Source organism: Urocampus carinirostris, chromosome 6, assembly GCF_059441175.1.
Source record: "Urocampus carinirostris isolate Australia breed hairy pipefish chromosome 6, RoL_Ucar_1.0, whole genome shotgun sequence".
Taxonomy (NCBI): Eukaryota; Metazoa; Chordata; class Actinopteri; order Syngnathiformes; family Syngnathidae; genus Urocampus; species Urocampus carinirostris.
Window position 1 is genome coordinate 45,820,041 of NC_142354.1, and position 144,179 is coordinate 45,964,219.

A 144,179-nucleotide genomic window follows, 5' to 3' on the forward strand; every position below is an offset into this window, starting at 1 on the left:
CAGTAATCATGACATGACAGAGTATGAGGTGGCTAAATTTTTCCTCATGGAGCTATTCTCCCTACTGTATATACGAGTATTCAAAACAAATTTACAACTTAAGAGCAAAGTAATGAAATCAGTGGTTAGCTTATACACACGTTTGGTCTTGTAGCAAACAGTATGCAGCGTGTGATAGGGGGGTGGCCAACGTGACTTATATAGGAACAACAAACTAACGAATAATAAATGGGACAAACGGGAGCACACCGCAAAAGTGTGCCGAATGTCGGTATTTTGGTTTGTAAGATTCATTTTTGTGATATCTATTAAATAAAAAAGGAGCCAGGAATGGAGAAGGACATTTTGGAGTAGGTTGAAGGCAAAATGGATATGGAGTGTCTTAGCTAAGTGTTGGTTTGTAAGCTTTCAAGATTGCACAAGAAATATTATTAAGAGTTTGTCGCTTGAGGTTAGTGTACAGATTTGTTTTCTTTTTCTTTTATGATCTGGCTATTTTGAAGCAATTTTTTGTGCGCTCATATTTTATGTCGGTAACTGAATCCATTTTCAAATGAAATCATTCGTCACTGGAACTGATGGTGGATCCTTCTTTTGTGGCCACCTCCAAAAGAGACTCTTTGTGGAAACGTTTCCCGATCCCGGAATTGCCGTCGCAAAGACTCTCCCATCGGTTTGTTCTCCGATTGTCCTAAAAATAGCGCCGCCTATCTTCCGCGGCGGCATTGTGTCGCGGGCGGGGTCGACGTGTCTGCCAGGACAAAGCGCGGAGTCTATTTTCTGCTTTCCGGGGAGACTTCCACAACGGCGTTCTGGTTTCTGTGCTTGCCTTGTGATTTCAGTTCCTCCGATGAAACAAAACAGTCTTGGTGCACTGACAAATCAAGTCTCGCGTCCAGAGGAGTACGTAAAAAAACGTCAAGGGGCCAAAAATCGTTTCAAATGCTCTAAGGCGCAGGTGCGGAAGTCCCGTGAGAAGGTTTCCTACAGCCACTGAGAAGATCTTGATTCATTGTATTCCACACCAAGAATTGTGGAGTATTCTTTTCTCCTTTTTTCACTTTCTTGTATTTCTGTTGGGCAGCACGGTGGAACAGTGGTTAGCGCGTGTGCGGCACAGTTCTGGGGTCATGAGATCAAACCTTCCTGTGTGGAGTTTGCATGTTCTCCCCGTGCTTGTGTGGGTTTCCTCCGGGGTTTCCTCCCACATTCCAAAAACATGCATGTTAGGTTAATAGGCCGGTCAAAATTGTCCCTAGGTACTTGCCCAAAGATAGCTGGGATGGGCTCCATCACGCCCGCGACCCTACTGAGGATAAGCGGTGCAGATAACGGATGGATGGATGGATTTCCGTACAAAACGCAAATTCGGTGCCAATCCTAGCACCGGATCTTTTTGTGAACGTAAGCTTGCCACAGCCAAGTTATGTTTACCTTTTAGAATGTTCAAGTTCTGCAAAATGTTTTTGAGCAAGGCAATGACTCGCTCTTGCTTGGACCTGTTCTTCCTGAAATCTCAGCAGGTTTTGGTCTCATGCCTACAGGAGATAAAACTGGACACCATCTCCTCAGGGAAATGACGCAAATTAACTAACTATGTCTAACGAAGAAACAAGGTCCAAAACCCAAACTAATAGAGGTACTTGCCTTCCTGGCGACCGCCGTCGGAGACCTTTGCGGACAAGGGGGACCTCCGTGCCCGGAATAACGCTCCATCGAGACTTGGAACTTCTCTTTGCACCGTCTTCTCAGTGACGAGTTGTCAACGCCAATTTGCTGTCTGTCAGCTTGAGTGTGGAAGGAGGTCCAAATCTGGTCGGTGTCGGCCTCTCCAGGGACTCTCCGTCCCAGCTACCAAAGTCACATTAGCATACATTGGCCGTTTCTTCCACTTTTGCTTTTGTGAGGAACTTTGATGTTTTCCAGGAAATGACACGACTTTTGAAAGTTTCAGTGATTTGAAAAAAAAAAAACGATATCAATGCAGACCATTTACTCATAACATGAATTCTGACAAGCAGCACGGCGGCACAGTGGTAAACGCGTGTGCGGCAGTTCTGAGCTCATCAGATCGTACCTTCCTGTGTGGAGTTTGCATGTTCTCCCCGTGCTTGCGTGGGTTTCCTCCGGGGTTTCCTCCCACATTCCAAAAACATGCATGTCAGGTTGATTGGCCGGTCCAAAATGTCCCTAGATGTTAATGAGCGAGGGAATTGTCTGTCACTGTGTGCCCTGCGACCAGTTGAGGGTGTCCCCTGCCCACTACCTGAAAATAGCTAAGATGGGCTCCAGCACCCCCGTGACCCTACTGAGGATAAGCTTTGCAGATAATTCACAAAAAAGACAATATTGAATCTTCTCAAGGCTTTCACAAAACTAGAGGAAAATGAGCGCCAGAGCCCCTAAAAGGGATGAGACTTCAAGCCTCAGACATTTGGTGTCTTTGATGTCGTCGCTGTATTTCCCACAACGTTTTTTAGGGGCCGGTTTTTGAATCAATGCATCCATTGAAGCCTGGTCATCCTGGTCATCTCAATTTCTTCATTTTCCTCATGTTGAGGTTTTGGAGTTTTTCCTTGCCCTCATGTAGCCTTGAGATCAGGGGATGTTGTCATAATAGTCTGTAGTTTGCAATAGTATGTGGTCTGTGCAGCCCTTTGAGACTCTTTGTGATTAAGGGCCAAACAAATAAACAGGACGTGACTTCTCAAGGTTTCTTCATTTTCCACGTGTTGAGGTTTTTGAGTTTTTCCTTGCCCTCATGTAGGTATTAGATCAGGTGATGGTTTCATAATAGTTTGTGGTTTGCAATAATCTGTGGTCTGTGCAGCTCTTTGAGACTCTTTTTGATTAAGGGCGTCACAAATAACATGACAGGACTTGACTTGAGGTTTTGGAGTTTTTCCTTGCCGTCATGTAGGTTTTAGATCAGGGGATGGTGTCATAATAGTCTGTAGTCTGTGCAGCCCTTTGAGACTCTTGGCCAAACAAATAAACAGGACTTGAGAAGAGAGTCTCGCAGAGCGGAGCAGTGTCGTTGGCTGTTTCCCATTACCGGGCGCTTCCTTGTTTGCAGGAGTAAATCTATCCCTTCAGATTTCAAGTGTTTGTTTTCAGAGGGCGGCACTTCATTTTTTCCATTCGGGAGCAAGAATAACAGGACGGCCATTTGTTACGAAACAGCCATTCCGAAGGGAAGACGTCACAGATGTTCGGATTTCGGAAGCCGAACGGATTGCCCTGTTTAAACAGCTGCCTGGCCGAGCTGCTCGGCTTTTGGCCCCGCCTCTGGCCCCGCCCCTGGCCCCACCCAGGGGCCTGCCCCTCCGTTTTCACTATCTTTCCGCGACTTTTCCAGAGAATCGGAAAGTGGGCCGATATCCAAATATTGTATCACGATGTCTAAAAGAGAACTAAAATATCTTCCACTGCTCAACATTTTGAAAATAAAGCCAAAAAGTGCACATCATGTAAACCACAGGTGTTGAATTAGTGGTACGCGGGCCGGATAAGGCCCGCCAACGTTTTCATCGAACCTGCAGGACACTGCCGAAAGAAGCACAGGAGAAAAATGAACCGCAGTTTTAAATTTGTCCACTTGGAGTCGCCAAAGCCAGATACCGTTTGCAAAGACATTGGTGCTGTATTTCTCTTTTTTTCTTTCCCTCTCGTCTTTTTCTCTCTAAGTCTTTCTTCCTCTCTCATTGTACCACCTTCTCACAAACTTTAAATCTCTTTTGAATTTTTTTCACTTTCACTCTTTCTTTCTCACACTCTCTCTTTCCTCATCTCTCCCCTGTAGTTCTCTTTATTCATTTCTCTTTTTCTCATTGCGACTCTTTCTTTTTGTCTTTTCTCTCTCTTTCTCCCTTGTTCTCTATCTCTTTTTATCTCCCCTTCTCTTTTTTCCTTTCTCTCTCATTCTCTTGTCTCTACTAGTTTGGCCAGGGTGATATTTTTGTTCTAAAATGTCCCCCCTGCAAAAATGGATTTGACAAATTAGGTTAAAAAAAAAAACCCTAGAACAATAAAAAAGATAGTCACCTGTTCTTAAAAAAACCCTTACCACTAGGGTTGTGGGGCATCACTTCCTGTGGTGTGTCTTGGTGTATCTTGTGGTGTACCCATCCCTCTCCAGGCTGTTTGTTTGGGGAGGGGGTTTGCCCCCCCCCCACATGAAACAGATGGCTTTGATAGTTTATTATTATAGATTCCTGATCCGTTTCAGATACAGCACCTTCATCTTTCGTTCATTGTTATTTATCCTGTATAAAGTATTATCGTGCTCTTCAGAGATACCACCTCCTATATATCACTGAGTATTAACTATTTCTTTTTCCATAATTAAGAGTAAAAATACTTTTAGTAAAACTGATTCATAATGAAATTCAAGGGAACCCAAAAAAAAAAAACAGAAAACGGCAGCAATTTAACAAAAATGCAAATGTAGCTAAACTAAAACAAAATACAGAAAAAAAAGTAATGAGGATTACTTTATACATTCAATTTAGGTAATATGATCATTTTCAGTTTGAAAAAGATATATGAAACCACTGCTGATGGTGTGCCTCAATATGTTTTTTCTTGAAAAAAATGTACCTTATCTCAAAATAGGTTGAGAGAACTGGCAAAATCCTGTCTTGGCTTTATTTTAGAAGTAGTGCAATTACTGTGTGTCCAAAAGACATCTAAAACGCCTTCTTCTAAAGTAAGTTTTGCAAATTTGTTTAATCCTAACAACAACAACAATATCAATGTCAGTGATATCGTCAATCGGCTCGATCCGCTCCCCCCTCGTCGGCCGATCCGTAAACGCTCGCCCGGCTTCTCGGAGTGGCCATGAATATTTCACGGGCCTCCTACGTCAACACATTACTATGATTATTTATGTATATTGGGGCACTTTTGGAATATTGAAATGCGGGGAAGTGCTGCCGGCGCGCCGTTGTGTTTGCTTGCCGGCGAGTTTACCGTGGCACGAGGCCCTAAAATATTCATCGGCGACATCTCTTAAGTGTGGAGGTGCGGGAGATTCGGTTGACGGAGGTGCCGAAGACGCGACCGACGGCTTCACCTTCTCTCAGTAAACAAAGGCGACGGCCGAGGAACGAGGCGCCTCTTTCCGTCTGACGGGCACTTTCGGCGAGTGTTGTCGCGATGGCGGAAAACACGAGCGCGCCATCGGGCGCTAGCTGGCGTCCGACGCTGTCAGAGAGAGGAGGTGACAACAAAACCGAATCCGCGAGAACAACAAAACTTCCCATTACGTGGGCCGTAAACCAGTTCGGACCATTGACAAGCTGTACGCCGGTGCCGGTATCGTTAGAGCGTGCGTAAGACAGGGTTGCCTTCTCCCTCTGACTTTATTTAACATCTTCCTGGAGAAGATCCAGACCAAAGCACTGGATCAACATGAAGGTACAATCAACATTGTGGGACACAACGCCACTTACTTTTGGACGTGTAGAAGAAGAACAGGAACTCAAATCTGGTCAATCGCCCGGACAAAGCATTCAGCCAGCATGGGATGGAAATCCGCACAGAGGTAAATAAAAATCATGACTAAAAACACGCATGGTACCACTACAAACATCACCGTCAAGCTGTTTGGATAAATTGGAGCTGGCATATGAGAAGAGGGCTCAGAAGCAGAAACCACAGCGCACTTGCCAGACTTAATAAAGACCTCAAGCCATCAAGAGGAACAAGAGAATAGCAAGGAAATCAAAGATCAGTGGTTTCCTCCATCTTCCTCAATGCTCGTGAGACATGGACTCTAACAGCCAAACAGAGAAGGAAAATCCAGGCCGTGGAGAAGACCTGCTATAGAAAGGCATCTGTTACCTATCCCGTGTGACAGACAAAAGCATTGGACCCTACCAAAAAGTGTTGAGCAAAACTCCCTCAGAAGATCACCAGTGACGGCTTCCGTCGGGTCTTTGGGTCACCCCAAATCCCTCCGACAAGCCGTTTCATCCCCCGCCGATACAATCGTCGACTTCCTGAAGTGGGCGGGCCCGAGGAGGCTGCCAGTGACATCTCATTTATTCTTATTAGGCGAGCTAACAATGAAAGACAGTGGCAGTTAATGAAGACGCCGCTTGAAATAGTCGTCATCCTTTTGATCATCTGGATGGCGACGGAGCGATTCATCTCGCAGAAGCCTCAGATCTGGGCCAAACCAGATCCCGTGGCCGTCCCCCTCCTTGCCGTGCGGGGTTTGGGTTTTGGGTCGGCACCTCGGGAGCAAATTTAGGCTTGGCTGGCGCCGCTTTGCCGTTTGCCGCGCTTCGGTGATGCGGCTCGATCAGGAAGTAAAGAGAGGGTGACGGGGTTCGAACGGGTGCTTGAAATCCTTGAAAATGCTTGAATTTTAATGTAGTGTTTCAGGAAAATGCTTCAATTTTAAGTATAATGTTTGAAATTGTTGCCATTGCCATGTTGTTGAAAGTCTGACTATGGCGCACGTAATAAATGAAGCTACTGGTCACACCCAAGAGGACAGCTCTATTCATAAAAGCGGCTCTGGTAAATGTGAACTCTCTACCAAATAAGACTGACGAACTGGTTGTGCTAGTGAAAAACATCAAAGCGCACAGGGAGTGCAGTTTGCTGTGTTTTACGGAAACGTGGCTCACGTTTAGAATCCCGGACGCTAACGTGGAGGTACCCGGAGCTATCTGGAGCTACCCGGCTTCAGCGCTGTTAGACAGAGACACAAAAGCCTGTGAAAAGCGGAGAGGAGGCGGACTCGCTATCTATGTGAACACGAGGCGGTGTAACAAAGATTTCCATCTGCCGCAGGGACGTGGAACTTTTGGACTAGCGTGTGACGTCATCCACTCCGCTGTTGCTCAACTACAACACAGCACCCCGAGACCATCCTGTTAATAAACAACAAAAGGATACTGCTGGAAGTGTGAATTTCCCTATGGGGATGAATGAAGTATTTATCTATCTATCTATCTAGCAACAAAGGTAATCAGAAGAATCAGCAAAGAGTAAAAACTTTACCGAGCCGACATTCAACTTGCAAAAAGAGCTAGAAAAAGGAGCATGGCAATCCACCCGAGGCGTACGGTACGCGCTCACGGGCTTGGCGAGGGATAAAGCGGGCTAAACGTTAGCTCGCGGCCGGGCCTCGGAAAAGCCCCGAGCGATCCGCGTCCGGATTTTGTGGGCTCCGTTTGGAAAAGCCGGCAACGGGCAGTCAGGTGCCGGCTTGCAGAAGGCCCGCCTTAGTTCGTCCTGCTTGGGATGCATCTGCCTTTCAGAACAACGGGATGTTGTAATGGCGGCCTGTGAGGGCTAGACTGGTGGGGAAATTCCCACTTCCAGCAGTCTCCTTGTGTTGATTATTAACAGATTAACATGATGGCCTCAGGGTGCTGTGTTGTAGTTTAGCAACAGCAGAGTGGATGACGTCACACGCTAGGCCAATAGTTCCAGGTCCCTGCAGCCAATAGAAATCTTTGTGCCCAGGGTTACACCACCTCGTGTTGGCGAGTCTGCCTCCTCTCCGCTTCCCGCAGGCTTTTGTGTCTCTGTCTGCACTAACAGCGCTGAACCCGGGTAGCTCTGGGTAGCTCCATGTTAGCGTCCGGGATGCTAGACATGAGCCACGTTTCCGTAAAACACAGCAAATGTAACAGGAGTCAGTTGTATCATGATTGACTCAGCTGTGCACGCTCTTTTGGCGCCAACTGCCACTCCCGATCAGAATTTAAACCCAGTCCTGTCTGTCCCCTTTTGTCAGTCTGTCTGCGAACCTCGGTGAACACTAGGCAAGACTTTTTCGACCGTGATTCCCACCTGTCCCATTTTTTGCTCTCGTCTGTTCCAGGCTTCGACCTGTTTTTGATCCCGACCACCTCTGCTCTCCCGTCTCGGCTTCCGGCCTTTTTTTGTCCCCGACCACATCTATTCTCTCCTTTTCCGGCTTACGACTTGCTTCCAACACTGACCACGTTTTTGCTCTCCTGTCCCGGCCACCGACCCGTTTTTTTCTTTCTGTCCCTGACACAGCCATCGCTCGCCACCGAAGATCCACTTCCGCGTTCGGAGCGCAATCCGAGTTTCGGAGCGACTTGCTTCCTGCGTCCAGCAAACACCGGATCGTGGGCGCAACCTTTTCTCTTTCTTCCAATAAAACTTGTGAGAAACGCAACGCAAGTGGGTCCTGTCTCCGTTCTGGTCCTGACAGGTTGCCATAGTTGTTATTCCAAAACTTTGTGGGATGTCTCAGACTTATGGAAGCTGACAGGGAAGATTGTAGGCGACATTTCAAATGGCCAGTGAGCGGCCTCTCCTGTTGGCACAGTCAGATACGTCGCCGGAGAAGGAGACGGCTGGCGACCTTCTCGAGCGACTCGCCGCACATCTCAAACGTGCAAAAGAGGAGAATATGATCAATTTTTCAAAGTCCGGGCGGATATTTAATGATGGCGCCCGTAGATAGCCAGGGGTGTCCATTAAACATTCACGTGCGAGCCCAAAAATGAGGTTTTGTAGCCAATATGGAGAAAATCCTCTTACTGGGAGTTTTATCTCCTAATGATTTGCAAACTCTTAATGAGCCAGCTCTTACCTGGGCACAACATTTGCTTTTTGATTTTTGTGTGATTTTTTTTTAGGGGGGGTCTGTTTTTCTGGCGTGTCCTTCGCATCTTGAAGATGAGCTGCTGATGATGCCGAAGGCACTTTTTGCATTCAGGAATAAAAAAGAAATAAGAAGAAGTTAGTACAGCGGCTGTCACGGTGGCCATGGCGCCCAATTGGCCCCGCCCGTCTTGACGGATTGGCTCCCTGTCAGTATTTAAACTCTTTCCCGTCAGTCCCCTTTTGTCGGTCCGTCTGCGAATCTCTATTTTTACACGCCAAGCCCTTTTTTGCCTGTCCTGTTTTTTGCTCCTGTTTGTCTCCCGCTACGATCTATTTTGATCTCGACCACGTCTGCTCTCCCGTCCCGAATTCCGACCTGTTTTGATCTCGACCACGTCTACTCTCCGATCCTGGCTTTCGACTTGTTTCCCATCCCGACCACGATGTTGCTCTTTTATCCCGGCGACTGACCCGTTTTTCCGTTCCCGACACCGCCCTCGCTCGCCACGGAAGTCCCACTTCCGCGTTCAGCAATCGCCGGATCGTGAGCGCAACCATTTCTATTCCTTCAATAAAACTTGTGGTAACGTTACCTGATTGGGTCCTGTCTCCGTTCTGGTCCTGACAGCGGCCCCTTTAGATACAAACTCATTCCGTTCCCGTATCGAGGATTTCTTGTATCTCCAACGCATTCTCCCGATTCAAAATAACTGAAAAACAATGAATCCGTCCCTGGCCTCCCGAAAGCGTCCACCTTAACCCTAAATAGCTATTAAAACATCTTCCTGAACGCTAAAAACACTTTCAATTTGTTATTAAATATAAAAATACACTGATAAGATAAATACATTGACAAAAAAATAACTTAAAGCCCCATAACTTGGAAATCATCTCAAACAACAAGTAAGATTTTTGTTCGAAAGACATCTTGTATCTTGAACGACTTTTCCTAATGAGAAATGCCTGAAAATCAATTAATCCGTTCCTGGCCTCCCAAAAACGATATAAAATACATCTTCCTGATAACTCAAACCAAAATAACTTCAAGTCATAATATTCCCTGTAAAAAGACAATTTGTATATTTTAGAGTTCTCTAGTGATTTAAAATCTACATTTGTTCAAGTAATGATAAACAATAATAGAAATAATTTATGCTAACAAGGGTTTTCCAATCATCTGGTCGCCTACTAACGCAATAAGCAAACACAATGTACTATTAGCAAGGTTGGGTAAGGTTACTTTAACTTGATTACTTTCAATGACTTTCGGATGACTCCAATACCAAATATGCTAATGAAAGACAAAAGAAACTAAATAGGAATAAAATGACTCCATTTTGTGCAGGCTTGGGGAGTAACGGAACACATGGAACGGCAAAAATGATGTTTGAATTCATTTTCATTTTGTTTCTGTCGCATTTTATGTTTATGTTTTGCCGGAGATCAAAGAGATCAAAGCCAGGAGAGAAAGCTTACCACGTGTTGTGAGTCATCATTTGATCTCATCTCATCTCATCTCATTAGCTGTACCGCTTATCCTTATTAGGGTCGCGGGGGGGCCATCTACGGGCAGTGGGCAGGGGACACCCTGAACTGGTTGCCAGCCAATCGCAGTATTTAGTTTCTTTTGTCTTTTCTGAGCATATTTGGTATTGGAGTCATCCAAAAGTCATTGAAAGTAATCCAGTTAAAGTAACCCTACCCAACCCTGACTCATAGAAGTCTTAAATGGACGTAGACTGGGATGCCCATTCTACTATTCAAACACTCTTTTGTATTTTTGAGCCTCCTGTCTTGCCGTAGCAATATGGGGAATAAGCATGTGGCAAACAGACAAACAATACTTACAGCAGCAACATTTCAACATTGAACTCTCGAAAAATCAAACATTTTTTTCCATTTACATGAAACCGGAGATGTAATGTGGATTATTTGTCTTTCTTGTCCGATGTCGATATATTCAGAAAGTCAAATGGTAATTTGCGCTCACGGTTTTACAAGAAATCCCATTCGCACGAAGCACACTCAAGTCTCAAGGATGCGATCGTGTCCGCCATCCGAGGAAATACCCACCGATACCTGATATGCTTCAGATACTTCATGCTTGGTAATCTCATCATCGTTGGATAATGATTCGGTGAGTTTATAATTACAACAAAATCAGCACAAAGATAGTCTACTCTATAATGAATAACTACAATGCAAACCGTAACAGTATATGACAAGAGAGTCAAACCAAACTAGCAGCAATGTAACAAAAATACCAAAGGGACATGTCATGATGACTCACTATATTCACCTCTGCCCGCTCGTTTGGCGCCAGCTGCTGCTGGTTACCTAATTGGTTTCCTGTCCTATTTAAGCTCAGTCCTTTCACTCGCCTGTTGTCAGTCTGTCAACGAACCTCTGTTTACACAAGGCAAGCATTTTTGACTCTGACTCCTGCCAGTCCTGTTTTGTCACCTGTTTTCCACTCGTCTGTTCCTGATTTCTCCATTTGTCTCCGGCTACGACCCGTTTTTTACCCCGACCATGTTCTGCTCTCCCGTCCCGGCTAACGACCCGTGTTTCCCGTCGAACCACGCTACGATCTCCCGCTCCGGAAGATCCACTTCCGCATTCAGAACACGCTCCGATCCCGTGAGCGACTTGCTTCCCTCGTCCAGCGAGCACCGGATCGCTGGCGCTGATTTTCCTTCATATCTCAATAAACTTGTGTGTAACGTTACGCATCTGGGTTCTCCTTCTGTTCCTGTCTTGACAGAACAATTTCAAAATGACAACTGAAATACTAATATTTTCGTCAAAGTGCAAATAGTGGAAAGGCTATTATGTCGAAAAAAGTATAGAAATTAAAATACAAAAGTCAAGATGGGCGTACCAAAAAAAGCAATCATGTAACAAAATACAAATACCGTACGACAATGTCGTCAAGACAGCTCTAATACTATAATAATAGATGTAGTTCAAACAGGTATCCAGCAGGTTATCAAGCTACGGAGGCTCCTTTCCCTTTAAAAATAAGAATATTTCCAAGCGACCCTCAACTCAGTTTACTTCCTTGATTGAATTCCGAGCGAAGGCGCGACGCCGTTTTACCCGAGGCCGGTTTGTTTCGGGAGCCGGGCCGATTTGCGGCCGTCGGAGCTTTTCTCCGGGGAACCGGCGCTTAATTGGAATCCTTACGCGATTCGGCCGGGTTTGATTGAAGAAATGAACGGGAACGAAAAATAAAACAGGTAATTATGTTGAGATAGTAAATGAATGACCCTAAGACTCTCGCTGGTAATTGATTTGCGGAGGAAAATGTGAGGGCATTTTTCCATTCGTGATATAGATTTCGTTTTCCATATTTTTGCTCTTCTTTCGGAATGCAGTTGTTTGCCGTGCTTGGTGGAGTTTCGAATGATCAATTTTGGGCAGATTTGAGGTCAGCTGTTCAGTCACACACGGTAGAAGCAGGGGACCCAAATGCGTAACGTTTCACACAATGCTTTATTAAGGAATCGGGGAAGTCAGGGACAGGGAAAAAAACAACGATCTGGTGCTCGCTGGGCAGGTGGAACAGGAAGCCCTCGCGGCCGATGACAGACGGCGAGGCGGACGGGCGGGGGCGGAGAGCCGAGGCAGGGTCGTGGACCGGACAAGTCGGGCAGCCGGGACGGGAGAACGGAGCGTGGTCGGAGATCGGAAGCAAGTCGGGCAGCCAGGACGGGAGACGGAGTGTGATCGAATATTTGAACAAGTCGGGCAGACAGGACGGGAGACAAAGCGTGGTCGGAGATCGGAATAAGACAGGCAGCCGGGACAGGAGACTGGGTTTGGTCAGAGATCGGAAGCAAGTTGTGTGGCCAGGACGGGAGACGGAGTGTGGTCGGAGATCGGAACAAGACGGGCAGCCGGGACAAGCGAGAAGCCAGGGATCAGGGATCGATGCAGGAAACTGAATCAGGCAGGATACAGGTAGCCAGGACAAAAGAGACGGAGCTTGTATCTGGGATCGCTACAGGACACAGAATCAGGCAGGATATGGGTAGCTGGGACAGGAAATCAGAACTTGGATCAGGGATTGATACAGGAAACAGAATTGGGATCAAAACAGGAGCCAGAGTAAAAAGTGCTTGCCTTGCATGCGCTGAAGTTCACTGACGGACTGACCAAGAGTGAATGAGAATGACGTGCTTAAATAGGAGGAGGACTGATAAGGGAACGAGTGGCAGCTGGAACTGAAAGAGTCAGTGCAGGTGAGGGCAATCGACAAATCATGACATGTTTATTTTCTTGAGCAATGTTTCTCGAGGTTTTATTTGAACGACGGCACACTTTTCATCCTTGGGAAAATCAATCACAATCTCAAAAGGAGTCATCTTCTGTTGTTCACCTCAAAGAGCCGTTTCAATTAAGAACAGCACGTTACTATCTCAAAGGAGCTGTCGAACGATTGATGGGGAGCCGGCTCCCGTCGTTCACATCAAAGAGTTGGCTAGTGAAGCTTTTTCGTTTGTGAACGACGCATCACTCTCGAAGGGAGTCGATTTCTGTCGCTCTCTTCAAATAGCCGGCTCATAAAGCCGTGGCGTTTGTGAACAACACTCCTTATTTGTGGGGGAACCTGCTCCGGTCGTTTACTATAAAGAGCCGTCGCGTTCATCAACGAGCACCACGTTGACCCGAACGTGAACCCGGCGAGATCGCTTCCCTCGCTGCCTTTACGAAAGAGGATCTTGTGCGCGTGAGAGTAAGTGTTTTTTATGACCAAGCGTGTCCTTTGCGAGGACCTCGAATTGCCCTTCCCCCGCAACTTGAACGGCCTCTCGTAAAACTCCATGAGCTGTGCATTGAATTGCGTGCGCTCGTTTGCCTCTCCCAATTGCCGTTTTTGAACACTAGAAGTAGCAGAGGCGAGCCCTTTGACTTTCCTACATAGGATGACCAAAGGCTGGATGAGTTTCATCGTTAATCTGCAAATGAAGCAAACTCTGACTCATTTTGCACGCTAATGTGAAGAAAAGATTGTTTGGTGGGGGCGTTACCCGACCCGATTTTTGTAGCATTGCTCTAGCTGTATTTCTGTAGTATTTCTACCGTCTCATTTTTTTGTATTTCTGTAGTCCTTTTAAATGATCCCCCACTACATTCCATTTGAACAACCCCGCCTTGTCGCATCTACAGAACAAATGTGACAAGACGGGCTGTTCAATTTTTAGTTTGAAATCACACAGCCTTTTGGCTGTCCGCTGGTCATTCCGGAGGGTGTCGGGGAAAAACTATATTAGAAATGTAGCGTTTACCAAATTGTTCGAATGAGTTATCTGACTCTATTAATCAAAACACAAACTTCATTCTCCTAACAATGCATGCTCGTTTCTTAATTTTAGGGAAACATGTTGACAAGAGAGGCATTTTGACACGGGGCAGATTTATTTTTTTTAAGTATTTAGCTAAGTGAATTCCATCGAATCTTGACAAATTATTGTCAAATTAGTCTATTTAGTCTTTGTCGAGCCTCCCATCTCTCGTCTCTCTTCGTCTTCCGTCTTTTTGACACGTCGGGGCATCGGCACCCCCCCTTGGGCGTGCTGACTCCTCCCCTGGGTGACTCCTCACGCGGCCTCCACCTAGTCGCCACCTCCTCGCCGAAAGACGCCGCCATGTCTAAAGGACTCACAACAAGAAAGCTTATCAGACCACTTATCTCCTTTTCCTGCGTCAGCCCATCCCTGTTCTTGTTTTTCTGTAAACATCATTCTTGTCTAGGCCACACTGACCCCAAGCCCTCCCTGTGAAAAATCCCCACTGCATTCAACAAATGTCATTTGTATTACAGTGGGACCTCGCTACTTCACGGTTCCATGTTCGCGGGTTCAAAGCTTCGCGGGTCTAAAAAATAATAAAAATAATAAAAAAAAAATTTTTTTAAGCATTTATGAAGGGGCGTCGCTACTTCGCGGATTTTCACTTTTCGCGGGTGGTTTTGGTCCCCATTAACCGCGATAACCGAGGGATTACTGTATATTAAATCCCTTTATAGTCAAAGAAATAAAATAAAAATTCCTTCAAGGGGTAAGACAATTATTGGGGGTTCTAGTGTTCTAGTGCTCCCACGGCCATATAAAATTATGTCGTTTAAAGTAACCCCGAAAATTCCAAAGAGCCGTATCAATAGTTGGGCGGAATCAGGAAAAATTGGCGTCGGGTACACAAATCGGCGCAAGGAAGTCAGTTCGAGTCGATTAGCTTCTGCCTGCTAGCGCGGCGGCATCTCGCCGGCTGAAATTCAGCATCTCGGGCGACGTTCCGTCCCCGCACGATCGCCTTAACTGCCGTCTCCGTAGCGAGACCGATGGCGCTCATTAAACACCGGGAGGAAGAAATGTGTAATAAGTACGCACCTATAAAGAAGTATTTATGGCCGACGCTCGCCTCCTTATTATCCAGTCGCTTACGACAGCTTCCGTTTTTGCTGATTCGCTATAACGCTGGAAGTGCCGGGAATTTTCTTACCTCCGGAATGACCGGAGGACAAAAAGTAGGTTGTGTTATTCAAAAGTAACAACTCAACGGCCCGTCTTGTCACAATTGTTCTTTAAATACAGCGAGGCGGGCTTGTTTGAATGCAACTGGGTGTGTGATAGTTTAAAAGTACTAGATAGATAGATACTTTATTCATCCCTGTAGGGAAATTCACACTTCCTGCAGTATCCTCTTGTTTTTGATGAACAGGATGGCCTCGGGGTGCTGTGTTGTAGTTTAGCAACAGCAGAGTGGATGACGTCACACGCTAGTCCAAAAGTTTGACGTCCCTGCGGCCGATGGAAATCTTTGTACCCAGGGTTACACCACCTCGTGTTTACGTAGATAGCGAGTCCGCCTCCTCTCCGCTTCCCGCAGGCTTTTGTCTCCGTCTGGTATGGGGGGGTCAATTAAATCTGTCCCCCCGGATGCATTTGATATGTCCCCCCCAGAGAGTCACATCTGTCTGGTGAAGCCATTGATCGGCTCCCATCATTCCCCTCAAAGAGCCGGCTTATATAGCCGTTCTGTCCGCCAAAGGCGCATTAGTATCTCGAGGGGTTTCAGTTCCTGACTGGCGAGGAGCCAGATCCTATCGATCACTTTCAAGAGACTGATCTTAGAGCTGTTGAGAATTGCAAATGACACACCGTTGTCTCGAAAGGAGTCGGCTCCCGTTGCTCACAGAGCCGTTCCGTCTGCCAACCACACATCGCTTTTTGCTGAACACTCACGATCAGACGAGTCAAGATTAGTTGTGAGGGATGTTAAGAATGAATTAGCAAAATGTAGCGTTTACCAAATTGTTCGAATGAGTTATCTGACTCTATTAACCAAACACAACCTACATTCATCCAACAATTTATGCGCGCTCGTTTATTGAAAGAAAAATGAACAGGAAAGTCGACATTTGCACACGGGGGCGGATTTATTTTCCTAACAATTAAACGAAGTGTACTCCATTGAAGACAGCTGAAGTGACGTTGGGGTCTATGTGAAGCCTTCTTCTGAAGTCCCTTAGCTTTCTTTTATTGGCCCAAGTCTCCCCGCAAGATGGCGTCTCGGCTCCTCCCATGCGCGTGCCATGGAATTGTTTGCGCCCATCGTTCTCACAACACAGCGCCTCGATGTCTGGCTTCCCAAAACAACAACGCCTGTCGTCAGCAAATCCACGAGTCCTGTGATCAAAATTCCCTTTACAAAATATGATGCATTTGGAACAGCCTGCCCTGACCTTGTACATTGAACTAAAGCCCACTCGTTGAAAATCTTCATTGCATTATGAGTCAATCGTATAAAATCCTTTATAGTCAAATGTCTGAAATCCTTTAGGGACAAGTTTTCTAGAGTTGACTTTTCTGCCATTTTTGTAAAAGTCGATTTCCAGAGAGTTATCAGAGAGCTTTTTCTTAGACCCGTGTTTGTGAGACTAGTCTTTCCTTTGAATGAATTTAGACTTTCTCTTAGGATTTTTAGGCTTCAGCGTTTCTTCCTCCGATGAATCGAGTCTATCGATATTCAGTCGCAGTCAATTTGACAATTTAGGGATATTTGAGTGGGATTTTGGAGATTTTCCGCCTTTAACATGGGAAACCCCGGCTTTCAAAGCAACGGTCCCGTCGATTGGGCTACACGCGCTAGCGTCCGCGCCGTGCATGATAATAAAACGATAATAAAAGCTGCTTGGCGCGCTTAAGGGTTTCACGCTGGGTTTTTGGAAATGCGGCTTTTCCCAAGCATCCCCCCCGCATCACCTGATGCAAGAAAGCTGCAATCCTGAGAAGCCAGCCGACCGACGCACCTTTTTCTGACAGGTTAGCATTTAGCCGCGTTTGGATTTTGCTCTCAGAAAGGAGATCTGCTCTCATCGCTGCTTTCTAAACCAATGATCAGCACGGTGTTGGGATTGAAATCCCTCTCATGAAAGAGCTTCAGTCACTAAAACTGACCAATAGGGAGTTATCATTCGGGCAAGGTTGACTTTTGTCGGGGCTGGCAACTGTCCCGCTGCTTCGTGTCCCGCCGCATGCTAAAATCAACATCCGAGGTTCCGCAAGACCTTCGGTTAAGTCCTCCTATTCCGATGAAAACCAAAACAGAAATGAAGACAATTCCGGGCTGGACAATACAATACAAAGCCTCGCAAGTTTGGCTGACAATTGTTGGTCTGACAAGAACAAAACTCAATTGAAGTGGAATTTTCCAGACCAGAAGTCCAAGTTTTACGACTGTCACGGACCAGAAACGGACACAGGACCCAATAGCGCTCGTGTTCTCAGTTTTTATTGATAAATAGGGAGAGTAAGGGTTGCGTCTGGCGAGGAGGATCGGAGACAGGCGGGAATAGCAAGTCGTTGGCCGGGACTGGAGATCAAAGGCGGTGTCGGGTTCGTAAGTGAGGTCGGTAGCAGGAGGCAGGAAGAAAACAGGGCAAAACAGGTCAAGTAACAGGCAGGCAGAACGGGGCGAAGTCAGGTCCGGAAACAGGTTGGCAACAAAGATCAGGCAGAAAAAAGCAGGCAAGGAACGGAGTCGGACGAAAAGGCTCACTGAGTTGGAGGCAACAGTTCGCATAACGATCTGACGGCTTCCTTTTGGAAGCCGAGGGTTTAAAAAGAGAGTATCAGCCAATCAGCTGTCCGGGCTGTTGGCGCCAGCTGAGCTCAATCGGCAATCAACGACGCTCCCTTGTTAAGATTGGATCCAAATGGATTTTGCAGGTGGTATGATAAGAACAGAGACTCAAGGCCTCATTGTCAACAGTATATCAAAGTACCACTTAGAATGGATACATTGAATGGTCTGCATTTCTCTAGCGCTTTTTAAGTCAATGAAGACCTCCCAAAGCGCTTTACAATGTGCTTCACACCTACCCATTCACACACACATTCACACACCAATAGCAGCCATGCAGCCATGCAAGGCGCCTACCTGCTTATTGGGGGCATTAGGGATTCAGTGTCTTGCCCAAGGACACTTCGACATATAACATGGAGCAGCCGGGAATCGAACCTGCGACCTCTTGATCCCAAGACGAACACTTTACCTCTTCAAATGGATACAGCAAGTAAATTCTTCATTCGAATGTCTGGTCGATCAATGTCAAAGGAAGGGCTCGCTTGAAATGGGAAAATATTTGTGTTGAATTGTTATTTGTGTCATTCTGGTTACAGTGATTTTAAATGAGTCAGACCACATGGTTTTCTGTTCATCTTCTCCGTGTCCAAAAAGGGGATTTGATTAATTCAGTGATCATAGTTAGCCTGATGATATGTGTATGGTTTAGTAGACAATTCAAAAAAGGAGAGAAGACATCAACGGATTTTGAGATTGCAACGAGAACAAAAGAAGAAGGGATATAAACATAAACAAGAAATACATTAAACGCCCCAAAGGACCAATGGTTAGGTTTATAGTTGAACAGACACTTAAACTAAGGACAGAAGACTACGAGAACAGTCGAAGACTACAAAAACCTCAGGAGGCAAAATTTCTGTTTTGATGGATCTATCCAAAATGAAAGATATCTGGCTCAAAGGACCTACTGTTAGCTTCATGGTCTAAAATACAATTAAAATAAGGAGAGAAGACATCAAAATATTTTGAACAGGAGAGAACTGAGCAAAAATCCTCAAGATAAGACAATTCCAAGCTGTTCTAAAGGTTGTCCCCGGATCCCTTTCTTTTTAGGAAATATACTAGCTTGCAAAAAGCAGAGCCACCCTAAAAGGTGTAAAAATCGTAGAACACCAACATGATTGGTTAATAGTGACAATGATGCAAACGAAGCATTATAGTCAAAATAATGAACAATAGCGAAATATGCTAATCAAAATAACAAACCGGTATCTTTTGCAATCTCCTTTACATGCGTCTATCACTCAAAACAGAACAATACCTAAAATATAGTGAACATCAATAAAAAAATATATATTAAAAATTGTTCATGAAATGAAATGATCTGCATTTCTATAGCGCTTTTCAAGTCAAAGACTTCCCAAAGCGCTTTACAGTGTGCTTCACATTTCCCAATAGCGGCCTTGCAGCCATGTAAGGCGCTAACCTGCTTATTGGGGGTATTGGGGGTTCAGTGTCTTACCCAAGGACACTTAGGCATGTAACACGGACAAGCCGGGATTCGAACTGGGATCCCTTAATCCTAAAACGATCGCTCTACCTCATGAGCTACTGCCGCCCCATAAGGGTCAAAAAATCCAGGACCGCAAAGACTCAGTTTCTCATCTCAGCCGGCTGGTCGGTGCAAACGTCGACATGCTTCGGGTCCAGGTTTTGCTTCTGGTCCGCGAACTCGTCTCGATGAATCCTTCTCCCTCATTTCACAATCTGTAAGGTTATTAAAAAAAAAAACTGAAATGTATCAATCATAAGCTATTGAATAGAAGTGGGTCTTAAGTCTGAATTTCAATACTTCCACTGAGCCTGCAGATTTCCTCTTGGCTCTTGGAATCACACGTAGACCGGCATTTTTCGATCAGAGACCCCATGCAGTTATATAGGGGGAATGCAAACATTTGTATGGCAGCAACATCATCTTAGAGTCACATCTTAAACAGATTGGTACTTAGTTCAAGTTAGCTCCAAATAGCGTAACACGGTCAAAAGTTTGATACATTTCCGCTGCATTTTGAAGCAACTGCAAACGTTTGATGTTAAAAATCCGAAGACCAATGAGAAATTAATTCAGGCCAAGAAGTAGATAGATAGATGGATCGATAGATACTTTATTCATCCCCGTAGGGAAATCCACAGCAGTATCCTTTTGTTGTTTATTAACAGATTAACAGGATGGCCTCAGGATGCTGTTTGTAGTTTAGCAACAGCGGAGTGGATGACGTCACACGCTAGGCCAAAAGTTCCACGTCCCTGCAGCAGATGGAAATCTTTGTGTTTACATGCCCAGGGTTACACCACCTCGTGTTCACGTAGATAGCGAGTCCGCCTCCTCTCCGCTTCCCGCAGGCTTTTGTGTCTCCGTCTGTCCTAACAGCGCTGAAGCTGGGTAGCTCCACGTTAGCGTCCGGGATGCTAGAGGTGAGCCACGTTTCCGTAAAACACAGCCAACATAGGGAGAATGCAAACATTTGCATGACAGTAACATAATCTTAAAGTCACATCTTAAATAGACCGGTAACTCAGTTCAAGTTGGCTAAAAATAGAGTGATACAGTCAAAATTTTGACGCATTTTGAAGCAGGTTTAAACGTTTGATGCTAAAAATCCAGACACCAAAGAGAAATCAATTCAGGCCAAGAAGTAATACATTCATAAATGAAAGATATTCTAATCCTACTTTTGATATGACTGAAGCAACATTAGGATCAAATGTGACAACTAGATTTTTGTCAGAGTCACTCTGGCTGATATTACATTTATCGATCGTTCAAAGCAGTGTTTGAAACAAGTCACGACAATGAACTGGACCAATCGACATCAATGAAGTGCCACCGTCTTTGTTACTTAGTGAGGGAAGCCTCCAAATGTCCACCATTTTACAGATGCAGTGGCAGATACAGTTGAGTGTCATTTGCACAGTAACAGAAGCTGATATACTTCCAGGTGGAAGCATATACTGTAACTACTAAAAGCAAGGGGACCAATGACAGAGCCCTGTGGCACGCCGCAGGTGAGATCAAAACGTTCAGAGGTCAGATCGATGTAGTTAAGACGATAGGACTCGAAGACAAAAGGGCGACACTGGCGATTGTCCGGGAAAGAGAGGACAATATGAGCATGAAGAAGAGAAAAGGCGCTATCTTCACGCTCCATATTTTGTGTATGCGGCTTAATATGTGTCTTCTTATGAGTCATTGACTTCTTTAATTACCTTGAGCAGCAGATGCACGCCGCAACATATTAACGCCCGGCTTTTTTACGGCCACTTTATCATCCGAAAACGCCGTTCAGGCGGAAGAGCTCGCAAGATCGCTCGCCACCATATACACTTGCCGCCGTTTATGGCTTTACGCCGCAATGAGCCGACGGAGCCGCCCGCATTTGCTCACGGCCGAATCCGCTAAACCGCAAAACGGGGAGGCGAGGGATTCGGCCCCGCGCGCGCCTTTAATGGGCCGAATTTGCCGTCGTTGGCTGAGGAGGTCGTCGGTGCCGTTCCCGACGCACCTGTTTTCAGCTCGACTCCAAGCTGCTGTTAGCTATTAAATCAAATATTAAAAATGTAGCGTTTACCAAATTGTTCCAATTAGTTATCTGATGGCAGCTCGGTGGCGCAGTGGTTAGCGCTTGTGCGGCACAGTTCATGTCATGGGAACCTCCTGCGTGGGTTCAAATCCAGCTCCAGACTTCCTGTGCAGAGTTTGTATGTTCTCCCTGTGCTTGCGTGGGTTTCCTCCCACATTCCAAAAACATGCATGTCAGGTGAATTGGCCGGTCCAAATTGTCCCTAGGTTCGAATGAGCGAGTGAGTTGTCTGTCCCCGTGTGCCCTGCGATTGGCTGGCAACCAGTTCAGGGTGTCCCCTGCCCACTGCCCGGAGATGGCTGGGATGGGCTCCAGCCCCCCCGCGACCCTAATGAGGATAAGCGGTACGGCTGATGAGATGAGATGAGATAGTTATCTGACTCTATTAACTAAACACAACTTACATACGCCTAACAATGCATGCTCGTTTCTCTATGGAAAAATGAACAAGAGACCGGCATTTCCACACGGGGGCAGATTTCATTTCTTAAATAATAAACTAAGTGAATTCCATGGAATTAGCCGAATTATTGTCGCTCTTCGTCGAGCCTCTTTTCTCGATCGTCCCTCTCGAGCTTCGATCTTCTCGAGTTCTTTTCACAAGTTGGCGTGCCGGCTCCTCCCATGGGCGTGCCGACTGCTCCCATGGGCGCCAGCTTCACCACCTCTTCGCCGAAGGGCATCGCGATGTCTAAAAAACTCATATCAGCAGAGCGCTTATCAAAACAATGTCTGATGTCCTTCGTCTGCGCCCTGTCATCAAAATTCCCCAGCCAAAACACTCAGCACTTGGAACGGCGCGACTTGAAGCCCACTCAGAGAATCTTTTGCATTAAATGTAATATGTATTTCATCCTATAAAATATAAAATCCTAAATTGTCTAGGTCGCCTGTTTTCGGAACATGATGGCGACTGCAAAAACGAGCACAGATTTGCTACAGCACAGAGAGATTAAATGCCATCTTTTTTGAGCACTTTGCCATGGTTCCTGCTTCACTGCGTTTGGGTCCAACGCATAAATAACAACATTTTATTTAATGTCGTTGATAACAACGTTGTCAACATAATTCACCATCGTTTCTGGCCTTTTATTGGTCATTTTTAACCCCCCCCCCCCAAAAAAAAAAAAATCTGCCTAAAAGCATTTCTGCATCATTTGACGAACCTTGTTGTGATTTGTTAGTTTTGTTTGCCCAATAATTCCAATTTAAAAGAGAACAAACTCCGAAGATTATTTCCAGTCTGGCTGTTAGCCTCTGACCTTTGTCACCACTCTTGGCCAATTGCAAGATTTTTTTTCCCGGTTCTTAGCCTTTGACAAAGGTGATGAGTTGTTCCTTGCCCTCATGTAGGGTTTAGATCAGGGGACGGTGTCGTAAGGGTCCGTACAGCCCATTGAGACTTTGATGTGATTTGGGGATGAACTCATAAACAGGACTCGATCAATCCGCTAGTGAACTCGCACAGGGTGAAGCGCTATCGGCGTTAGCGCTCTTGGCATCCGCCACTCGACGCGTTTGACCGCAAGCCGGAAACGGACACGCTCGGTTAGCGACGCTCGTCCATCGGGTCCGAATCCCGCTAAGGTACGCTAACGCGCGCTAACACTCCGGCGCTGTGAGCTGGGATTTGCTCTCTCCCGCAGCTAGCTTTAGCAGCGGGAGAGCGCAAAGCCTGTAAATAATCCAGACGCGAAGGCAGACGGCACATAAAGACATCGGGTACTTAGCCTCCGTCTTATCGCCGCTTGATGGCCTCGGGGACAAAAGCGAGACGCTCTCGCCTTTAATCGCGGAAAAGAATGCGGCTAATATGTTAGCATATGACAAACGGATCAAATAAAGCTTGTAATGCGCCCGAGGTTGTTTAGTCATCCAAACAGCTTAGACGATGACTTTGTTTATTTGCTGTTTTTCCTTCGACGTTAGCTTTGCGGCTAACGTTTCGCGATTTTCCTTTGATCCTGTGGCTTACAAAGGTTAGAAGACAAAAAGTTCATTTCATGATTCCAGCCACTTCCATTCCTTTTTCCTGGTTCAACCTTGGTGTCCAGAGCACCAAGGATGGGATGATAGCTCTTCCAATCAAGAGTTTTTCTGACTTTTTCTAAGGTAGTGTCACAAGCCAAGAACGGAGACAGGACTCAATAGCATTCGTTTTACTCAGTTTTATTGAGAAAGAAAGCATTGGTTGCATCCATGATCCGACGATGGCAGGAACGCGGAAGTGGCGAGCGAGGGGAGTCGTTGACAGTGAGAAAACAGGTCGATGGCCGGGACGGGGGAGCAAAACAGAAACGGGTCCAGAAAAGGTCGGCAACGGGTATCAGGCAGGAAACAGGGCCAAACTGGTCAATGGCCGGGACAGAGGAGCAGGCAGAAACTGGTCGGGAAACAGGCCAGCAACACGTATCAGGCAGGAAACTGGGCAAAACAGGTCGATGGCCGGGACAGGGGAGCATAACAGAAACGGGTCCAGAAAAAGGTCGGCAACAGGTATCAGGAAGGAAACAGGGCAAAACAGGTCGATAACCTGGACAGGGGAGCAAAACAGAAACGGGTCCAGAAAAGAGGTTGGCAACGGGTATCAGGCAGGAGACAGGGCAAAACAGGTCAATGGCCAGGGCAGAGGAGCAAGGCAGAAACGGGTCCGGAAACAGGTCGGCAACAGGTATCGGGCAGGACATTGGGCAAAACAGGTCGATGGCCGGGACGGGGGAGCAAAACAGAAACGGGTCCAGAAAAGAGGTCGGCAACAGGTATCAGGCAGGGAAATGGGGCAGGATAATGTCGGAGAGCACAAAGCTTGCCTAGCTGAGAGCATAGGTTCGCAGACGGTCTGACGGGTACTTTTCTGAAGACGGGGGTTCAAAAAGAGTCCAACAGCCAATCGGATCCTGTGGCTGTCGGCGCCAACGGGGCAGTCGCAGGTGTCCCGAATCAGCAATCATGACAGGTAGGCTGACTCCAGGTGGCAGCTTTTTGAAAAACAAGCTGGACGCTGCCCAGGTACCACCACCGAAGAAACCTTGGCTGCTCCGGTTTTCAAAGTCACATAGTCTGACTTTGTAACCCTAGAGAATTCTTCCTGTGCCGTCAGGCGGCGTTTTCATTTGCCATGAAGATTTTTCAATCGTGTGATCGGCGTCATTATTGTTCACTCTATAATTAGAAGAATGATTTCATCCGGGTGTCGGCAGAACGAGGCCGACGATGCGTAAGGAAAATCGCTCACGCGCCACGGAAACGTTCCTGAGGCGAAGATCAGAAGAGGGTCAGAACCAGAAATCATGGCTAGGATTGCTCAAACCAAAGACTCTGACCCGTCTTGAGGGACAAGAACATAGCAGGGAAATCAAAGATCAGACTCATGCAAGTGCCGGTTACTTCCATCTTTTTCTACACTTGGGATACATGGAGCAGCACGGTGGAGCAGTGGTTAGCACGTGTGCTGCACAGTTCTGAGGTAGTTGGATCAAACCCCCTGTGTGGAGTTTGCATGTTTTCCCCGTGCTTGCGTGGTTTTCCTCCCACATTCCAAAAACATGCTTGTCAGGTGGATTGGCCGGTCCAAATTGTCCCTGGAAGTGAATGAGCGAATAAGTTGTCTGTCCCTGTGTGCCCTGCGACTGGTTGGCAACTAGTTCGTGGTGTCCCCTGCCCACTTTCCGAAGATGGCTGGGATGGGCTCCAGCACCCCCGTGACTATACTGAGGATAAGCGGTGCAGACAATGGATGGATGGATGGACATGGACTCTCACAGCAAAGCTGAAAAGGAAATTCAGGCCATGGGGATGTCATGTTACAGGAAGCTTCTAGGACTTAGCTCCATAGCCCATGTTACAAACAAAACCTGATGCCATCAGAGTTCACATTGGAAAACTGAAAGTCGTGTGGTCACGTATCGAGAACATCATGGTCTGCATTTATGGTCTGCCTTTCTATAGCGCTTTTCAAGTCAATGAAGACCTCCCAAAGATCTCTACAATGTGCTTCACACTTCTCCTTCACCCACATTAGAAGTTCAGCGTCTTGCCCAAGAACACTTCGACATATTACACAGAGGAGCCAGGAATCGAACCTCGATCCCAAGACGAGCGCTCTACCTCCTGAGCTAATGCCGCCCCAACATCAGGACTGGCAGTTAAGGAATTTGTGAAACCGTGAACCCGATAGGGACAGCAGTGTCTGGCAACATTGGCTTTTTCCACGGGAGAGACAAAGGAGCTTTTTGGGTGGTTGTGGGAAGGATCATCTGGAAAGAATGAAGTCGCTCGTTTGGCGGCCAAGAACTTTCCCGGTGAAGGTGCAGGAACAGCCAGCTCACTGCGGGAACGCCGTTCTCTATTTTCTCAAAATGGCAGACCCCTTTCACGGAACGCACCCTTCCCCTCAGCACTCTCAGTTTTGTTTGTTCTGGACGGCGAGTCGGACTATTTATCGGAAAGGAAAAGGGATTCGCCGGAGCGACTTCGCCGTGTTTTTCTTTTTCCCCGAGAAGGCCGAGCCCTGCGCGGGAAATCCGACACCCCCGGAAAGATGTTTATTTGTTTTCTTGTTTGGCGGAGAGCAAACGCCCGGAGAAGCCACCAACAATATCATATGCCGTCAATGGAATTTTCGCTCTTCGGTTCTCGGGAACCTTCTCGTCGGAGAGGATCAGAGAAAAGTCCAAATGGTTCTTATTTCCTGATGTTTCTCTTTCAGAGTCTCCAGGTAGCTGGACAACAGCAAGAGTGCCAATTCCCCAAAGCTGGCCACATACTTTTCAGGTATGAATGAATGAATGAAAACTTTATTGGAACATTAAAATAAAAACCACAACAAAAACAATAAATAGACAACAAAATAATATGACATAATGTGTTCGAAAAGAGCGCATATGCGGCACAGTTCATGTCTTGGGAACCTCCTGCTTGGGTTCAAATCCAGCTCCAGACTTCCTGTGCGGAGTTTGTATGTTCTCCCCGTGCTTGCGTGGGTTTCCTCCGGGCACTCCGGTTTCCTCCCACATTCCAAAAACATGCATTTCAGGTGAATTGGCCGGTCCAAATTGTCCCTAGGTGTAAATGAGCGAGTGAGTTGTCTGTCCCTGTGTGCCCTGCGATTGGCTGGCAACCAGTTCAGGGTGTCCCCTGCCCACTGCCCGATGATTGTTGGCATGGGCTCCAGCACCCCCGCGACCCTACTGAGGATAAGCGTTGTAGCTAATGAGATGAGATGAGGTGTTCGAAAAGGGGTAGTCAGAAGCCAATGCTTATATTCCCTAGCCCTTTGTCTTCCCTATTAAACACACCAATTATATAACAATAGTAATAATATTAATAATAAGAGTTATGATTTAACAATAGCAACAATAACACAAAGTTAACCATAGTTGTAGACGCACTATTCCCAATCTCTCGTATCCCTCATACCCCATTTTCTTCATCTCTGTATTCCACCAGGAATGATTTTTTTGTATTTAAATTTGAACAAGTGAATCGTTGGACATTCTTTGATCTGGTCTTGTAAATTGTTCCAAAGTTTGACTCCACACACAGACACACACATACTTTTCCTGGTGGTTCTCACCTTTGGGATTAGGAATTGACTACATTGCGACGATGTCGTGTTTTTGCGCGTACTTTCAAACGGGACATTTTGAATATAGCCGTTTTTTAGGTCCTATTAGCATTGGGTTAAGATGCCGAGGCACATTTTCAGGGGAACCCCCTTGTTACCTTTTTCCATCGACTTGGAACATCAGCCTCTCTGATGTCTCGTTGCTCACAAGTCTAAAGTACAACACCACGGCCTTCAGGTCTATCACCTGACCTTCTCTCTGTTTCGTTAGCAATGTGACTCACCTGTGCCCGCTCATTTGGCACCAACTGCCTCGGACTTTGATTGGCTCCCTGTCTCCATTTGAACCCAGTCCTGTCTGTCCCCTGTGGTCAGTCCGTCTGCGAACCTCAGTGAACACTAGGTGAGCCTTTTTCGACCCTGACTCCCACCTGTCCCGTTTTTGCTCCCGTCTGTCTCCAGCTACGACCTGTTTTGTTCCTGACCACGTCCGCTCTCCTGTCCCGGCTTGCAACCTTTTTTGTCCCCGACGACGTCTACTCTCCCGTTCTGGCTTACGACTCGTTTCTGACACCGACCACGCCTTGCTCTCTCAGTCCCAGCTATTGACCAGTTTTTCCGTCCCTGACACAGCCATCGCTTGCTACGGAAGATCCACGTCTCTTCAGGCAAAGGTTGGCCAGATGGAGCACATCGTTTCCCCCATGATGATAAGACTATATGAATCAGGGAAAATACTCAACTATACTCGTTAATACTTACGTTTGTTACAAATGTATGACATATTTACTATCAGTCCCAGACGGTTTCCCCAAGCTAGCTGCGAATGGGCCTTTCCCAGGTCAAGCTGCCATGCACAATTTTTGCAAATTTAGTCGGGGTCAGACAAACACGACATGAACATGAATGTCAGAACCAGAACGGAAACAGGACCCAATTGCATTACGTTTTATTAAAGGAAAGAGGAAGGGCTATGCTCACCATCCAGAGTACGCTAGGCACTCACGTACTCAGTTTGTGATCCGAACACGGAAGTGGGACTTCTGTTGCGAGCAATGGTGGTGTCGGGAACGGAAAAGCGGGTCAGTAGTCGGGACAGAGAGCAAAAACGTGGTCGGGGTCGTAAGCCAGGAAAGGAGAGTAGACGTGGTCGGTGACAAAAGAGGTTGAAAGCCGGGACGGGAGAGTAGACGTGGTCAGGATCAAAAACGGGTCAAAGCTGGGGAACAGACGGGAGCAAAAAAAAAACAGGTGCGAGTCGGGGTCGAAAAAGGCTTGCCTAGCTTTAATTGAGGTACACAGGCGGACTGACAAAAGGGGACAGATAGGAGTGGGTTTAAATAGGGACAGAGAGCCAATCTGTTTCCAAGGCAGTTGGCCGAAACAGGTGATGCATTTCGGTAATCATGACACTATAAGCATATTTATTTGAGTATGCACGTACATTTAAAACGTGCATCCCTCATTTTTGATGAAAAATCATTTTGAAATTGATTTCCACTCTTCTGCAGCTCAAATTCAGAGTGACAAACCTTGAGGCAAGGCAGCCTGAGCGTGACTTTATAACGACGTCCTCTTGTTTCAATTGTCGTTAGCATGTCCCAGCTCCAAATATATCTGTTTCGTTAGCAAGCTAACAAGAACTTGTCGTACTGTTGTTTTATGACGATCTTCTAAGGTTAAAGGTTGAGGCCATTGTCTGAATTAATTGTAACAATAAGAAAGGAAGTTTAGTTATTTGGGACGTTGTTTACGCCGGAGATACCCGGAGCTACCCGGCTTCAGCGCTGTTAGACAGAGACACGAAAGCCTGCAGGAAGCGGTGAGAAGGTGGACTCGCTAACACGAGGTGGTGTAACTCTGGGCACAAAGATTTCCATCTGCTGCAGGGACGTCCAACTTTTGGACTAGCTTGTGACCTCATCCACTCCGCTTTTGCTAAATGACAACACAGCACCCCGAGGCCATCCTCTTAATCTGTTAATAAACAACAAAAGGATACTGCTTGAAGTGTGAATTTCCCTACGGGGATGAATAAAGGATCTCTCTATCTAGACATCTATCTACTAGCTAGCCAAAAATGTGATCCTTGAGTGAGGACGGAATGTGTCCTCCCAAGCACCCCAACTCGTAGTTCTATTGTAGCTCAAACATTTTTTCGCGTTACTCTCTCATAAAGACGGTAATTTATTCAGGTGTCAGCGAAAATCCGGTATCCCTGCCTCTTTGGTGTGAAAAGAGCAGAGCCCTAGCGCAATATCTGCGCCGACGCCGTAAATCGTCCTTTGTTGGCTTCAATTTGCCGGCAAGTAAATGCCAGGCGCCCGTCCACAGCCTGTTTATCGGAGAATTACATGCTCGGCTAATGAAACGCAATTACCGGCCGGCGTCCCCATGAGTTGTGGGGACATGCCGGGTTTTTTTTGTTTTTTTTTGTTTTGCTTTTGTTTTGATGATGACATTCCGGGAGCGTCATTACGCGGTAAGGATCAAAAACAGGTCGTAGCAGAAAGCAGCACAGCGCATGATTGCCTGCCCACACCCCTCTATGATGGACATCTACTCCACTTAGCAGAGCCATAGATATCATCATGGACAGCTTACATTTAGGTTCTCCGATGGACATTTAGGAAGCACTTCGACTCGACCTGCACCGATTCACAGACAGGAACAACAGATCCACGGAGGACGGTATTGCCGTAGCCCTCAAAGACTATTCCAGGATGCTCTCATCATCCCAAACATAACGATCCCAAAACTGGACACCCTAGGCCTTCCTCGCCAAGGACTGTTGGAGCATCAGGCCGCAGACTGTGAGACTGTGAGACTCTGCCACCACCTCTCTTCTTCCTGCACCCTCAGCACTGGGTCACCAAAAGGCTGTGTGCTAAGCCCTCTAGACAAGGGGTGGCTAACCCAGTCCTGGAGAGCCGCACACCCTGCACGTTTTGGAGGTTTCTCTGCTCCGATCACCTGGATCGCTATCAAGCTCTCACAAAGCCTGCTAACAAGCTGAAAATTGGAGTCACCTGTGTCAGAGCAGAAAAACCTCAAAAACATGCAGGACTTGCGGCTCCCCAGGACCGGGTTAGCCACCCTTGCTCTAGACCTTGTTCTCCATCCGGGCCCCGGTGTTGTGGAATGCCCTGCCTCTGGAGATAAGATCTGCAACCTCAACGGAAGTTTTTAAATTGAGGCTTAAGACACACTTCTATTCCAAAGCATATGATTGATGCCCACCTCGTATTCTGTTTTGTCCTGTCTTTTTCTGAGGCCTGCCTGGCTGATACGAAGGAGAAGGATGATTTGGGATGGGTCAGCGGACCGGGGTCTGACCTGCAGCATGTCAACCCCTGCATTTACCAGCTGGCGTCGTCGTTGATGTCATGCTCTTTCCGGACATTTTCAACATCTTACCTAGTGTTTACTATTCTGTGTACAGTAATGCTAATTGTAATTCACCCTGTTCAATCCTGGAAGGGGGATTACCACATGTGAGGTCCTTTCTCACGGTTTCTCTTTTCTCCTCACACTGAGGTTTTTGAGTTTTTCCTTGCCCGCATGCTGGTTTGCTAGTTTAAGATCAGGTAATTGTGTAATTTTGTAACTGTAATCCTGTGCAGTCCTTTGAGACATTTTTGTGATTAAGGGCTATATAAATAAATTTGACTTGACTTGACTTGACTTGACTTGACTTGACTTGACTTGATATCACCACGGTGGTCAAGCTGATCTCTACAACGCAGCGTACAGAGTGAAAGTCCAGAGACTGACCACCTGGTTCACTAAAGACACAAGGCTGTGTGCTAAGCCCTCTAGACCTTGTCCGGCCCACGAGGACAACCTCATCGTGAAGTTCGCTGATGACACCACAGTGGTCAGACTGATCTCAACAACGCAGCGTACAGAGTGAAGGTCCATAGGCTGACCACCTGGTTCACTGAAGACAAACCTGGCCCTTTATACACTAAAAACCAAAGAGATCATCAAGGACTTCAGGAACAACAGGAGTGACAACCCCAACTCTACATCAACAGCAAGTATATGGAAAGGGTCCACACAGTCAGGTTTCTGGTGGTTTTAATCTCCGATGATCTCTTCTGGACAGCCAACACTCCAACAGTGTCTTCACTTCCTGAGAGTCCTATAAGAACAACCTCGGCAATAAGCATCTGCTGGCCTCCTACCGCTGCATTTCCGTCTGTTGCAGGACCTGCCCGAGGCAGACGAGGCTGCAGAAAGCAGCACAGCCTCCTTCTGCCCTCCCCCCTCTCTGATGGACATTTACTCCACTCGATGACTTAGCAGAGCCCTAGATATCATCATGGACAGCTTACATTGAGGTGGCTTTCCCAAGTTTCCACAGGTTCATGGAGGCAGAAACAAACAGAATGAGGAACAGCTTCTTCCCCAAAGCTATGACCCCCCTCAACTCCCGTCTACAGCGTCCGTACACACACTGTACTCTACAACTACCACTCATTCATGTATTGTTTTTTTTTTTATCAATTTTTATCTTTTTAATTTGTTTTACTTACACTGAAAAGAGAAGCCCTCCATTTTCTTTATACTTATATAACGTCAATAAATGTCACAAGCCAGAAACGGAGACAGGACCCAATAGCGTTTGTTTTACTCAGTTCTATTGATAAAGAGAGAGAGAGCAGCGCTTGCTTCGACGATACGATGATTGTCGGACCCGGGTAGCTGATGGCAGGAACACGCAAGTGGCACTTCCGTGTCGAGCGAGGGTCGTTGTTGGCAGCTGGAAAACCGGTCGATGGCCGGGACGGAGGAGCAAGGGTAGTAACGAGTCCAGAAAAGAGGTCGGCAACAGGTATCAGACAGGAAACGGGGCAAAACAGGTCGATGGCCGGGACGGAGGAGCAAAACAGAAACAGGTCCAGAAACAGGTTGGCAACCGGTATCAGGCAGGAAACAGGGCAAAACAGGACAATGGCTGGGACGGATGGGCAAGGCAAAAACCAGTCCAGAAACAGGTCGACAACAGGTATCAGGCAGGAAAAAACAGGGGAGGAGAATGTCAGAGAGTACCAAGCTTGCCTAGCTGAAAACATAGGTTTGCAGACGGTCTGACAGCCTTTTCTTGGAAGACGGGGGTTTAAAAAGAGTCAGGGAACCAATCAGCGATCAGGGCTGTTGGCGCCAACTGGGCTGTCGCAGGTGCCCCGAATCAGCAATCATGACAATGAAAGCCATTCATTCATTCATTTATTCATTCATTCATTCATTCATTTCCACTTGAAGCCCCAAATCCTGAATTTTGGGTAAAAGAAACTTGATTCAAATGTGCCCTTGATAAGCGTGAAATGAAAATCCGGTCCGGCCGCCCTCAACCCTTCGCCGCAACCGGATAAAAGAGGCTTTGCCTCCGGGCATCAGGGTCGGACCCAAACGGGGGGCGCGCGACGCCCAATAATTAAAAGAGGCGGCGTCCCTTTAATGCTCCGCGTACTGCGACGCGTCGGCAACTCCCACCCCGCTAATTAGCATTATCAGCAAAAGGCTCCCTCTCATTAGCGCCGCGCGCATTTAATTAAAAAGCCGTCTGAAATTGGATTCAACTTATTACTTTTTCATGGATCACTTTCTTGTCATCACTTGAAATTGGATTGCAGCCCCAGGTAACTCATTATGCCGGCCGGAGGATCAAGAACGCAAAAAAAAAAAAAAAACACACTCATTAGGTATGTCCGCCGCTATCGAAGGCGGGGCCGCGTCGGGGCCACGCCCCTTTCCATGCCGACTCCTGAAATGTCCATCGAGACGAAGCCAATTTCGTATCGGTTTTAAAAATGTACAGACGAGGCAAGAGCTGAATTCTTTCCAACCGTGACTGATTTTTATTTTGCAAGTCCGGTTTTAAAGATGTGGCCTATGGGCCACATGAGGCCCGTGAGCGTCATGATTACTGATGCGAGGTACCTGTGCCCGCTCCTTTGGTGCCAACTGCCTCGGACTCTGATTGGCTCCCTGTCACTGTTCAAACCCCCGTCTTTCTGTCACCTGTTGTCAGTCCGTCTGCAAACCTCAGCTTACGCTAGGCTTTTCGACCCTGACTCACTCCTGTTTCGGTTCCCGTCTGTCCCCCGGCTTCGACCCGTTTTTTGATCCTGACCGCGTCTACTCACCTCTCCTGGCTTTCGACTCATTTCTGATCCCGACCACGTGTTTTGACCTCCTGTCACTTGTGACCTGGTTTTTTCGCTCCCGACACCGCCATCGCTCGCCACGGAAATACCACTTCCGCGTCTGAGCAACCTGCTCCCCGCGACCAACGATCTACAGATCGTGTGTACTATCCTTAACCTTCTTCCCAATAAAACTGTCTCCGTTCTGGTCTTGACACACAGTTTATTATCTTTGGCCTCTGAGTGCTAATAACAATTCATACATTAACAAAACGATATTCATTCATGAACTATTTTTTTTTTTTTTTGAAGGACTTGTAGCTGCAGGAATCTGTATCTCTTTTACAAAACACAAGGCTCAGCTAGAGAGAGCTGACATGAATGGCGGCCATCTTGCTGCTATGGGTACCACCCAAAAATATAAAACCTTGTGAAAGCCTGGGCAGAAAAAGAGAATCAAAATGGTACATTTCTGGCACCTTTCACGAACCAGGCCAGGAAACAGGAAGCAGAACCCACTCGCGTAACGTTACTCACAGTTTATTGGGGAGAAGAGAAAGGAGCGCACACTCGATCCGGAGATCGTTGATCGCAGGGAGTAGATTGCTCAGAACGAGGAGGTGGACAAAATCAGACGGATCGGGGCGAGCATAAAACAGGAGCAAAACACAGGAAAAAACGGGGATTCTCAGGAATTGACGTGTCAAAACACAGTTTCACAGACGCTCCGACAAAAGGCGACTCACAAGACAGCGTTTAAGTAGTCACAGGGAGCAATCTGTCAACGCGTCTCAGTTAGTGTCCATGGGCGGGCCAATTGGGCGCCCTTGGCAACCGTGACCGAACCTGGTGCCACATGGCGGGACCAATTGGGCGCCATGCACACACAATGCAGTGGCATGTAGGGGTCGAATATTACACATGACAAAAGAGAGAACGGCCAAAGTTACTATGCAATAGTGAAAAATAGTGCTACTAACATTTACCCTGATTGGCTGTTGTACTCTTTAAATCCCCGCCTGTCTGTCAACATTCGTCAGATCATCTGCAAACCTTAGCTACACGCAAGGCAAGCTCTTTTGACTCCTGACTTTATCCTGCCCAATTTTCCGTCTGATTCCCGTGGCCGACCGCTTTTCTGGACCCGTTTACGTTTTTGCTCCTCCGTCCCGGCCATCGACCTGTTTTTCACGCTCTCGACATTGCCTTCGATCGACACGGAAGCGCCACTTCTGCGTTCCCAGCGATCGGTTACCGGATCATGGGTGCGAGTCCTTTCCTCCTTCTAAATAAAGCCGAGTAAAACGAACGCAATCGGGTCCCGTCTCCGTTCCCGGTCCGTGACAGAGATAGAAGCTGTTCACAGTTTTGCGTGCTTGTTTAGGGTGGCGATGGCCCCGGGGAATAAAGTGTCTCCGAGTCCTTCGTTCCGCCGCCCCGTCTGTCTTCTCGCCGCGAATCTCCGGCTCGTATTGTGTTTGTCGATATGGCTCCCGGTCTGGCCGACATTTCCACGAGAACTAAATCCGCTCGACGGTTCGGAAGGGAAATGGAAAGCGAAGGCAAAGGAGCGCTCGATTACGGGCCGCGTCTTTGACGCTCGTGGCACGTGGCTTTGAGGCGTCCTCTCCTGTCTTTGCGGATGATTCCCGAAGGCGTGGATGTTGGCTCGCTGTCAAATTGTAGGAATGGATTACGCGCACCGTTTGGATCGCGTCCAGGTCGGGGCTCGTCTTGTCACAATAGGCTGATTTCACAGCGGAGGGCCAGGGGGCGCCGTGGAGCTCCACCTTGGCGGGACCTGTCCCGTTGGCTGCCGTCACTTTAAGACGCCGTCCGGGCTGCCTTGCTATGCCGCGTCCTCACGCGTCCCGCCTTCCTCACGCCCCGTCGTAAACCCTCAACGACACCATTTTCTTACTCTACTGCGGTTACTCCGTCGTATCATATTCCACGACTCGCCGAATGCAGATCCTGTCTCTGACGTTACTCACATTGTCTACATTTTCAAAAGGTGGACATATTTATATAGACATACAAAGTACAACGGAATACTGTCACGTACCAGAACAGGAAACAGGAAGCAGAACCCAATCGCGTAACGTTACTCACAGTTTATTGGGGAGAAGAGGAATGGCACACTCGATCCGGAGATCGTTGATCGCAGGGAGTAGTAGATTGCTCGGAATGAGGAAGTGGTCAAATCGGGGCGAGAACAAAACAGGAGCAAAAACACAGGCAAAAACGGGGATTCTCAGGGCTTGACATGTCAAAACCGAGTTTGGCAGACGCTCCGACAAAAGGCGACTCACAGGACAGCGTTTAAGTAGTCAGGGAGCAATCTGTCAACGCGTTTCAGCTGGTGTCCATGGGCAGGGCCAATTGGGCGCCGTGGTAACCGTGACAAATACAGTACAGAGTACAAGAACGCTGAATTTCTCCTCACGAAGATGTCCTCCCTACCGTACTGCATATACTTGTATCCCAGCCAAGTTTACAACTATAAAAAAATACTGAAATCAGGAGGGGGTCATCTCATATACGCACATCAGGTTGTGTGTCTGTCACGGTTGCCATGTCGCCCAATTGGCCCCGCCCATGTGGCGCCAGCTGCACCTCATCGACAGATTGGCTTTCTGTCTTTTTGAGCTCAGTGCTCTCTCACTCTTTGTTTGTCAAAGAACCCCTGCAAAATAAAATAAACGGGAACAATACCGGAGAGGAAATACCAAGAGGAAAACAGGACTGAGTCAGAACCCACGTCTTGCGGGTTCTGACTCAGTCCTGTTTTCCTCTTGGTATTTCCTCTCCGGTATTGTTCCCGTTTATTTTGTCCTGTTAAACAACGGTTTCCAGTTTCGTTCCTGTCTATTTTTGTCCTGTTTATTATTCTCTCCAGTTTTTCATTCCCGTCGAGTTTGTCCTGTTTATTTCGATATCCTGTTTCATTATCAATCCTGGCTGTCACGTCCTGTCCGGTATCGACCCCATATGTCCGATATCTGCTGGGGCGATCGGAATGGATCTTGTCGGTCTCTGGCTTCCTGTCTTTCCATGCCAGACCGCTGCCTAACGTGCATGCCTCCCCATTTCGCGTAAAATAAAAAGCTTGCGTGAGAACGTCATGCGTTTGGGTCTCGATCCTGTTCCCGTTCTTGACAGTGTCACCTGTAGCGAATGGTAAGCAGCCCATTGCTTGTACAGAAACAATCATTTCAAGGGGTAAACTTGAGCATTGAATTCACAGTAATAACATGCCGATTTTTTTTATTATTTTCATTAGTAAAATGACTTTTGGAATACACCAGAAGGAAAAAAGAAAGAAAATATGTTGGACGGTTCCAGAAATGGAGAAGGACATCTAGGAGTCGTTTGAAACCAAAATGGATATGGAATGTCTCTCCAGATTGCACAAGCCAGGAACTATGAAAGTGGCCCACTGCCTTCGCAGGTCAGTGTACGCATTTTTTTTTTTCAATTTTTTATGATGTGGATGTTTTCGAGCAGTTTTATGCGGTTCATTTATTGCGTGAGCTATAGAGTCTGCAATGGCAGCAATTTCAAGCATTGTCAAGCACTTCACCCAAAATTCAGAAAATTAGGATGCAAGCATTTTAAGGATTTCAAGCACCCGTACGAACTCCGTTTTTCGGCCTCGGGTCGTTTGACGGGTGCCCCGATTGCTACAAAGGGCCAGTAGGGACGCGGGCCAAGGTCGCAGTCCAAGGTCGAAGATAAAGGGTAGAGGGAAATCAGAAGGATGCTAAATTTATCCCGGGTTGGACCATCGGGAGCCAGGAAAGCGGAACGCCGGACGGATTATTACAAATAAGAAGGTGTTTTATTGAGAGCGCCGTCGAGGGGGGTGGGAAGAGTGTTTCCCCTCCCCCGCTCACAAGCGCCTTCTCCTGCCAGGTCCTTGTTTCTTGACCTTAAAGGGACAGTGCATATATCGAGGTTTTAGGTACCGCAGCGATGGTTGACACATATGGCTGATTTGCTCAGGATGCAAGGGGAAATGAGCCCAGACCGCGGCGGTGAGGTGAAGATCCGGTACGCCACTGATGACCCCCGATTCCGACAAGGTATTTTGAAATCACTCTACGTTTTGCTTTTACTCGAGTAGATTTGCAAAGAAGAAACGGTACTCTTACTCCGCTACGTTAGGCTACGTCGAAGCCGTTACTTAAGTATGTAAGTTTGTGTTAGGTTTACACTTCACTCCAGTCTGAATTTTTTTTAGAGATCTCTATTCTGTTGACCGAGTAGAAAAAAAAGCTTCAAATTTCATTTGATTTTACTTATCTGTAAAGATTTCCATTTTTTGTTTCCTGTGTTTTTAATTCAATATGTTTTAGATAACAAAAGTAAACTGTATTTTTGTATGAAATTGTGTATGTGTTATTGGACTTAGGAGTGAATATTTTGAATTCACATTTTTTCAGGGTTGCTCGACATTGACATCAAAGTTTAAAATGAGTCACACGAAACAGCGTCATCTTGTGGTAGAGTGAAAAACTATATTTTTTCTAAATGATCAATTCATTTTTTGGATAATGTCACAATATTATTGGTAATATACTTATTGAGCGACTCTAACCACATCGACCCAGAATCTACCAAACACTTCCTGTCGCTTTCCAGCCGCTAGTTTTATAAGGACTGTGTTTTTGTTGACATTTTTCTCCCTTTCCTCCCGAAAGCGGAGAGCTTTCGCTTCCTCCTCGTTGCCCCCAATCACTGTTAACAAATTGTGTGTTTTGCGTTTGGGTCCGTCCAGCAACACCTAGCAAGTGAGATGACAACAAAAAAAAAATATTCAACTTCATCTCATCATCACATTAGTTTACATCGTTGTAATGGAGCATATGGGAAGGAGTTCATCCGAAACAATTTTGAAACCATGAGCTCCAAAAGTGGGATAAGATCCATTCAAAAGCCTTTTCCTATGTTATCTACTTCCCTAGTGGTGTAGTATTTACAGTGGATTGGAGAATATCATTATTATTATTATTATTATTATTATTATTATTATTATTATTATTATTGGGCCAGTCCACAAAAACTTAGTCAGACATGAATCCGTGGTACATGTTAGCGGAGCACTTTTTGCCGTTTCAAAAAGACCCAAACGCAGGGAAGCAGGAACCCAAGGCAAGGTGCTCTAAAAGATGTTATTTAAAAACAAACTCGTGTAAAAGGAACAAAAACAAAACAAAAAACGGTCTGAAACAGAAAACAAAATACAAAAAAAAAACTGGGAAACTAGGATGGACTGAAAAAGGTGGGAATTGAAAATCTCGAGAGATTGAGTGCCATCTGAAATGTCCTTATGGAAGTCGGGTCTAATGAGGGGGTACAGCTACAGGGGTGATTTTAGACACCCGATTGTGCGCCCTCTGGTGGACAGAGGCGCAGCGACATCTGATGGTGGAATAATACACACTGTCGCTTTAAGAAGCCATTTTTTGACTTTTGTGGCGTACTCTCGTCCGAATGATTGATTTCTGATAAAGATGAAATGAAAAGGCAGCAGTGTGTGCTGAAAAGAAAGGATGGCCTCGCCTGTCAGGTGAGCCCTTTCTCCACTAGGGGGTGCATTTGCATATGCTACATCAATAAGGAGACTCTCTCACTCTCTCTCTCTCTCTCTCTAGTCTTATTTTTTCCATTTCTTTCTCTTTTTGTTGCTTTGTTACTGTATATTTTCTTTCTTTGATTATTTTTCCCCTTTTTTTCTTTATTTCTATCTTTCTCTTTCTCCCTCTATCGCTCTTTTTTGTCTCTATTTCTTTGTTGCTTAATTTCTTATTCTCTTCATTTCTCTCTCCCTCTCTCTGTCTCTTCCTACCCACTCTTTTTTGTCTCTCGATTTCTCTCTCACTTTCTATTCCTTCCTTTCTTTCTCCTTCTATCCATCCCACTCTGTTGCTTCTTCCCTTTTCACTTTCTTTCTTTCTTTCTCTCTGTTTTCTTTGTCTTTATTTTTCTCTTCCAATTGTATCCCTCTTCACTCACTCTCTTTCTTTCTCTTTTCTTTCTCTTTATTTTTCTCTTCCAATTGTATCCCTCTTCACTCACTCTCTTTCTTTCTCTTTTCTTTCTCTTTTTGTTTCCTTGTTACTGTATAATTCTCTTTATTTCTTTTTTCTTTTTTTTTCCTCTTTCTCTTTCTCCCTTTATCGCTCTTTTTCGTCTATTTCTTTGTTGCTTAATTTCTTATTCTCTTCATTTCTCTCTCTCTGTCTCACTCTACTCTCTCTTTTTTGTCTCTCATTTTCCCTCTCACTTTCTATTCCTTTCTTTCTTTCTCCTTCTATCCATCCCACTCTGTCGCTTCTTCCCCTCACTTTCTTTCGCTCTGTTTTGTCTCTATTTTTCTCTTCCAATTGTATCCCTCTTCACTCACTCTTTCTTTCTCTTTTCTTTCTCTTTTTGTTTCCTTGTTACTGTATAGTTCTCTTTATTTCTTTTTTCATTTTTCTTTATTTTTCTTTCTCTTTCTCCCTCTATCGCTCTTTTTCATCTATTTCTTTGTTGCTCACTTTCTTATTCTCTTCATTTCTCTCTGTCTCTTTCTACTCTCTCTTTTTTGTCTCTCATTTTCTCTCTCACTTTCTATTCCTTTCTCTATTTCTCCTTCTATCCATCCCACTCTGTCGCTTCTTTCTTTCTTTCGCTCTGTTTTCTTTGTCTCTTTTTTTCTCTTCCAATTTGACCCTTCTTTTCTCACTCTCTTTCTTTCTCTTTTCCTTCTCTTTTTCACTCACACTCTCCCCGTCTGTTTTCTTTTAATCTCTCTCTCTATTTCCCTCTCCCTCTATTTCTTTCTCTATCTCTATTGTTTGCTCAGTATAAACAATTTGAAAGTTGAAAGGATGTCAAAGTTCTCTGTCTATTGGAGCAAAGTGGAGTGGCATAACGCTTCATTATTATTGGTGAAGAATCCTTCAAAACAAAATGAACATTTTTAGTTAGCCTAACCAAAAGAGACGCTTCTCTAAAAAGAGCTTGAATTCCTAAAGCACTACCGCATGCAGTATGATTTTATTGTAACCATGCATTTTTCCGGATGATAAGGCGCACTTTAAGTGTGTGGCCGATTTGCGGTCTTTCTGTGCGCTTTATAGTCCGGGAAAGACAACGGATCGCGTTGTGCGCGATTTCAATGGCCAGAGTGAAGGTAAACTGTTGCTTTCTTGATTGTTTCTCGGTGGGTGGGGGACCGGGGAGGGGGTGCTTTCCTCCCTCATGGAGCAGGGCCCTCCCCCCTTCTCACCTGCATCCCGTCCCGCCCGTTGTTCCCCGCGGGGTTCGCCTTCGCCGCCGGCGGCAGGCCGCCTCGTGATTGGCGGAGGCGAGCGATCCGGATTGGCCGCGCGGCTTTTGTGTTGTTTGTGCTCGCTCGCCTCCATTATAGAGGCGGCAACACAACAGCAAACGCACTTTTCGCCTTCCTTGTCATTATTACTCGCGTGGCGTGGCGTGGCTTGGCGTGGCGTGGCCGTTCTCGCTCCTACTCCGCGTGCACGCGCCTGTTTCCCTTCTCCCTCCCTCTCCGGTTCGGGGTTCGAGCGCACGCCTTCTCCGCTCCGCTTGAGTCCACACATCGCGGCCCCGGTTCGGCTTTGTGCGTCCTTTCCAGCTCCATGGAGTTTGACAGGTGAGTGGGATGTGTGATTTGCGTGGAAAGTGGGCGCGCGTGAGCGATTGGATCGCGACGCGCGCGCGCAAGGCACTTTTGGATGCTGGCGACCACTTGGCGTTTTTTTGTGCACGGAAAACGCGCACGCGACACACTTTTAGTTATACTGAGGAAGACTCTGCGCTCTATTTGCACGAAAAACGCGTGCGCAACGCACTTTTGGGTTGACTTTGGACGATTTTCCACTCCTTTTTGCACGAAAAACGCGCACGCAACACACTTTTTGAGGCTCGCGACCACTTGGCGTTTTTGGCCACGGAAAACGCGCACGCGACACACTTTTGGGTAGACTCAGGACGACTTAGTGCTCTTTCTTTGCGCAAAACGCGCACGCAACACACTTTTTGGGTAGACTTAGGACGACTTTGCGCTCTTCTTTGGCACGCAAAACGCGCACGCAACGCACTTTTGGATGCTTGCGACCACTTGGCGTTTTTGCGCAGGGAAAGCGCGCACGCAACACTCTTTTGGATAGACTTCGGACGACTTTGCGCTCTTTTTTGCACGAAAAACGCGCACTCAACACACTTCTGCCTGGACTTAGGCAGACTTTGTGCGTTTTGTTGCGTGCGCGTTTTGCATGCAAAACGCAAAACGCGCACGCAACACTCTTTTGGGTAGACTTAGGACGACTTTGCGCAGAAAAAGCGCGTGCAAAGCACTTTTTGGATACTTGCGGCCACTATGCGCAGCAAACGCAGCACTTTTTGGATACTTTTATTTTCCAAGCATGTTCGGCGTTCTTCTTGACTCCATCTCAAGTGAAGGTGACTGGAATAGGGTCTCATTTGTTGACCAGGTGAGCAAGCGTTCGCATTCCCGCCAACATTTACGCACGGTTTCCCTGTATTTTATACGTTTTGGGGCGTTTCCAATTGCGCATAACATTTTGTTGATATATCACTGTTTTAGATACGCTTGATAAGCAATACTAAATCAACTGCGAGTGTGGGAAGAACTAATAAAGATGCTGGAATCGAACTTTTGTGCCCGTCTTGCTGTGGGTAAATAGGTGCCGCGTTGTGTCGGTAAGGCTTAAAAGGGGAATTGCACTCTTTAATAAGGGGAACAATTGGCTGAGCTTGCCGGGTATCCGTTCGCCTTACGCGAATGACGTAACGTGAATTGCGGAACGTGACGACAGGTGACAGTTCCGCGGACAGGATCGTTTTTTTATTTTCAGACCGAGTTTTTGCAAGACCCGCTCTGTTTTTTGTTTTTTTCTAAAGACGCAAATTAAATTGTTGCATTCAGTTTCTCAAGTTTCTCCATGGAAACGATGTATCTACAGTTTATCCCGATAATCTCTCATCTTATTTTTCTCTTTAAAATCTTTTTAAGGTTTATCCTGAAGTGCCTGGCCGAATTTCGCTGGATACAATGTTTCACGAGGTTTTTATCAATGACAATTAAGACAATTCTATTTAAACAGTCGCTCGTTAGCTTGAAACGCATTTAAGACTATATAGAGTTTTGCATCTAGTTTTGCCCTGTTTGCAAAATGACCCTCCTCGCCTTTAATCCGAATTGAAATTGAACTATCGCGACTGTCGCTTGCCTGCAAAAGGTTCGACTCGGAATTCCGAACTGAGTCCAATTTAGGCTGCAAGAAGCGCCATTGTAGATGGAAACAATCAAATTCAATTTGAGTTTTGCTTTCCGTCAGCTAAGACTTTCTTGCATAAATGGCATTTTGGAAGTATTTGGCTCCGGGGTGTGCGCTGCCGTCCCTCATTTCGGGCGAGCGGGTCTTCGTCCCGCCGCCAGCTTCTTCCCCTCTGTCCCCTCGCCTTCACCCTTCTTTTGCCTTTTTTTTAAATCTCATTTTCTAATTAAAATAAACAATTCGCATACCTGTTAAGCTCAGCCAACTGCGCCCCTTCATAATGATTGAAATTCCCCTTATTAAGCCACTTGACACACAGACGGACTACGTAGTTTCAAAACAAATATTCCTTTTTTAAGCTAGTCTATTTTCCACGACATAAGCGATTTTTTTCAGTATCTTCCCCAATTCCATCAAATTCAGTGTTCCTTATTATACATATCCCCCTTACAAAAAAATTAAATAATTCACAATGTTAAAAGAAACTTATAAAATAAGGGGCAAGTATATCAATTGAATAGGACGTGATTTTGTCCACCAAAATCCTCGTCCCAATAAAGAAAGAGTTGAGAGGCCACATGTTTGTTTTCTCGTGGTTTAGAGAAGAGGATTAGGTCTTAACATCAACAAGCATTGTCCTTTTTATTTGTAAAGGGATTTTCAAGCCCGGATCTTGCTTTCCAATCGGGCGGACTTGAAGTCCATTTGTACCCGGTCGGCAAACGCTGAAATTCCAGGCCAATGGCTCGCCTGTACTCGAGCTTTTCAAATGAATTTAGAAGGCGACATCTGCATATTTCAAACACGTCATTCCAGAGAGAAAAAAAACATAAATGCATATCTGCATTTCCATTGAAGTGTGTTTTGTGGAAAAAACATGATAAGACACTCCAACGTATATACTGCACAGCATATCCAAATTAAGACTTTTTCAGACCTTTCCTAAACGATCGCATCATCATTTAGTGGACAAGATGCCGTTTTTGACTTTTCTGTGCATAAAATAAGATTTCACCAAGCGTGTCCGTCGCATATTCCGTCCACGTCGTCGCCGCTTGTCCCGCATTAGTCCTCGAAGCCCTCAAAATCCCCAAAAATCAAAGTCAAGACTCTCGAAATGTGCTGCAAAAATCGTTTTCTCTCCTGTCACCTCGACATCTATTCGGACAATGTTTTGATCTTCATTGTTTCTCATGAAGGTTTCCAAGGATTTTGGTTCCGGGCATAAGAACTGCTGCCACCTATAAACACCCCCCAAAAAACGATATTTATGGTTGTAGATCATCTCGCTGTTTTCAGCTTTCTACGGTGATCCTCTTCCTTTTGTTTTTATCAGCGCGAGAAGAAATTTCCGCTGCTGGTATCAGAAACGGTTGTTTTAAGGAGGCGATTCCTGGCCGTCTCGAGCTTTTGATCTTATTTTTTGGGAAAGAAAATTCTCCGTGATGAACTACGCGTCGACTGCCTTGACTTAAAGTGTCTGGAACAGGAATGTGATCAGTTCTTTGATTGTAAATGTGTGTGAAGTTGTGTGCTGCCGTGACAGAGATGTTCTGAACTGACATTTGGAACTGTCCGGAGTCTCTTGCATGCTTTTCAAAACATATTTCAATTCAATTGGCCCCCTCTTACTCTTTTGCTATAGTCTCAAGACATTTTTCGTGCCGGTTACAGAAATCGCTCGACAGATGTACCGAGTGTCATTACTCACATTTTTTATCTTATTCTCTTCCGAACAAAACTGTCTGCAAAGAACAGCTTATAATTAACGTGAAATTCCTTATTCCTTCTTGTTATTTTTTAATGGAATTCTTTTGCCCGTTGCCAATGTCTCAAGACTTTTCCAGCGCTGGTTTCAGAAACTGCCGTCAAGAAAAGAGACAATCGCTCAATGTATCAAATCGCTTCGTATCCTATTGTCCGTAATTAGCGGATTATGAATCATCTCAGTTGTCCAGAGCATGAATTGGAATATTTGTTAGCATTTAGATGTTTCTGAACTGTTTTTTTTTTGCATGCTTTCCCCAAAAAAATTCAATTCAATTGGCCCCCTTTTTAGGCTTTTGCCATAGTCTCAAGACATTTTCCGTGCCGGTGACAGAAATCGCTGTAGTCATATGTGTCATCCTTCACATTTTTTTTTAATCTTATTTTCTTCCGAACAAAACTGTCCGCAATGAACAGCTTATAATTAATGTTAGTGTGTCCAGAGCATGAAAGTGAATACATAGGTGTGTGCAATGAAGTGTGGGAGTGACCAATGTCAGAAATGTATCTGAAGAGAAATGTCTTCTTCCTTCTTGTTATTTTTTTAATTGAATCTGTGTTCTTTTGCCCGTTGCCAATGTCTCAAGACTTTTCCAGCGCCGGTTTCAGAAATTGCCGTCGAGAAAAGAGACACTCGCTCAATGTCCCAAATAGCTCTCTATCGTATTTTCTTCTGAACAAAACTGTCTGTAATTAGCGGATTATGAACCATCTCAGTTGTCCAGAGCATGAATTGGAATATTTATTAGCATTCAGATGTTTTTGCATGCTTTTCCGAACAAATTTCAATTCAATTGTCCCCCCTTAGACTCTTTTGTCATAGTTTCAAGAGATTTTCAGAGCTGGTTTCAGTAAAGAGGCGCTCGCTGGCTGTCCTAGCTTTCATCCCTCTTTACTTGCTTTTCCTGCAACAAAATTATCCGTGATCAACGGCGTCTAAATCACCCTGACTTAAAGTGCACGGAGCATGAATTTGAATAATTGTTAGCGCTGCAAAAGGTGTGTGAAGTTGTGTGCTGCGGTGACAAATTTTTAGAAATATTTCCTCACTGAAATTCACTATCATCCGCTGTCTCTTTCATGCTAATTATTCCGTTTTAAATAAGTTGGTCCACTTTTGCCAATGTTTGAGGAACGTTTCGACGCCGGTTTCAGAAACTGCCGTAGTAAAGAGGCGCTTGCTCCTGAGTGTCGTTCCTGATCGTTTAATCTTTCTTTCACTTCAACAAAAGTCTCCGTGATCAACGGCGTATAAATCGTCTTGACTTAAAGTGTACGGAGCGTGAATATGAATATTTGTTAGCGCTGCAAAAGGTGTGTGAAGTTATGTGTCAAATGTCAGATGTTTCTGAACCGAAATCCACAATCGCCATCCGTCTTTTCCATGCTTTTATTTTGAATTTCATTGCTCTTCTTTTGCCTGGTGACAATGTTTAAGACATTTTCAGTGCTGGTTTCAGAAACTGCCCAAACATCGTCTGTCCCTGAGCTTTTTATCTTTCTTTTTCTCAAACAAAATTGTCCGTGATCAATTCCCTCAGCTTAAATCGTCCGGATTATTGAATATTTGTTGTAAAAGACCTATGAGGTTGTCTGTAAACGTGACAACAGAGATGTTTCTGAACGGAAAATTGCAATTGTCTTGCACACTTTTGAAAAACGTCTAACTTGAATTGGTCCCCTTCTATCTTTTTTGTCCAGGGCCAATGTCTCCGGTGCCGGTTTATAGAAACTGCCGTCGTAAAAAGGGACTTCTTTATCGTCCCTTAGCTTTTTATTTGACTTTTTCTGAACAAAATTGTCCGGTTTATAAAATGATTTGGTGTTCGGAGCATGAATTTGAATGTCGGTGGCCGCGTGTGCGACCGTGTCGGAGATGTTCCTGAACTGAAATTCGCTCTTGTCTGTTATCTCCCGCGTGTTTTTTTTTTAATGTGAATTAAATCTGTCCTCTTTTTCTCTTTTGCTATAATCTCGAGACAATTTCAGTGCTGTTTTCAGAAACCGCGCTCGCTCATTGTCCCGAGTGTCATCCCCGAGCTATTTATCTTTCTTTTTCTAAACGAACAGTGTCTACGTCGCTTCGGCTTAGAGTGTTCGGAGCACGACATTCGATATTTGTTAGCTTTGTAAATGCGTGTGAAATCGTGCGCGGCCGTGAGAAATTATGGAGATGGTTCCGGATGGAAATTCACAATCATTTGCTGTCTCTTGCAATGTTTTTTTCAAATTATTTTCAAATCAATTAAAACCGAGATTTCCTTTATCGTCATAGTGGTACTACGATCGGTCCCCTTTTGTTGCCCGGTGCAAGTGTCTGAATATTTAGATGCCGTCGTATTTTCAAGATCCAGACGGATCCGGGAAAATGTTTCGGACTTTTCCGGCACGATTCCCTCTCCCCCATCGACAAAGAACGTGAAACCGTCTGCGGCTTGAGGAGCTTCCGTCTCTCCGTTTTGAAATCGGCCCGCTCGGCGACATAGGAGTCACACCGACGATTTTATAATCGAGGGTTCGAAAGATTGGGGTTGACAAGCGCCGCCCACGCTTTGGCATTTAGATAATGAGGCCGAAATAATGTTAAGTATGTAACATGTCTTTAAGTTCAAGGAGCCGCGAATGTTAATTCAGAAGATTTGCAAGAATCCGGATCTTTTTGTCATGGAACCCTCCTGTCCTCCTTATTTTCTGTACACACTCCGTGTCCTCTGAGTCGAAATGACCCGTCTTCACTAAACCTCCAATAAATGTTCCCTGTCATTTTCCTTAGGGGTCTGAGCGTTCACACAAAGTCGGTGAGCAACGCTTGAAACAACATTGAGCAACCGTAATCCCAAGTGTGGCAAGATAATTCATTATCAAACATGTCCAAAACTTGACATCACGTTACATTTTACGTTTCCGGCAATGCAAAATGATTTTTCTCTTTTGAATGAATTGACTCGTGTACTATTGCAAAGGTTGTACGGCCTACAAACGTCGTTTGTTCTTACAATTCTTTCACAAGATATCCATTTCTTTTTATTTCCTGATATATTTTGTCGCATAATATTAACATTTTGGGGGGATTATTGAGTCGGTTGTAAGATACAGAACTGTACTTAATCGCATTTTTGAGTGGAAGTACAATGTTGGCAACAAGATTCACTTGATATCATTGGAAATGATTTGAATGCAACACAAACTTTTTCTCCTTTCTTCTGTGTTTTTTTTCTACTTTTTTTTTAAATTCCTTTAAAAAAAATCTCATTGTGTTTATTTTTTTCCGAGCTGTTACTTTTTTCTTTCTGTTCTCTATTTACTTTTTTCCTACATTTCTTTTTTTCTGGCTTTTTAAAAAAAATGTCCTTTTTTTCCTCTTCCTTTTGTTTCTATTTTTCTCAGCTTTTCGCTACTTTTTCATGTTCGTTTTTTTTTTCTTTTTTGTTCTATTCCCCCCTTCTTTTAAGTCATTTTGTGCATAGTTTTACATCATATTTGGTCATGTTGGGATGAAAGAAGCAAAAACAAACCGAAGAGCCGTTTAGGACCCGAAGGAGCCGGTTCTTTTTAGTGAGCCGAGCCGAAGAAGCCGGTTCTCTACTAACTTTACTCAACTTCGTTCTACTTCGACTCGACTTCAAAATACCGCATTTAGGACACAACGTCAGGGGAACCCGTGTATTTTGACCTTCATGCACTGTAGCCTTGACTTAAGTCGCTTCTTAATGAGTCATTTTAAGCCCTGATTTTTGTGCACTGGCTCGATTTTCTTGTGCGCCGGGAATGTGCGAGCAGTGCGCAATTGCGCACGCGCGCAGCTTAGAGGGAACACTGCTCGAGTGTCTTCCTTTTGTCCTTGTTCTGAGACGGATCCGAGGCACAGCAATCCATGTGAAGACCGGCACCTTTGTCTTCTTCACTTCTGCCACTGCTTCGTCTCGCGCATAACCGGTGTTTTTTTAAAAAAAGTCATGAGTTCTAGTTTCCCACTACTTCCTCCAAAAATTAACTAAGCAAGTAACTGATTTACTCTATAGTCAAAGTAATTAGTTACCAGGAAAAGGGGCTATTTCCGTTATTTTAAAAATAAAAATTGGACGTCCAAAATCCAGTGTTGGGAATAACAACGTTACGCAACAATGTCATTTTTTCGGTCATCAAAGTCTTTCGGATTATTATAGGTTAAGATGGGATCCGTCGACCACTAAACTCGATTTCGGTCAGAAATAAACATTTTCTAGAAAATCACAATCACCCACCATCTATTTCCAGAACCAGTCCACAAGCTGTTCAGGTGGTTTCAGGGGGCTACTCAGGGCCCGCGGCCACCACGTCGGAGACCCCTGCTATTGAGTTTTTCTTATCATTTGCCGTCTCTGCGGTAATTCATTTTACAATCATTTGGGATTTGACCATATTTCAAACATTTTTAACAAAATATTATAGTTACAAAAACCAAAAAGATTCGCCATGTTCTCTCTTTTTTATCTTGTTTTTTTTTTAGAAAAATAAGAAAAAAATAATACTCATTAGGGGTGAAAAATGATTGTCAAGTAAAATGTAAAAAAACGTTTTTGTCTAGAAAAAAATGAACAAAAATAATACCTAAATTTAGCACTGGTGAGTTATTTTCAGGTAATGGCCTCAGGCTACTAGGGTGTTCTTAGGGGGCCACCTGGTGCCCGCGAGCACCACGTTGAAGACCCCTGGTATATTAAGTGAAAAAAAGAGTCATCTGCTATACCACACGTGTCAAACAGGCGGCACGCGGGCCGGATCAGGCCCGCCAAGGGATTGAATCTGGCCCGCGAGACAACACTTCGAGAAGCGCAAGAGAAAAACAAGCTTGATGTTGCCAAAGCCAGCTGCCTCTCACAAAGACACTGTACTTGTATTTCTTTCTCTCTCTCTCTTTCTTTTCCACCCCATTTCTCCCACTCTTTCTCTGTCTCTTTCACTCTCTGTGTCTCTTTTTCTCTTCCTTTGTTGCTCTTTGTCTCTTTCTCTTCTGTGTCTTTTCACCTCTTTTGCTCTAACTTCCTTTTTTTCCTTTCTCTCTTTTTCTCTCTTCATACCCTTTGCGCTTTTTTTTCTTTTTTCTCTCCTTCTGTCTTTCTATTTCTCTTTGGATTTCTTTCTTCCTCTCCCTTTCTTTTCCCCCTCTCTCACAACTTTTTATAATTTGTTTCTCACACTCTCTCCCTCTCTCTCTTTTTCTTTCTTTGTCCCGCCCTTTCTCCTTTTCCCTCCCTCTTTCTCTTATTTCTTTATCTCTTTTTCTTTTTCTCTAATCTACTAGTCCGGCCCCTTACAGATAGTTTGTTCTATGGTGTGGCCCCCGAGTTCAAATGAGTTTGACACCCCTGTGCTATACGCTTACTCGTCCGGAAGAAAGTAGAGATATGGAACGATGGCACGCTTTCTTTTGCGGGGATGGAATTTCCCGCAAAAAGGTCTCCGGCTCAGTAAGAGCCCCCCGTTGGGCACACTGCCGGAGAAAGAGCGGGTTTTGGGTCCGAGGATCTGATTTTTGTGTTGCGGTCTTTGTCAGGGTGGCTGTTTTGGGGATATAATGACAGCGCAGGTGCTAACTCCTCGTCAGATGCAGCAGATCCTCCAGCAGCAAGTCTTGAGCCCTCAGCAGCTCCAGCTTCTTCTCCAGCAGCAGCAGGCCCTCATGTTGCAGCAGGTCAGTTCTCTCTCTCTCTCTCTCTCTCTCTCTCTCATCCTCTCTCTCTTTATGCCTTTCCTGTCACAAGACAGAAACGGAGACGGGACCCAATAGTGTTCGTTTTACTCAGTTTTATTGAGAAAGAGAGAGCAGCGCTAGCATCCACGATCCGATGATCGTCGGTCAAGGGGTAGCGGATGGCAGGAACGAGCGGGGGGAATTGTTGACAGCGAGGAAAACAGGTCGGTGGCCAGGACGGAGGAGCAAGGGCGGTAACGAGTCCAGAAAAGAGGTTCGCAACAGGTATCAGGTAGGAAACAGGGCAAAAACAGGTTGATGGCCAGGACATAGGAGCAAAACAGAAAAGGGTCCCGAGAAGAGGTCCGCAACAGGTATCAGGCAGGAAACAGGGCAAAAACAGGTCGATGGCCCGGGCGGAGAAGCAAAAACAGAAACAGGACCAGAAAAGAGGTCGGCATAAGGTATCTGCCAGGAAACGGGGCAAAAACAGGTCGATGTCCAGGGCACAGGAGCAAAAGCAGAAACCGGTCCAAAACAGGCCAATCTCGCTGTCAAAGACTACCTACGCTCCACACGGAAGTGCCACTTCCGCGTTCCTGCTTTCTTTCACCCGTGACCTACAATCATCAGATCGTGGATGCAAGTTCTGTTCTCCTTCTTAATAAAAACTGAGTAAAACGAATACAATTGGGTTCCGTCTCGTTCCTGGTCTGTGACAGCGTATTATTATTGTGGTCTGTAAATTTTGAAGTCTGTTGTTTGTTCTGTGTGTTTTTTGCAGCAACAGCTTGAAGATTTCTACAAGAAGCAGCAGGAGCAGCTCCAGATGCAGATCCTGCAGCAGCATGTCGTCACCGGAAAGCACACCAAAGAGGTGAGTGGCCCCTGGCATGGGGGGGGGGGGGGGGGGGGGTGTCAAAACCGGGGAGGGGTCTGACAGAGTCGTGTGCAGGACACCAGAAAAAGAAGGGGCCGGGGGATCGAATTCAAAGATGCATTACCTGGGAAACAAAGGAAGAAATAAGTGAAAAAACATAACAGAACGCATTCCGGACCAGTTGATGGAGGACGGTCACCCACCAAAGACTCGGAGTGCGCCCCCCAAAGGCATGGAGGATTGGCCAATTAGGGTTTATATAAGAGAGGATTCTGTCTTTGCAAAAATGAAACACTTTACGGACATTCTTAAGGACTCCATGTAGAAAAGATTGGGACCGCACGTAGCAGATAGGAAAGAATACATTCTGTGAGTAAATACTTTACTAGAATATGTAGATTGTGTCACGGTTGCTATGGTGCCCAATGGGCCCCGCCCGTCTGGTGCCAGCTGCGGCTCGTTGACAGATTAGCTTTCCTTCTATTTAGGTTCAGTGTTCTCACTCTCCGTTTGTCATTCCGTCGACAAACCTCTGCCCCACAAAATGTTGGTCCTGTCTCCTGCTGGTATTTCCTGTCCGGTATTGTTCCCATTTATTTTTTTCCTGTTTATTATTCTCTCCAGTTTTTGTTCCCATTTCGTTTGTCCTGTTTAATTTTGATATGCTGTTTTGATATCAATCCTGTCTGGAAATCCCCAGGCGGCAGACGCATGCGCACAGTAGCATCAAACCGCTGGCTAACGATCCCGAGATAGAGGCTACCGCGGCCAACTCGTTTGACTCGATCGATTTGCCGTTTGGTGATCGTCGGTGTATACCGGACGGTAGCCATCATTGCCAATTTTGCGTTTTTCCGTACAGATTTTCTCGTACGTCGTACGCTTCTTAAAACGCATCAGAAATGTACTTTGTACGGCAAAAACGTACAGATCGACGGGTATGGATTCCTTTGAAGGTCCTGGAAAAGTGAAAGTGCTTGAATTTGGCCATGACCGTGGCTGGAATGTGCACGAGGGGGGTCTTTCCTTTGCTGCCCCTTTTGGGCAGGTTTGCCCGCGTGCCCGAACAATGGCATCAGAGCGATAGCATGCCCGTTGAGGCTTTTAGAATCAAAGAAAACCAGGGGCAATTGATCACTGGAATAGGGGGGTGGGGAGGTTGGGGGTCTCCTTTTTGAAACGTATCGGGCGTGATCACAGGAAATAGACGAAGCCCCGCGAGGCTCGGCGAAGCTTCGCCTCCGCGCCGTGGAAAAACACAAGAAGGAGAATGACAGGGGCCCCTCCCCCGACGGCCCCCCGACAATGACCCCCCGCCGGGCCCCCCGGGACTTCCGAGACATCCGAATTCAGCTTTTGAAAGTTGTTGGCGCGAGCGGCACAATCCGGGCCCGACAAGCACGTTTTTTATCTCGTGTCACGGCAAATTTTGGCTCCTGCTGTCTGACAATTTTTGTTAGCTTCTTGGTGGCTAGCGGCCCTTTTTATGTGGCGTGCACGGGAGCCCCCCCCCGCCCGACTCCGGGGCCCCAAAGATGAAATATTTCTTTGCAGATATGCCACCTCGTGTTTGTCGAGTGAGAAAAGCAGAGGTGGTTAGACCAAACGGACGTTTGACTCAAGTCAAAGTACTTTAACTTCACGATAGTCGAATCATGAATCGGGTAAAAGTCAAAAACGACTGTGTGTCAGGACCAGAACGAAGACGGGACCCACTTGCGTGCGTTTCTCTTAGTTTTATCGGGAAGAAAATAAAGTCAACAACATCAAGTTAAACATCTGCTCAACCGAGATATTGCACTTCAAACCTTGTTTCGTGACTGCGGTCTGGTGTGTCCATAGCTTTGGGGAAGAAGGCGTCTGTCTGGGAAAGGGGACATGCTGATACTCTTGTTTGGGGCTTAGGTATGCACCGAATCACAATCACTATCGCCCTCTCCTGTGAGACAAGAGAATTGCCTGCCTCACTCTGTGTTTGCTCAGAACTGTTATACGTTTTGTTATCATCGTATTCATAATATTCATATATCGTGTCGAGTTAAATGAGAAAGAACTTTAACACTGAATAAATGAAAGCGTTTTTTTTGTCTTTTCCATCATGAAAACAGGTGAGGCACAGACTCAGCTGCCTCTCTTGACTGCAGGTCACTGTGCACATCCTTCTTGTAGAGAGTCGGCAGTCCTAAGAGCGGATTTCCTATTTTTTTTTAGCAGGTGTCGGCCTTCCAGCAGCAGCTCCTTCAGGTCCAGCAGCAGCAACATCTGCAGCAACATCTGCAGCAACATCTGCTCAGTCTGCAACGGCAAGGCCTGCTCGCCGTCCAGTCGAGGCACGCCCCCGTGGCCCACGGTGAGTCCCGAGTTACACTTACCAGTTACTTCGTTTCAAAAGTAATCCGGGTTACGTTTTTAAGAGTTTCAGACAGTAAAACTCAATTTGGACCGCACAATTCACAACTACACAAGCTCCCCGATTTGTGTGTGTGTGTGTGTTTGCGTGAGAGAGACCTCATCTCATTTTTTGCTGATAAAGTGTGTTTTATTGCCCCTTTCTCATAAATATGGGTGCCATGAACATTAGAGAGAGGGGAAAAGAAAGAGGAAAATCCGTGACAGAAAATGGAGTGTCTGCCATTAAAGAGTACCTCTAAGTACAGTGAATTGCATAAAAGACGACCCCCTTGATACTGCTTTAAAATCGCCACGTCATAAAAGAAATATAAACAAATATGTACAAGGGAAAGCAGCACCCCCAAATCTGAACACTGCAGCTTTAAATATAACGGAGTTTCTTTTTCTTTTCTTTTTCTTGGGGGCACCAAAAAAAAAAAGCTTGCTTTTCTTTTCCACTACACATGAACTCCAAATACAAAACACAACAGTGATGTCTGGAAAAATGTAGGATGCCCTTCACGAAGAGAAAAGGTTCCATGTTTTTACTAACATCATTTATATTATACATGACGGGAGCAAAACCGCAACTTTGGCAGTACTTTAGTCAGTATTTTTTACTGACTAACACTTCATTTTTTGCCCATTTATACTGACCAAAAAGTAAAACTAAAAGCCAACAAAAACATGATCCAAAACACAAAAACTAACGAACAATAAAAGGAAAAAAAAGACCCGAAACACCCCTAAAAACCTGAACCAAAAATCCTCAAAAAGATGACTGAAAAAAAAAAGAACCAAAAACAGATCTGGAAAACGAGCAAAAAACAACCTCCCAAGAAACAGACAAGAAAAAAACCTGAAAATGTCAGGACCAGAAGGGAAAAAGAACCCAATTGCGTATCGTTTACCACAAGTTTTTATTGAAAGAAAGAGGAAGGGCTGCGCCCAAGATCTGCTGTATGCGGGAAGCAAGTCGCTCTGGCACTTGGATTGTGATCCGAGTACGGACGTGGATCTTCCTTAGTGAGTGATGGCGGTGTCAGGGACAGAAAAACAGGTTGGTACCCGGGACAGCAAAAACGTGTTCGGGGTCTGGAAACGAGTCATAAGCCAAGACGGTAGACCGGACGTTGTCGGGATCACAAATGGGTCGTAAGCAGGGGCGGGGAAGCAGACGTGGTCCGGAACAAAACAGGTCGTAACTGGAGACAAACGGGAGGAAAAACGGGACAGGCTGGAGTCAGGGTCGAAAAAGGCTTGCCTTGTATACACAGAGGTTCGCAGACGGACTGACAACATGGGATTGACAGGACTGGGTTCAAATAGGGACAGGGAACCAATAAGAGCCCGCCAAAAGAGCAGGCACAGGTAAATCACATCGGTAATCATGACAGAAATAATGCTAAAATTATTGGCCCAAAAAACAAAAACACAACCAAAAAAACCACCCCCCCCTCGGGAAAATGATAATAACAACGCTGTACTAATCTGTCAGGACCAGAACGGAAACAGGACCCACTCGCGTAACGTTACTCACAGTTTTATTAGGAAGAAAGGAAAGGAGTGCACACACGATCCGGAGATCGCTGGTCGCGGTGTTTAGGTTGCTCAGATGCGGAAGTGGGACTTCCGTTGTTAGCGATGGTGGTGTCGGGAACGCAAAAAAGTCGAAAACCAGGAGAGGAGAGTAGACGTGATCGAGATAAAAAAACGGATCGTTATCCGGGGCGGGAGAACAGACGTGGTCGAGATCAAAACAGGTTGTAATTTGGGACGGGAGACCAAACGTGGTTGTAGCAGGAGCAAAAACACAGGACAGGTGAAAAAGGGCTTGCTGTGTACCAACAGAGATTCGCAGACGGACCGACAAGAGGGGACTGACAGGATCGAGTTTAAATACTGACAGGGAGCCAATCCGTCAACAAGCTGCAGCTGGCGTCACACGGGCGGGGCCAATTGGGCGCCATGCAACTGTGATACATGGGCGGGGTCAATTGGTTGCCATGGCAACCGTGACATAATTAGCCAAAAAACAACCAATAAAAGGCCAGAACGGGCCAAAACATGACCCAAAGAATGACGGCTCCAAAAATCGGACCCCAAAAAAACCTGCCGAAAAAGCTGACTGACAAAAACAAAAATGACCCTAAATAGAATTTTTTAAAAAATAACCTTCAAAAATCCGCAAAAAATGAAACAAATTAAAGACAAAATGGAACGGGCGAGGCTACGTCTCCATCGGCAATTCCGGACGTAAAGAGCGGCAACTTTTGGGGACACAAATGCGTTTTGCCCGGCGCTTCCCTCATCCATCATTTCATAAAGTCTTAATGCGTTCCCGCGTGATGAGCTTTTTCTATCTTTTGGCAAAAGTCATTTGACGACCGGCGTTTCGGGAATTTGCAGATAACGAAGGAGAGTGATGGACGGCTTCCCGGTTATCCTTTCCCCGCTTACCTCTCGGAAGCGCTTAGACTGGGGGTGGGCAAGCCGCGGCCCTCCGTCCGACCGCCGAAACGGGTCACGCCGCAAAGGGTCGGAAAGTGCAAACTCTCGGGGTTAGGAACGGAATCGGTGCCGGACAAAAACGATACGACCGATATTGCCTACCCGATGGTTTCCGTAATATTACGCTTCTGAAAAGATTCTCCACAAACGTCGTCTCGTGACATCCAGGAGCGCCCGTCGAATCCAAAAGGACCCCAGATATAAAAACGGGTCCAGAAACAGGTCGGCAACAGGTATCAGGCAGGAGAAAACAGGGCAGGAGAATGTCAGAAGGTGCAGAGCTTGCCTAGTTGAAAGCATAGGTTCGCAGACGGTCCTAAAGCTTCCTCTTGGAAGACGGGGGTTTAAAAAGAGTCCGGCAACCAATCAGCGATCAGGGCTGTTGGCGCCAACGGGGCAGACTATGGTGCCCCGAATCAGTAATCATGTTCCTGTTTCGCCCCATCATTCTAATTTTCAAATCATTTTTTTCACGATACAGCACCATTCTCAGCCAATCGGAGGCTTGTTTTCCCGTCTCACAGCCCGCATTAGCCTATAAGAGCCTGTAAAGATTAGCCAGGATTAACCAAATCAAATGATGATTGGCACGTTGGTTAGCCAATGAAATCTAAAAAGACACTCTTTATTCAAATGAGACCCAACTCCTAAAGCCACTCGTGTGATTCATTTTGACATGCATCAAGCGCAAGTATCCACAATTATTGATTCACTTCTGGAAAAGATGTCAAACCTTTACAACTCTTTCACAATGTCGAAAAAATGGGTCAAAGTCAAACACACGGTTGCTAAGTATTTAGTGCTGGAAACTGACCTACTCTCAGAAAAATGTGTGAAAGACAAAGTTTAGTTATTCAGATTGTGATCCAGTTTGACATGCAAAACTCATCTGCAGGCATTTGGTTGCAAAAGAAATTTCAGGCAAGGATAAAACCCTTCCTATGTGTTCCAAGTCAGATGACTCAATGTTAGTAGCAGTGACTTGTTCTTTTTTTCTTTATTCCTTCCTCATTCCCTTTTTCATTTTTCTTTCTTTTTGGCCTTTTTTCTCATTTTCTTCTCTCCCTCTCTGTTGTCATTTTTTCCCTTTTTATTTCTCTTCATTTTAATTTCTGTTTTCCTTTACTTTCCTTTGTTTTCTTTTCCTTTTCTTCTCTCTCTCTTCTCCCTTTTTCTGTTTTTCTTTTCCCCTTTCCTTTCTTTTTTTCTCCCTTTCTTGACCTAACTCATCATCTGCAGGCATTTGGTTGCAAAAAACATTTCAGGCGTGAATAAAACCCATCTATTCCTAAGTCAGATGATTCAATGTTAGTAGCACTTGCAGTGACTTGTTCTTTTTTTCTCCTTCACTCCTTTCTCATTCCCTTTTTCATTTTTCTTTTCTATGGCCTTTTTTTCTCATTTACTTCTCTCTCTCTCTCTCTCTCTCTCTCTCTCTCTCTGTCGTCCTTTTTTCCTCTTTATTTCTTTTCTTTTTTTTCATCCTTCCTTTACTTCTTGTTCTTTTCTTCTCTCTTGTCTTCCTTTTTCTTTGTTTTTTTCTCCTTTCTTGACCTTTTCCTCCCTTTCTTCTTCTCTCTCTCTTTCTCTTTTCCTGTTTTCGTTCCTTTTTTCTTCTTGCTTTATTTTCTTTTCTATGTATTTTATTCCCTTTTCTTATTTTTCTTTTCTTTTCTGGTCTCGGTCGGGTCGGCTCCAGTCAGCGACAAGACAAATTTTCGGCTAATACCGAAAGCGTCGAACGTGGGGGGCCGGCTCGCTGGCAGTGATGGATCGGCGGCGTCGCTAACGTGGCGCTAACGTAGCGCTTAATACTTCTTTTGGCTAGGACATATTTCAGGCCTGGGGAGGGGGTTTAGGGGGGGTGGGCACAGCGAGCCCCTCATTACTGCAACATCAACACAGGTTCAAGCCTGACACGCCACATAAACTAATAGTGGTGTGGTGGTCCGAGGACCCCCCCCCCCCCCCTTCTCACTGGCCGCAAAGAGTAACGGGGCGCTCTAAAGAGCCCCCAGTGCCGGGGGCCATTTTTCCTTTCCAGGACGACCCGTGTCATTATTAAGCTGAAATTCCTGTTCACCCGGGGAGGGGGGGACAAGGACGGAAAAAGGTTGAAGTCTGGTCCCGGATATCCCAAATGAAGTTGACGGGACCCCTCATCCGTCACGCGTCCCGACAGCATACATTTTTAACAGGTTTAGGGGTCCTTCTCCATTACGGAGAGAGGCGAGAGAATCGCCTGCCTCACTAGATAGCTAATCCATCCATCCATCCATTATCTGCACCGCTTATCCACAGTAGGGTCACGGGGGTGCCGGAGCCCATCCCACTCTGCAGTGGGCCGGGGACACAGAGACAGACAACTCACTAAAGACAATTTGGACCAGCCAATTCACCTGACATGCATGTTTTTGGAGGAAACCGGAGTGCCCGGAGGAAACCCACGCAAGCACGGGGAGAACATGCAAACTCCACACACAGGAGGTTCAATCTCATGACCTCAGAACTGTGCTGCACACGCGCTAACCACTGCTAGCTAATCCTGCTAGCTCATCCTGCGTTAGTCAAATAACAACAGAAGAAAAGGACTCCATTTGCTGTAAGCTCGCAAATGCCGGGGTTCGTACAGGTGCTTAAAATCCTTAAAAATGCCTGAGGTTTAATGTTGTCTTTTATAGGTCTGGATTTTGGGTCAAGTGCTTAGAAATGCTTAAAATCGGTGCTATTGGCCTTCTGACTCTTTAGACCACGCAATCAATGAAATGGTAAATGATCTGCATTTCCATAGTGCTTTTTCAAGTCCATGAAAACCTCCAACAGCGCTTTACAATGTTGTTCACACTCACCCATTCACACACGCACTCACACACCGATAGCGGTCACAGACACGCAAGGCGCCGACCTGCTCATCATGAGGGTTTCAGTGTCTCTCCCAAGGACACTTTTTATGAGCGCTCTACCTCCTGAGCTAATGCTAATGCTAAAATGACACCAACATCCATGATATTTGGACGAAGGCATGAGAAGCCGAAAAGAGCAGTTCGGTTGAGGAATTTTAGTTCAAAGTTCCCAAATCAAAATCAAACTGTTTACTCTGAGCCTGTGAATAGGATTAATGTCACGGTTGCCATGGCACCCCATTGGCCCCGCCCATGGACACCAGCTGAAGCTTGTGGACCTATGGCTACCTATGACTACATAAACGTTGTCCTTTGAGTCGCCTTTTTGTCGGGTCGTCTGCCAAAATCCTGCTAAACTCTTTTGTGATATGTCAAGCCCTGTGAATCCCTGTTTTTGCCTGTGTTTTTTGCTCTTGTTTTGTTTTTGCCACGATCCATTTCTTTGACCAACTTCTCGTTGCGATCAATCGACTTCCGCGACCGACGATCTCCGGATCGAGTGTGCGCTCATTCTTCTTCCCAATGAACTGTGAGTAACGTTACGCGAGTGGGTTCTTCTTCTTGCTTTCTGTCCTGGTCCTGACAATTAAGTCATCCATCAGTGAAAAATGAGGGTAGAACGCTTCTGATTACAAGCAACCTCATGGAAGCCATCAGACATTGCAGAACGAAGGATACAACTTCAGTCTGTCATGACCAGAACAGAGACAGGACCCACTTGCGTACTTTTCTCTCCCTTTTATCGGGAAGAAGGGAAAATATTGTACACACCATCCGGTGGTCGCAGGAAGCAGGTTCCTCGGATGCGGAAGTGGTATTTTCGTGGTGAGCGATGGCGGAAAAAACAGGTCAGTAGCCGGGACAGGAAAGCAAAAAAACGTGGTTGAGATCAGAAAATGGCCAGGGAAACAGACAGGGGCCAAAACAGGAGCGAGTCAGGGTCGAAAAGCTTGCCTAGCGTGAACCGAGGTTCGCAGATGGACTGATAACAGTTGACAGAAAGACAGGGGTTTACATAGTGACAGGGAGCCAATCGGAGTCCGAGGCAATGCTCATAAGATACGAAGTGACACATTTTGCTCATCTAACAATCGGTTATCCTCCGTTGGCGTGCCTCACTCCATAGGAAATCTTGCGCGATGAAAAGAAATCCCCGGAACGAGAGAAAAAAACAGATTGATTTGCTGTTGGCTGGCTAATATGTTATTCATTGTATCGTTTGCGGCGCCGCATTCATATCCTCGCTCTAATTATCACGCTCTGACTTGAGGCAAGAGAATTGCGTGCCTCACTAAATGGAAAATGCTCAGTTAGGAAAGTAAGTCCATGCAACAAGAAAAAAAAGACTCTCTGTTAGTCTGTTAATACAGTTACTAATTCTATCGATGAGGGCGCCAAATCACGATCCTTCCCCTTCCCAAATGAGGCAAGAGAATTGCGTGCCTCACTAGGTAGAAAATGCGGCGTTAGGAAAGGAAGTCCACGCAGAAGAAAAAAAAGACTTTATTAGTCTGTGAATACAATCACTAATTGTATCGATTGTGGCGCCAAATCACAATACTTGCTCTCACGATCGCCCTCTAAATGAGGCAAAAGAATTGCGCGCCTCACTAGATAGAAAATGCTCCGTTAGGAAAGTAAGTCCACCCAACAACAAAAAAAGACTTTCTTTCAGTTTCTGAATACAATCACTAATTCTGTCGATCTGGTCGCCAAATCATGATCCTTGCTCCCACGATCGCCCTCTAAATGAGGCAAGAGAATTGCGTGCCTCACTGGATAGAAAATGCTACGTTAGGAAAGTAAGTCCACGCAACCAAAAAAAAGACTATCATTTAACTTGTTAATACAATCATTAAATCTATTGTTTGATGCGGCAAATGACAATTACTCGCCTTCTGCCACGAGGCAAGTGAATGGCGTGCCTCACTCTGCAAACCCTCAGTACCATAATATAACACATACTCTTACTAATGTTTGTTAAATTGTGTAAAAATGTAAGACCGGCGAGAGTCAGAGGCGGGCGGCCCGGCTACCCGTGGCCCCAAATCGAGTTGGCGGGCAGCTCGTCCATCACCTGTCCCGACCGCATCCATTTTTTACGGGCTCGTCTTCGTTTCGCCGTCACCTTGAAAGATAAAAAGGGGGAGAAGAAAGCCATCGGAAATTCCGGGGAAGGTCCTCCGAAGAAACTCGATTGTCGGATGGGAAAAGACGCCGGCCGGTTGACCTTCACCAAAAATTGACGGGGAGAATCGTCGTGCCCGCCTTCCCCCGCTGATCCTGTTCTATCGGCTTTTTTTGGATTCCTCAATGTTGTTTAGCGCTTCGATTGGAAGAAAGGGAGCTGCTTCCGTTGACCGAGAGCCCTCTGCATTCTCTCAGGGTCAGGCCTGATCAAATTTGCCCAAACCGCGGCTTTTAAAGCCCGACCTGTTTCCTATTTCATTTGGGAGGACTCGGGAGGAGGAGGGATGATTTACGATATGTCTTTTGGAATTGTAAATTTTGTTGTATTTCTGTGCGGTTACGTCAAGGGTCTCCAACCTGGCGCCCGTCGGGCACCAGGGTTCCCCCTAAAGACAGTTAAGGGGCCCGCGGACCTGTTTTGAAAGTAGCTTAATATTGCCGGGTCATTGGGATTTTCTATGAAAAGGATTTTTGTCTTTCTATTGAAGCCTATTTCAATGGCAATAACATAGTTAGAACATGAAAAATCGTCATTTCAAAATCAACTACTGATCATTATTTTTGAGCAATTCGTTTAACGAATAAAATGAGAATCCATTCGTGTGTTAAAAAATTGTTTTTTTTTTCATCTTTTTATTGATATATTTTACAGGAAGTACAGCAAACTAAATGCCAATGTATGGGTTTTATATAGCTAGCTATCTGGCTAGTGCTTTAGCTTTGTAGCTAGCTATCTTACATTTTTAGATATTTAGCAAGCATCTAGCTAGCTTTTTAAGTTTTTGCATGCTTTCTACCTGGCTATTTAGTTGGCTTTATACTCTTTTAGCAAGCTCTCTTTTAGTTTTTTCCCTTTAAAGCTAGTTATCAAGGTACTGTTTTAGCTATTTAGCCAGCTACCTTGCTAAGTTGCTATTTTCGAAATGGATATCAAAGTGGGTGCCCTTTGCGCCAATTGGGAACGAAATAGTAGCTTGACGCTCAGACAAAGGTTGGAAACAATTATAAAATTGTGATGTGAAGCGTCACCACCCCCTACTGGTCGCCCCAAGAGGACAGCTCTATTTAGAAAATGGGCTCTTTGGCTTGGCTCACTGAGAAGAGCTGGCTCTCTCAATTTTTTTTGAATTTTAATAATATTCTATGAATAATAAATAAACTCATACAGTATCAATTTAAATATTAACAGATCTACAAATGAATTGTGATACACCAAAAAAGTTGATCTTTTAAAACACTGACACAAAACACTTCAGTGCTTCGAATAGATGAATCATAAACTATAAAAATAACTATTTACAATTCAATTTTAACCAATTTAGAAGCACATCCTCGAGAAAAACATGTCAAAATATCAATTAAAATAAAAAATTAACATCAGCAGTCTCTAAGATTGGATATCATTAAAACGAGTTCAAATTTGATTTTTTTTTCTGCTTTTTATACGAACAGTACTTTTCTTTTTTGTTTTACGTATTGAACGCTGTTATTACTCAAACCTTTCCGTCTTTTGTAAACGAGGCAAGCATCGTCGAGGCAAAATGGCAGAATTACTCTCAGTTTACAGCAGCCCATTGACACAGATCATGAATACTGACAATGACAGGCGGACGATAACAGAAAATGAAAGCGTCCGACCCGACCTCAGTTCCATGGCCATCAAGAAAACTCTGGTCTAGCTCAGCAGCTCCTCTTGTGGCGGGCTTGCAAAAGGGGGGTCTCCGGGACCACCGGGTCATTGAGCCGCCCCGTCAAGCACGCGAGCTAAAAATACATGCCCCTTCCGTCCGCCCGCATCGACTGTGACCTTCTCAGAAAGAACGCTCGTCTCGGTGGCACTTTTGGGTTAATCGCTTCCAGGACGAGCGCCACAAAACGCAGACGGGGAAAACAAAAACTGCCCGTGAGTGAATACTACAGTGATACCTCTGTATATGAGATTCATTTGTGCTTGTGTCCAAAAATGCTCGTATCTTGAGCACATTTTCCCTTTAGACGATAACTGAAAACCAGTTCATCTGTTCCTGGCCTCCTAGAAGCATCCAAGTTCTCGCTAAATGAGCGTTAAGTCTGGCGTGTCGACGGGATGCGGCGCAGAGCTTCCAGTGTACCTAGTCCCTTGCCTTCCTCTTGGAACTAAGTTGTTGCCTCTGGTGTTCTGGATACTGTTACCTCCCCACTTGGCTTTTCGTGTACCGAACCCTGCCTGAATAAAAGACCGCCGTTTACTATATTAATCTGTGTTTCTGGACCACAATTCTACACCCAACCGAGCCGAACTGGACGAGGCCAACGCCGCCAGCCGGTCTCGTTCCGTCCGTTCCGCTCTCGTGAGGTCTTCTAGGGATTTCTCTTCTTTTTCCGAAGCGCCAAAGCAGCGTTAAGTCTGGCGTGTCGATGGGATGCGACGCAGAGCTTCCAGTGTACTTAATCCCTCGCCTGCTTCTTGGAAATAAGTTGTTGCCTCTGGTGTTCTGGATACCGTTACCTCGCCACTTGGCTTTCTGTTTACCGAACCCTGCCGGAATAAAAGACCACCGTTTACTAGATGAATCTGTGTTTCTGCACCACGACTCTACACCTAACCGAGCCGAACCGGACGAGGCCACGAGTCCGTCTCGTTCCGTGACGTCTTCAAGGGATTTCTCTCCTTTTTCCGAGGCGCCAAATGAGCGTTAAGTCTGGCGTGTGGATGGGATGCGGTGCAGAGCTTCCAGTCTTTTGCACATTAATGCGCTTTGGAGAATATTACCCCGGGGTCCTGTTACTCAAAGAGGAAGCGGAGGGGGGTCTCGGGAAGGGGTCGAGTGCGGCTCTTGTAAACTTGTTGTCGCGTCGCCGAGACGCTAAAGACGGCCATTATTCAGATTTCATGCCTCGTCTGTATGTAAATCGTTTGACTCTGGGCGTGAAATCCGCCCGAGGATTTCTGTACACAAACATTAGCCGGATGATGCGGCGGGCGAGGCGGCTCGGGGGCGGGGGTCTCGCTAATGAACTCGCGCTTTTGTTTACAGGCAAACGATTTGAGGAAAGGGCCAAATGAAGCGCTAATTGATTCCTTTCCCCCCCCCCCGTTTTCCGCAGGCCTGCTTCCTGCCGAGCTGCAGCAACTGTGGAAGGAACTCGGCGTGGCCGCCGCTAACGTCAAAGAGGAATACAACGCTAACGCTAACGGACAGCGCCGCCGCCATCCGTCCTCGCCGCCGCCGTCCGACAACGGACTCCAAAATAACCAGCAGACCAACGGACACTACGTGGGCCACAAGACGGACGCGTAAGAGATACGATGAGCTAGCGTCAGCTAATGCTCTGTGTCCAACGTGGACTACATTTCTAAAGTTTGGGTCCCTTAGAACTGTCCTTATTTTGAAGGAAAGGCGCTGTTTTTTTAGCATGTTAGCATGGTTCATGGCTGCTTTAACGCAGATGTCTACATTTTAAGCCAATAGGTGTACAGAGTCCCAAATCCAGGAGGCAGCATTCTACTCTTCTAATAGTACATTGTGTTTGCTAGTTAGATAGCGAACAAATGATTGTGAAACCCTTGTGCCATGATGTTGGCTAGCTAGCTAGCTACCTACCTTCCTACATACCTTCCTACATACCTTCCTACCTACCTACCTTTCTACCTGCCTTCCTTCCTTCGTACCTATTTGCCTACCTTCCTACCTTCTTACCTACCTATCTTCCTACCTTACTACCTCCCTACCTACCTACCTACCTTCCTACCTACCTTCCTACCTACCTACCTTCCTACCTTCTTACCTACCTATCTGCCTACCTTCCTATCTTCCTACCTTACTACCTTTCTACCTACCTCCCTACCTACCTACCTACCTTCCTACCTACCTTCCTACCTACCTTCCTACCTACCTACTTACCTTCCTACCTTCTTACCTACCTATCTGCCTACCTTCCTACCTACCTACCTTCCTACCTTCTTACCTACCTATCTGCCTACCTTCCTACCTACCTACCTACCTACCTACCTACCTACCTACCTACCTACCTACCTACCTACCTACCTTCCTACCTTCCTACCTTCCTTGGTCATATCCCTCAAGAGGGGTGACCGACAGCAAGACAAACACAATAACACAATACAATAACAAAGAAAAGAAAATAAAACGAAAATAAAAACAAAATAAAAAAGGCGCAAAAAACACACACAAAACTTTTTGGCCAACCCAAATGGCCAAACACCCAAACAAGTTGGGTACCTCGGCACCCGAGTCGTTCACGCTTTGGTCCCTCCAGATGAAACGGGACACCAGAAAGCGGCCGTGTCACTCGGGTCAGGGTGACAACTCACTCTTTTGTTCAACAGCAGGGCCCGATAGCTTTCGCCGGTTTACCCCTGCCGCATCATACGGGTGCCCCGCCCATACCTTAGAATGGTTGAAAACATCCCACTATCCTTTGACAACACCTCTCCACTCATTCCTATCATCAACAAGAGCTCCAGAGCACAGCTGAAAATAGTTTAGCTGGTTGGAAGCTCGTCAAGTATCTGGAGCATCAAATTTTTAAATGTCCGTTGTTCCAAGAAAAAAATACCAAACAACTAAAGATCTCCTCTAACGGTGTGTACTACTCCTTTTAAAAAACAGAACAGACTTTAACCTAGAACTACCTCATGTTGGGATTTTTGGGATTGATGGCTATATTTTGAGGGGAATCATAAATGTACTGGGCTATATAAGCTTCACACAGACTTATTTTTTATGGTGTCGGAGTGTTGTTCTATTAAACATGAAAATGAAATCTCTGCAGGCAAGTGAGGGCTGTATGTATATATATTTACTTTTCAGAGTATGTATGCCCCCCCTCAGTACTAAAGTCTTTTTTTGAGTCAGGCGGGCAGGAAGAGAGCCCTTTTCCTGCCCGCCTGCCGGTTCCAAAGCCCGCCCACCTCAGGATCGCTTTACGGGGGTTCCGACTTAAGTAGCGTGCGTTTAGTTTCAGGTGTCAGGTAAAACCTTGGCAGGAGACTCCTAAAAGCTTAAGCGCATCTGCGGGAATCACTCGGTGGCTTTGCGCTTCCGTCTTAAGGAAGGAGAAATTCCATCCGCACGCAGCAAAGCCGCGGCACCGCCTCACGCCCCGTCGCGCTCGACACGCCGTTTAAAGTCGAGTTGACACTCAAAATAAGGAGAGAAAGCATCAATGTACCGGGAGAGAAACCTTCGGATAAGAAAGTCCGACCTGTTCTTATGTCTTCAATCTTACAAACCGGATCTGTCCTACAGGGTGTGGGTATCAAAGAACAGTCATACGATTGGCCCTAAAAAACACTACAGAAAATCAATCCAACAAACAGTATGACAAGAAATGGACAAAAATTGACCGGAATACAAAAAAGAAAAAAAAGAAAAGAAAAAAGACCAGAAAATAAAAGTTTAGCAGACAATAGAAATAAGGAGAGAAAACATCAATGAACCGGAAGAGAAAATTCCAGATAAGAAAATCTGACCTGTTCTTACATCTTCAAGTTTACAAACCGAATCCACATGACAGGGTGTGGGTATCAAAGAACAATCAAACGATTGGCCCTAAAAAACACTACGAAAATCACCCCCAAAAAAACCCAAAAGCCATCAAAAAGTATGACAAGAAATGGACAAAATTTGACCGGAATACAGGAAAAAAAAATCAAAGAAAAAAGACCAAAAAATGAGAGATAAGTTTGAAGTTTAGTAGACACTCAAAATAAGGAGAGAAAGCATCAATGTACCGGGAGAGAAACCTTAAGATAAGAAAGTGTGACCTGTTCTTACATCTTTTAAAAACCAAATCCGCTCTACAGGATGTGGGTATCAAAGAACAGTCACACAATTGGCCCTAAAAAACACTACGAAAATCACCCAAAAAAGACTAAAATCCAACAAAAAGTATGACAAGAAATGGACAAAAATTGACCAGACTACAAAAAAAAATAAGAAATGAAATCGAAGAAAAAAGACCAAAAAATAAGAGAGTTTGAAGTTTAGGAGACACTCAAAAAAAGGAGAGAATGGATTTTTTTTGTTGGCCCATGTTTTTTGCCCTTTTTCTTTGTTTTTCTTTATTTTTTCCTTTTAGTCTGTTCTTTGGTTTTCTTTTCTTTCCTTTTTTCCTTTTCTTTTGTCCTTCTTTTTTCCCTTTTTTATTTAAATGTCTTTTTTTCCCCATTATTTTATTTCTCTCTACATGTTCCTTTCACATTTTTGGTTTTTCCGTTGTTGTCTTTCAACATGTTGCTTTTTGGTCATTCTTCCTGGTAGTGAACTATTAGACAGTGTCCATGTAATGTAAGTCTTGGAAAAGGTCCCTGCCGCCATCTTTACAAATGATTTCTCCCCCCCCTCCCCCCGCAGATGTCCGGGGGAGGAGCTATCCCCCCGGGGACATCCCCTTTTTGGCCACGGGGTCTGCAAATGGCCCGGATGCGACGCCGTCTTTGAGGACTTCCACGGCTTCTTGAAGTGAGTCCCGCTACAGCTAGAGGTCTCCTTTAAAACCTTGAAAGTCGAATCTCTTCTCTATCGAGTATGTCTCTATCAACGCCCCGCTGAGTTCAAATAGCCTTTGTTACTTCCCCCAAAATACAATCAACCGATAATAACCTAAGTCCTAGTCCCGGTACCTGTGGTAAAACGACACCGTTTCCTAAAATGAAAAGCGCCGGGACGATAACAATAACTTTCGAATTGCTAGATACGCTACGGCGTTAGCATCCATGAGTACTTCCGCGTATAATACATTGCGGCTGACGTTTCGTGTCTTCTTTGCATTGTGGAGAAGGCATAGAAGTCACAGGAGATGCGATACAAGTCCCATTTAGTTGCCTTCAACTGTCCATACCAGAACTTGGCAACACTTCATCACGTTCCACACAAAATTCATTATTTTAGCAAACGGCAGTGTGTCGTTTGGTGTCGTTGAGTGTGTCTTTGAGTGCGTGGTTGAGTGTGATGTTGAGTTTGCCATTGAATCTGTCACTCAGTCGTTGGGTGTGTCTTTGAGCGTCATTTGATGGTGTTGTCGAGTGTGCCATTGATTGTGTCTCTGAGTGCATTTTAATTGTGACATCGAGTGTGTCGTTGAAGGTTGTGGCGAGTGTTGTTGGGTGTGTCTTTCATTGTGATGTTGAGTGTGTTGTTGATCGCATCCTTGAGTTTCTTGTTGAGTGATATTTTGAGTGTCGTTTGGTGTGTCGTTGTGTGTGCGTGTGTCGTTAAGTGTGTTTTTGAGTGTGTTGTTGAGTGTGTTGTTGAGTGTGTTGTTGAGTGTGCTGCTAAATGTGTCGTTAATTGGGATGTTGAGTGCGTTGATGAGTGCATATTTTGAGTGTAGTTTGATGTGTCATTAAGTGTGTCGCTAACTGTGTCTTTGAGTGTGTTGTTGAGTGTGCCATTGATTGTGTCTTTGAGTGCATTTTAATTGGGACATTGAATGTGTCATTGATGGTTGTGGAGTGTGTTGCTGGGTGTGTCGATAATTGTGATGTTGAGCGTGTCGTTGATTGCATCCTTGAGTGCATAGTTTGAGTATCGTTTGGTGTGTCGTTGTGTGTTTGTGTCGTTAAGTGTGTCTTTGAGAGTGTCGTTCAGTGTGTTGTTGAGTGCGTGGTTGAATGTGATGTCAAGTTTGCCATTGAATCTGTCACTAAGTCCGTCGTTGGGTGTGTCTTTGAGCGTCATTTGATTGTGTTGTTGAGTGTGCCATTGATTGTGTCTTTGAGTGCATTTAAATTATGACATCGAGTGTGTCGTTGAATGCTGTGGAGTGTGTTGTTGGGTGTGTCGTCAATTGTGATGTTGAGCGTTCCTTGTTAAGTGCATATTTTGAGTCTTGTTTGGTGTGTTGTCGTTGTGTGTGTGTGTGTCGTTAAGTGTGTCTTTGAGTGTGTCATCCAGTGTGTTTTTGAGTGTGTGGTTGAGTGTGCTGCTAAACGTGATGTTCAGTGTGTTGTTGAGTGCATATTTTGAGTGTAGTTTGACGTCTCATTGAGTGTGTCGTTAACTGTGTCTTTGAGTGTGTTGTTGAATGTGCCATTCATTGTGTCTTTGAGTGCATTTTAATTGGGACATCGAGTGTGTCGTTGAATGTTGTAGAGTGTGTTGTTGGATGTGTCTTTAATTGTGATGTTGAGCGTGTCGTTGATTGCATCCATGAGTTCCTTTTTAACTGCATATTAAGAGTCTCGTTTGGTGTGTGGTTGAGTGTGTTGTTGAGTGTGTTGTCGAGTGTGCTGCTAAATGTGTCGATAATTGTGATGTTGAGTGTGTTGTTGAGTGCATATTCTGAGTGTAGTTTGACGTGTCGTCGAGTGTCGTTAACTGTGTCTTTGAGTGTGTCGTTGAATATGTTGTTTAGTGTGTCGTCGATTGTGTCTTTGAGGGTGTCGTGCAATGCGGTCGCGTGAGCGTGTTGTCGATCGTGTCGGTGATTTCCTCATCGAGCGTCGTCGAGCGTGTCGTCGAGCGTGTCGTCGAGCGTGTCGTCGAGCGTGTCGTCGAGCGTGTCGTCGAGTGTGTCTTTGATTCTGCGGTCCGGCCCCGTTGTTTTTCCAAATGTTTCGTTAGCTGACCGCCAAATCAACCCTGGTTTTCTTCTCGCGAAACCGGAACTACCGTTTGAGGGAACGCGCTTGGCTTTTCTAAAAGGCGATAGAAATCCCAATCCCATTTTAATAAAAAATGTAAATGATTTTTGGAGTTTGGCGCGGCCGTCCGGCCCTTGGCCAGTGACCTCCACGCTCCGCAAAGAGGCCATATCATTTGCGATATAAGGGAATATATTGTTTCCATTAGCGAGCATAATGAAGTCGCGAAACCGGAGCGTATTTGCGAAATCGGTACCGAGCTCCGGCTACGATTACGACGAAGTGATTAATGGCGAGCGTGACCCCCCCCTGTCCCCCCCGTGTCCCCCCTGTCCCCTCCCCCGTCCGCATAAGCGTTTTCAAACAGTAATTCACGCCTCGGCCGATAAAATTCCTCCGACGGTATTTCTTTCCCTCCTCGAGCTTATCTGCGTAATTTGACTTATTTGAATGAGTTATGAAAGCGGAAGCAAAGAGATTGTCTCCTCACCGTCCATAACTCAAACGGGCGACGGGGAGGAAGGAAGCAAAATGGCCGACCCGCACGCCAACGCTCTTATTTGTGGGCAGGCACCTGAACAACGAGCACGCCTTGGACGACCGCAGCACGGCGCAGTGTCGGGTGCAGATGCAAGTGGTGCAACAGCTGGAGCTGCAGGTACCCACAATGCTTTGCGGGGGGATGGTACTCCAGGGTCCGGGTTTCTCGACCCGTGAGTGTTTCGGTATCCGGTCAAAGTTGGGCGCTAAGTGTACTCCGTGGGAGACAGCCGAAGAAGTGACGTTGGAGTCCGCGAGAAGCTTTCTTCTAAACTTCTACAAGATGGCGTCTCGGCTCCTCCCACGGGCGTGCCAAGAAGGCCCCCGGGGCTTCACAATCTTATACACCCTTGATGTCTGGTCAGAAAATCCACGAGTCCTGTTATCAAAACTTCCCAGACAAAATATTAAGCATTTCGAACAGCCTGCCCTGTCATTGAACTAATGCCCAGTCAGTAAATATCTATTGCATTAAACTGAATACATGTAACTTGTATTCAATCGTATAATATCCTTTATAGATAAATGTATAAAATCCTTTAATGGCGATAGCATCGGTTTTTAACCCTTGCCATTCCCCTGCGTTCGTTCGCGAAGTGATTTAGTCCAGGGGCCATTTTGTCCCTTTGCGAGGTACAAATTTTGCGATTCTGAAAACAAAACAAAAACCGTCCCGCGTCCGACATCCCGAAAGAGAGATGGAGTCCCCCGGCACCTCAATGAGATCGTTTCATTTTGTATACGAGCAGCCGTTAAAGATATTTACGAGCGACTCTAAAATGCAAAATCCCTCACGGCAGAATCTCCGCATTTATGTCAAATCTTGGCTCGTCTATTTATGACTGAATGTGCTTTTCGCCAGTCGTTTTGTTTCGTCGGTAAAGACGGACATCTTTGTCGTAACCCGACGAGCGCTTCGAAATGGTAAATGGACTGCATTTATAGAGTGCTTGAATCAGTCACGCTCCCAAAGTGCTTTACGATGTGCTTCACACATAGCCCTTCACACACACGCTCACACACCAATAGCGGCCATGCAGCCATGCAAGGCGCCGACCTGCTTTCGGGGGCATTAGGGGTTCAGTGTCTTACCCAAAGACACTCGACATTTTAACTCTGAGGAGCCGGGAATCGAACCTGCGACTTATTGGTCCTGAGACAAGCGCCCTACAACGTACTTTAAATTGTATCCATTCACGCACACACACCCACACCGATAGCGTTGCAGCCATGCAAGGCAACTACCTGCTTTTTAGGGGGATTAGGAGTTCAGTGTCTTGCCCAAAGGCAATTGACATTTTAACTCTGGGGAGCCGGGAATTGAACTTGCGACTTCATGGTCCCGAGACAAGTGTGCTACAATTTACCTTAAATTGCATCCATTAATGCACACACTCCCACACCGATAGCAGGGTCAGCCATGCAAGGCAACTACCTGCTTATTAGGGGGATTAGGAGTTCAGTGTTTTGCCCAAGGACCCTGAACATTTTAACTCTTAGGAGATGGGAATCAAACCTGCGACTTCTTGGTCCAGAGACAAGCGCGCTACAACGTTCTTTAAACTGTATCCATTCACACACACACTCACACACCGAAAGCAGCATTAGCCATGCCTACCTGCTTATCGGGGGCATTAGGGGTTCAGTGTCTTGCCCAAGGACACTCGACATTTTAACTCTGAGGAAATGGGAACCTGCGACCTTTTTGGTCCCATGACTACTGTACTGCTCTACCTCCTGACATAAATCGCAATGGGTTGATTTTGTGCGTGTGACGTCTTTTCATTTTTGTTTCCCCTCTCGTTAAACATTTTGAAGGATAGTACAAAAGCTTTTCTGGTTTTCTATCAAATGTGACAAAACGCTGCAACTTAACACTGAATGATTATGAGAAATGATATTTGCATGAGAGATAATGGAGATCTGAAGGAAAACCCGTCTTCTTCTCGTTTGTCAGCTGTCCAAAGATAAAGAACGTCTGCAGGCCATGATGACGCATCTTCACCTCAGATCCACGCAACACAAAAGCGCTCCGCAACCGGTGAGCCACCGTCTCGCTTTCTCTTCGTCCTCCCCGTTCTTTTGCTCTTGATTGTCACGCTCGTCCTTCTGTCCCCTTTTTGGACGCACTCCATCAAAATCTCCCGGGAGATAACAGTTACATGTTGTCATTGGCTGTGCGTTCCACGTTCCACACCAAATTTACTGTCAGAGATCAAATGCTCACACAAACGCATGATGTTTAAATTGAAGCTATGACTTTTACTGTTATTGATTGCTCAAGCCGAATAAAAAACTCACGAACCAGGACAAGAAACAGGAGGCAGAACCCACTGGCGTAACGTTACTCACAGTTTATTGGGGAGAAGAGGAATGAGCGCACTCGATCCGGGGATCGTTGGTCGCGGAAGTAGATTGCTCGGAACCAGGAAGTGGTCAAAATCAAACAAATCGGGGCGAGAACAAAACAGGAGCAAAACACAGGCAAAAACGGGAATTCACAGGGCTTAACGTATCACAACAGAGTTTCGCAGACGCTCCGACAAAAGGCGACTCACAGGACAGTGTTTAAGTAGTCAGGCAGCAATCTGTCAACCCGTTTCAGCTGGTGTTCATGGGCGGGGCCAATTGAGCGCCATGGCCCATATCGGTCTCACCAAAAAGGACAGCTCTATTTAGAAAATTGGCTCTTTGGCTCGGCTCACTAAGAAAAGCCAGCTCTTCGTCTGGATATATTATACATCATAACAAAACAATATGCACCAAACTATTTAGTTGTGATTAAATTCATGTTTTTCAGGCGATCCTTAAAAAATATTCACTTTTTTTTGTAAAACAGAAAACAATTTTAGCTTTTTACACACTGAACTGATTTAAACTCAAACAACAACACAAAATCCCTGAAAATGCAAAGAAATACAATAAAAATGATAAATGTTAATTTTTCAGTGCTATAAAAAATTATAAAATAAAATACATATCAACTTAATACAATTCTACGTTAACTCTTTTAGACACAGATCTTCTGAAAAAAAAAGGGAGCAAATATACATAAAAATAGGAAAAACAAAACTATAATATCAGCAGTCTCTGAAATTAAAAGAACGAATGCAGTCTGCCTCAAAGCAATCAACATCATTGAAAGGAATTTTCTGCTTTTTATGGATACAGTACATTTTTTTGGTCTTCCGTAGTGAACTCAATTATCCTTCTAGAGACTTTTCTTTGTTGGTAAACAAGTGTGACGTGTCAAAGTTGACTGGCATTGTTGATGCAGAACGGCAGAACTCAAGTCCCTTTAAAGCAGCTGAAGCAGAATGGCAGAATTCATGTCCCTTTATAGCAGCTGAAGCAGAATGGCAGAATTTGTGTCTTTTTATAGCAGCTGAAGCAGAATGGCAGAATTCATGTCCCTTTAAAGCAGCTGAAGCAGAATGGCAGAATTCATGTCACTTTATAGCAGCCCGTTGACACAAAATATTGTAGATCATCCATAGGAACATCTCAAAATTACGAGAGGGATTTTATTTTCGTCTTTTCAGCTGTCTTTTCAAGGTTAGCAAAATGCTTAAAATTGTTGCCATTGCCATGTTTCTTGGAAGTCAGTTTTTTTTTTAAAGTGCCTGAAAAAGACGCTACAACGCCTCCTCTGGTTGCTTGTCATCATGACATTGTCATGTGAAGCGTCACTGCCCCCTTATTCTTAAGGCAGCACATATAAATAATACATACAGATATGTTTTTAGGGAATTACATCAATTTGATATCAAACGCTTGAAATTGAGATAAAGGGTCTCTGTGTATTATTGCGCGCCCCCTATGGGTAAAAAAAAAAATCGTTTAAAAAAAAAACAACACGATATTGATTTTACTAATAATCGAAAATACATGAACATTCATATAAGCGTGCTTTTTTTAATAGCCATCGGTAAGGCCATTTATATTTATTTTACATAACATTGACTGGCACCCAAAAACCTCAAAAAGGCTGGGCAAAAAAAATGAGGAAAATAGGGTCCATTTTGGTCACTTTGATTTCTTTATTTTCCTCATGTTGAGGTTTTTGAGTTTTTCCTTGCCCTCGTGTAGGTTTTAGATCAGGGGATGCTGTCATAATAGTCTGTAGTTTGCATAGTCTTTGATCTTTGCAACCCTTTGATACTCTTTGTGATTAAGGGCCGAACAAATTAACATGCCTTGACTTGAGGTTTTGGGGTTTTTCCTTGACCTCATGTAGGTATTAGATCAGGGGATGGTGTCATAATAGTCTGTGGTTTGCAATAATCTGTGGGCTGTGCAGCTCTTTGAGACTGTTTGTAATTCGGGGCGTCACAAATAACATGACATGACTTGACTTGAGGTTTTTGAGTTTTTCCTTGCCCTCATGTAGGTTTTAGGTCAGGGGATAGTGTCATAATAGCCTGTGGTTTGCAATCATCTGCGGTCTGTGCAGCCCTTTGAGACTCTTTGTGATTAAGGGCCAAACAAATAAATACGACTTGACTCGACTAGTCATCAAAGTCAACAACCACGGAAAAATGTTCTTTGGCTCGGCATTGGATCGTTTTAAAAATTGGCCTTGAAAGTGCTTAAAAAGTGTCCAGATTTGGCCATGAAACGGGTTTCAAAGAGGTGCAAGTGAGTTCCGGGACGTTAGCCCGGGATTCTTCCCGCTAACGGTGTCTTTTTCCCGTTTTGTTCCCGCAGTTGAACCTGGTGTCCAACCTGACCTTGTCCAAGGGCAGCCCGACGGAGGCCTCCCCTCCCCTCAGCCTGCCCCGGACCCCCACCACCCCCACCGGGCCCCTGACTCCCCTTTCCCGGACGCCCGTTTCCGTCATGGCGGCTAATAACGGGCTCCACGCCGCCGGGGGACCCGTACGCCGACGCTTCTCCGACAAATACAACGTGCCCGTCTCGCCGGGTAGGGGGCGCCCTCTCTTTTTCTCGCCCCGCCCACTTCTCTCCTGAGCAACGCCCGTTTTTGTCTTTTTTCCAGATTTGAGCCACAACAAGGAATTTTACATGAACGCCGACGTGCGACCGCCCTTCACCTACGCTTCCTTGATACGGCAGGTAAAGCCTTTCCCTCCTTTTTTCACAAGATGGCCGCCGTACCTGTGTCAAGGAATCGGAGGCTGCCGTTAAAACAAATTAAATTCATATTTGAAGCGGCAGTTGCGCAGTTGTTTTCCCCCGTCACTCGGAAAATCGTGCCAATGGTCGACCGGCGGTTTCTGCAAAATAATGAAAAGAGAAAACGAAAAAGGGAAATGATAGGAAAAATCAACAAAAGAAAAATAACAAGAAAAACAAAGACAAAAGAAGAGAAAAGTTTGAAAAAAAAATGAAATAAATGAAATATTTAAAAGCAAAAAATGAAAAAATACAAAAGAAAGAAAAAAGACATAATTGAAAACAAAAAAATGTCAAATGAGAAAGAGAAATAAAGAATGGCAAGAGGAAGAAAAAAGATGGACAGAAAGAAAGTAAAAAGAAAGAAAAAAAGAAAAGACAAAAGAAAGAGAGGAAAGAAAGAAAAAACGCCCAGTGATGGCCACTTCTTCAAAATTCGCGGTAAAAAAAAAAAAAAAAAAAGAAGATAATTTCTCTGTTTCTAGAGTCTAATTTGATGGCGGATACCAAAAAGATGAAAGCTAATCTGCCCGATCACTTCACACAAAGGCGCGATGCCGCCGCCGTTTTAAGAAGGCCGATCCGTTATCGCCGGTTGACATTCATCTAGGGAATGAACGGAAATAATTGCCGGACTGTAATCTGCCTGAGAAAGTGTTTGTCCCCTCCCCCGCCCCGCCCTTTATGCAAATGTAGCGCCATCGAGCGTCTGGCGACCCCGCCACTGCCCCTTCTTTTGCTTTTGATTTCTTGAAAGTTGAGAACAAATACTGTTCATTTGGGACTTGGAGCCACGACCAAAAAGCAATTCCGAATAATGGACCAGAAAAAGTGGGGTAAACCAATACAAATACAGACAAATAAATGACTAGAAACGACCCAAAATGACCCAAAAAACCCATTCTGAAGAACCCCCCAAAAATAACCCCCCTAAAAAAGAGCAAAAACTCCTCCATTAAATAACAAAAAAAAATTAAAATTGACCAATAAACAGGTCCAAAAATGACTGAAAAAGTGGAAAGAACTGACGAAAAACAAGAGCAAAAACGACCAAAAAAGCCCAAAACAACCAATAGAAGTTCAAACGTGACCAAACCAAATAGAGCCCAAAAAAACGGACCAAAAAAACGGGGTAAATGACACAAACTGATTAAAACAAGTGACTAAAACCCCACAAAAATGTCAAAACAAAACAAGAAACACAAGAGAACGACTGATAAAAGGTTGAACAGAGGCAGAAAAAAAAAACGCCCAAAAAATGAAAGGACTGACAAGAGTTGACCAAAAATTAAAAAAAGGACTAAATAAAACGGCGGTGGGGGGGTGGGGTGTTTGATGGTCAATACCAATAAAAAAAGAAACCATCCAAATAATGACCAAAAGACAACCCAAAAAACCCCAAAATTAAAAAATTGACCAAACAACAAAAACAGCATTAGAAAGACCCATAAAAGGCCAAGTATGACCATCCTGACTCAAAAAAATATTTCATCAAAGAGTACAAAAATGAAAAAAAAGGCCCAAAACAACATGACCATACTAATGACCTAAAAAAACCAAAACCCACAAAAAACATGGGGGGAAATAACTCCAAAAGAAAAAACTACAAAGAAAAAGAGCAAAAATGACATTGAAGTCAAAAAACACGCCCAGTGAAAGGTGAAATACCAGCAAACCGCAAAATGCTTGATCCAGGTACGCTTTGTAGTCCGGAATCTGGGGTATTGACGTGATCCGTTTCCGCGGCAGGCCATCTTGGAATCCCCGGAGAAGCAGCTGACCCTCAACGAGATCTACAACTGGTTCACGCGAATGTTTGCCTATTTCCGCCGCAACGCCGCCACCTGGAAGGTAACTCGGCTCTCTTTTCCTCCGCCCCCTTCCTTTAAAAGCCCACAAAGTTAGGCACGGGAAGGAACTAGTAGCGTAGAGAGCTCATCCCGTCTCTTGTGGGCTCTCGCTTTCCACCCGAGGAGCGAGCGCTCGATCCGACATCCAGAATCCGGGATCCAGAATCCAGGAATCAAAACCCAGAGTCCAGAATCTCCTGAGTCCAGAGTCCAAAATCTAGAATCTAGAATCCAGAATCCAGATTCAAGAATCCTTATTCCAGAATCCAGGATCCATAATCCAGAATACAGAACCCAGACTCCAAAATCCAGATTCAAGAATCATTATTCCAGAATCCGGAATCTAGACTCCAAGACCAGAATCCAGAACCCAGACTCCAAAATCCAGATTCAAGAATCATTATTCCAGAATCCGGAATCTAGAATCCAAGACCAGAATCCCTGATCCAGAATCCAGAACCCAGAATCCAGACTCTAGACTCCAGAATTCAGATTCAGGAATCCAGAATCCAGAATCTATAATCCAGAACCCAAAATCCATATTCCAGAATCCAAAATCCAGAATCCAGAATCCAGACCTGCTCCCAACATTTTTGCTTCATTTTTAAAGGCCTCTCTGTCAAGTCTTGCCTGCTAGCTAATTCTCTCTAGGTCTCTATCTCTCTTAAACTAGCTGTTTATCTATAACTCTGTCAATAGGTCTCTCTCTCTCTCTCTCTCCCTCTCTCTCAATCTCTCTCTCTCAAAATCTCTCTATCTACTCTCTGATTATATCCACAACACTCTCCAAGTGACTTTAACTCTCTCTAGCTTTCTTTGTCTCTAATTTTCTATAACTCTCTCAATCTCTCTCTCTCTCTCTCTCTCTCTCTCTCTCTCTCTCCGTCTCTCTCTCTCTCTCTCTCTCTCTCTCTCTCTCTCTCTCTCTCTCTCTCTCTCCCTCTCTCTCTCTCTTTCTCTCTCTCTCTCTATCTCTCTCTCTATCTCTCTCAAAATCTCTCTATCTACTCTCTGATTGTATCCATAACATGCTCCAAGTGACTTTAACTCTCTAGCTTTCTTTGTCTCTAATTTTCCATAACTATCTCTCTCTCTCTCTCTCTCTCTCTCTCTCTTTCTCTCACTCTCTTTCTCTAATGCTTTCTAACGCTCACTCTCACTATCTAACACGCTCTCTCTCTCTCTCTCTGTAAGTCTTTATCTATAACTCTCTCTCCTCCAACTTTGTATCTTGTCCCGTCTATATGACTGTATATAACTCTCTCTAACTCTCTCTAACTTTCGTCCACAAACTCTCTCTCCCTCTTTAACTCTTTCCTTCTCTCTCCCTCTCTCTCCAACGCTTTCTAACTCTTTATATAGCTCTCTCGCTCCCTCCCTCCTTTAAACCCGCACATGCCGACTGTTTTCCTCCCCTGACACGAAAGCCTGATGTCAGTTCTCGCCCCCTATTGTGTTTGAGCTCCGAATGGTTTTCTTACCTTTTGTTTTGCCTTAGAGTTGTTGTTTTCTTTTGAATCCAATTCGACCAAAATGTCCGCAATCCGAGATTGAATCCCGCCGGTGTGTTTTTGCAGAACGCGGTGCGTCACAACCTGAGTCTCCACAAGTGTTTCGTGCGAGTGGAAAACGTGAAAGGGGCGGTGTGGACGGTGGACGAAATCGAGTTCCAGAAGAGGCGGCCTCAGAAGATCAGCGGGTATCGTACTTCGTTTTCCGTTCGTTTCTGGCTTGATCCGCGGCCGGGTCCTGTTGTGTCCCCGTGACTCTAAGTGCCATGTTTTTCAGGCTATAAGGCTTAAATAACAAGGAAAACACGTGTATAAGTCGCACCGGAGTATAAGACTCAAATTGGCTGTAACATATTATTCAGATACTTCCAGATAGTTTCTTCATCCCCGTAGGGAAATTCACACTTCCAGCAGTATCCTTGTGTTGTTTATTAACAAATTAATAGGATGGCCTCAAGGTGCTGTGTTTGTAGTTTAGCAACAGCGGAGTGGATGACGTCACACGCTAGGCCAAAATTTCGACGTCCCTGCAGCTGATGGAAAACTCTGTGCCCAGGGTGACACCACCTCCTGTTCACCTAGATAGCGATTCCGCCCCCTCTCGGCTTCCCGCAGGCTTTCGTGTCTCTGTCTAACAGCGCTGAAGCCGGGTATCTCTGGGTATCTCCCGGTAACTCTTGTGGTTTAGTTTCAAAATAACATGTGAAATAACATACCCGATAATAAAATGTTAATAGATTTACATATAAGTCTCACCAGAGTATGAGAGATTTAAGACTGTGTCTGTCGTCAGTCACTTAAAATGCACAAAAAATTGTCTTTGCGGAGGGAGTCAAGAACATGATCTAACAAAATCAAGTATATACAGACATAAAAGAAAGACGGTGTACATAAAAAACATGAACTATGAAAAAAAACTGCAACTTATAGCCTGGAAAATACGGTAATTGCGTTACAGGCATGCATTCCGTAGGAATGCGTTCGTCCCATCACTGTCGCCCTTGTTCCCTTTTGGTGATGTCCCGGACCCCTGTTCCGCTTTTGGCTGTTTTTCAATGTCACGCTCGTGCTCTCGTGTCTGTTTGTGTTCACGCGTGTTGCATGTTTTGGTGTTTGTGGCGCTCATTAGTCGCGGTGGGCTGGGCATCGACGGCAGGCCGCATGAGCGCTTTGCCAGCGGAGGCGGAGCTTATGTCCCTTCCCGTGCACATCCCCTCCCTTGTCAGTGTTCGTGCGAGGCTTTGTGGTGTTTAGCTCATTGACGATTTCCCCCTCGGAGATATTTGGCACGGGATCGCTCTTCGGCAATTCCGAGGCGTCGCCGATAAACGCGCGGCGGGAAAACGTGTTTCCGAGAACGATTCTATAAATTTGTGCTTGCAGAAGTCCGGCACTGGTGAAGAATATCCAGAGCGGCTTAGCCTTCGGACCGGCCCTCTCCGCCGCATTTCAGGTGAATTCTGTCATCTTCAGCTCCTTGCCAGAGCAAACGTGACACTATGGAGGAACCCTTCCTGTAGAAATTAAATGTAGAAATAAATAAATAACTACAAATATATGCCTGAGAGATAAAGGAACACATCCATAAATCACGTCACACCGTGTCTTAAATATATATCAATGCAATTTATTCACTTATGGAAGACAGGGAAAATATGTTTAGGCCAAATCAATTCAGATCACAGTTTCTTGAATAATAATAACAAACAATACCAGAACGCTGAGGGTCTTCCATTTTTTCAATTAGTCAGTTTTAAGTCATTATGGGCAGGAGTCTTAATTTACCTGGGGGATACAAGAGCTTAGGGCCAAATCATTTTTTCAACATAAACGTCCTGATAAACATGTAATGTGGGTATCAAAAAAACTGCAAAACATTGAACCCCAAAAAATGAACAAAAAACTACCTTTAATCGACACAATAAAACCTGCAATAATGTAACAAAAAACGAGCAACAATAGAGTAAAAAAAGAAACAAAAATATGACTGAACAAAACAAAAACTAAAGACTATGGCCAATAGCTGAACAAAAATTGACCAAAATACAACCAAGAGTTGACCCAAAAACTACCAGTTGGCGCCAACCTCTGCAGGCTCTGATTGGCTCCCTGTCACTATTCAAACCCAGTCTTGTCACTCTCCTGTTGTCAGTCCATCTGCGAACCTCTGTTGATACAAGGCAAGCCTTTTTTTACCCTGACTCCTGCCAGGCCCGTTTTTGCTCCCGTTTGTCTCCGGCTACAACCTGTTTTGATCCCGACCTTACTGCTCCCCTGTCCCAGCCTACGACGCAATTTTGATCCCGACTACATCTACTCTCCTGTCCTGGCTTAAGACTCATTTCCCACCCCGACCCCGTTTTGTTCTCCCTGTCCCAGCTACCGACCTATTTTCCCGTCCCTGACACCGCCATCGCTCGCTACAGAAGATTCACTTCCGTATTCGGATCACAGTGCTAGTCCTTTCAATAAAACTTGTGGTAAATGTTACGCAATTGGGTCCTGATTCTGTTCTGGTCGTGACAAAACATTGACAAAAAAAAATGACTGATAGGTTAAACGTTCGGTAGACACTCAAAGTAAGGAGAGAAGACACCAATGGATTTTGGTACTTTCAAAGAGGACAGGGAGAGAAGTCTTGAAAGACTTGAGAATTTTCTAAACACGCTCCTCCACTCGTCTTTTTTTCAGGTTTCAATGTCGGAGAGCAACCTCCCCCTGTACACGGGCGCTTCCATGGGAAGCCCCGCCCTCAAGTCTTTGGCCAACGCCATTCGCCGAGAGATGAACGGCGCCACCGAACTGGCCAATAGCGACGCGAGCGACAGCAGCCCGGGACGATCGCCCATACCGCTACTGTGAGCATTCTGAACCGTACAAAGAATGAGAGGCATTGTGGGAGAGAGTTCAGCCGATGTCTATCGATAACACACCCTCGAACTGCCCCTCTAACTCCTCTATCTCTCATTTTCATCTTCTCTTTCTCTTTCTTTCTCCCTTAGTCACTCTGTTGTTATCTCTATCTGTTTCTCTAAATATACCACTAACTCTCTCTGGTTCATTCTCTCTAATTTCCATTCTCTCAAACTGTTTTTCCTCTCTATTTGTATATATATATTTATGACCATCTCCCTCACTAACTCTCTCCAACTCTTGTTCTCTCTCTCTCTCTCTCTTCCACTCTCTCTCTCTCCCTCTTTCTTTTTCTCTCACACTCTTTCTCTCTCTCTCTAACTCTCTCCAACTCTTGTTCTCTCACTCTCCCACTCTTCCTCTCTCCCTCGTTCTTTCTCTCACTCTTTCTCTCTCTCTAACTCTCTCCATCTCTTGTTCTCCCCCACTCTCTCTCTCTCTCTCTCTCTTTCTTTATCTCACTCTTTCTCCCTCTCTCCAACTCTCTCCAACTCTTTCTCTTTCTCTCTCCCACTTTCTCTCTCCCTCTTTATTTATCTCACTCTTTCTCTCTCTCTCTCTCTAACTCTCTCCAACTCTTGCTCTGTCTCTCTCCCAACCTCTCTCTAACTCTTTCCAACTCTTGTTTTCTCTCTCTCTAACTCTCTCCAATTCTTGTTCTCTTGCTCTCTCCCACTCTCTCTCTCCCTTTTTATTTCCCTTACTCTTCCTCTCTCTCTCTCTAACTCTTTCCAACTCTTTTTCTTTCTTTCTCCCACTCTCTCTGTCCCTCTTTCTTTCACTCACTCTTAGCTCTCACTCTCTAACTCTCTCCAACTCTTGCTCTGTCTCTCTCTCCCACTCTCTCTCTCCCCCTTTATTTCTACCACTCTTTCTCTCTCTCTCTAACTCTCTCCAGCTCTTGTTCTCTCTCTCTCCCGCTCTCTCCCTCTCCCTCTTTCTTTCTCTCACTCTTTCTCTCTAATGCTCTTTTAAAGTTTGGCAGCAGGTTGCCAATTGGTGACACAATTCCATATCGGCATCTTGGTAACACTGCCTCCCAAACCAATAGTAGACCAGGATCTCACATGACGTTGACCAATCGAGATCGTAGAGACATGAATTATCCGGAGCCACAGCCAATCATGAGCCCCGACACATTGGAGGGCCCTGAGCTAAAACTGATCTGGAGGACCCCACTTAAATCCTTTGGGTCTCAATGTCCAGCCCAGAGCTCCCAGTTGACTTGTTGCGTCTTCTAATTTGCGGGGAGCCTTTGTAAATGGGCTACCAGTTGTGGGGGTAGGAGGGGCTAAGGTAAAGGGGCGGAGACTCCAGCATTAGCTGCCTAAACTCTGCCTGCAGAAAAAAGGATGGGTTCTGTCCCTTGGCGACGCCTACATGGCGGAACCGCTAGCGTGGTCGCGCCATGGAAAGCAGCGAGTTCCGGCTCCTGGCCCCTGGGCAAGACGCTAGCGCTCTCAGCTAGCGCTCTCAGCTAGCGCTCTCAGCTAGCGCTCTCAACCAGCTCCGCCCTCCCGGCCCCCAGGCTCACTATTAGCGCTCTTAGCCAGCTCCGCCCTCCCGGCCTTCGCTTCGGGCTCCACGCTAGCGCTCTCAGCGAGTTCCACGCCGGAGTCAGCGGAGACGCTCGGGGCCGAGAAAAGAAGCGCCAGGGGCCCTTTTTTCCTGTTCATCTGCTGCCGTTTCTTCACATAACAGAAACACGTAGCTTGCGTTTATCTGTAAAGACATTTATCAAAATGTATGAAAAAAAAAAAAACATCCTAGCTAGCTGCATTCCATTTTATATTTTACAATCCATTTTAGCACTTTTAAAAGGTACAGCAGCATCATCTGACCGTTTCGACACCAGTAAATGATAAAAAATGAACTCTTTCCCACAATGCCTTCAAATTGCCATGATTCTTGGCAGTCTGACTCTTTAAACCACGCACGTATTAAAGATACATTCAAAAAGTGCTTGAATATGACGCTGACACACCTGCTCTGGTAGCTTGTCATTTTTGTGCCCCCTACTGGTCGCACCCAAAAGGACAGCTCTATTTAGAAACCTAACTTCTTTGGCTTGACTCACTCAGAAGAGCTGGCTCTTCAGCTGCCAAACAGCTCCTCAGATTTTTTTTTTAATAATATATTTATAATTAATAATGCTAATGAAACATTGTGCATTAATTTTTTTAGGTATTAGTGATTTCATATGTTTTGCATATCCTACAAAACACATGAAATCAATATCAAAATATTCACAAATCGACATAAAAATAATTGATAAAATACAAAACAATTTGAGCTTTTTACACACTAAAGAGAATGGAAGTCTAAAAACAACACGAGATCCCTAAAAATGCGAAACAATAAAATATAAATTGAAAATATTAAGTTACCTCTGCTATAAATAAATGATAAAATGCAAAAAAAACAACTTTTTTCAATTTTATTTGATCCATTTAGACACGAATCCTCTGAAAAAGCAGCCAAACATATCAATGAAAAAGAGTAAAATATCAGTGGTGGATTAAAAGATCTATCCATCCATCTATCTATCTATCTATCTATCTATCTATCTATCTATCTATCTATCTATCTATCTATCTATCTATCTATCTATCTATCTATCTATCTATCTATCTATCTATCTATCTATCTATCTATCTATCTATCTATCTATCTATCTATCTAGACATCTATCTATCTATGTATCTATCTATCTAGACATCTATCTATATATCTAGACATCTATCTATCTGTGTATCTATCTATCTAGACATCTATCTATCTAGACATATATCTATCTAGACATCTAGACATATATCTATCTATCTATCTAGACATCTATCCATCTATCTAGACATCTATTTGTCTATCTAGACATCTATCTGTGTATCTATCTATCTATATATGTATTTATCTATCTATCTAGACATCTATCTATCTATGTATCTATCTATCTAGACATCTATCTATATATCTAGACATCTATCTATCTGTGTATCTATCTATCTAGACATCTATCTATCTAGACATATATCTATCTAGACATCTAGACATATATCTATCTATCTATCTAGACATCTATCCATCTATCTAGACATCTATTTGTCTATCTAGACATCTATCTGTGTATCTATCTATCTATATATGTATCTATCTATCTATCTAGACATCTATCTATCTATGTATCTATCTATCTAGACATCTACCTATATATCTAGACATCTATCTATCTATCTATCTATCTATCTATCTATCTATCTATCTGTGTATCTATCTATCTAGACATCTATCCATCTATCTAGGCATCTATCTATCTATCTAGAATCTACCTTTATTGTCATTGTTACAAAATGGGCTAACATATTGTGACAACGAAATTGGGCATGGCACTCCAGTTTCACATATTCACAGTGAGGATAAAGAAACCAAGAAGATAAAGGAACAAAGAAGATAAGGTTATAAAAACAAAGAGGATAAGGTTATAGTTATAATTGACACAATATCTACACAAAGAAATGTCGGCATGTAGGATGTTACATACAGTTGGTACGTGCTAGCAGCAAGTTAGCGACTTTATTTTAGTCATTAAAGTCAATCACAAAAAACTTTTTGGGATCGGTGCTAGATTTCTTCCATTGAATAAACTGGAAACATTGAAAAGTTAGCCTTGAAAGTGTTTAAAAAGCGCTTGAATCTGGCCATTCAAAAGGTGTAGTGCAAACCTAAGGAGGTGGAGCGCTCGTCTTGGGATCAAGAAATCGCAGGTTCGATTCCCGGCTCCTCCGTGTTGTATGTCGAAGTGTCACTGAATCCCTAATACCCCTGATAGCAGGTAGTTGCCTTACATAGCTGCATGGCCGCTATTGGTGTGTGAGTGTGTGTGTGAACGGGTAAGTGTGAAGCACATTGCAAAGCGCTTTGAGAAGTCGTCATTGACTTGAAAAGCGCTATAGAAATGCAGACCATTTAGCATCTTGATTATCCTCAAAACGTTTGGAGGCTGACTCCTTATTGGTGTGTGAGTGTGTGAATGGGTAAGTGTGAAGCACATTTTAAAGCGCTTTGGGAGCTCTTCATTAACTTGAAAAGTGCTATAGAAATGCAGACCATTTACCATTTAGAGCTTACCTCCAGACTGCTCACCTCTGGCCTTGTGTTGTTGGTGGGCGTCGTCTATTTTCTGGCCCCGCCCCTAATGTTTCTTGTTATCTAGCAGGGCTCGCTGTCTCCCGGCACTGTTTGCAGTGAGAAACGTGTCATATCTCTTCAATGGCTCTCGGGGGCGTGGGGGGGTTTCATCGGGGGCGGCCATGTTTTTCCTTGTTTACAAGCGACAGCGCCCGTATTCTCCAAAGGCCAGGTTTCTTATCGGCGAGTAGCGGCGCTCTCTCGGCCCCCCTTCCCCGCCGACGCTTTTGACAGGCGCCGGCCGCAAAATCTGCATTAATTGCGGCCTTTCAGGCGCCGGCGCGCTTCGCTCCCGTTTGATTAATGGGAGACGGCGGTCGGGGTCGTCCTCCGGAGACGCCGCCTTGTATGTTAAGCGACCGACCTTAACGAACACGGTTGACGTGACAACAAGCCGGCTCGCCCGCGTCCTTCGTCCTCATTTATCAATCGTAAGCCCGGTGGTCGCCGGAACGCTGGAACTGCGCCCGCCTCCAAAACGTTCAAAGGGGAACTGACAGTGCCCGTGATATTTTGTTTTGTTCCCTTTTCCTCCCTGGCAAAATGGCTGACATTCTTCAACATTGAGTCTCGGTCTTTGGCTGGCCCTTAATCACAAAATGTCTCAAAGGACTGCACAGGCTAACCCTAAACTGAAACCAACACGCGGGCAAGGAAACACTCAAAACCCCAATATGTGGAAAATAGAAAACCAAGTGGTAGTCCCTGTTGCGTTTACCAAATTTTTCGAATGAGTTATCTGACTCCATTTACCAAACATAAGCTTCATTCACCCAAAAATGCACGCTCGTATCTTTTCGGGAAAATATGGGCAGGAGACCGGCATTTCCACACGGGGGCAGATTTATTTTCTTAAATAATAAACTAAGTGAATTCCATCGAATTAGCCGAATTAGCCTTCGTCGAGCCTCTTTTTCGATTGTAACTCTCGATCTCCGATCTTCTGAAGTTCTTTCTCCCGGCCCACGCCTTTTTCCCAAACTGGCGTGTCGGCCACCCGCCTGGGCTGGCCAGGAACGCCCATGTGATGACTGAAGAAACTCAAAACAACGCCGAGCGCTTCCACGTCACCAGGGCCCTGTTCTCCAAACATCGCCCACTATCTGCGTCAGAATTCTGTTATCATTCTGTTGTGTCGCCCTGACCCGAGCGTGTTTGGGCAATCGGGTTGGCCATGGTCCCAAAATATTTGTGTGTGTTTTTTTGCTATTTTTTTTCCTTTTCTTTTCTTTGTTATTGTATGTGTTTGTCTTGCTGTCGGTCATCCCTCTTGAGAGATATGACCGAGGTAGATAGATGGATAGAATAGATATTCACTTAGATGAACTTCAGCATCTTCATACTCTGTGCTTGACTCGGTGGTGCTGATTCAGAAGTTCAGTTGTTTTTATAGGTAAATGTTTCATGATACCCGTAGAAAAACACCATATAGTAATGACATTAAAGCTACAACATTTTTTGAGTAACGCGTTTCAGAAAAAAGTAACGAGGTTCCGGGAAGGATTTACTGCCCCCAACACTGGCGTTTTGTTGAGGTTGTACTGACATGGTGTTGTTGTTGTTGTTGTTGTTGCAGGCATCACATCAACGTGAAAGAGGAGCCCCTGGACCCCGAGGAGAACCAGGGACCCCTGGCCCTGGTGACCGGCCCCCACCACAGTCCCGATTCGGACCACCACGGCGACTACCACGACCAGTATCCGTGCCAGGACCAGGACCTCATGCTGTGAAGCCGGCTGCTGTCGCGGGGACGGACCCCATTGTTTTGGGCGGGCCCTCAAAAACGCAGCCGACGTCCCGATCGGACGGCGCTCTATGCTCCGCCTCCGTTGACTTTCTATTTTGGTGCGCGGCGGCCGAGACCGTCTCCACGCAGCCGGCACGGCAAACTGTGACTTGGGGCCCCCCGCCAAAAACAGGGGACAGGGGACAAGGGAGTCTTTCATGGGGAGGGGCTTTCACTGCCTTCAAAGCAAAGAGTCCGTCCACTGTTATTTTCGCTATTGTTGTTTTTTTATTACCGTGAATTCTGGACTACAAGCCGCTACTTTTTTCCTGCATTTCCCTGCACTAGGAAAACAGAGAGCTTTTCTATTCCACAGAAAGCACAAAAAACACCGCTTTGACGCCTGGAACCGTTGATGACGCCCTTCCAGAGAAATCTTGCCGACATGATTTCAATAATACATAACAGGAGCAAAAAGGGAGATTTGATCATACTTCATTTAGTGTTTACTGACAATATTTCAACTTTGTCCCTTAAACACAAAATTTCTTTTAAAAAGAACACAAACCCCACCGAAAGACAAACTAACCCATTAACAGAGTAAAAAAAAAAAAGAAAAAAAAATGACAACCAAACGGACAAAAACAAAACAAACAAAAAACACACAGAAAACCCATCACAAAATCTTGTTGCAAACTTCACTAGATAGATAGATAGATAGATAGATAGATAGATAGATAGATAGATAGATAGATAGATAGATAGATAGATAGATAGATAGATAGATAGATAGATAGATAGATAGATAGATAGATAGATAGATAGATAGATAGATAGATAGATAGATAGATAGATAGATAGATAGATAGATACTTTATTCATCTCCGTAGGGAAATTCACACTTCCAGCAGTCTCCTTTTGTTGTTTATTAACAGATTAACAGGATGGCCTCGGGGTGCTGTGTTGTAGTTTAGCAACAGCGGAGTGGATGACGTCACATGTTAGTCCAAAAGTTGGACGTCCCTGCAGCAGATGGAAATCTTTGTGCCCAGGGTTACACCGCTTCCTGTTCACGTAGATAGCGAGTCCGCCTCCTCTCCGCTTCCCGCAGGCTTTTGTGTCTCTGTCTGCCCTAACAGCGCTGAAGCCGGGTAGCTCCAGGTAGCTATGATGTTACAGGACCAAAAAGGAAGATTTGATCATACTTCATCTAGTATTTACTGACAATATTTCAACTTGCCTAACCCTAACCCTAACCCTAACCCTAACCCTTAAACACAATTTTTTTTTTCTTAAAGAACCCAAACGCCACCAAAAGACAACCCTAATAAACAGAGTAAACAAACAAACCCCAAAAAACGACAACCAAATGAACAAAAACAAACCAAAAAACACTCAGATGTTGTTATCAGAAGTTCTCAACTTTTACATCCAAATTGAAGAGCAGTGGAAGTTATCTATCAAAAACACTACACTTCTCCTTTCATATCCGCATCAATGTCAGGTCACTCAATTTCCCTCTAATACTTGAGGAACCATAACAAGTCACTTCAATTTGGACCACCAATGACAACCACACAAACACACGCATCTGTGTTGCAATCTGACACCATTCTCCACAGTACGGTTGCCCTGACGCTGTAGTCTTGAAATATCAGGGTCACATTTTACGCCACATTATCTTTTAGGGCAGTAGTAAATATGTGCTCCCCTTGAATAGTTTCATGATCCAAAAACACGTGATGTAAACAACTCGGAGGTGTGTGCTCTGCTTAAAATGTGAAAAATGGACAATCCTTAGTTCATTTTTAGGTGTTTTTTGATATGGTACTGCTCGTTTGAAGACCAAATGGAGTGGTTCTGTAGTCTAGAATTTACGGTATTTGTTTGGGGCAGCTTGTCGATTATCTAGACGCTGTTTTTTCCATAACATTTTTGTCTTTTGCTTGAACTTCTCGGCACTCCAACAATGAATGTTTATGATTTCTTCTGATGTGATTCCGCCCCAAAAAACTCCAGACGCAGAATGTTTTCCGTTTTTGGTTTTGTCGTTTTCTCGACGAAAGCATGTAGCCTGACCGGCGTTCGCCCCTCACCCTGGAGAAACTCCACGATCCGCCAACTTTAATTTATGATGTCGACAAACGACAAAAATTCTACAAGCTGTGATTGGACTTGGAGCCGCGACGCCCCTTCTTCTCACTTCCTCAAAAATAATGCATCGGATCTTCTTTGGCAGCAACCGCCACGCTGGTTTTCTTCCGTGAAGAAGAAAAAGTCGGAGACTTTGGTACGGACGTGTCCGGTGGCGGTTGGGACGGACTGAAGACGTCTTTTAGCGTCACGGGCTCATCCGAGACACCAGGAACAGTTTTTATTTATTGTGTGTTTAATTCCAATTGTTTTTTGGGGATGACGGTGTGATCTACTGTCCCCACCAAAGACACTATACAACGAAATCAAAGACAACATGGAGCAGTTGTTTCCCGATGTTTTTGCATCCAACGTGCATTTTGCATGACGTCCCTTCTAAGATGGCTTCAAGTCTTTGTTTAAGGCAGGGGTGGGCTAACTTCAAGAATTTGGCAGAAGACTGGTTTGATCTTTTGTATCTGCTAGTAAATCATCTCAAAGTGATACTTTGGCAATACATGATGAATAAACATAACATTTTTCTCATTTTTTCACTGCTATTTCAAAAAGAGATTCCGCCATTTTTTATTTGGACTTTTTCAGTGTAAACATTCCATTCATGCCAAAAGAGAAATGATGCAAATGGACACAAAACTTTTGAGAACAGTAGCGACTGTATGCGTTCCTCAATGAATAAACATGCAAACATGTAGAGGTTATATTTCATTTTTTTTAATTTTTCTATACATAAACCATGACATCTGGTTTGGAAACACTCACAATTAAAGCAACGTAAAACAAGATGTCCCCAGGACGGAGACAGAACCCACTTGCGTTACGTTTCTCACAAGTTTTATTAGAATAAAAGGAAAGGGTTGCACCCACGATCCTGGGATTGCTGGACGCGGGAAGAAGGTCACTCTGAAAGCAGAAGTGGGACTTCTGTGGCGAGAGATGGCGGTGTCAGGAACGGAAAAATGGGTCAGTCGCCGGGACAGGAGAGTAAAAACGTGGTCGGGGTCGGAAGCGAGTCATAAACAAGGAAAGGAGCGTAGACGTAGTCGTGGATCAAAAACGGGTCGAAGCCGGGGGACAGACAAGAGCAAAAAACAGGTAATAGTCAGGGTCGTCAAAGGCTTGCCTAATGTTAACTGAGGTTCGCAGACAGACTGACAACATGGGACGGATAGAAGTGGGTTTAAATAGGGACAGGGAGCTAATCAGAGTCCGAGGCAGTTGGCGACAAAGGAGCGGGCACGGGTGAAGCATATCGGTGACACAATATGCTAATATGCATTGAATAACTCAAACTGGCGCTAGTTCAGATATTTTGCATGAAATAAAACAAATATCTTGATAAAAAAACGATTTGACTGCTGGCCTTGAGCATACGACACATTCATGTTCCATGAAAACAGGATTTTATGCTGGGAAGACACAGACAGTAAGGGACACTGGGGATGAGAGTGGCTCTAAATTAACATTTTATTTATGGATCGCTTGTTTGATTGATTGATTGATTGATTTTCCCGTATCAAACCTTCCGATACCTGGGCAAGACATGAGAATAAAAGTCTTATCTCATTTTTTCTCTACATTTTTTAATAAATCAACACAGAGGCGTTATATTTATATATAGATGGATTAATAGCATCACATTGGTTTTCAAGCACTTGGACTTAAAGCAATTGATTAATATAATGTCCCCCGAGGATTAAATGTGGTACTTATATGCATTGGAAACACTTCAAATGCTAGGATGAATGATATATTTTTTGCATGAAATTCTATAAAATTTCCCCCCCCCCAAAAATATCGTATTTTCCACACTATAAGGCGCACCGGGTTATAGGGCGCACCCCGAAAAAATAGTTTTTGGTCCTATATCTTCCATACATAAGGCGCACCGGATTATAAGGCGCTACAATGGGAACGTGGACAGTCAGATAGTTCAGTCCAATTTCTTACCCCCTTAACATTCCCAAAGCTTGCAAAGACTCAAATACGTGTCGAGAACACGTGCGGATGCGGTGTCCGTACGATGTCACTCAAATGCATCGCTCCATCATTCGGAAGGTTAAAGTCTTGGGATTCAAGAAATGCTAACCATTCCTTAGTATCTATTTTCTTTTTCGCTTGCAACTTTACCGTGCATATGACAATAAACACTTGGAATTGAGTTTAATTTAAAAACAGACACTCCATTTCATCCGTTATCTGCACCGCTTATCATAGAAACATCGAGTTCAGTCTGAAACAAGATACAGGGAAAATATATAGCCAGAGTAGCTCACCGAAGTCGTCGTGTTCAATAATAATGTGCAGCCATGGTCCTCTTATATCCGTGACTGTAGTAAATCCAGGAGAATAAAATATTTACAAATACATAATAGCAAAAACGTTTTCTCTATGCCGTAGTGCAACCCAACGTGTGATTCACATTCATCTTTTTTTGCCAATTACAGGCTTTGTTTTGCCGCTTTAGCCTATGCGAGCCTGTCAATGATAAAAAGGATCCGCCCCCTTTACCTCCGAATAGCTTTAGCCAATAGTGATCGATTCAAATGATGATTGACACATTGGTTAGCAAATAAAACGCCGGTAAATAAATCCCAGCATACACCGCAGACTACTCCACGTTCGGGGGAAAATCGAGTCGCCGGCTGCAAGTTAGTTGGAAGACTTTGCGACTTAATATTGGTCCATATATAAGGCGCACTGTATTATAAGGCGCATGGTCAGCTTTTGAAAAAAAGAAAGGCTTTTAGGTACGCCTTATAGTGCGGAAAATACGGTACATAAAAAATACCAAAAACTGAAATATTTTATGAATTGAATGTTACATCAAAGAGAGGGCCTTTCAGAACAGGTTGGACTTTCTGAGGGAAAGGCTTCTCTCCCTGTCCTCCTTGCAAGTTCAAACTTTATTGATGTATTTCTTCCTAATTCCAAGCGACCACTTCAGTTCAATCTTATTAAAAGAGGCTTCGGGTCCCGAAGTCGACATTTTGAACGAGAACGAGCCTTTGCGCGCTATTTATAGGAGTCGTCGAGCGCTAAATTCTCAATGAAATAAAAGTGTCAGAAAAGCGGTACGCCTTGTCGGCGAGCACTCGGGCCGACGAGCGGACGGCCATTTTTACGAGCGCGCCGGCGAGCGAGGGGGTTCGGGGTCACGCTAGCCGCTAAACGCCGGCCGAAGATGGAGCGCGGTGACTTCTTATCTTGTCAAAGGAGCAATTACAAAAAGTGGCATTGATTTGCTAAAAAGCTTCGGGGGACATCAATTGTTTCTTGATTAGTTTACGGCGTCCAAACCTTATCGAGGCGGAACGGGAAAACCTGGGCCAATCCCGAACCGCCTTGCTAAATTGCTGCCATTGATTGGACATCTGACAGTGTTGTGAGCCTCATACTGCAATTTTTTTATTTATTTATTTTTAATGTTGTTTTTCTCATCTACTTTTTATTTTTTTGGGGGGGTGGGTTGTTGTTTTTTGAGTGTTTTGGTTGCTTTTTAGAGTGTTTCCTTTTTGATTGTTTTTGTTTTTTGAGAGGAGGTTGCATTTTTTTAATTTTTGAGGTTTTTTTGTGTTTTTTTTAATTTTTGGGTCGTTTTACTGGTATTCTTGGGTTGCTTGTTTTTTTGGTAGGGTTTTTTTGGCGCATTTTTCGGTCTTTTTAAAAAAAATTGGGTGGGGTAGTTTTTTTACATAGTTTTTGTTCCTTTTTGATTGTTTTTGTTTTTTTTAGACAAGGTTGTATTTTTTGTTATTTTGGGGGTTATTTTTGGGTTGTTTTTATTTTTTGGGTCGTTTTATTGGTGTTTTGGGATTGTTTTTTGTTCTTTTTTGGTTGGGGTTTCTTTGGCACATTTTTCGGTCTTTTTTAAAAAAAATCAGTTAACGTTTGCCCAAAAGCATCTTGATTATCCTCGAGACTTTTGGATAAACATTATATGGACTGATGGGTCCAAAATGGAATTTTGTGGAAAGTGTGCAGCCTGTTATATCTGGCTTGAAAAAGGCAAAATAACATGATGTCTACTGTAAAGCATGGTGGTGGCAGTGTCATATAGTCTGGGGCTGCTAGGACAACTACGTGCGCTTGACTGAGTAAGACTTTCTGGCATCTACAAGAAGATCCTGAAGGAGAACGTCCGGCCAGCTGTTGGTGCCCACAAACTCAAGCGCTCCTTTGTCATGCAGCAGGAAAACCTTGTTTTTTCACATAAGGCCAGACAGTTTTAGATTTTTTTGCGCCTTAATAAACGGAATTAACTATTCAAAAATGGGTTTTGTATTTCCTTGGATTTTTTCCGTGTAATCTTCAAATCGATTCAAAGTTCTAAAACCTCCGTGAGTGATAGATGCCATTGCCACGTTGGCCGTTAGCTAAACGGAGCTAGCGCGCGGCTCCGTTTACTCTCTAATTAAAAGGTGCGGTGTTAATGAGCTAACGAGCACTCCGTTGTCTCGTTTGCGCTCGTCCTCGGCGCCCTCTTCGGATCCGGAGTGGATTCCCTAATCGCCGCTTGTTTGCTTTCAATTAGCGCCTGCTGTTCAGACGCCACGCTTGGCTACTTCGGCCCATTAAAGGGACAGTGTGTAGATTTTACCGCCTCCCAGTGGTAAAAATAAAAATAATATTGATTTTAACAAATAAGCAGGATTCTTAATGGTGCTTGAAATTCTTGGTAATGCTCCAATTTTAATGTTGTTTCATGATTACTGATGTGACTCAACTGTGCCTGCTCCATTGGCTCCCTGTCACTATTTGAGTCCTGTCAATCCCCTGTTGTCAGTCCGTCTGCGAATCTCTGTGTGTTCTAGGCTAGCTTTTTTCGACCCTGACTCTCGCCTGTCCCGTTTTTGCTACCGTTTGTCTCCGGCTATGACTTGTTTGGATCCTGACCACGTCGGCTCTCCTGTCCCGGCTTACGACCCCTTTTTTGTTACCGACGACGTCTACTCTCCCATTCTGGCCAACGACTCATTCCTGACCCTGATCACGCCTTGCTCATCCAGTCCCGGCTACCGACCAGTTTTCCGTCCCTCGCTCCAGAAGATCTGCTTCACAATTTGAGTACAAGAGCTTCCCGTGCCTAGCGAACGCCGGATGGCGGGCGTGGCCCTTCCTCTTTCCTTCAATAAAACTCGTGGCAAACGTCACGCAAGTGGGTCCTGTTTTCGTTCTGGTCCTGACAGTTGTATTTTCATGGGTTTAAAAGCGCTTGCATTTGGCGTGAGTGCTTGTAAGTGCTTGAAAATAATTGTAACCATGTTTCTCAACGAGTCTGTTTCTCCACATGACCAAAAATGAACATTAATCAAGCCCTCCCTCAAAAAAACAGCTGAAAAAAAAACCCATAGAACGACCAAAAATGAGCCCTACTTTAAGTGAACAAATCTCCATTTTGATGTTTTTATTAGTTCCAACCCCCAATGACTGTCAAATGGAAAGGAGTCTTTTCCGAAATTTCGGCATACTAACCACTTTTGTGTTTTTCCAAATTTTCGACATACCAACCCCTTAGTTTTTTTTCAAAATTTTTGACATACTAACCCCTTTGTGTTTTTTCAAAAATTTCAACATACTAACCTTTTGGATTTTTTTGACTTTTTTGACATACTGAGAACCCCTTTGTGTTTTTTTTCCAGATTTTTGACATACTAACCTCTTTGTGTTTTTCAAAGATTTCGACATACTAACCCCTTTGTGTTTTTTTCCAAATTTTCAACATACTAACCCCTTTGTTTTTTTTCCAATTTTTTGACAATACCCCTTTGGGTTTTTTTTTTCAAAAATTTGGACATACTAACTGACCCCTTTGGGTTTTTTCGACTTTTTCGACATACTAACCCCCTTTTTTTCCAAATTTTTGACATACTAACCCCTTTATATTTTTTTGACTTTTTTGACATACTAAGAACCCCTTTGTGTTTTTTCAAAGATTTCGACATACTAACTAACCCCTTTGTTTTTTTTCCAATTTTTTGACAATACCCCTTTGTGTTTTTTCAAAAATTTGGACATACTAACCCCTTTGGGTTTTTTCGACTTTTTCGACATACTAACCCCCTTTTTTTTCCAAATTTTTGACATACTAACAACCCCTTTGTTTTTTCCAAAATTTTGTCATACTAACCCGTTTGTGGGTTTTTTTTGTTCAAGTTTTTGATGTTTTTATCGGTTCCAAATGTTCCCCCAATGGCCGTCAAATGGAACGGAGTCAAACTAGCAGCGTGATAAAGTCGAGGCCATGTTTTTCGTGTCCTGTTTGAAAAAAAAAAACCTTGCTCGTGAAAATTGAATGAGGCGCAAAACAAGACAAGCGTTCAGCTCTCGGTCTTCGCGTCTGAAAAGCGCACTGCTCGCTCCAAAAATTTTAGCCGTCTTTTCATCTTGGTGTGCTAACTGTAAAAGTCTCTTATGTCGATAAGTTTCTTCCATCGCTCTCTCTCTCTCTCTCTCTCTCTCTCTCTTTTCCACCCCTTTTCTCCCCCTCTGTCTCTGTCTCTTTCACTCTCCGTGTCTCTCTTTTTCTCTCCCTTTGTTGCTGTTTGTCTTTCTCCCTCCGTGTCCTTTTAACTTCTTTTGCTCTAACTTCATTTTCTCCTTTTCTCCCTTTTCTCTCTCTTCCTACTTTTAGTGCTTTCTTTTCTCTACTTCTGTCTTTCTATTTCTCTTTGGATTTCTTTCTTCCTCTCCCTTTCTTTTCCCCCTCTCTCACCACTTTTTATCTCTTTTGTTTCTCACGCTCTCTCCCTCTCTCTCTTTCTTTGTCCTGCCCTCTCTCCTTTTCCCTTCCTCTTTATCTTATTTCTTTATCTCTCTTTTTCTTTCTCTTTAATCTACTAGTCCGGCCCCCGACAGAATGTTTGTTCTATCGTGTGGCCCCCGAGTTCAAATGAGTTGGACACCCCTGGATTAGCGTGTGACGTCATCCACTCCGCTGTGGCTAGACTACAACACAGCACCCCGAGGCCATCCTGTTCATCATACTGCTGGAAGTGTGAATTTCCCTACAAGGATGAAGAAAGTATCTATCTCATGATCCGTCAATCCTTTTCCAAAATCAAATCTAAAATTGGAAAAAAAAGCGTATCCGCTATTTCAAGTCCAAACGTGTCTCAACATTTTCGGGGACGAGCCGTATAAGCGCTGACGTTGACGCGAAGCAAAACTCTTCTTGGCATTTTCAAATCCCGAGGAATTTTTTTCATTCCCGGACGGCCGCCATAATACACTTCTTGTCCCGAGTCGTGTTTACTCGCACGGGAGATCCATTAAGGGAAGCCCGGCCTCTGCAGGGACGGACGGCCGGCTAATCTATATGATTGGCATGCTAATTTCTCGGACGGGTTAGCGTCAAAAACACAAACAGGGAATGTTGGTTTTAGTCGTCGGAGTGAATTTCCACGGCTTATTCAAATATTTCATTAAAATGTAAATTTTCCAGCAGGCGAGCTGTGCAGCAGGCATGACTTGCCCACTTAGGAACTTTACGGACCATTTCTCTTTCTCTTGTCGATGACGGCCTAAGTTTCGCGTAGCGCCCGTGCTGCTACGCAGAGGGAAGACTAGTTCTAGCTTGAAAGAGTTCTCAGATTAATAGAGGAAAACACCGGAGCCAGAACAGTAAATGGTATCCATCCATTATCTGCACGGCTTATCCTCAGTAGGGTCGCGGGGGGTGCTGGAGCCCATCTCAGCCATCTCCGGGCAGTGGGCAGGGGACACCCTGAACTGCTTGCCAACCAATCGCAGGACACACAGGGACAGACAACTTACTCACCTAGGGACAATTTTGACCGGAGTGCCCGGAGGAAACCCACGCAAGCACAGGGAGAACATGCAAACTCCACACAGGAGGTTCGATCTCATATCCTCAGAACTGTGCCGCTGTACTGCCCTGGTAAATGGTCTGCATTTTTACAGCGCTTTTCAAGTCAATGTGCTTCACACTTACCGATTAACACACACACTCACACACCAATAGCAGCCATCTAGCCATGCAAGGCACCGACCTGCTTATTGGGGGAATTAGGGATTCAGTGTCTTGCCCAAGGACACTTCGACATGTAACATGGAGGAGCCGGGAATCAAACCCGCGGTCTCTTGATCCCAAGACGAGCGCTCTACCTCCTGAGCTAATGCCGCCCTAATGCATTTCAACAAGATATAAGACAGCATTTGACATCAATTACAGTTGGTTTATTGGGTTTGGTTCATTTGGGTGAACTACCAATATATAGGGCAGCACGGTGGGGCAGTGGTTAGCGCGAGTGCGGCACAGTTCTGAGGTCATGAAATCGAACCTCCTGTGCGGAGTTTGCATGTTCTCCCTGTGCATTCCAAAATCATGCATGTCAGGTTAATTGTCCCTAGGTGTGAATGAGTGGGCGAATTGTCTGTCCCTGTGTGCCCTCTGATTGGCCGGCGACCAGTTGAGGCTCTCCCCTGCCCACTTCCCGAAGATAACTGGAATGGGCTCCAGCACCTCCGTGACCCTACTGAGGATAAGCAGTGCAGATCATGGATGGATGGATGGCAACCACCTGCACCTGAACACCATCAAGGCTGGGCGACGGTGTCAATCATGGAGAATTCATCACATCCACAACACAGCATCATCTCCAGACAGAAGAGCAGCTTCAGCGACAGACTGCTGTCACAGTCTTGTTCGACGGACAGACTGAGGAGATCATTTCTTCCACAAGCCATGAGGCTCTTTAACTCCACCCGGGTGAGTAAAAGCCCACATCAAACCCCACCCCCACATTTGCATATTGCCCTATTTTGATTACGGTGTGTATTTTCCGTAGCACTATTTAAATACTCTATAGCAAAACTTTATATTGGGTATTTTTGTATTCTATATCTTTTATTTTATTATTTTACTTTTCAACACATGGATACTGCTGGAAGTGTGAATTTCCCTACGGGGATGAATAAACTATCTATCTATCTATCTATTTATCTATCTGTCTATCTATCTATCTAGACATCTATCTAGACATCTATCTAGACATCTATCTATCTATCTATGGTATCCATCTATCTATCTATCTAGCTATGGTATCCATCTATCTATCTATCTATCTATCTATCAATCTATCTATCTATCTATCTATCTATCTATCTATCTATCTATCTATCTATCTATCTATCTATCTATCTATCTATCTATCTATCTATCTATGGTATCTATCTATCTATGGTATCTATCTATCTATGGTATCTATCTATCTATCTATCTATCTATCTATCTATCTATCTATCTATCTATCTATCTATCTAGACATCTATCTAGACATCTATCTAGACATCTATCTATCTAGACATCTATCTATCTATCTAGACATCTATCTATCTATCTATCTATCTATCTATCTATCTATCTATCTATCTATCTATCTATCTATCTATCTATCTATCTATCTATCTATCTATCTATCTATCTATCTATCTATCTATCTATCTAGACATCTAGACATCTAGACATCTAGACATCTAGACATATATCTATCTATCTATCTAGACATCTGTCTATCTATCTAGACATCTATTTGTCTATCTAGACATCTATCTGTGTATCTATCTATCTATCTATCTATCTATCTATCTATCTATCTATCTATCTATGTATCTATCTATCTATCTAGACATCTATCTATCTATGTATCTATCTATCTATCTAGACATCTATCTATCTATGTATCTATGTATCTATCTATCTAGACATCTATCTATCTATCTAGACATCTATCTATATATCTATGTAACTATCTGTCTAGACATCTATCCATCTATCTAGGCATCTATCTATCTATCTAGAATCTACCTTTCTATCTGTGTATCTATCTATCTATCTATCTATCTATCTATCTATCTATCTATCTATCTATCTATCTATCTATCTATCTATCTATCTATCTATCTATCTATCTATCTATCTATCTATCTATCTATCTCTCCATCTATCCATCTATCTATCTATCTATCTATCTATCTATCTATCTATCTATCTATCTATCTATCTATCTATCTATCTATCTATCTATCTATCTATCTATCTATCTATCTATCTATCTATCTATCTATCTATCTATCTATCTATCTATCTATCTATCTAGACATCTATCTAGACATCTATCTAGACATCTATCTAGACATCTATCTAGACATCTATCTAGACATCTATCTATCTATCTATTCAACATTTTCTATTTTCAGTGTCTGAAAAGGACCAGGCTCCCATCGTCGACTCGAAAGAGCCGGCCGGAAAAGCCGCTCGGTCCCCGAAGGGCGGGTTTCTCCGGCGGGCAAAGTTTCTCCGAGAGACGCGGGCCGACTCGATTCGTCTTCTTGTTTGGGAAGAAGAAGAAGACAAACCGCTCGCAGCTGCCGATGAAAATGGCGGCCATCCATCACGATTTATTAGGCGCGAACAAGATACACAATAATGTAATTTCATCGCTCGGCAGAGCGTATTGATAAGATGATGCGGGAAGTGGCGTGAATCCTAATACGATGTTTGCTTTTATCGGCGTGTGATACAACAAATAATGTCATTGTAGCGCTCGGCAAATACGATTATTCGCTAACGCTATAAAAGCAATTTGCCGCAGACCAAAGCCATCATATTAACTAGTTACAATTTGCATTTAGCCATTCCGCGTGGGTTGCAATAAAGACGCCGCGCTTTCTCATTTCCGACGAAATTAAAAACCAGAAAGAAAAAAAAAACAACCGGGACAGGAAACAGGAAGCGGAACCCGATTGCGTAACGTTACTCGGAGTTTGTCGGGGAGAAGAAGAACGAGCGCACGCTCGATCCGGGGATCGTTGGTCATGGAAGGTGATGGATCGGAACCAGGAAGTGGTCAAAATCAAACAAAACACAGGCAAAAACGGACGCAGATTCACAGGGCTTGGTAAAACAAGAGCAAAAAAACATGGGCAAAAACTGAGAATCTCAGGGCTTGAGTCCCGCAGACGCCCCGACAAAACGCGACTCACAAAACAGCGTTTAAGTAGTCAGATAGATGTCTAGATAGATGTCTAGATAGATGTCTAGATAGATGTCTAGATAGATAGATAGATAGATAGATGTCTAGATAGATAGATGTCTAGATAGATGTCTAGATAGATGTCTAGATAGATGTCTAGATAGATGTCTAGATAGATGTCTAGATAGATAGATAGATAGATAGATAGATAGATAGATAGATAGATAGATAGATAGATAGATAGATAGATAGATAGATAGATAGATAGATAGATAGATAGATGTCTAGATAGATGTCTAGATAGATGTCTAGATAGATGTCTAGATAGATAGATAGATAGATAGATAGATAGATAGATAGATAGATAGATAGATAGATAGATAGATAGATAGATAGATAGATAGATAGATAGATAGATAGATAGATAGATAGATAGATAGATAGATAGATAGATGTCTAGATAGATGTCTAGATAGATGTCTAGATAGATAGATAGATAGATAGATAGATAGATAGATAGATAGATAGATAGATAGATAGATAGATAGATAGATAGATTGTTGTTGACAAAATGGCCACTCTTCTGTCAAATAAAAAAAACATTTCGCAGGTATGAAGGTATAAAACGAGAGCAGAAGAGTGTGATGGCGATGTTTTATTGAAGACTCATTAGTCGTGGCGCGGCCATCCACTCACAAGATGCCGAGCGTCACCGTATTAAAAGCCCCTCTATTATTAATAGCTTAAAGCTAATCCATCTGTTAGCAGAATATGTACATATTTGAGTGGCTCATTTGAATCCGGGACTCAAAACCTCGGGAAAGAGGACGCAGGTTTCGATGGCTTGCCGAGAAGGAGCCGCCGTTGCCCTCGCTGTCGTTTATTCGGCTTCGTATAGGCCGGCAGAAGCCAGCGGCCCCGGGGCCCGTTTGCGTGTCATTAGCGCTCTGATGACAATGTTGTTCCTGAGCTGCGTAATGTCCAACAAGAGGGTTTCCCCTGCTAGCTCCGTCTCAAAAATCTTTTGAATCCTCTCTCTGATTTTTAAGGAGCATAGCGCTGTCATCTTGTTGCCTTGCACAATTCATGCCCTGTAATCCTAATCCGTAATCGTGATGAGGTGGCCCTATCTTGGATGCATAGCCAAAGCTAAGGCTAAGAGGCTAGCGGCGTTATCAGCCTTCGGTACCGTCCGTAATCATGGTACCAAATAAGACGGACCAACTGGCTGTGCTGGTGAAAAAAATCAAAGCGTACAGGGAGTGCAGTTTGCTGTGTCATCCACTCCGCTGTTGCCAAACTACAAACACAGCACCCCGAGGCCATCCTCTTAATCTGTTCATAAACAACACAAGGATACTGTTGGAAGTGTGAATTTTCCAACGGGAATGAATAAAGTAGCTATCTATCGAAAGATGACCTTAAAGCCTAACCCCAAACCATGACCATAACTTGGACTCTGTCTTATTTGAATTCATGCCGTGTAACCCTAATCCCTAACTCCAAACCCTAAAATGTAACCCTAAAGCCTAACCCTAAACCAGAGCCGTAACACTGACTCTGGCTTGTTCAAATTTCTGCCACGAAACCCAAACTCCTCACCCGGAACCCCAACTCAAACCTTAAAGCCTTACCACAAGCAAATGCATGCAGTATAACCCTCGCTCTAAACTAATAGAAATGAAATGAAATGTTTATTGAAGGTATTGTTGGATACATTAATCAAAACATGACACCAAAAAAAAACTAATGCTGAGAGTGAGCATGGCCAAATAGGGTCACCTTACGCCCCCTCCCCTAAGGAAATTTGACAGATCTGTTTCTGCCAACCTTTGCTTAAAGGTTTGCACCGTATTTGCACGAATAACCCGGTCAGGCAAAAAATTCCAAATTGTTGGTATCCTGAAAGAAATCAAGTTTCCATGCAAGTTGCTGGTAGGTCTAGGCACCCGTAACTTCTATCTGTGACCACGAAAACCATCAACACGACAGAACTCAAAAAATGGATCAAAAGGCACATCGATCATTCCATGCAGTACTTTGAACACAAAAACAAAATCGAATCGAATTCTACGGAGCTCCAAAAAGTCCAAGTTCAGTCTTTGTAGTCTTTCCGGATATGACAAGTTTTGCATAACAGGTATCCGCTTCGTATACCGTCGTTGAACTCCTTCCAGTAGGTTAATGTCCGTGAGTAAGTAAGGGTTCCACACAACGCTGTTATATTCTAACCCGGCTCTAACATAAACGCAAAACATTCGAACTAAGAATGCTGGCTTCTTGTTGTAAAAGTGTCTGTAAATGTTTGATGCTACGTTATTGGCTTTGTTGGTCATTTTGGCGATACGCGTGATAAACTTTAGGTTTGAAGTAAGGGTGACACCCAGATCCTTATGTTCTGTAACAACATGCAAATCATGATCATTAATGTTATACAGCGGAACAGAACCACGAAAAAACGACTGTGCTAAGCATTTATGAGATGACAGTTGCAGTTGCCACTGTTCGGACGAAAGAAAAACTGATTTCATGTCATTTTGGAGAGAATCAATTGTTCCTGCAACCTGGGTTTTTGAATTTTTATATTCAATTACTATGTAAATGTGTTTTTTTGTCATCCAAAATATGTGTTTTATAGCAATTATGAGTTTTTTTGAGTTCTTCAGTATACAAGATGTCCTTCGAAGAAAAATCCTTCGACTCAACTTCACCAATTTGAGACCTATTGGTCCTAACAGATAGTGTTGGGATTTAACTATCAAAATGTATAGTTTACCAAATTGTTCAAATGAGTTATCCGACTCCATTAACCAAACACGACCTACATTCATCCAACAATTATGCACGCTCGTCTTTTGAGAGAGAAATGACCAGGAAGGACCACACGGGGGCGGATTTTTATTATTCCTAACAGCAGGTCTCCCCATCCAAGCTTCCTGGGATCATTTATACATTTCAACAACAAATCAAAGACATCCCCCTATTCCCCTACTGGCTATGTGTCATCTGCATCTAACTTTAGCTTTCTCTTATTTCCTATCTTCTCCCCGCACGATGGCGTGTCGGCTCCTCCCGTGGGCGTGCCAAGGTAGTTGTTTTGTGCCCAACATTCTCTGGTCGTCCTGCGTCAGCACACCCAGGCCTCCTGTTATCAGAAATGTCCTAGACAAAACATCATTTCACACAGCCTGCCCTGACCTTTTTTTGTACATTGAACTAAAGCACAGTCAGTGAATATCTTATTTGCATTAAACTGAATACATGTAACTTGTAGTCAATCGTATAAAATCCTTTATAGCCAAATGTATAAAAACCTTTAATAGCAAGACGCCAAGGATGGGCAAGCCACAGCAACCTAGCTGGTCAGCTCAAGTCTTCTATCGACGATCTGAGATGCCTAACCTGGCATTTTTACAAATGTACTGTATTCAAAACGAAAGCCTCAATAACATGTCCCCTGTGGTCCTGGTCTTTCTTTGGTGGTTTAACTCGATGTCAAAGTGCTTAGCAACTGAAGGAATGGAACTTTTCTCAAACTGCCGCCGCAGCCGACAGTCAGGAACGCGATGAAGAAATGACAGGGAGACGGTTGATTCCTTTCGACGCAAACACGGGCGCTAAGCTAAGCGGGCGCTTATCGGGCGGTGGCAAGCGAAGCCCGCACCTTGGCTGGATACACCACTGGTCTTTGAAATTAAAGTTGACGTTGCCTGTAATCCGGGCAAATGGTCCCTTTGCTCCCGCTTAGCGCCGGTTTAGTTTCACTCCAGCTGATGAGAAAGCCTGACAGAAAAAGGCTCGCTCGCTATCTTTTCGCCTGATAGGTGGCGCCGGCTTATCGGCGAACGGACCGCTAACCTTCTTGTGCGGAACAAACCTGCCGACGTCTGCGGACAAAAGGGGGGCTCCCGTCCCCGTTTAATAGCGCGGGTTAAACAGGAGCGGCGGCGCTGCCGTTTCCTGTAAATCCATCGGAGCGCGGTTGCGGCAAATTGACAGGCATCTACTGGGGCGCCTCGGGTGGGATTTACATGCTTAACCGGGGCTTAAGCGCCCCCACCCCAGACTTTACCTGTTACTCTTTGGCCCGCCAGCTCGCTTATGCCTTCATCTCCCCTCATAACCGTCACTCTTCCTCACCGAGAGCTCGTTGACGTGGCTGGCCAACTTTTGTTTCTTCTGAAGATAATTCAGTACATGGGGGCCGAGGAGGTGGCGGCCGGGGTGAGAAAGAAGACTCCCTTATGATGGTGTTTCTCTGCGAGCCGGAAATGTCCTCCAGACTGGGTATAGAGCAGCTGATTTTCTGCGCTGTGTTGATGTCATGGTTGCCACGGCGCCCGATTGGTCCCCGCTGTGTGGCGCCAGGTTCTGTCACGGTTGCCACGGCGCCCAATTGGCCCCGCCCATGGACGCCAGCTGAAACGCGTTGACAGATTGCTCCCTGGCTACTTAATGCTGTCTTGTGAGACGCCTTTTGGTCGGAGCGTCTGCCAAACTCCTGCTAAACTCTGTTGTGATACGTCAAGCCCTGTGAATCCCTGTTTTTGCCCGTGTTTTTGCTCTTGTTTTGCCAAGCCCTGTGAATCTCCATTTTTGCCCGTGTTTTGCTCCTGTTTTGTTCTCTCCCCGATCCGTTTGATTTTGACCACTTCCTCATTCCGAGCAATCTACTTCTGCGACCGACGATCCCCGAATCGAGTGTGCGCTCATTCCTCTTTTCCCCAATAAACTGTGAATAATGTTACGCGAGTGGGTTCCTATTTCCTGGTCCTGACAATGTCCAAATTGGGGGTGCCTTAGACATGTCCCTATTTTTGAAGCACTGTTTTTTCAATGACAGTAACACAAACTAATCCGAAAATAGACCCTATACATGGTAAATGGCTATTTCAGCTGCAAACTGTAATGCACTATCCATATAGGTGTATAGAGGCACCTTTCCAGCAAGCGGCATTCCAGTTTTCTAAAAGTGCATCGTGTTTGAAAATGGCGTTAGAAAGCTAACTCATGATTAAAGAACACTTGTGCAGTTTATCATACCTGAAAACCGTTTAGCCTACAAGAGAAGCAACAAACCTGAGTACTTGGAGCATCACATTTTGCGTCTTATTCGACCAGAATAAGAACATGAGTGTGAAACTCAACAGGTAGGACAGTCTTCTCTATTTTTTTCTACTGTTCCAGCTTTGAATTTATTATATTTTTGTAAAATATTAAAAATATTTTTAAAAGTATTTTAAGTAGATGAGTGATGAGAAAACTGTTGGAAAAAACATTGAAGATACCTGAATCAGTATTTTTGTAGTAGTTCTTGAGTTGTTATGTAATATTTATGAAGTCATATTTTGGTATTATAGAATCACTGTAGTAATATTTTGTCGTTTTTTATTTCTTCTTTGTAGTATGTATTCTGTACAGCCCTTTGAGACTTCTTGTGATTAACGGCTATACAAATAAACATGAGTTGACATGACAAATGAACAAATGAAATTACCAAGAAACTGAAGATCTCCTTCAATGTGTGTACTACTCCCTTCAGAGAACAACACAAACCGGCTCTAACCAGGATTAATTGGATCAATAGACGCCTTACACGTCCTCAACGAGCAGCTTTGGTTTAAAAAAAATATATCTGGGATTGGCCGACAAAAGGAAGGGATTTGAGCAAAAGAACACAGACGTTGGATCAAAAGTCCACCAAAAAAACATCCAAAGTGTCAGGACCAGAATGGAGACCGGACCCACTTGTGTTACGTTTCTCTCATTTTTATTGGAAGAAAGGAAAGGGTTGCACCCACGATTCAGTGATAGCTTGGCGTGGGAAGCAGGTCGCTCTCAACGCGGAAGTGGGACTTCTGTGGTGAGCGATGGCGGTGTCGGGAACGAACAAACGGGACAGTAGCCGGGACCGGAGAGCAAAAACGTGGTCGGGGTCGGAAGCGACTCAGAAGCCAGGAAAGGAGAGTAGACGTGGTGGGGGACAAAAAGGGCCAAAAGCCAGGACGGGAGAGTAGACGTGGTCAGGATCAAAAACGTCGCAGCCGGGGCACGGACAAGAGCAAAAAACAGGTTGGAGTCAGGGTCAAAAAAAGGCTTGCCTTGTGTAAACTGAGGTTCGCAGACGGACCGACAACAGGGTACAGAAAGGAGTGGGTTTAAATAGGGACAGAGAGCCACTCAGAGTCTGAGGCAGTTGACGCCAAAGGAGCGGGCACAGGTAAAGCATATCGGTAATCATGACACAAAGAACTGATAGAAAAGACCCCCCCCCAAAAAAATGACCAAAAAAGACAACATAAAATATATACAAAGAAAAATGAGAAATACAACCTGAAAAATAACCCAAACACGACCCCAAAACACCCCTCATATCAAACAAAAAAATACCCAAAATTAAACAATAATAGACAAAATGATCCTAAATGACCAAGACTCACCACAAAAGCGTTTGAAAAAGAATCCAAACAAAAAAAAAAGGAAAATGACCTGAAAATATCTGTCAGGTCCAGAAACAGGACCCAATTGCGTGATGTTTACCACAAGTTTTATTGAAAGAAAGAGGAAGGGCTGCGCCCACGATCCGGTGTTTGCTGGGCGCGGGAAGCAAGTCGCTCTCGTACTCGGATTGTGATCCGAACACGGAAGTGGATCTTCCGTAGCGAGTGATGGCGGTGTCAGGGGCGGAAAACTGGTCGGTAGCCGGGACGTGGTAGGGGTTGGAAACGAGTTGTAAGCCAGGAGACAGACAGGAGCAAAAACGGGCCAGGTGGGAGTCAGGGTCGAAAAAAGGCTTGCCTAGTATTCACTGAGGTTCGCAGACGGACTGACAACACGGAATTGATAGGACTGAGTTCAAATACTCACAGGGAGCCAATCAGAGTCCGAGGCAGTTGGCGCCAAAGGAGCGGGCACAGGTGATTCACATCGGTAATTATGACAGGAAGGGATTTATTTGAGCAAAAGAACACAGACATTGGACCAAATGTCCAAAAGTCCACCAAAAAATGACCAAAAGAGACAACGTAAAAAATATACAAAGAAAAAGAAAAATACAACCTGAAAAAGAACCCAAACACAACCCCAAAACGCCCCCCTTATCAACCAAAAAATACCCAAAATTAAACAATAATAGACCAAATTATCCTGAATGACCAAAAAAAACACAAAAGCGATTGAAAAAAAGAACCAAACAAAAACAAAGAAAATAACCTGAAAATATCCAGAAATATGACCTACAAATGAAATGAAATGAAATGAAATGATCTGCATTTCTATAGCGCTTTTCAAGTCAATGACTTGCCAAAGCGCTTTCCCAATAGCGGCCGTGCAGCCATGTAAGGCGCTAACCTGCTTATTGGGGGTAATTGGGGGTTCAATGTCTTACCCAAGGACACTTCGACATGTAACACGGACAAGCCGGGATTCGAACTGGGATCCCTTAATCCTAAAACGATCGCTCTACCTCCTGAGCTACTGCCGCCCCCAAAAACAAAAACAACAACAAAATAATTGCGTTATCTCTTCAAATTTTTGGGCCAACCTGCATATTCCGCCCATTTGAAACTTCCGGAAAAGCATTTTATATCCGGCCTCACATTTGCCCGACATTCCCGAAAGTCGACCGTCACGCAAAGGAAAAGAGAGTCGCAACTGCCATCTTGGCCATGTCGTAAAATGAGAAGCGAGAGCATCTCCTGGAGCCCAGCAGCAAAAGCACAGAGCTTTTCCTTCGCAACAGGAAGCGGCCGGGGGGCGAGCGTGGACGGCGGGCACGGCCCGCCGGGCAAAGCCAGGAGCGCCACGCGGCAACAAGGGAGGAATCCGCTCCAGGCGCTTTCGACTCTGTAAAAATACGGTCTCGCTTTTGAAGGCGAAACAGACTTTTAGAACAAGGACGTCGCCGTTTTTGTTGTTCTACGCTTGGCGATTGCCGGCAAAATCCCGCAGGAATCCAGGCGGATGCAAATACCCTGAATGTCGTACCTGATTAAAAGACGCCTGCTTCAATTTAAAGTAGTAAACTCAATTTTGTGTTTGTACCAAACTCAGCGGATTTGAAGCCGCGGGCTTAAACCGTCACAGGACAGGAAACAGGAAGCAGAACCCACTCGCGTAATGTTACTCACAGTTTATTGGGGAGAAGAGGAATGAGCGCACACTTGACCCGGGGATCGGAACGAGGAAGTGGTCAAAATCAAACAGATCGGGGTGAGAACAAAACAGGAGTAAAACACAGGCAAAAACTGAGATTTACTAGGCTTGGCAAAACAAGAGCAAAAAACACAGGCAAAAACGGGGATTCACAGGGCTTGACGCATCACAACAGCGTTTCACAGACGCTCCGACAAGAGGCGACTCACAAGACAGCGTTAAAGTAGTCAGGGACGAATCTGTCAACGCATTTCAGCTGGTGTCCATGGGCGGGGCCAATTGGGCACCGTGGCAACTGTGACATAAACAGCCAGAAGAATCAACTCATTCACACACCTGACAGCATTTTCACCCGCCCCATTTTCAGTGACGCTCTGTGTTGCTTACATCACGGGTTTTCAGATCATGCAACCATTCAAAGACGAGCACATATTTACTACCGCGCCGAAAGAAAACCCTAATGAGGGCTACATGTCAGGACTAGAAAGGAAGCAGGACCCAATTGCGTAACATTTATCAAAAGTTTTACTGAAGGAAAGACGAAGGGCTGCGCCCACGATCCGGTGTTTGCTGGACGCGGGAAGCAAGACGCTCTCGTACTCGGATTGTGATCCGAACACGGAAGTGTATCTTCTGTAGCAAGTAATGGCGGCGTCAGGGACGGAAAAACGGGTCGTAAGCTGGGACGGGAGATCAGACGTGGTCAGGATCAACACAGGTCGTAGCCGAGACAAACGGGAGCAAAAACGGGACAGGCAGGACTCAGGGTCGAAAAAGGCTTGCTTAGTATACACTGAGATTTGCAGACGGACTGACAACAGGGGACCGACAGGATTGAGTTTAAGTAGATTTTTTTAAAGGAATTTTTTTAAAAAGTAGAAAAAAAACACGGAAAAAACTATAAAAAGTTTGTGTTGCATTCAAATCATTTCCAATGATATCAAGTGAATCTTGTTGCCAACATTGTACCTCCACTCCAAAATGCGATTAAGTACAGTTCTGTATCTTACAACTGACTCAATAAGCCCCCCAAAATGTTAATATTATGCGCAGAAATATATCAGGAAATAAAAAGAAACGCATATCTTGTGAAAGAATTGTAAGAACAAACAACGTTTGTAGGCCGTACAACCTTACATGAGTCAATTATTCAAAAGTGAAAAAAAAAAATTGTATTGCCGAAAACTCAGCAAAATGTAACGTGATGTCAAGTTTTGGACATGTTTGATAATGATTTAGTTGCCACACTTGGGATTGCTGTTGCTCACTGTTGTTTCAAGCGTTGCTCACCGACTCTGTGTGAACGCTCAGACACGTAAGGAAAATGACAGGCAACATTGCTTTGAACACAAACTGCTTATTTTGAGACCCGAAAAGAACAGCAATAGGATTGAAGAGCAATAGGATGATTGTCTTTGTCTGCCTGTTCTGAATAAGTGTATTGTATGTCTGACCGGGTCTTGACCATCTGTTCCTTTTACCGTAAACACGTTCTATTTTGTTTCTTGTTTTGCTACAATAAACTTTTAAAGGCAATCTATAAAAGTTGACTATGATTTTGACGGTTTTTCCTTTCCCGAAGGCAAAAAACAACAACCCGAACGAGAGAAACGCAGGAAGCGCTTCTATTAGCGCGGCCGGACCTTCATGTAATGAATATACTTTGCATGATCAAATTATCGGGCGTGAATTTCAAATACCTACAAGCACTCTCACTTATCACTCCTGCCGTTGATTTTGCTTTCAAATACAAGCGCTCACTTATGGCCGCATTTACATAATGGCGGATGAGGAAAATTTGCCGTCGGCCGGCGCTAATACTTGAGCCAGCCTCGCTGGCATTTCCATTTCAATCAGTGATTACAGCCTCTCCGCCTCTTATCCGGACGCCGGTAAATAGGGGACTCTACCGGTTCGGACTAAAAGGTATCGGGTGAGAAGCAGGGAGAGTCGCGTGAATATTCTTGACGGGACGGAATCGCACGTTATGTGTTGACGGCGCGCGACGATCTCCAGAACCGACGGTTTTGTTAACCCGCAGCCTCCCCCGCCGCATTAGCTAAAATGGCATATAGCGGGCGGAAAAATACAGCGACTGTGCGGTGGTGAAAAACACAATCGGCTCCGAAACAGTTTAGGAGTTAGGACAACATCTGCATTACTTGTTGTAGAGTGGCATCATTTGGAGTCTTTTTTTAGTCATTGTCTTGTTTGTTTTCTTGTTGTTTTTCGTTTTTTTCCAGTAGTTTTTCCATTTGCTTTTTGGTCTTTCGGGTCATTTTTTGCATTTTTTTTTCCAATCATTTTTGGTCGTACTTTTTGGTCTTTTTTGTGTTGTTTTTTGATCCTTTTCTGATCTTTTCAAGTGTTTTCTATGTTGCTTTATCGTCATTTGAATTCATTTTTCGATCGTCTTTTGGTCGTTTTGCTGTCGTTTTCTAAAATGTGTTTTTTTGTTCTTTTTCAGGGGGGTTTCAGGTGGTTTTTGTGTTTTCCAAATGCTTTTTCATTCATGTTTTGGTCGTTTTAGGTATTTTTTTGCTTTGTTTTTGCTCTTTTTTTTGCCTCGGTCTTGAACGTTTTCTGGTGTGTTTTTTGGTCAATTTTCTTATTCCAAAATGGTCATGTTTTTGGGGGGTTTATTTTCAGTCAATTCTTGATCATTTTTGGTCCTTTTAAGTGATTTTCCTGTATGTTTTTTGGCCATTTTTCTGTGTTTCCCGGTCACTTCTTGACAATGAATGTTTTTTTGGGGGGTCCTTTTGGGTGGTTTTCTCTGCTGTTTTCTCTGCTGTTTCTTCTTCGGTCATTTTTCCATGATATTTGCTAGTCAGTTTTTTGTCAATTAACAGTTGTTTTTCTGTCATTTCTGTTGTTTTTTGGGTCATTTTGGGATCGTATTTTGGTCATATTTGGGTAATGTTGTGGTCATTTTCTGGGAATTTCATAGTCCTTTCTCGTTTCTCTTATGCTCAATTTTTCTGGGAATTCTTTGTTGGGGGGATTATCTTCTTTTTTTAGTATTTTTTCTGTGACATCTTGGTTGTTTTTGGTCCATTTATGGTAGTTTTTCAGTCATTTTTCAGTTGGATTTGGGGTCATTATACAGTCCTTTTTTGGTCTCAAAAGGGCAGGAAAAAAACGACCAAAATCAACAAAAAAGCTTTGACAAAACATTCAACTTTATTACCTAGATCTGACCAAAATCAACAGCAAGACAACAACAAAAGTCAATGAAAAATATCCAAAACACAACCAACAAGTTACTGGAAAACATTTAGTTATATGACCTAAAACAAACAAAAAACAACTGAAGATTTTGCCCAAAAAACACCCCAAGACAACCTCCCAAAAAACACCCAATCAATGACTGAAAAAACAAATGAAAGCCCTATGAAAAACGTTGACTTATACGACCTAAAACCAACCAAAAAACACTGGAAAAACTACAAAAAGAAATGTCTGAAAAACGACTCCAAAAATGGAGCAAAAATATGATTGAAAACACCTGAAAAAGACCAAAAAAACACCAAAATAGGACCAAAAAACATTCAACTTTTTGACCCAAGACCAACCCTAAAACGACTGAAGAACGCCTGAAAAAAAAGACCAAAATTGTTTGAAAATAGGCCCAAAAATATCCAGAAAGGACCAAAAAAGCTGACTGAAACAAATGAATGAAAAAAAACGACAGAAAAATCATCCAAAACGTCATAGAAGCCAAGCACAGTAGTTGGGGCGGAAACGTCGGACTCGAACGCGGAGGCGGTGTCCGTGGGTCCGCACCGCAGGCGTTTTCTCCTTGACTGATTTCAGGCCGGACGCGCCGTCGCGCGGCTAGTCCGGCCAGGCTATCATTCTAGCGCCGGGGCTGGCCCGGGACGCCGTCTCGCCTTTTAGCTAACCTTCAAGTGTCAGTAAGAAGAGGCGGCTCCGCGCCAAAGCCGAGTGCCGGCCCGCTGCGCGCCATTAAGGCTTTCTTGACGTCGGCACGGAGAAAAAGGGGCGTCCTGCTGGGGCCCCGTCTTGCAAAGAGCATCACTCGCGGCTAGAATTAGCTGCTCCGTCTACCGTCTTGGCATAAGAGCTCCTTCTTTATTGACATTGACCTGGGTTACAGAAATTCTTGAAAGGGCTAGGACTGCAACTCACCATTATTTTCATAAGTCGCGAATCGTGGCATCCCGGACGCTCACGTGGAGCTACCCGGCTTCAGCGCTGTTAGGACAGAAAGAGACACAAAAGCCTGCGGGAAGCGGAGAGGAGGCATACTCGCTATTTACGTGAACAGGAGGCAGTGTAACCCTGGGCACCAAGATTTCCATCTGCCGCAGGGATGTCGAACTTTTTGACTAGCGTGTGACGTCATCCACTCCGCTGTGGCTAAACGACAACACAGCACCCAGAGGCCATCCTGTTAATCTCTTAATAAACAACAAAATAATACTGCTAGAAGTGTGAATTTCCCTACGGGGATGAATAAAGTATCTCTCTATCTATCTATCGAATCGGACATTTTTCTTTTCTCCTCTTTATTCAGATAAGTGCTGGACGGGTTGTGCACCAGAAATATATAACAAAACAAATATTCAAGTGCAAACAAAAATACATACCAAATATGGTGTCATGAATCAGAACAGGATCAGGACCCAAACGTGTGATGTTCTCACACAAGCCTTTTATTTTACGGGAAATGGGGAGTCATGCACGTCAGGCAGCAGTCTGGCGTGAAATGATAGGAAGCCAGAGGCCGACGAGATTGATTACAATTGCTAATATCGGACAGATAGGGGTGATACCGGACAGGATTGCTAATGAAACAGGATATCAAAATAAAAACAGGACGAACTACACGGGAACGAAAACTGGTCTGTTGGTTTAGTTGTTTTCTCTTTGTCACGGTTACCATGGCAGCCACCGACTCGATTTTCCCCCGAACGCCAAGTAGTCCGCGGTGTATGCTGGGATTTATATACCGGCGTTTCATTGGCTAACCAATGTGTCAATCATCATTTGAATCCATCGCTATTGGCTAAAGTTATTCGGAGCCTCGGATTGGCTGGAGGGCCGAAACAAACCCTGCAATTGGCCGAAAAAGATGTGTCAATCATAAGTCAAATCGATCGCTATTGGCTAAAGTTATTCGTAGCCTTGGATTGGCTAGAGGGCCGAAACAAACCCTGCAATTGGCCGAAAAAGATGACTTGCTAAAGTACGCCATAAAGAAACATGTTTCATTAGTCTGTATTTGTAAACATTTGACTCTCCTGGATTTACTACACTCACGGTTGTAAGAAGACCATGATTGCGTATCATTATTGAACGTGAGAACTTAGGGGAGCTATGCGGCTTTATATTTTCCCAGTATCTTGTTTTAGAACGATCTTGATGTTGCTGTGATGAGTTGAGTGAATTCAACTCAATTCCAATTGTTTATTGTCATATGCACAGTAAAGTTGCGTTAGTAAAAATAAAATAGAAACTAAGGAATGGTTGGCATTTCTTGAATCCCAAGACTTTAACCTTGCTAATGATATTGTGAACGACGCATTTGAGTGACATGGTACAGACACCGCATCCGCACGTTTCTTTGTCCACGTTCCCATTGTAGCGCCTTATAATCCGGTGCGCCTTATCTATGGAAGATATAGGACCAAAAACTATTTTTGGGGGGTGCGCCCTATAACCCGGTGCGCCCTATAGTGCGGAAAATACGGTAATCATATTAATAATAACAGTTATGATAACAAATAAATACTGTCACGGAACGGCACAAGGCAGCTTTCTACTTTGCTCCGGAGACCCCGGTCTCGTGTTTTTTGGTGCCGAGTACATATTTGCTCATGACTTATTCACGCGGAGCGAAAGTGTAAATGTATATTGATGCGGTATTGTCTTTGTCCCGAGTTCGGTGCCGCTTGATTAGGTTTGGCGCCGCGGCCGTCCTGTCCTTCATCACCAAACTACTTTATTCTGCTGCAATATTGATGAGCCGCGCTTGTGCCCGACTAAAAGCTCCCTCCCGGACTCCGGTCCTTCGACTCTGGGTTTTTTTTTGCCATCGGCTTCTGCCGCGTACTCCTCGCGGATGTTTCGAGGGGGATTCCTATCCACAAAGTGAAACCGATGCTAAAAGAAAGCAAACACGATCGTTCAAAAGTTTGGGATCGCTTGGAAATGTCCATATTTTTCAAGGAATGATAATAATATTCCATCCAGCCGGCTTTTTAATGCAATATCTGCATAGGTGTATGGAGGCCCATTTCCAGGAAGCACCACCATAGTCTTCTAACAGTCAAGTCAAGTTTATTTGTTTGGCCCTTAATCACAAAGAGTCTCAAAGGGCTGCAAAGACCACAGACTATTTTTTTATACCACCCCCTGATCTAAAACCTACATGAGGGCAAGGAAAAACTCAAAAACCTCAACATGAGGAAAATGAAGAAACCTTGAGTGTCGAGGTTGCCATGGCGCCCAGTTGTTTTCTTGTTGTTTTCTAGGCATTGTGTGGTGGTTGTTGTTGTTGTTGTTGTTGTTTTTTGTTGATTCGCGGTCATTTTTCAGTCATTTTTGCTCATTTTCAGGCCGTTTATTGGTTGTGTTTAGGGTTAGGGGTTCATTTTACAGTCGCTTTTCCGTCGTTGTTGGATAGTTTATTGTTTTTTTTTGAAGTCGTTCAACAGTCATTTTTCAATTGTTTCGGGCCAACTTTGGTGTTTTCTAGGCCATCTTTTGATCATTTTCTGATTGGTTTTCTGTTTATTGTTGGGCAGTTTATTCTATTTTTTTAGTCCATTTTCAGTCATTTTTCAGGAGTGTTTTTTCAGTCGTTGTCTGGTTGTTTTCTTGTTCTTTTCCAGGCATTATGTGGTGATTGTTGTTGTTTTTTTGTTGATCTACAATCATTTTTCAGTCATTTTTGGTCATTTTCGGTTTGTTTATTGATTGTGTTTTATTCATTTTATGGTCGCTTTTCAGTCATTTACCGATTCAGTCATTGTTGGATAGTTGGATAGTTTGGTTTTTTTGCAGTCGTTTTTCAGGTGTTTTTCTGTCGTTTTACAATTGTTTTGGGCCAACTTTGGTGTTTTCTAGGCCATCTTTTGATCATTTTCTAGTTGGTTTTCTGTTTATTGTTGGGCTGTTTATTCCATTTTTTTGTCCATTTTCAGTCATGTTTTTTTCAATCGTTTTCTGGTTGTTTTCTTGTTCTTTTCTAGGCAATATGTGGTGGTTGTTGATTTACGGTCATTTTTCAGTCAATTTTGCTCATTTTCGGGTCGTTTATTGATCGTGTTTTATTCATTTTACAGTCGCTTTTCAGTATTTACCTGTTGGTTTCAGACGTTGTTGGATAGTTTATTGTTGTTGTTTTTTTCAGTCGTTCACCAGTTGTTTTTCAATTGTTTAGGGCCAACTTTGGTCTTCTTTAAGCCATCTTTTGATCATTTCCTATTTGGTTTTCTGTTTATTTTTGGGAAGTTTATTCTATTTTTTTAGTCCCTTTTCAGCCATTTTCCAGGAGTGATTTTTTCAGTCGTTTTTCAGTGAATGGAACAACTCTACGAGCAAACTCTTTGAGGGATAAACGACGGAAGCCGGCCCCACACCAACCGGGAGAAGACGTGTACAGCACAATACAAACTAAGTAACATTAAAAAAAAAAACATCTTTTTGGTTTTGTGGATGTGGACTTTGCAACAGTCGAAGTCGGTTCTTTATTGGTTTGATTGTCGTTGAGCTTAACAATACACCTCCTTGAAGTTTTTGTCAATATTTGAGCTGGAAAAAGGAGAGGACAGTACGCTCCTTTATCTCTAAATATTTTGCCGCCCGTGACGCAAGACAGCGATGCTAATGCGCGGCCCCGGGCGCATTTCTGCACTTGCCGCTTCCTTTCTTTGGCCGCTTTTGTTTGCAAATATGAAATTGGAGCGCAGGAAAAAAACGGCGGCGTATTGACTCTTAAACAGCATCCACTGTTTGAAGTCTTGGCTTTATATTTTGTGTCAATGTTTAACGTCAATTGCACAAACTTCAACATTTTTGGTTATGTTGGGTGAGTTGCAGAATGCTAATGCAAATGATGGGATGTTTTGGGGAGCACTCTTGATCTTCAAAGCCATTTATATCGTCTGTTTCTTCAGTTTTAGCGTTTGTTAGCAAACGTGAAATGAACCTGAAGATATCTTATCAAATGTATTTTTGGATGATGAAATATTATCAATGATAATAAAACTGTCAGGACCAGAACAGAAAATAACCCAATTGCATTCCATTTCTCACAAGAAAGGGAAAGGGTTGCTTCCCGCGCCCAGCAATCGCCGGATCTTCTGCGACGAGCAGTGGTGGTGGCGGGAACGGAAAACGGGTCTGTAGCCGGGACAAGAGAGCAAAAACGTGGTCGGGGTCGGAAGCGATTCATAAGCCAGGAAAGGAGAGTAGACGTGGTCAGGGACAAAAAAGGTCGAAGGCCGGGACGGGAGAGTAGACGTGGTCAGGATCAAAATCAGGTCGAAGCCGGAGGACAGATGGGAGCAAAAACGGGACAGGTGCCTAGTGTTAACTGATGTTCGCAGGCAGACTAACCACATGGGACAGAGAGCCAATCAGAGTCCAAGGTACTTGGCGCCATAGGAGTGGGCATAGGTGATGCATATCGATAATCATGACAAAAACCCACCATTATTCATCCTGAAAAAAACATGAATTAAAATAGTCAAAAGATCAAAAAAAATGTTTAAAATACAAAACAGTTTTAGATTTTTGCACAATGAACAGATTTAAAGTCGATCAACAACACAAAATCCCTGAAAATACAAAACAATCAAATCAAAATTAAATCTATTAACGCCTCAGTGCTATGAATAAATGATAAAATACTAGAAAATAACTATTTACAATTCTATTGTTACCCAAAAACCAAAAATCAAATCTTTTTACGCCTTAGTGTTATAAATAAATGATAAAATACTAGAAAATAACTATTTAAAATTCTATTGTAACCCAATTATTGAAAATTAAATATATTTACGCCCTAGTGCTATAAATGAATGATAAAAAACTACAAATCAACTATTTACAATTCTATTTAGACACAAATCTCTGAAAAACCCTCAAAAATATGAACATAGAGCAGAAAAAGACGTTTCTCTACATAGAGCTGGAATTCCAATCACTTTAGAGTGAAAAAAATAAAGGCTACTATAATATAGCTGTAGAATACATATCTTCCTCATGCCATGATGCTCTTTAACTCCACCCGGTGGAGTAAAAGCTCACATTAAACCCCACCCCCACATTTTCATATTACCCCATTTTTATTAGAGTGTGTATTTTATGTAGCACTATTCAATTACTCTATATCAACACGATATTTTGGGTATTTCTGTATTCTTTTTTTATTATTGTTTTATTTTATTTTATTTTCAACACAAGGATACTGTTGGAAGTTTGAATTTCCCTACGGGGATGAATAAAGTATCTCTCTATCTATCTTTCTACATCTGAAAACATGAATCATTGGAGCATATTGTCACATTATTGTTGATAATAAAGCAAGAAAAGCAATCTAAAGAGTCTTTTTCTAAAGGTACGGCTCTTTTTAGTCAAACAAGCCAAAAAACCCCGGATTGACATCATAAATATTTTGACGGCAAGGTCAAAGAGAACTGGGATGTTAGCTCGGCACCTCTGTTCCCGAGAGGTCCAAGCGCCACGTATACACTTTGGCTGCAGACATGTTAACAGAAAAAAGTCATTTGTCATGTACCGTCGGCGTTTTATTATTAGCAAAGCGCGCGAGTCACGCAGGGCCGGGAAAGACAAAACAGTTGGGCCTTGAACAAACCTATCAGTCAAGTTGTCCAAAAAATTTGTTCTCATGCAATATAAATCGGGCGGGAGAGAGGCAACAAGACGCCCGTTTGGCTAAAACCGGTCCCGCTGTTGGCATCGCGCAAAAACAAATGTTTTATTTAAGGAGCTCAAGTGTTGTTTACCGCCGGCTGCTGCGCTCAGCACATCCCGGCCGAGTCGGAGGAAAGCGCCGCGATCCTCGCAGGAAGGAGAGGAACAAATAACGTGGAGCGATGCCGACACATTTCCCAAATGAAGCCTTTGGGGACGACAAACGCGTCGACTGCGGTTGGCAACAGCAGCATCCACTTTGCTTCTTGCGACGCGTGCCGGAGGAATTACAATTGCCGTTGACGACAAGGTTTTGAACCTTGTTTACAACCGGATTAGGAAAAGTGGCATTTCAGAATAAACAAGATCAACTTGTAACCGGTTTACAGACATACCACCCTGAGAGCGCCCGATCTCGGGAAGCCACGAGGCTTGGAGAGACCGCGGTTCTCTCCATCCCTGTTGCCTGGATGTAAACAACCGTCTTTAAGTGAACCACCAAAAGGGATAAAACCTGGATTTCTTCACCCTCCTGTGGTACCATGCGCTGCCTTTAACACACCCCTCCACCGAGGGGCCCTCTTTGTTTTCAGAAAAGATAACACAACGACCTTGTCTTGGTGTTTTGGGCAAATATCCCAAGTTGACACGCTATGAAAATACTACCTGACAAATAAGTTGATTATCTTAAAACCGGGTTTTTTGATTGTTACAGAATTGTTTTTCCCTTTCTAACACCACGCATGTTTGTGTCAACAATTTGCTTTATTATTTCGTTTGGTTTAATTTTCCTTGTCATGTTAAAAAAACCTAGTTTTTTAGAATCAAACCACATGCATTAGTTAGCTGTGTGTCTATATTTTTTTTCTTCTGGACTGATCATTATCCAATAAACTGAAAATCAATAAAGCTAAACATACAATATGTTTAGAGTATTGCTTCCTTCATGATAAATGCTAGACACAGCGTGAAGCTTTTTCGAATGACTTCCTGTGGGAAACGGTGAACACCACCTGCTGGCCGAATCGGTAACCACCGAATTAGATTCTGAACCAATGTGTCATGATTACTGATTCCCGTTGGCGCCAACAACCCTGGTTTCTGATTGGCTCCCTGCCACTTTTTAAACCCCCCAGCTCCCTGTTACCAGTGTCAGACCGTTCTGCGAACCTATGCTCCTAGCTAGGCAAACTTTGTTCCTTCCAACATTTTTCTGCCCTGTTTTCTCCTGCCTGATACCTGTTGCCGACCTGTTTCTGGACCCGTTTCTGCCCTGCTCTTCCGTCCAAACCATCGAACTGTTTTGCCCTGTTTCCTGCCTGATACCCGTTGCCGACCTCTTTTCTGGACTCGTTACCGCCCTTGCTCTCCTGTTCCGGCCATCGAACTGTTTTTCCCTGTTTCCTGCCTGATACCCGTTGCCGACCTCTTTTCTGGACTCGTTACCGCCCTTGCTCTCCCGTTCCGGCCATCGAACTGTTTTTCCCTGTTTCCTGCCTGATACCCGTTGCCGACCTCTTTTCTGGACCCGTTTCTACTTTGCTCCCCCGTCCCGGCCATCGACCTTTTTCCCCGCTGCCTACGACTATCCTCGCTCGACACGGAAGTGCCACTTTCGCGTTCCTGCCATCCGCTACCCGTGTCAAACGAACGCTATTGGGTCCTGTTTCTTGTTCTGGCTTGTGACACAAAGAAATAGAATTGAAAGCAATTTACTGTACACCAGTGTCAACATCTACAGCAAAGAGTGGCAAGAAAAAGCTGTCTCTGAGACATTCCTATGGTCTCGAGAACACAGACATGGGACAACTGAAATGTCTGGGCGCCCCCAAACTCGTGAACGCTAGCGTAGCTCTTCAAATGATGCAAGAAGACAGCGGGGGCCATTGAACCTCCGCAAACTGTGATCACAGGCGTGAAAGGGGAGCCTGCCACCTTTGAAGGAGATCCATTCAGACCAGCGCTGCCCGGGAGGGGAATAGAGGAACAGCAGAGCCTTCTTCTCCCTCGACTGATGTGTCAGAAGTCAAAGCGGCCGTCGCCCGTCTCCTTTAGCCGCGAGATCCTCCCGCAGGACATGAAACATCGTTAAGATTATTATTATTTGACTTCCCCCCCCCCCCACCCCCACCCCCCCGCGCTATTGACGGAGTTCTTTTCCGTAGAGCTGCAAATATGCAAATAGCTCTTCAAACGTTCGCCGGCATCGCCTCAGTGTAATTATGGAAATGGCCCGCCTTATCCCCGCGCTCTTGGAAGCGGTGCTTTGCCGGATGAGCCGATGTGCCGCGGCCGGCCCTAAGGGCCCGCTCGGAGTCGACCTCACGGTACCGCGTCGAAGGCCGCATCGGGTCGAAGGTTTTGCTGGGGTTAAGTCAAGTCAAGTCAAGTCCTGTTTATTTGTTTGGCCCTTAATCACAGAGTCTCAAAGGGCTGCACAGACCACAGACTATTGCAAACTACAGACAATCACCTGAGCTAAAACCTACATGAGGGCAAATAATACACCCAAATATGGGTTATTCATATGCTATAGAATAGAAGTGTGTTTTAAGCTTAGATTTAAATAGTTCCACTGAGGTTGCAGATCCAATCTCTGGGGAAAGAGCATTCCACAGCACCAAGGCACCCAATGGAAAACACTGTCAGATTTCTTTTTGGCTCTTGGGATCACGAGTAGACCAGCGTTTTCAGAGCGAAGGCTTAAGTGAAAGTATGGGATGGAAATCAGCGCAGGGAAAAAAGCAAAGTGTCACTATAAATATCACCACCGATCAGCAAGAGCTGGAATCTCTTCCCTGTCAGAAAATGAGTCAGAACCAGATATCGTGGCCCAGATGGCTTAAACCATAGCCAGACTTTCAAGACTTAAAAGAACATAGCAGTCAAATCCAAGATCAGACTCTTGCTCTACGCTTGCAAGACGTGGATTTTCACAGTCAAGTCAAGTCCTGTTTATTTGTTTGGCCCTTAATCACAAAGAGTCTCAAAGGGCTGCAGAGATCAAAGACTATTGCAAACTACAGACTATGATGACACCATCCCCTGATCTAAAACTGACATGAGGGCAAATCATACACATATTGTCGGGTTGCAGATCGAATCTTAGCGGAAAGAGTGTTCCACAGCACCGGGGCCTGAATGGAGAACGCTCTGGGATCACGAGTAGACCAGCATTTTCAGAGCGAAGCTAAACTGTGAAGGAAAATCCGGGACGTGAAGATCTCATGCTCCAGGAAACTTCTAGGCATCAGTTCCATAGCCCATGTGACAAACAAAACTATCAGCGGGCACATAGGATCAGACCAAGTCCTGTTGAGGAAAACCTCAGGGGTATGGTCACGTCACAAGATCATCAGAACTGGCTAAGATGATCAGATTTCTCGTGATATTTTTCGTGGCCGTTCTAATAGTCGAATCACGGCCACCACAAACGCGATGCTCCAGATACTGGACCAGGACAAAAAAAGTCAGTTTCATAGCTTCTTATACCTCGCATAACTGTGTCTAGCAACCAGTATGTTTCGTGTGATGGCCACGTCCCCCAGTGAGGGCTCAAGGGGCCACGCTCCTTGTCTGCTTAAACAGCAGAACAAATTGGGGAGGGGAGGACACCAAGACACAGAACAAACTCCCTCGCTGTATTATTAATAGAATGTCGGCGAGGGAGGGCAGCTTGGGCTAAGATCAGGAAGACACTGACGGATGACATCGAGGTGACGGAGCGCAACACGCGGCGGCGGGCCGGATGCCGCAGAATCTTCGGAACGTACGTAACGGCGAATGATTAAAAGCCACGCAGGGAGCCGGCTCTCGACGCCCCGGCGGGACAAGGAAAACGAGGGTTAGGACGTTGCGGGGATCGGAAAGCTCCCCCGACTCCGACTCTTAGAGGAAACAAAGAAAACGCATTACGAACAGGACCCTTCGCCGTTGTTCCTCTAAATTGGCCGTGCTTGTAAATCGCAATGGCCGTAAATATTTCAGCAGCATGGGAAGCAAACCGGCACCCTGCTTCTCGCCTTGCCGCTCGCTACGCGTGTCAACAAGCTGTTGAACGGCTGAAGCGACACAAATTCTGACGCAAAAACAAACAGGAGTGAGAGCTGACGGTGTCTTTCTTGTATGCGCCACTTCATTAGTGATGTCATTAGCAAACTCTACGACTCTACGGCTCTTTGATGGGAAAAACAGGAGCCGTCTCCCCTCCAATGAGGAGCCGGCTCCCTACGAGATAGATGTCGTTCTCGAACAAAAAAACTCCATGAGCCGGCTCTTTGACGTGAACGACATGGCCCGCCTCCCTACCAGTTAGGGGGCGGCTCCCTTCGAGACATTTATATTTTGTCAGGACCAGGACAGGAAACTGGAAGTAGAACCCACTCGCGTAACGTTACTCACAGTTTATTGGGGAGAAGAAGAATGAGCGCACACTCGATCTGGGGATCGTTGGTCGCGGAAGTAGATTGATTGGAACAGGGAATTGGTCGAGATCAAACAGATCGGGGCGAGAACAAAACAGGAGCAAAACACAGGCAAAAACGGAGATTCGCAGGGCTTGGCAAAATGAGAGCAAAAACACAGGCAAAACGGGGATTCACAGGGCTTGACGCTCCGACAAAAGGCGACTCACAAGACAGTGTTTAAGTAGTCAGGGAGCAATCTGTCAACGTGTTTCAGCTGGTGTCCATGGGCGGGGCCAATTGGGCACCGTGGCAACCGTGCCAGAACCTGGCACCACACGGCGCGGACCAATTGGGCGCCATGGCAACCGTGACACATTTCACATGAAATAGACGATAAAATGGCTAAAAACAGGTGTCTTTTCATGAAGAACTGACTGTATGTGATGTCAAAACAGAGCAGGACAAAGTCACGTATTGCATGACTCCAAATTCTTTCGTGAAAGATGTCTATTTGAACCAAATAGCATCACATTTCCCCGCAACAGCTCTTTTTGTGAGGACCAGAACGGAGACAGGACCCACTTGCGTTACGTTTCTCTCAAGTTTTATTAGAAGAAAGGAAGGGTTGCACCCACAATCCGGTGGATGCAGGAAGCCGGTGGCTCCGAACGCAGAAGTGGGACTTCCGTGGCGAGCGATGGCGGTGTCGGGAACGGAAAAAAACGGGTCAGTAGCCAGGTCAGGTGAGCAAAAAAAACGTAGTCGGGATCAGAAACGAGTCGTAAGCCAGGAGAGGTCAGGATCAAAAAACAGGTTGAAGCTGGGAAACAGACGGGAGCAAAAGCAGGTGGGAGTCATGGTCTGAAAAGCTTGCCTAGAGTACACTGAGGTTCGCAGACGGACTGACAACCGGTGACACATGGGTTTAAATAGTGACAGGGAGCCGATCAGAGTCCGAGGCAGTTGGCGCCAAAGGAGCGGGCTCAGGTGCTTCACATCAGTAATCATGACACTTTTCAATGATTCCCAGAGTAAATGACACGGCAACTTTGGACAAGCTGGATTCCAGAAGACACGTGCTAGCACGGATTGTCATCCTTTTAATATATTTCTCTTTTTTTGAATCGGTTTAATTTTTCCAGTCTGCGTACTTCTCACGTAAATCATTTGGGCGGGAATTTTAGGTGATATGCTAACACATGCTGCCAGAGAACACCTTAAGGACAACACATGGACCACCTTCGTTTCTGTCTAAGGTGCTAATACGTGCCAGACAAATCCTGGGAGTTTGCGCATGCAAAAGGGATTGTTTTTTCCTGCTCGAGACTGTCTTTTATTTTTGTTTTGGGGCGTTTTTAAATCCTCAACATTTTTGAAACCGTTCCAGGGAGCCACTCGTGCGGCCACATGTTACTCTAGAGCCACAAGTTGTGACTCCTGGGCTGGACAAACTCAAATTTGTCTCAACAAATGAATGAGTCCATCTACTATTTATTAAAATACTGACACCGTTGCCGTGGTGCCCAATTGGTCCCTGCTGTATGGCGCCAGATTCTGTCACGGTTGCCAGGGCGCCCCATTGGCCCCGCCCATGGACACCAGTTGAAATGCGTTAACAGATTGCTCCCTGACTACTTAAACGCCGTCTGTGAGTCGCCTTTTGGTCCGAGCGTCTGCCAAACTCCTGCTAAACTCTGTTGTGATACCTCAAGCCCTGAGAATCTTCGTTTTGCCTGTGTTTTTTGCTCTCGTTTTGCCAAGCCCTGTGAATCCCCGTTTTGCCTGCGTTTTTTGCTCCTGTTTTGTTCTCGCCCCGATCTGTTTGATTTTGACCACTTCTTCGTTCCGAGCAATCTACTTCCGCGACCGACGCTCCCCGGATCGAGTGTGCGCTCATTTCTCTTCCCCTTGATAAACTGTGAGTAACGTTACGCGATTGGGTTCTGCTTCCCGTTTCCTGTCCTGGTCCTGACAAATACGTGACCTCCAAAATCCGCTACGCAGCATCATGTAAAATAAGGTTGTGGGTGTGGGCGGGGAAATGGGGGGGGGGGGGGGGGGGTTAACTATAAGTATCTTTCAGTAGAAAAGCAGCGGAGGGTGTCGGAGATCGTCCTTTACGCTCTCACGGAGGACTTCATGATCAGTGGCTGCCTCCGTCCTCTTCTCTTAATGGTCGGCAATACGGCCCTTGCCTCCCGAAAGGAATAAATTCCGTCTCTTTACATCTCCGAGTCGACCCCCCTCCTGCCCCCCGGGTGCCCCCCTGGGCCCCCCCCCCCCTTTCACATTAACACGCCGGCGCTCGTAAAGACGCTTTAAGTCGGAGTATTACGAAAATTGCCAGGAGAGCCGACACTCCGTCTCATTAATTCGCTCTCAACCTGTTTGTACAAATAAAATGGAGGGACCTGCTTGTAACATGCTGTGTTTATGATTTGCTATCAGGAGCCATCAAATTTGTCTTCGGCAATTGTCGCAGTGGGAAGCGCAAAAAAAACGAGGCGCTATCGAACAATTAGTCGGAAGTGACACCCCGAATGACAATTTACGGATTTTTGCTCCCTTTCACGCGTCAAAAATCACCCGTCGGTACGCTTGACTTTCAGAAAATACGCCCTGCGCGCTGAATTACCGTAAATTCCAGACTACAAAGCGCGCCTTCGTAAAAAGTTCTCACGGCTTAAACTGTTGTGGTTTGGCGGTGGACCCAAACGCAGGAAGCAGGTCAAGGCAAGGTGCTCGAAAACAAACAGCAGTTGATCACATCATCATCAAGAAAGTAACGAACCGTCCGAGAGGAGAACAAAAACCGAACCTCCCAAAACAGAGCGATACTGGAACAGGTAACAATGATCTTGACAATGGAAAATGGAAATCGACCCTCGGATCAGATACTCTGAGCTCCAAAGAATAAAAAAAAAATCAACCCGGGGCTCTGTCGAAAATGGGGGCTTGGAGTGATTAAGGACAGGTGTTTGGTGATCGGGCACACCTGTCCCAATTCCAAACCCATCGGCTGCCCTCTTGTGGAGGGCGAATAATGGGTTTTTCAGAGAACTAACACAAACATCCACGTGTGGCCTTTCATTCAGTGTTTTTTGGGCATCTTTTGGTTGCTTTTGGCCCTTTATTGTCACGGTGGCCATGGCGCCCATTTGGCCCCGCCTGTGTGGTGCCGGCTGCAGCTCGTTGACGGGTTGGCTTCCCCACTATTTAAACCCTGTCCTGTCAATCCCCTTTTGTCAGTCTGTCTGCGATTATCCGTGTGTTCAAGGCAAGCTTTTTTTGACCCTGAACCCCGCCTGTCCCGTTTTGCTCCGGTTTGTCTATGGCAACAACCCGTTTTAATCCCGATAACGTCTGCTCTCCCGTCTTGGCTTATGTCTCGTTTCCGACCCTGACCACATTTTTGCTCTCCTGTCCCGTCTATCGACCAGTTTTTTCTGTCCCCGACACCGCCATCGCTCGCCACGGAAGATCCACTCTCGTGTTCGGATCACAAGCCGAGTACGAGAGCGAACACCGGATCGTGGGTGCGGCCCTTCCTCGTTCCTACAATAAAATTTGTGGTAAACGTTACGCTAGTGGGTCCTGTTTCCGTTCTGGTCTTGACATTTATTGGACATTTTGTTTGGTTTTGGGTGTATTTTACGGTCGGTTTTTTTCATATTTGTTTGTGGTTTTGTTCTTGTTTGCAATTTTTGTCAATGGTTGTCTTTTTTGGTAGTTATGGCCTTTATTGGTAGGGTTTTTTTTTTATTTAGTTTTGTTGTGTTTTTGGAAGTGTCTTCGAAAGTGTTTGGGTTTTTGGTAGAATGTTTTGGTCAGTTTTTTGGGGGGGGATTTGTTTATGGTTGTTGTATTTTTGGGATCATTTTTAGGTTGTTTTTGGCCTTTTATTGGTCATTTTCTGTATTTTTATATTATATTTATATTTATACTATATGAATAATGTTCGCAATAACTAGTTTCTTTAATGTTTGCAGATGTATCTGTGGTATTTTGTATTTAGAGCGCATGTGTTCCGGTAGAGAGAAGCTTGTTTTTTCTGCGCCGCCATGAAAAAAAAATAGAATTAACCCGACCGTATGTAAACCCATAGTATTTGCAAAGTAGCCAAAGAATAACGGGTCCAGAATCGACCGTACTTTGTTTTTTTTTTCTTTGGCCTGTCCCTTTAAGACGAATTTTTGTTGTCACGGTTGTCACGGTTGTGGCTAAACGCCGAAGAATTATCGAACAGGAATCCGTCTTCTTCATCTTATCGCCGAAACCGAGAGAGCGCCATTGATCCGCGCTAGCTTGTCGTTGGCGTTAGCATGCTAATGAGGAGCGGGTGAGAGGTCGTCCCGCGGCCCCTTTCAACATCTGGACGGGAACGGCTCAAGGACGAGGGGGACCCCAGATGTCTTCAAAGACCCCCCCCCCCCCCGTAAACGCCCCCTTTGCGGTGCACGACATCCCAAGTCTCGCTTATCTATCGTGAAAAGTGACAAGCGAAAATGGAGCCTTGAGAAGACTGGAAGCCTTAGAGTTTAGTAGACACTCAATATAAGAAGAGAAGACATCAATAAATGTTGGAGATTAGGAGGGGGGGCCCTCCTTAGAGCTCTTTCTTTTTAGTTGTTTATTTATCTCCAATATTACAAAAACAATCTGCCCTACAGAGTGGGAATGACACATCGGACCCAAATAATAACAACAACAAAAAAACACACACACACACAAAAACTAGTAAAGATTGCGCCAAAAACCACCAAAAATACAAAAAATGACCAAGTCATGACGTAAAAGCAAACCAAAAAATTAAGAAAACAAATTCAAAAACATCAATAAACTACTAAAATGATTAAAAATATGACAATACAACAAAAATGAGGAAAATATGACCAAAGAAAACAACCTAAAACCAACCAAAAGAAGACAAATATGATCATAAAAACATCACAGTCAATACAATCAACAATAAATTACAAGTTTGTGTAATTGTAAGCCTTGTACAGGGAGTATAAGAGGCGACAGCTAACTACACAGCAGAAAAAAATGCAAATATGTTTCTAAATCTGCTTGCAAGTGCCCCCTGGTGGTTGTTTGGGTTCCTGGTCAAATCAAAATAGGTTGAGGGCATTTTAGCAGTGTCTGAAATCACGTCTGCCTATGGCCTGCATCTTTTAAGTCGGGCGTACAACTTTCACAACGTCTCTGCCCGGGTGGCCGAAAACTTTTTCAAGGGACAAAAAAACATCTTTTCTTTTTTTTTTTTTTTTTTTTTAAATCAAACGTTTGCTTTTTTCTGATTTAGAAATCTTCGTTCGGTTTGGAAATGTCATCATTTCTGTTCGTTAGGCAATTTGCATACTCGGCAGCCGATCAGAAGCCTGCATCGACTAACTTCCGGACTTTCCCGAGCTTTATAAGGTCGTGCATTTGCATATCATTTTCCAAAGGAGACGCACGGAGAACACGTGAAAAGTGGAGAAGTGGTTAGGAATCGAGCCAAAACCTCAGCCCCCGAAGAAAGATTCAAAAGAAGCTCAGAAAATTGATGACGGTACAAAACGTAAAGGTACATTAAAAGCATGGTGGAAAACAGTTTTTTTGTCGTTTTTGCTCAAACTTCGTCAAAAAATGTTGTGGTGGTTTTTGGTCATATTTGATGTCATATTTTGTTGTATTTTGTTGTATTTTGATGGTTGTGTCTGTTTTTATGGTCAATTTTTGGGGGAGGGAGTCGGTCAATAGTTTTTTTTCATCTTTTGGTTGTTATTTGGTAGTTTAAGTTTTTGGGTACATTTTTGGTCACTATTGGTGGTTTTTTTGTCATTGTTGTGGTTTTGGTGACTTTTTGTAACCTTAGAGATGCCATAAAAAGGGAGGGTTCAGGCAAGGTTCTTTAGAACAGGTTGGGTTCTCTTATTTGAGGTTAAGCTTATCTCCCCGTCTTCTTTGCAATATCAAAATCCATTGATGGCATTCTCTCCTTATTTTGAACCGTTTTATATGTCGTTTTTGCTCAATCTTTGTTTGCAATCTTTGTTACCTCATGTGCACTCCCTTCTCAAGGTAAATTCATTTATGTTGAGGTCTTGAGTTTAGGGTTAGGAAGTAGATGCTTTTTTAGATACTTTAATACAACTCAAGTAAATAAAATTAAAGCACTTCATTAAATCAACATAAAATGTACGATATCCAAAACACTCACACCCAAATATAAATAAGTAAAATAAATAAACCTGACTGTTTGGAATTTAAAAAAAAACTACAAAAATTAACAACCCGGAAATAAACGCGTCCTAGCAGCAGCCCCACGTTGACACCAACACTATGCTACAGGCATGGTTTCCTTTTTCTTTTATATAATAATTATTAATAGGTTTTAGATGAGGGGATTGTGTCATAATAGTCTGTGGTTTGCAATAATCTGTGATATGTGCAGCCCTTTGAGACTTCCTGTGATTAAGGGCCAAACAAATAAACAGGACTTGACTTCGTTTTTTTGTCGTATTATCGTATTTTTTTTTTTGTGTGTGTTGGTTTTGGGTCATAGTTTATGTGACATTTTGTTGTATTTTGATGGTTGTATCTGTTTTTTGGTCAATATTTTGGGGAGGCGAGTGGGTCAATTGTTTTTTATGCTCTGTTTTTTGTAATCTTGGTTGTTATTTAGTAGTTCTAGTTTTGGGGTACATTTTGGGTCAATATTGGTCGTTTTGGAACAGGCTGGGTTCTGTTATTTGAGGTTAAGCTTATCTCCCTGTCTTTTTTGCAATATCAAAATCAATTGATGTATTCTCTCCTTATTCTCAGTTTCCATTTATTTTTGAATCGATTTTTGTTGTTTGTATTTTGGCTGTTTTCTGATTTCTTTATTTTTTGGACAAGTCATTTTTTATCGAGTTTCTGTCATTTTCCGGTTGGTGGATCGCGTTTGTGGAAAGGAGTCAAAGGTGTCGGATTTTTGTCTCACGGCGACAGTTGTGTTTTCGAGGTCGGGCCCCTAATTGATGGTCTCCTCGATCGCGACGGACAGGGCCACGGTTAGTCGCGCTAGCCGCGTTCCGCGCGGGGGTCATTCACCTTGAGCTAGCGGCTAGCCGGCGTTCCCCAAAGCCGAGAATCCGACGGAGCTGACCTTTGGCGGCACTTTTCCTTCATGGGCTCGGCCGTTTTCATTGGTCCATCTGGCCCCTTCAAACGACATCTGCTCGACGGTACCGCGGGCGGCCATCTTAATTCACTCTCCGACAGATGTCGCCTTTAAGAGGTGAGGGCCCAAAGTCGACTCCCAACAACAGCCTGCGTCCATAACAATTTCCATTTTCGCGCTAGCCAAATGAAAAAACTCCTCCCCTTGAAATCGAAGAGCGCCATTTTACAGGACTCGCTCCTTGTTATGGCTTTCGACCTCCAAGTGACAGCAGGGAACGTCAAGGAATTGCGATCCTTCCCTCGTCATCGTGCTCTTGTTTTACGATGCCAAATAAAAGCGGGAATAGTCCGGGTCAACCACAGACAGTGTAGAGAATAACAAAGAAACCTGGAATGCGATTACCTCTCTTGCTAACACGTTCTGTCAGCCATTATTAATAAAATGGTGTATTGCAACGACTTGTTCCGATGACATGAAATGGTATATTTTGTGGAAAAACGGACTCATAGTTATTTTTAAAATATTTTCTTGTTTGCTTAACTGCCCCCCTACTGTAGGACACACTGTTACCTATTGAAGGATTTTATACATTGGACTATAAAGGATTTTATACGATTGAATACAAGTTACATTTATTGAGTTGTAATGCTATAGTTATTTACTGACTGTGCCTTTATTCAATGAGCAGTGAAAGTTCAGGGCAGGCATAAGTGGTGGAAGAGATTGTTTACAGGAACGGGACGTACCGCTGGTAAGATAATCAGCACATCCAGACGTTGTTGACGCAGGCGTTGTTTTGAGCACCCCAGACATCGGGACGCTCGTCTACGAGATAGTGAAGCCCAGGGGGCTTCCTTGGCGCGCCCATGGGAGGAGTCGGCACGCCATTATGCTGGGAGAAGATGGCCAATAGGAGAAAGCTAAAGGAGTTGAAAAAAAGGCTTCCCAGAGACTCCAACGTCACAAATTTGGCCGTGTTCGATGGAGTACACAATTAAATTATTAGGGAAAATAAATCTGCCCCCGTGTGGAAATGTCGGCTTTCCTGGTCATTTTTCTCTCTAGAAACGAGCGCACATAAATTGTTGGGTGAATGTCGGTTGTGTTTGGTTCATGGAGTCAGATAACTCATTTGAACAATTTGGTAAACGCTACATTTTGATATTTAATTCCAACACTATTCAGGATGAATTAGTTTTAAAGAAATGACTCTGGTTGGAGTAGAATTACACTAAAATGCTGCTTCCCCAGTTATGTTTGATTGACCTCTGTTAGAAATAAAATATTGTTTTTTATCATTTCTGTATCGTTTTCATGATAATATTGGACACCTCATGTCAAATTGAGTTATTAACATATGTTGTGTCCCAGTGTGAACTGCACACCCCCCACCTCTCTAGTTACTCTGATAAGAATTGTATAGAAAACCTCATTTTGGCTTTTTACACCGCAAATCAAGTCCTCAATTTAGATATAAGAACTAAACAGCAATCGAAGTTATCCATCAAAAACTCTACATTTCTCTTTCTATATCATCAGTGTCAATGTCAGACCACAATGATCACAAATTAGGGCAACCACCAGTTACAAAAACACAAAAAGACACGTCCATGTTGCAATCTGGCACTATTCTCCACAGTATGGTTGCCTTTGCGCTGTTGTCTAGAGATATAGACCTCACATCTTACACCAAATTTCCAGCCCTTGTTTTTTTCCATAGCAGTCGTAAGTATGTGCTCCCTCTGCAGACGCCATCTTGAATGCTCACAAAAGATGCGACGTAAACAACTTGAAGCAGAATGGAAAACTGCGCCAGGTGTGCGCCGGGCTTTTTGTCTTTAAATTGTCCATTTTTGAAACGCGATAGTCTCTTCACAGAGTGCCGTGGTTTGTGCACGCAGCAATTTTAACGCGGTCGCGGCCGTCGGTCCAGAAACTCGACGTCGCCGCTATCTTCCGACCGGAAGCCCACTTCCTCATCCCTCCTCGGAATCGCTCATTTCCTTCCGTGACATTTTCCAAAAGATAAATTCCCTATCGCCTGCATTTTCGTGCGGACGGGGCCACCTGCAGGCAGTTAAATTACAGCCGTATAATGAACTGATGAAACGCTTATTGATTGCCGGCTCGGGATGTGATACGTTTGCATTTTACACACTTTGCCACTTCTTAATGCGCGCTTAATAGCCATGATTTCACAAAATGGCCAAAAATCTACAGAACAGATTTTAACTTGAATTTGAAAAAAACTGTCTCTTTGTGGGGGCGCAAATGTTTCTGTAGAACTTTCCTAAAGGAACAAGCGTTTACTGGTGATGGCCCATGCATCTGATGTCCGATTCAGAAAGGTCGAAGCCCTTCCCACGATGCCCCGTGCAGTCCTAACCCTCGCCACTTGTTTCCTCTCCTGTGCCGTGCAGCTGCCTTACCAGACGGTAACGTTGAAGCGTAAGATGCTCTCCCTTGTTCCTCTGTAAATGTTGTGGAGCAACCGAGGGTTCTCTCTCCCAGCCGGTTTCCTGAGCAAGAAGATTCATTGCTGAGCCTTCTTCTTCTGGCTGCAAGTGTTCGTAGAGGCCCAAGAACCAGTCGTTAACTGTCGTGATTATCGATTCGGGGCACCTGCCGCGGGACCTGATTGGCTGTTGGACTCTTTTTAAACTCTCGTCTTCCGAAAGGAACCCGTCAGACCGTCTGCGAGCAAGATTTTGCACTCTCCGACACTATCCTGCCCTGTTTCCTGCCTGATACCCGTTGCCGACCTCTTTTCCGGACCAGTTTCTGTCTTTGCTCCTCCGCCCCGGCCATCGACCTGTTTTTCTCGCTGTCAACGACGACCCTCGCTCGACACGGAAGTGCCACTTCCGCGTTCCTGCTATCTGCTACCTGTGACCGACGATCATCGGATCGTGGATGCAAGCACTGCTCTCTTTCTTAATAAGAACTGAGTAAACGAACGCTATTGGGTCCCAGTCTCCGTTCCTGGTCTGTGACAGTTAACACGATCCACCATTTCTCCGTAAAGAAGGAGGGGGGGCTAGGTCAGTCTTTCTGGACCTCTTGGAGTCCACATTGACCTCCTTGGTCTTCTCACTGTTTAGCTTGTTTGCTGAGTACCCCACTAAGAACTGGTGTAACAATCCATTACTTGCAGAAGACCCTTTAGCCTATTCGGTCATTTCCTGTTGCACTACAAAGCATAGAAATAGGATGCGTCGTTGGCAAACATATGGGCTTTTTAAGCAAGCTCTTTGAATTGAGCCACAGGAGTCGCCCCCGACCAAAGAAGAGCTGGCTCCTTTCCAGATAGTGATGTCGTTTGTAAACGGAAGGTCTCTATGAGCTGGCTCTTAGAATTGAACGCCAGGATCCAGCTCCCCACCAATCAAGAGCAGGCGCTGTGTTATTTAGAGGCTTTACGGTAGCGCCCCACCTCCTCTGCTTCGTGCGTGAGTGTGTGACTACGAGGCGTTGAGAAGAGATCCGTGTTTTAACCCAGCCAACGAAGCACACGCGCGCGATAAATGAATGAATCACGACAGCTCCTCCACCGAAAAAAAAATATTGTTCTTTTCAGCCAGCGTGGACAGGGGACTGGGGCTTTGTGCAAAAAAATGACCATGCTGTTTTGTGCATTATGCCCCGAAAGCGTTGTTCCTTGCGCATCACTTTTTAAACGTCATTACGAGACGAAACAAGAACATGAATTCAAGGCGGAAACATTAGAATGCACAAACACAGACCCTGAAAACCTTTGTCACTGCTAAAAACACAAGCTATCACATTGCTCACTGCATCCTTGTTTGTTATATTTGATGACATTTTTACAAAAGAACTTTGCCTGCACCTTGTTTTGAAACCATGATGTCAGTCTAAATGAGCCTCAACACACAGAGACTGAGTAAATGCGGGAAGGAGATGAATTTTAAGTTGAAGATTAATATTGATATGGGACACAGCTGAAAGTGAGCTGAAATCCGGAACATTTCGGAAGGGACCTCAAGGTCGCACGAGGGTCCCGCGAGCGACGGGACGGACGAGCCTTTTCCCTTCCCCGGCGAGTCGCGGGGAACATCTGTCGGCGAGCTCCCCGATGGAGCCGAGGCGCCCCCCGCGCCCGTTTCCCGACCGGGGCCAGATGGCAGCCCGCCCGTCTCCTTCCCTTCTGGTCCGAGACCAATGGCGAGGAGGGCCTTTCCCGGGGTACCGCCCTGGGCGCACCTGTGCCACCGACCGACCCCCCTCTGGTGGATTGCAATGTTCCCGCCTGTCAAAAGACAAATTGGCCGACAGACTGCTCTTTTATGAATTCGCCCGCCACGCGCTGACATTTTTTTAACAGAGGTGAAGGAAAATCCTTGGCCCCGAGCGACTCAACATTGAAAAACCCTAAATTACCCGCTAAGTCGAGACTTTTTTGCTACTTTTTCAACACTGAAGCTTTAATTAGAGAGCAGATTTTTGGTTTTCGAGCATACGTAATAAAACTGTGCTTTCCGATGCCAAGGGGAGAAGGGGGTGCGGGGTTATAATTCTCCAAGCACTCTTCCGCCTAATGGCAGCGAAAGCCAACCTGCTGCCAAGCAGCTATTTAGCTGTCACCTGCAAGTGTTTACAGGTGACTTTGGCCAAGTGACCGGGATGTTAGGAAAAAATGAGAACTTACACTTGGCCAATGCTATTCCTTAAAGGCCAAAGACCGCCAGTGGCTTTCAGGAGAACCTCAGCCTCCGAACAGAACAGACCAGAACAGCCTCATCTGATGGAACCCTCAGTGAGCTTTCATTGACTTGAGCATCTCCAAAATGAAATCTCATCAGGCAGGTAACAGGGCAAAACAGGTCGATGGCCGGGACGGAAGAGCAGGGTAGAAACGGGTCCGGAAACAGTTTGGCAACAGGTGATTGTGGAAAGGTACAGAGCTTGCTTAGCTGAAAGCGTAGGTTCACAGGACGATCTGATAGCTTCCTCTTGGAAGCCGGGGGTTTAAAAAGGGGCAGGGAACCAATCAGCGACCAGGGCATTCGCAGGTGCCCCGAATCAGCAATCATGACACTTTGACTAATTAAGACGTAAACCAATAGTGTTCTTGACATGACACCACAACTCAGTCAAAGACAAGACAGACTGTCTTATCTTGGAAAATATTTGGAATATACCACTAAAATATATACAGATATTATGCTATACTATATTATACTATTTTCAGACATTTTGTAGGTTTTAGGATTCGGGTATCCCTTTAACGCCGGAGTGAGAAAATGAAAGGGGTTTTCTCGGGAGGGTATCGGAACTCTTCACTATGAATAGATTTGAAACCCCAAGGCAAAATCTACAAAGCGCAGCGCGGACCCAAGCGAGCTGGGACAATTCCCCCCACCTCTTATCCAATTTAGCAGATAACGCTCGGGATGCCGTTTCAGGAGGAAGACAAAAAAGGAAGAGGCTCTCTCTTTGGAATCTTCCATCACGGCGCTTTTCTTCTTTTGGCACTCTGGAGCGCCGCATTCATCATCGGCCGACAAACCGGCTCTCGTGTCTGATGCCCGATCGTCGCTCCTTTCTCCACTTAAACCGAAGCCGGTTGTGATGAGCCGTCGAAGAACGGAACGGCTCTTCGAGCCGGCTCTTGGAAGTGAACAACGGGAGTCTGTGAGGAGCAGAACGGAGACAGGATCCAGTTATGTTTCTCTCACGATCCAGTGAACGCGGAAGTGAGACTTCCGTGGCAAACAATGGCGATGTCGGGAACGGAAAAAACAGGTCAGTCGCCGGGACAGGAGAGCAAAAAACGTGGTCAGGATCGGAAACGAGGCGAAAGCCAGGAGAGGAGAGTAGACATGGTCAGGATCAAAAAACAGGTCGAAGCTGGGAAACAGACGGGAGCAAAAACAGGTGGGAGTCAGGGTGGACAAAAGCTTGCCTAGAGTAAACCGAGGTTCGCAGACGGACTGACAACAGGTGACAGATAGACATGGGTTTGAATAGGGACAGGGAGCCAATCAGAGTCCAAGGCAGTTGGCACCCAAGAAGGGGGCACAGGTGCATCACGTCGGTAATTATGACAGAGTCAGCCAATATATCAGTTCTGTGGGCCGGCTCTTTGAAGAGAATGACAGGAGCCAGCTCCCATCCAATCAGGAGCCGGCTTCTTCTGAGATAGTGATGCGTCGTTGACAAACATAACAGTTCCGTGAGCCGGCTCTTTGAAGTTAACCGTGAGGGGTGGCTCCCCACCCGTCTGTTAGGGCAGACAGAGACACAAAAGCCTGCGGGAAGCGGAGAGGAGGCAGACTCGCTATCTACACGGACACGAGGTGGTGTCACCCTGGGCACAAAGATTTCCATCTGCTGCAAGGACGTCGAACTTTTGGACTAGCGTGTGACGTCATCCGCTCCGCTGTTGCTAAACTACACTCACAGCACCCCGAGGCCATCCTGTTCATCTGTTCATAAACAACAAAAGGATACTGCTGGAAGTGGGAGTTTCCCTACGGGGAGGAAGAAAGTAGCTATCTATCCATCTAAACACCAGTCTCGACATCTACAGTAAAAAGGCGAAGTGGCAAAGGAAAAGACTGGCCGACCATAAGAAGAATTCAAAAGAACACGAACATTGGGCAACTCTTTGATGAATGGGACGTTTTCATGAAAAACAAAAATAAAGATGTTGTTCCTAGTGTTTTTCAAGATCCGAGCTGTCCTTGAGCCGCGTGATAGCGTTGCCTCGCCTCACGGCGTCCTAAAATCAAAGAAGGGCCGAGCAGGGTCAAAGAAATGGAATAATAAAGCGCTCATTGACTCACCGGCGCTGACTTTACTCATAAAGATCCGGCAAGCCTCATTAATTCTGCTCATGAGCCGGACTATCAAAGACGTCCGTTTAAGCCTAACGATGAACTATGTGTGACCAGTAAGAACGCTCACTTTTGTACATTTTCTTCAACGTATGGTAAGCCTTCCCTTTAAGAGCTCTGAGAAACAAATGACGCAGTTTGAAATATAGAACTTTAGGAACAATTTTACACAATAATATTAGGCCCTCAAATAATTTTTTGTTTTTTTAATCGGTCAAAATCTAACAATCGGACAAAATGCATTGAAAGAAAGCATCACAGTTTAAAAGAAAATGCTATTTTTCAACAAAGCACTCAAAATCCCCTTTCCAATCCAGTGGCACGCGAGCGCACGGCAAAATAAAAGATTATTTTTTTTAAATGCGCATTTTGAACTGAAATTTAGACATTTTCAGTTGTGCGCTGTGTTATTTAGAGGCTTCACGGTAGCGAACCTCCTCCTCTGCTTCGTGTGTGAGTGTGCCGATAAGAGATCCGTGTTTTAACCCAGCCACAGAAACAAAGAAACGAACCATGACAGCGCCTCCAGCGAGAAAATCTCGTTCTTTCCAGCCAGCGTGGACAGATGACCGGGGCTCTTTGCAAAAAAAGACCGTGCTGTTTTGTGCATGATGCCTCGAGAGCGTTGTACCTCGCACGTCAAGTGTTAAGCGTCATCACGAGACGAAACATAAACATGAATTCAAGGACGAGTCTGACATGGCGGAGACCTTAAAATGCGTCGTGTCCAGGTACGGCAAACAAACGCATACCCTGAAAACCTTTGTCACTGCTGCAAACGCCACCACTGAAGCAAGCTATCACATTGCTCACTCAAAGCAAAGCACGGAAAACCATTTACTGATGGCGAATACATTAAAGGTGTGTGTGTGTTTCAAGTTTTGATAGTTTCTATACTAGGATTTTAGTGATAAATGGTATGGTAGTTGTCCATATCACGTGTTTGATTGTAGTTCTATGTTGATGAAGAATGGTTGAAGTCTTTTTCACATGTTTCTCACATTCATTTTTTTTAGTTTGTTAATGAACAAGAATAGTGGAAGATAAATTGGTCAGTTATACGATTTCAATGTATATCCATGTGGACCGGTGTACAGCTCTGTTGGATTTAAAAATGTTTTTGTGTGAGTCATTCATCTTGGTGTGGCACACTGATTTACCAGGACATTTGAAAGTGGCACCCAAAAGCTTGCTGACCCCTGCTCTAGAGAATCTGGAAGGTGTTGGTCTCTTTTGAAAGGGAAGACTTTGAATTCTTGTCCCCAACTCCAAGTGCTAAAACCTTAAGCAAATACGCTAAGTACTGTACTGCCTTATCAATAATAAATAACAAATGTTGTCACTCGACAGACATTACACTCTGCCGGGTTTGTAACACAGACGATTCTCGTGATTATTGAACAACGCATGCTTTCCTACTGATGGGTAGCCATCTTTAGATTTCCCTACAAAGTACGACTGAATTTAATCTTGGTAGCGCAGTGTACGAGGGCCCTGGATTTCTCCTCTCGGAGATATTCTCCCTACCACATACACTCGCATCTAAGCCGAGTATATACAGTCATTGGTAACTAAATAGTTACTTTTAAAGTAACGTGTTACTTTTCAGTGTCGGTAATCTGGGAAATAACGGAACTACGTTTTAAATTAATAAATGTCGATCATTATTGTTTGAACATAAAGTCAATGAAAAGCTCTTTCTGAGCGGGTTACTGTCATGATGACTGATGCGGGGCCCCTGATTCTGCTCCGTTGGCGCCGACAGCCGCGGACCCTGATTGGCTGTTCTACTCCCTCCTGTCAACATTTGTCAGATCATCTGCGAACCTTAGCTACGAGCAAGGCAAGCTCTTTTGACTACTGACTCCATCCGGCCCTGTTTTCTGTCTGATTCCCGTTGCCGACCTTTTTTCTGGACCCGTTTACGTTTTTGCTCCTCCGTCCCGGCCATCGAACTGTTTTTTTCTCGCTCTCGACGTTGCCTTCGATCGACACGGAAGTGCCACTTCGGCGTTCCCAGCAATCGGCTACCCCTGACAGACGATCACCGGATCGTGGGTGCGAGCCCATTCCTCCTTTTAAATAAAGCTGAGTAAAAGGAACGCAATCGGGTCCCGTTTCCGTTCCTGGTCCGTGACAGTGACACAAAGCATCAATTTGAACGTGCGTTTTGTCGGCGTTTCACGAAACGCCACGAGGAGCCGTTCCTGCAAAATCGGCGCAAAATCAACGGATCGTTGGCGGTGCGTTCGAGGTCGCCGGGACGTTCCGTCACCCGTCGCTCGGCGCCGTTCCCCGTCTCCTCGTCATTGTATACGCAAACACGGAGTTGATTTAGGAGACAGCGGCCGGGGAAGAGATGCCTTCGTATTAAAAGGGTTGCTCACCCCGTTAGCCGCTCGCCACAAAGGCCTTTTAACAACACGGTTATTGTTTTATCGATCGTCTTTTTACGACGCGTTTGACACTCGCTTCGTCCCCGCACATATCATTCGGGAGACATATTTTACAAGACGGCAATTCATTTAATAACTATTATTTCCCGCGTTAACGAGGGCAGGCGGAGAGTGCCCCATCCGTCACGGGGCCGGTTGACCCCCCCTTCCCTCCTTTGTTTTCGGAAGTGACATCACTATTAAGGAAGCCGTCGCTAGCCGTCTACGGATTATGGGAAAATTATACAAAAATGAAAGCTTGGCCTCAAAGTCCTCTTTAGGAGGTGTCATTTTTCAGACCGTGCGTGTTTAACCTGTGTAAAAGGGGAGATAGCCATTTTTGCCGCAGTACAATTGATGGATATCCGTTCCTAAAGTGTTATGTTTTCAGAGGAAGATGGACCCATGTGGGGGAGGCAGGAGCTAAAAGCAGGGGTGTTCAAAACATTTATTAACAAAAAAGGAGGTAGAAAGGAGCATCCAAACATGGGTTCACTCAACAACTGGTTTCTGGTCCAAACCAGAAAACAAAGACAAAAACTGGAAAATACAAGGAGCAAAGTAACAAAATAAACAGAAAGAAACAATCCTGGCTTGGTGGCAGAACTGAAAATGACACCATCACCAGACACTTGTTAGTGATCAAAATGTCCTTTTAAAGGGTGCTGGATAATGTGTGTGATAATTGGACACACCTATGCCCAGTTCAAACCCCTGTTGGGGCACTCTGGCGGTAGGAGGTATGTCAGACCATTACATAAAGCACACAATACGAGCTTTATATCGCAAGCAGACGGACACCTGCCCAATGATTTGAAAGAGTGAAGGTTGGAGGGGTCAATCTAAACATCGACTTCCCAAACACAGAAAATAACTCTTTGATCGTTTATTTTCACTGTTAGTGTCAGAAACCAGAATGGAGACAGGACCCAGTAGCGTAACGAGTTTTATTGTTCGTTCTGAACGTGAAATGGGACTTCCGTGACGAGCAAGGGTGGCGTCGGGAACGGAAAGACAGGTCAGTAGTCGGGGTAGGGGAGTAAAGACGTGGTCGGGAGCCAGAAAAAGCCAGGAGATGGGAGTAGACGAGGTCGTGGGCCAAAGCGAGTCAAAAACCGGGGAAAACAGAATATACAAAGTCAGGTGCCAAAACGTTTCCAAAAGCCAGGAAACAGACGGGAGCAAAAACGGGCGTGAGTCAGAGTCAAAAAGCTTGTCTAGTGTAACTGAGGTTCGCAGACGGTCTGACAACCGGGAGCAGAAAGCCAAGGGTTTGTCCCGCAACAGTAATCATGTTAGTTAGTTGTTTACTTATTTATTTCTTCCCTGCGCATCATTGTCAAATAAAGCGATACAGCTAATTCCAAAAATCTATATTATTGATACTGAGGATTGGATCCAGACTTGTCCTCATATTTCAACTATCACCATCATAATGTTGTCAGCAGGTGGTAAGATTATACATTCATTACTTTATAATTGAGTTGTAACAGAGGAATTGTGCATATTAGCTGGAAAATATCTAACTTTGCCGTGTTGCACCCCACCTTCAAGCAAGCGGAATCCTTGCAGGACACAACAAAATGTCCGTTTCATTGGCTTTTCAGTGCAACAACAAATAGACTACGAAATACAACAATAAACGGGACTGGTGTTTTTTTCAAGACACTGGAAACATCAATTCAAATATTTACAAATGTTTCAAAAAAGAAGAAATACGAAACAATTTTTGTCAAGACCAGAACAGAAACAGGACCCACTTGCGTACGTTTCACTTAGTTTTATTGGGAAGAAGGTAAAGGATTGCAAACACGATCCAGAGGTCGCTCTGAACACGGAAGTGGCACTTCCGTGGCGAGCGATGACGGTGTCTTGAGCGGGTCAGTAGCCGGGACAGGAGAGCAAAAAACGTGGTCGAGATCAGCAACGAGTCGAAAGCCACGAGAGGAGAGTAGATGTGATCAAGATTAAAAAACAGATCGAAGCCGGGAAACAGACAGGAGCCAAAACAGGAGTGAGTCAGGGTCGAAAAAAAGGCTTGCCTAGAGGAAACTGAGGTTCGCAGACGGACTGACAACAGTTGACAGAGAGGAGTGCAACACAGAATCCATGGAAAAAAATGCTTATTGATCACTCACAAGGGGGATAAAGCGTCCGTCATGGAGCTGGAGGCGGTCTCCTGTTTGAAATAACGAAGCTTGTCGTAAGCTGTTACGTAATGTGCCATTGCTTATGCTTAATGTGCATCATGGGGGTGGTAATAAGAGTTGTGCCCCCATGCATTTCATATGCCCCCCCCAAGACTCACGTCTGGCAATGCCACTGGCTTGCTGTATCAACTCATGGGGCAGGGGTTTAATCATGCAACCATCGGGACCTCTTCAAGCAGATTGATATCGGTTCTGTATCGATCGACGCTACCCTGTATTTACTCGGATCGCCCGGATACCGAAGTTCCAAATATTGTCCAACCTTATTGAAGAGGGTTACAAAACATAGCAAGGTGTTTAGCTCTGGTGAAGCGAAGCATCTTAGAACATCCGAGGCGGGGCTTCTCATCTGCTGAAGGAGGCACTATTTACCTCAGGCAAGAATTAGTCATTAATCGCTCGCTCGGGTGGCTTCTAATTGAAGGCCGCGCTCATAAAGAGCAGGACGTGTCCCTTTTTGCCCTCATCAGCTTCTTTTCTGCGAGTTAACGACAGTGTCGGCTGTCGCGGCCTTCTTTTTACCGTAACGCGGTCGTCTCGCTCGTTCTTCTGACCACGAGTGACAGTCAAAAGCGTCGCATTACCTCGAACGAATAGAGACGAGGCTGCGGACGGGTCTTTAACTTTGCGAGTAAACCGTGATAACTGGAAACATTAGGGGACACGCCGCGCATGCTACGTAACAAGGTGGCATTATGTTAAACACACTTTATATTGTTGAAGTGTTTACTTTTGAAATGTCTACTTTTGTTGTGTGAAAATACTTCAAGTACACTAGCATATGTCTACTTGACCAATTGTCTATCCAGAGATTGCGATTTATTCTTTAGAGTAAAACTCACTTTATATTTATTTACAGTTGTGAACCAAATACTTGAAGTGCAGTAGCATATGTCTACTTGACCAGTGATCTCAGGTGGTGAGAGTATTTCATTGTTTGTATTGTTTACTGGCGATTGTTGTTTGCACTTCAAGTATAGGATAAATTTGTTGCTGGCGAGGTGCAATACATTTGAAGAGATTCTATAACACAACTACCTTTATCAGTGATTTTCAACCACTGTGCCGCAAGTGTGCCGTGAGAGATCGTCAGGTGTGCCGAGAGAAATGATCCAATGTCACTTTTTAAAATTTAAAATTTTCTAAAACATTTACGAATCTCTCACCTCATCTCATTAGCTGCACCGCTTATCCTTAGTAGGGTCGCGGGGGTGCTGGAGCCAATTCCAACAATCATTGGGCAGTGGGCAGGGGACAGTGGGCAGGGGACAGGGGGACACCGCCGTGTTGCCCCAGTGTAGAAAATAAAAAAGGGAAAATAAAAGAGAAAAAGTGACAGGACAGGGTTTAAATAGGGACAGGTAGCCAATCAGATAGCACCAAATGAGCAGGCGCGGGTGATTCCAATCGGTAATCAAAAAAAAAAGACAAGAGAGAGAAAAAGAGAGAAAGAAAGAGAAACAGTGAGAAAGAAAGAGAGAGACTGTCACAGGGGACCGAACCAGAACGGAGGCAGGAAGGGAGAACTCACTTGCGTTGACGATCAGAACTTTTATTTAATAAAATAAAAGTCGTCCAAAACTAAGGGGCAAGACAGAACAAACAGGCTTTAACTAAAAACGTGCAAACACAGGTTTCTTCCGACTCAAACAAAACAGGACAGAGCAAAACAGAACGGGAAATGCAGACAGAAAATGCAACGAGCCAGCCCCCGCAAAACCCAAAACCCCCCTTAAGAAGCAAACGCGCAAATTAAGCGATCTGCTTCAGCTGTTTCCCAGGGGGCGGGGCCAGCCGGTTGCCACGGCGACCATGCTGGACACGACAGAGACACAGTCAAGTCAAGTTTATTTGAGACACCCTTAATCACAAGAAGTCTCAAAGAGCTGCAAAGACTCCATACGATTATGACACCAATCCAATTCGGATGAGTGACAAAAGGGTTCAGCAAATAAGCCAAAAAACGAAACAAAAACACAACTTAGACGTTCTCCAATTGAGGGTATCCCAAATCCATGGGTATGTGCTAAAAACGCATGTTGATTCTCAAAGTGGGAATCAAAGGAATAATCCGATTCAGAAACACTTTTTTAGAATACAGATGGAGTCAATTGTTTTGTCAAGTAACAGTCAGGATGAAAAAGTCAACATTGCAAGAATAAAATGGAATATGACAAGGAAAAGTTTGTAAAATTAGATCAAAGAAAAAATCATTCTGCACGGTCAAAAAATTTCCAAGGCGACAAATCAGCCTGCGGCAAAGTTTATTGCCAAGTTATTTAAAAAAATGTGTTGTTTTTTTTCATTTAATCCAACAAAAAAAAATCCTTATATTACACAATCGATTGTAGCATTAAAAGGACAATGTGAATTTCTCGACCACTAGATGTTGCTGTATGGTGAAGTGCAACTGGAAATGAGTGCTACAAAGCCAAAGAAGAAATAGAAAGTAAAACACTCAAAGTGACCAAAACCTACCATTTAACATTGCATTTTTTTGCCCAGCCTTTTCGAAGTTTTTGAGTACCCGTGGCAGCAAGATGCCGGACAATTATGTCAGCACTGTGTAGGTGTCTCCCTTAGCATAGGCTCATAGGGGCACCGCTTCTTGTGGTGTGTCTTGGGCAAGTAGAGCCTGGTGTCGCCCATCCCTCACCAGGCTAACACAGTAAACCTGCAAAACTAAAAATTGGAAGCGGTGCTAGGAATCAAATGTACTGAACCAATTCAAATAAAAAAGCACGAGAGAGAAAAAGAGAAATGATTGAGAAAGAGAATA

The 144,179-nt window shown here is 44.6% G+C and overlaps 1 protein-coding gene across 1 annotated transcript; it reads left to right on the top strand.

Annotated features, from left to right (window-relative positions):
- The first annotated feature begins 26,021 nt into the window (after nucleotides 1-26,021).
- foxp1b (forkhead box P1b) lies at nucleotides 26,022-88,360 on the top strand. The gene is made up of 17 exons (XM_088337301.1): nucleotides 26,022-26,105; nucleotides 36,396-36,501; nucleotides 37,056-37,135; nucleotides 49,665-49,802; nucleotides 50,587-50,679; nucleotides 52,894-53,032; nucleotides 63,765-63,954; nucleotides 67,037-67,144; nucleotides 69,838-69,925; nucleotides 71,765-71,848; nucleotides 74,515-74,731; nucleotides 74,807-74,883; nucleotides 76,693-76,794; nucleotides 78,371-78,492; nucleotides 79,688-79,757; nucleotides 80,996-81,162; nucleotides 86,979-88,360. The coding sequence occupies exons 3-17, from the start codon at nucleotides 37,115-37,117 to the stop codon at nucleotides 87,130-87,132; spliced, it is 1,770 nt and encodes a 589-aa protein (XP_088193427.1). The 5' UTR covers nucleotides 26,022-26,105; nucleotides 36,396-36,501; nucleotides 37,056-37,114; the 3' UTR covers nucleotides 87,133-88,360.
- Nucleotides 88,361-144,179: the final 55,819 nt, after the last annotated feature.

Coding starts and splice junctions, on each gene's coding strand:
- foxp1b (XM_088337301.1), top strand. CDS start 37,115: ATGACCCCCGATTCCGACAAG. Junction 67,145..69,837: donor GACTTCCACGGCTTCTTGAA/GTGAGTCCCGCT, acceptor ATTTGTGGGCAG/GCACCTGAACAACGAGCACG. Junction 76,795..78,370: donor GCAACGCCGCCACCTGGAAG/GTAACTCGGCTC, acceptor GTGTTTTTGCAG/AACGCGGTGCGTCACAACCT.